The 121896-nt window shown below is 46.5% G+C and overlaps 1 protein-coding gene across 1 annotated transcript; it reads left to right on the top strand.

Moving 5' to 3' along the window:
* Nucleotides 1–1161: 1161 nt before the first annotated feature.
* On the top strand, nt 1162–103643 carry LOC119449056 (uncharacterized). Its single transcript, XM_037712248.2, has 9 exons — nt 1162–1382; nt 16049–16199; nt 38868–39069; nt 65672–65775; nt 71167–71369; nt 86172–86340; nt 86694–86975; nt 101293–101437; nt 103273–103643. Exons 2-9 carry the CDS (start codon nt 16077–16079, stop codon nt 103641–103643), a joined length of 1599 nt encoding a protein of 532 aa, XP_037568176.1. The 5' UTR covers nt 1162–1382; nt 16049–16076.
* Nucleotides 103644–121896: the final 18253 nt, after the last annotated feature.

Raw genomic sequence — 121896 nt, 5'->3', positions numbered from 1 at the left:
ACGAGGAGAATGTTTGATTGGGTTGTTCAGACAACACTGCGGGTCACCGCCCGATGCTTGCCTCGGCGGTTACGTAAATTTGACTTCAGGAGTTTGGAATCAACAGTTTGGAATCATTTACGTTATAGCGCCCACAATATGAATACGCGAAGTTTGGTGAGAGCATACACAGCAGCTAGAATCAGCGATAACATTCGAGTAGGCTTCAATCATGCAGGCGCGTCTTGCGGTGAGCGATAACGTTAAGCTGTTAGCGGGTTAAATGCAGTCCCCGAGAAAAGGATAATTACGTACACGTGCTAATATGCACTTAGCCGTCGAGCACTCGAGCACCATATAGGAGAGTAGAAGTTTAAACTACAACACAAGAAAACATCATTTACGCTGAATTGTCATGGAAGCAGCAGGACTTTCAGACCCTCAAGTGATTCGGCAAGCTCGACATCGGGAGCGAAAACAAATAGAGCACAGCACAGGTAACGCTTAAAAAATTCGCGTTACACACTCCAGTCGTAACCGTCATGTGAGTTTTATGCTTTTAAGCAGACGAGGCGTATTCTTTGCTCCCATCATAAGTGCACGGAATATCCGCTAATTGTAGGCTTATTTGTTTTGTGAGTGCGTTCTATAAAAATATGCTAGTTGTTAGTAATACATCTATCGTTCTCGCTGCGTGTTTCGGCTCGAATGCTTGACTATACGCCGACATTTAGAAATAACCAAAAGCTTGCACGACGCCTTTCAATGGAAAGCTTCCAGTGCTGCGGAAAGTGCGGTGCCTTTGCAGAATGTCATAGACGACGACAATGGCATGATGATAACGAGTATAAAAAATCGCCGAAAAATGATTACGGCAGAATGGCTGACATGTTATTAACTCGAGAATTGAATCTTTCGTGCGAGAGATTTTTCCTGCGGTTTCTGTTTAAAAAACGTGGTGTGTATATCTGCGACAAATGGAAAGAAAATTACAATGAAACAGAGCTTGGTTTCTGGAAGCTGCCATTTTCTGGCAAAGGCGAATACAATAATTCTCTGTTTTGAAGTACTACAAGGTAACAAGAAGAGTCTGGCGCTTTATCTGCCGTTGGGGCGTTATCGGCAGCAGTTGGTGGACCTTTATCAGCAGTTTGTGAACCTTTATCAGTCTCATAGAAGCACTGAGCGGGGTTACGACCCCTTAATCTGTGTTTCTAGTTCTTCGAGCTCTTCAGAAGGCAACAACGACCTACATTCAACCGACCCTTTCCATCCACCACTAGGGCCTGGACCTTTGTGTTTTTCTTCGTCTACCGGCAGACGTGTCCGGCTGTATGCGGCCGTGATCGCAAAGCTCTGTGCAACAGATTGTGCCTGGACAATCTACCGCTTTTCCAACGCAGGTAAGCACTTCGTTGCTTGGAATTCGTAGCGATATATAAATTAATTACTCGGCCATAATTAGACGCAGTAATTATTGCCTAAAGCATGTTCAAATGTAAAGAGCATATTGTGTGACTGAGCGCAGTTGCCGTGGCATGCTTGGTTACCAAGGATGTTTCTTTTTATAACCTCCTTGTCGGTGACGGCTGCGTTGACATGTGTATGTTTAGATGGGTGGCATTGGGAACCATACACATGAGGAGACCAGAATAGCTGTGAAAATGTGCTTCGGGTACAATCCAGCCGACGAACTTCGTTTCTAATGCGTGGGATGCTCAGAATATTTTGTCCATTTTAAAATAAGGTATTCGGAGTGTTAAATTCAAACTGTTGACATTTAATCCAGCGCGATCTCCAAATCACTATAAAATTTGCTCACCTTGAGTGCTCTCAATTGCCTATCATATTGTTTTCCAGTTTGATTTCGCTGAGAAGCTCCAACGTCAAAATCATCCGTCATAGGTATCTTTTACATTATTATCAGTTTTAGTGCACGCGTTGCTGTTCGCACATAGAATAAGAAAATTTGCGATGTTCTTGTACATGTAGCAAGGGTTATTTGACGCTATCTTATTCTCCTCTGTGGAAAGCATTTATTCATTCTAGTTCTATTTTAGTAGTGTAAGTAGCAGCTTGCAGCTTGCAGCAAAACTGTAATTGCGGCTAGGTGTCATAATGATTGCCTGTTTTTACAGTTGAACAAAGTTCATGTAGAGGACGACTGGGGTGGTAAACTCGCCGTCGATATCCAACATAAAACGGGCCAAATGTCACCTCTTCAGTACGAGGTTGTTGGCACTGACTTCACCATCTCTGCTGACGATATCAAAATTCAGACACTGAGCCGCTGGACCGCCAAGAAACACTATATTCCGCTTTCATGCAAGATAGAGCTCAAACGAATACTAAAGAGAAACATTATTTCTTCCGTATAAGTAAATTACTCTTCTATAATATCGAAAACCCAACTCGCACCACGATAAGACGCATCGTAGGTCAGAAAAGCGCAATAACAAACACAGCTGGCAACGCCTCCTTGAAGTTCTTGCAGCAGCTCACTGCAACGTCACGGATTTTGACAGTGTTAATTAACTAGGGCCTAGTTAATGCTTTAGCGGTAAAGATCGACTACATTGTGTTCTAAAGGAGTCAAAGGTAGAACATAGCGAGTTCATGAACTTTTGTTGAGCCAATGCGGCCTCAATACTAAAAAATACTTTGAAATCAGACGTCACATTGACGCACAGGCGTTGGTGATTCCGCGCGAAATTCACAAAATGAAACTTTGACCTACATTTTGTCTGCTAATAATCAACTCATTATTTCAAAATTAATGACAATACAATTTTCAAAGAACGCTTTATCAGTGTAAACGGATTTAGTGTATTCCTTTAGTGTCCCTTTACCAGGCAGTTGGATATGTTAAATAACCAATAGTTGCCAAATAACATACTTCTTTGGCCCCACGAATCCTCAGTGGGACTTGCCGGCTTTTTATATACGGCTCTACATATCTATGCTGTATGTATCCAGAAAGCAGCACTGTTGTCATAAAAAAGTTAAACCTAATCCACGCACTGTGGGAATTAATTTTCTGCGAAAAAGTTTGCTGTTGGCTGGCTATCAAGGGTCGCTTGGGATTACGCAAAGCATGTATGCTTAAAACGAACAGCGATGCATCTGACGCAAACGCACGTGTGACGACAGTGGCAAGAAGAGAGTGACGAAGATCGTGAGTTGGCGATGGCATTAATTCTACTCATGCCGTTCAACGCGAGCTTACGGCAGGCCAGTTGTTGGATTTACAACGGAACTGAAGGAGCGTACACGAGAGAAATATGGATTGTGTCGAAATAAGCAACTACGTGAAATATAATCTTTAGTACCTGTGGAGATATCTTCGGTTCAATCTTAAGAAGACCATATCATTTTTTGGACTACACCGATTAAACGCTAAACCAGTACGGCCTGGGCGATCGAAAAGGTGGTACCGCATAGTACCGTTTCTACAAAGCGTTATCTGCTGCGACGTGTAGCTGATACATCGTATGTGTTTGATTCATGGTCGCACTATGGGTTTCGGGATATTTGTCTTCCTAGTATTTGCCGAGGGTTTTGAGTAGTGCACCTGAAACACTAGTTTGTGCTTTGCCTTCACTTCCTTCCTACCTCGGAATTTCACCCCATCGCAATATCAGAGCCGCAACGAGGCAGCGTATTCTTCTTGAATGCCGCACCACGGAGCAGTGGGAAGGAGTCCTTTGCGAAGGCACCTCTGAGGTCCGCCGGCACTGATCCAATGGGCACGGGCCATAGCCGAAGACGGCATAGGAGTGCCCGACTAGGGGCCGCTTCCCGATTTCCTCTGACCGGTCAATCAAAATGTTTTCGCCATATTTTTGCATTTGGAAACGCATTTGCTCTAGTTCTATCATTCAACGAGCTCAAGCAATCAAATTGTATGGCGTTTATCAAAGCATACTATTTATGCATTTCCCTATCCGAGCTGTCAACTTTTGCACTTTGCCTTCTGGCACACGCTTTAAGGAGTAACCAGGGCCGGTATTTTGTAGCGAGGCCTTTCCGTTAATAATGCCTGTTCGGGCATATCGCGCTTCGTCAGTGGTCGGAGCGACGGTCCGCTCGCGTTTTCAACCGGATCAGCCGGCTATGAGCGGTGGATGGTAAGACTAGAGTAGAATAAGTCATAATGCCTCGCTACAAAATCGCGGCCCAGTACACACCAGAAAAAAAAAACTACAGCTCAGATGCCTACCAAATCGGTACACCTGCAATAATGATAACATAGCAGCGATAAGAAATGCCACATCTTCAAAGCAATTCAGCTAATCATTGCTCGACAGGAAAACAACTACGGAAAGAGATAACATCGCTGACTTTTGTCGACAGTTGGCCGTCAGAGAAGCACCTTGATAGCAACCCAGTGTAGGCGCCAACACCTTCGTAAGAACAGATAACGGCCGAAAGTACATAGTCTTTTGTGAGAAGCAACAACATGCAGTCCGCTGCTACAGCATCCGCGATATTATGGTACGAACACCGTCTTTAGCCAAATAACGGCCGTCATCACTACAGTTTCACACCCGGTTGCATGCACCAGTGTACATGCAATTACATGAAATTAATTTTTACGCTTCACAGACGGCATTTTCTGAACAAAGTACATAAAGTAAGAGAAATCTGCGAATCCCACGCGCTGTAGGATTCAGTTTAAATAAACCTTTCGCTGATGTTTGTGAAGTACGGTGTTCTTGCTTAGCGATCATTTGCAAGTAGGGAACCTCACGACGCAGTTGGACACAATCTCAAAGGGAACCGCCCACTGCTCAACATACACTCGTTGCGCTCAGTTATGCACATATCACGTATTACCAAGAAGGAATGACGAAGACGGAGGCAGCACGATGACATGAAGATTACTGCACCACAATGACATAATGATGACGATGTAATGGCGACGATGGCATGAAGGCAATGACATGACAACGCTAGACTCACTACGATAAATGAAGACACTGGAACTACCACGATGGCATGATGACGACTGCCCGAAGACAATGGCGTGACGATGGAAATTACGGAGATGAAATAAAGACGACGGCATGCTGACAATAAAATGAGAAATCTGACATGATTACAGCCATATGGGAACAATGGTGTTACGAAGCTGGATGACAATGGTACGACGACGGCGGCTCGTTGACGAGATTACTTTCAATGTGACCCACGCATTCGGCTAGAGTCGCCTTGATTCGCGCGGTATCCCGTGTTTGTTTGTATTTATGTGCGGTACCAGCCACTCGTCCATGACTGTAGCCAGGAGCCAGCAAGCATGAGACAGTGGTATGACAGCGATGGAGCGATGACATGACTTATCATGTAAACCACGTATTCTACAAGAGCTTTTCAGCAAAACAGCAGCCAGCAGCAGCAGCAGCGGGAAAGTCGAAGAAATAGGGCAAAAAAGCTTTGCTTTAAAACTGTGATCAAAATAATTTATTGGCCTTTAAGTATGGCTAACCTAGATAGTAAAAGTGAATGATTGTAAGCGCATGATTGTAAGCGCAAGGCCGCCCAGACACCCGGAGTAGACCTCCCCGTCCCATCGCTACCCTCACCCCGGAGCGTTGCACGCGAAGGAAGACGGCGGGCTTTCTTCCCGCTTTCCTCCCTTGCATGCGCGAGATTAAGCCGCGATCGCCGGCTCACCTTCGCGCGCTTTCGCACACACATGCAGCATACGGCATGCTGCGACTATTTTATCGCCCTTGGACTTTATACGGAACCTCACGGCGACGGCGACCCAATGATAAAAATGCGCCTGGAGTGTCCCTATAATTGTTATCGCAATATAGGTCAACATGGAACGCTACAGAAGTTCCTATGCCACATGAAATAGAGCTTACGTATATGGTGGGAACTAAAAATGTTCACCAGCGAGTGATTTCTGAAAATAATGACCCATGTGTCGTAAAACACGGGACATCCTTCAGAATAAAAATAGTGGGTTATCGTTAAGAGCTGAGAAAAGAGGGAAGTTTGAGAGCATTAACAAAGGAAACATGAGATCGTTCGTTTAATGTAAATGTAACAGTAAAACGGAGTTGTCCTTAAAGTTTGTAGGTAGGTGTCCGTGGGAAATTGGCATAAAAACATAAATGCCAAAAAGCAAAACTAGTGGAGACATCCAGTGGTGTCGCCAGAATTTTTTTTTTTGGGGGGGGGGGGAGGATCACATTGCAGCGCGGCCTCCTCCTTACAGAATTGTCCAGGGATCAAATACAGTAATACTAGCTTGATTCCCATTGCCAACGCCAGTGTATATTAGATGCTGCAAACGAATTCTTGAACGCTACGCACTGTCAAGAAAAGTAAAGTGCATATTTTTTATAAATGAATATATTCGTATGTCCCCAAAAATTGTGGGAGAAAAAACTGATCTCAATGCTTCCGTGTTCTTTGTGTATTCAATAAGTAAAAAAAATATCACGCGAACTTAACAACTATATCAGTTCGAAACCAGCAAAGCAGCGGATGCAGCTGATTTGAAAAATGTAAAGGCCATGAAATGAATAAGTTGAGGACAAATATTTCGATGAATCTTTCTCAATGAAAAACCTTGTTTACATTTTTGTACATATGCAAACGCCAGAGAAAACCCTCAAAGACGCTGTCCTTCGTTCCGATTTATTGCGCAGGAGCAGATGTTAACCATCGTATATTGTAATTGCACCGAAATCATAGTCGCAACAGAGAGTACAAATAAACAGCAGGAGTTCTTCAAAATATAGATTAAAAATGCGAAAATGCAATGGAATATACAAATGCGAAGATACAGCTTGGTGGTATTGCGGATGGTACAATTACAGAACAGTCCTTTGAGATTGTCTGCGGTTTTCGAACCGTTGGTGTAACTGTGCTAATACGTGGTTCATGAATGGAATGAACCCAGTTTTACGTAATTATTCCTCAGCATTTTTTGATGCAACGCTCCCACGATTCTGCTGTCGGACACCTGTTCGTAGGCTGGTGATTTCCACATCCGCATGGTGATTCGCAGTTTGTTTTTGCCAGTACCTGTACTTGTGCGAAGATTTTTGAGAATGAAGCAGTCGCATTCTTGCGCTCATTTTTGATCGCCTGCTGTACCACAGTTGTGTCATCAATCTCGGCGCTCATGTCGATGTTCCTGGTCTGCAGGTTCTTTGACAGAGGCAGAGCCATCGCTAACGCATGCTCCGCCACATGCAGGCTCACAAGGAATGGCGGTGACAAAAGTACCAACGCTAGACTATTTGTCTGAACTGGACTTTCGCCACTGCCATTTAATTTATCCCCTCTAGAGCCGCCATCACATGTTCAAACGGATTGACAAATGAAATAACTTCATCATGTTTGTCCACCCAGCGCGTTTCACACAATACCAAAAGTCGCTGCCTTGCGGACTCGGGACACATCAAACTTATCATTTCTCTTAAAACGTGTGAGCGGTTAAGAGGTCTGCGGAAAATGTGCGGTGTTGTCTTCAGCGTTCCAAAACCGCTTCGGATGTCTGTGATGGAGCACTCCGCACAGAGAACTAGATTGAGGCAGTGGCTGTCGCAATCTGTGTATAGTGCGGCTGGATATTTCACGTGAACGGCAGCTTGCACACCATTCGTTTTACCATCCGTCGAGCTGGAAGCATCATAACCTTGGCCACCAATATGATGCATGTTAATTCCAAGGTCTAGCCAAAATCTTATAATGGCGTCGGCGAGGGCCCTGCCACTTTGGTCCTGAATTGGCACAGAATCTAAAAACACTTTTTCGATGTCGTTGGCACCCTTGTTTAGCTACCTTGCACAATGTGTAAGCTGTTCGATTCCAGCAATATCCGTCGCTTCGTCAGCAAGTGCTTCGTCGCTTCGTCAGCAAGCCTGCAGCGTTTACTTTTTCAACTAGGCTTTCTTCGATAATTTCACCACAAATTTCTATAATTTGGTTGCGTACACCTGGGCTTAATACGAGGCATTACTGGGACAACTTTTCAAATGGTTCCTCATATCTGTATCTCCACAATCAGCTCGCATGCGAAGAAGCGCTCTGAAAATAACAGTATTTTCAGCGGGGGCTTTGCTTAAGTCCATAGGACCATTGTCCACATCCGCAGAGTAAAGGCCACGGAGAACCAGACCTTGACGCCCGAAAATAAGATCTGTTTCAAAAATAGGCATTTCATTTATTCTGTTTTCTCTTACTTTACTTTATTTACCTGCCCTGGTCCAGCTGATCGATCACATTAGGCGCGCTTCCTGAAAATGTTTGGAGAAAATTATCAGCTGCCAGCTGACAGTCACGGTGATATCTATTATTTTCGTTTGTGTGAAAGATTTCGAGCGTGTGCTTCCATTTCTGAAACGGCTTGGACACGAGGGCTCCAGTGCGCACATGTTTATAAGAACATGAAACCCATAAAGTTCCGGAATTGAAAATCTAAAGCACAGCTTTGGAAATGTCAGTGCGCCTTTCGCGTCAAAAGTTTATAACTTTATACCCGCAAAGTTTCGGAATTGAAATCCATGCGCTCCGTAGATTCTGCGGCCGCCACGAGATGCCGCGACGCGCCCGCTTGCCATCGAAAAGCCCTTGAAACTTCGTGCTCAGATGGGGCACCTTGCGTTATGTGACTCCAGGTGCATGGGCGTTGCCACAAAATCCAGCCCGAGTTCGCAATGTTCCCGCAGAAATGTCTTTTCAAGCGTGAAAAAGACATTGTAGACGAAATCCAGAATGATTCCCGGTGCCGGTGGTTGGTTTGGTCGTCGGTGCACGACAGCACGAAAAAATTTCGCCCCCCCCCCCCTGGCTACGCTCCTGGAGGCGTCATACAATATTTTGCCGCTTCGATGTTCTAAGAGCCACTTGTACATTAAATTTGAGATTCAAAGAGGCGGACGTTATTACCACGAGAAACCGAAACTTACAGTTACCTAATTAAGAATAATTTACTGATTAACTTCTTAATTATTTAAATTACGGCACATATTGCAATTTAAGGATTTTGACCAGTGGTTATGCCAGACAATACCACTTGAAATGAATGTCCAGGTTGACGCCACTTTCAAGATATGATTTCCAAACCGTGGGACGAAATGCTTGGGCCTATCAGTTATTTTTGTGCTTCGATGCATAAAAGAGTTTTGTCAAGAAAGTAAGTGGAACGACATCGCATTCTTACGGTGAGTTTGATAGCGCTTGTCTCCAAACTAATGTCATTCTGGGAATTCATTCCGAGTGGATACGCCTTGCGAGCACACTGGCTACAATTCATAAATTCTACTATGTGACGTAAATTATAATAATGAAAAATAATTAGTGAGTGTTGTTGATTAGTTGAATATGCGTTTGTATTTATTATGCAAGCAATGTTCGCCTCGCTGAATAACCGAGCTCTTGGACTAGAATTATGTCACCTGCAAACAGCAATTTTTAAAAATTCTTAAAAACTTGAAAATCATCATCCCGTAGGAGTTTGGCAAGGCTTTGTGTCACCAGAGAAAAACTTAGTGTTCCGATTATGATGAAAAACCTCAAACGAAAGGATCATTGATACATTAATAAAAGTGATGTGCACCAAAGCAAAGCTTTACAAAGCAACAAAAAGCCAGCCCTTCAATATAAAACTGTACATGCGATACAAAAGTTATCCACTTCCCTTTCTGCTTAGCTTAGAAAAGCTGAAACCAAATATTATGAACAAATTGTGCTTGATTGTGGCTATGATGCACAAGAAATGAAAAATTCTTAGTTCACTTCTGAACAAAACAAATTGGCGCCGATTAGAAGCAGAAATTACTCACAATGGTCTCACTTATTCGAACCCGCTTGCGATAGTGAGTGCATTAAGCAATTTTTTTCTTATGCTCCCATGGAAGCATAACAGTACATATATGCATTAAGGGGTCTTGTCCAATCCGTTTATTTACTTTCAACCAACCCGGACGAGGTTGTGTCACTAATTATCTATCTATAAATGACTTATGCTGGGCTAGAAGACAATAATCCTGGTCACGAAAAATTAATTTCTAAACCCATATCATTCGCTATTTTAAACATTATTACTGCGATAGGAATTGTATGGACAATCCAAGCGCATTTCTGCCATCGGCGCCGTCGTTGTAGCCTAGAAGTTCCGCGTAATGTCCAACAGCGATAAACTCGTCGCCGTGCGCCGTACGCTGTGTGTGAGAGTGAAAGCGTACGAGGGGAGCCGGCAATCGCAGCTCAATGTATCGAACGCGAGGGAGGAAGGCAGGCCGGAAGCGCGCGGTCGTCTCTTGCGCGCGTGAGGCACGGGGGCGAGGTGACGGAGAGGTCAGAGGGGGGGGGGGGGGGTGCGTTCTGCTCTATCGGCTGCTGCTTACAGCGCGGCCGAGCCGTATCTTAACAGCGATCCGCGATACCGGCGAACTGCGCGCCCGTGCGGTGCTCATCTTCAAAGCTATCTGCAATGGGCACAAAGTGCACGCGCCAAGTGCCGGTAGCTTCGAATGCGCTGTGCTTTGACGTTTAGTTCGCGTTGAAGCGAGACGAGAGACCGCGCGAAGGTCAATTTGCCCGCTGTTACTGGCGCGCTTTCTCACTCCGGCGTTTTCACAGCAAGTTTCCGCGACCATCGAGCGAGATGTTTTAATGTTTACCTGTGTGCGCGTCACACCATGCTTGTCTATTTAGTTAGTAAGCGAATGTTTACAACTTTTACGGCCAATGAAACTACAATCCTTTCTTCGTATAGCTCTCTACTAATGTGCTCTCGCAATCGATGCGAGTTTTCACCTAATGTTCAATAAAGGCCTCGTGAAATTAAACGGAGTAAGATTACTCCAGTTTTAAGAAACGTTATCGTTCATCACTAGGTAACAAAAGCCAATCTGCGTTGTACCATATTTACTAAGAATTTTGACATGCTAACCGGAAAGTGGTTGACAAAATACTAAAGAAACACTTTTATTTCATCGTACCAGTTTAGATTCCGTCCCGGTTACTCAATTGACCTAGTGCTTTCATCCCTTACCGACCAGGTAAGGTAAGCGATAGATGGTGGTCAGTTTGCAGGATCATATTTTTTTTATCTATTTACCTTAAAGTCCCCATGAGGAGATATTACATAAGGGGTGCGTGTACATAAAGGATCATTAAAACATTCAAAATTGCGATAACAGGCATTTAGTCACATTGGCAGAAAAAGATTTTGGGCAGGTGATAGCGACAATATTTTGAGGAAGGCCGTTCCAGCGTTTGGCTGCACTAGGGAAAAAATAAGCAGAAAATTAACAGTTCTTGCACGTGTACGAGAAGTCACCTGCGTGACGAGGTATATATGCGGGTGGGGTGATGTAACGAGCACTATTAAGTGAATAGGAGAAAAGCTTGTGCAATAGACAAAGTGTTGCTATGAGCGAGTGGAGAGATAAAGTTCGCAACTCAGATTCCGCTTTGATGGCGGTGAGACTGACTTCGTGAGAATAATATGATTGAATGAATCTGGCGGCACGTTTTTGTACCGCTTCAAGGTCATCTCCGAGGCATACATGATGCGGGCACCATATTGCTGATGCATACTGTAGTTTCGAACAGATAAGTGATTTATAGGCTAGAAATTTATCATGTTTGCGCGCGTGACCAAGGTGACGTTTCAGAAAACCGAGAACTCTACTTGCCGTTGATATGACGTTTGTAACATGTGCCTGCCATGACAGATGATTGGACATAGTAACGCCTAAGTATTTAAGTGATGTCACTGGTTGTATAGGTTCATTAGCAATTGCGTACGGGAACGCAACGGAGCACTTTTGGCGGGTGATAGCTACCAGTTTACATTTGGTCGGGTTAAGGGTCATTAGCCATCGTTCGCACCATTCCTAGACACGGTTCAGATCATAAGAAGTTTTACTGCTTCGCAATGGTTAGAAACTGATCGGTAAATTACACAATCGTGAGCGAATATTCGGATTTGGCAAGATAAATGTTGAGGCAAGTCGTTAACACATTTTAGATATAGACGAGGGCCGAGAACAGAGCCTTGCGGCTACATCAGATGTTACAGGAACAGGGTCAGAGCTATGGCTACTAACAAGAACGTGTTGGGATCGTTTAAATGACGATTCCTCGATCCAAACCAGAACGTTGTGGTCAACCTTTAACTGGATTAGTTTTAGTAGCAAACGTTGATGGGACAATTTATCAAACGCTTTTGCATAATCTAAAAAATGGCGTCAGTTTGCGTTGGCGTCGAGGTTAACATGCACGTCATGAATAAAAATTGCCAGTTGTTTCTCGCGTGAGAATCCCTTTGAAAGCCATGCTGGGATGGATGAAAAAAAAATGTTATCGAGACGTGCTATGATATGAGAATAAACGACATCCTTAATGATATTGCACGGGACAATTGTTAATCTTATGGGGCGGTAATTTAGTGGGGAACCTTTTTTTTACCTGATCTGGAGACAGGAACAGCCTTCCGTAATTTTCTCGGGTTATCATTTAACAATTTTGACAAATCACACTTCAAAAAATTGTACTTAGCATTGCGCACAGCGATCAGGTAAGCATTCTCGGCAACTTAATACCGCTGCCACGCAGTAAGCGAGCCTCTCAGGCAGCACGAAAAAGGCGCTTTTTTCTGACTTCTAATCTCTTTAGCTTCTTAGTGTACCACGGCTTTTGGTGGTGTTCATGGAAGATAATTTTAGGATTGAATTTGTTGGCCAAGTCCTGCATATTGCATTCGAAATCTCCCAGCTCTCCTGGAGTGGCATGTTGTAATAGTGGGCTTCAAATATTGCAAAAAAAATTTTATCTCGTTGTTAATCGCGTCGTGTAGTTACTTTTTTTCATTGAGAAATATTTTTTTCTGTGCTTTGCTGCATTCACGGTAAAGCGACAACTCCCCGTGGATAACTTTGTGATCACTAATTACTTGAAAGTGCTTGATGGCTGATAAGCTTTCGGGATTCGTAGTTAGTATAAGGGCCAAGATATCAGCACTGTCGCCAGTAACGCGCGTTGGTGACTTTACTTACTAATTGAGTGAGATTGGCATTCAAACTTACTTCTATAAAATCCTTTGCTTGCCGGTGGTTTGTACTGGAGGGGCCTAGTTTCGGCCAGTCGATACAGGGATAATTGAAATCTCCGGATAGTAAGTTATGTGAATTGGGGTGTTCTGTACCGAGATCGCTCAGAATATTGTTAAGTTTGCTTGAAACGTTAGGTAAAGTATGTGGAGCTCTGCAGCCAACACGAAGTAAAAGGGATTGCGGTAATGAGCAAAAAATAAGCCATAAGTTTTCTAGATCGGACACCATATCTATTGGTGAGCATGATAAATCAGGGCCCACAAAAATCAAGACACCTCATCAAGACCTTTTAAAGGCATTCGACAGCATTGGCCGCTAAATTCTTAACGGTAATGTAGATAGAATAGGTATTAAAGGTCCTCATTAAGTTATTACGCAATTACTCACAGGGCAGGTATGAGGTTGTCCGTATTTCCGATGCTTATTCTGAACCCATAGGTGCATGTGCCACAAGAATCCACCTTGGAGCCAATACTGTTTTCAATTTACATTAGCGAACAACCCGGCTGCCTCACATCTTCCAACTGCATTCTGTACGCTGATGACAAAGCAATATATATTTCTGGTAAATCTCTCACAACGTTGCTAATCACGCTCAATTAATATTTTTGTAACCGGTTAAGCTGCGGCAAATGAGTATACTTATCATTGATGGCGGGGAAAATAAATTTCTTTTTTTTTCGCAACAAACATCATCACTGTGCATCCCACTCATTTCCTTTGTTACCATCATATACGAGCAAGTAAATTATGTACATATTTATTATTGAATAGTAAACTGTAACATAAAATTCCAACGCTCTATCACTCATCGGAAGGATTTCTTGCATAATCGAATACTCATTCTCATTAGGGCACAACCACTCTTTTCACGGCGTCTATTTGGCTCACTGTGCTTTGCGTTCATCCATTTGCTCATCAATTACTGAATCACCTTATGGGAGTAACACGCATACTACTCACCTAAAACCGCTACAAACGGTGAAGAATCAGGCACTCACAACTATAACGGCAAGTCCGCATATAGCCATGCTAAGCAATTACTACAAGGGCTTGACATTCCCGGATGTAGCTGCCCTTGTTAAATATAACCTAAGCGTTTTTTTTCAAACTCTTGAACAATCAAATCTGGATGTCGCTACTTCCCAAATGAGTTTTAATTTACACAAGCTCAACAAGGTTCACGCTGGCTAATAACTTAGGTTATCTAAAATCTTAACAAAAGTTCGCATTATTTACGGCATACAGACTGTTAACGTCGCGGCCGTATCGTTGTGGAATAAATTACAATCTGTAATTAAACCCCTAAAACTCCTAGAATAATTCAACAATTCAACAAATGTTTTATTGCGATAGCAATTATATGGACACTCCAAAGCATATTTCTGCCGTCGGCGTCGCCGTCGCCGTCGCCGTTTCCGTTGCCGTGAGGTTCCGTATGACGTCAGTGGAGATGAAATCGTCGCCGCGCGCGGAACGCTGTATGTGCGAGTGAAAGGGCGCGAGGGACGCGTGCTTTCACGGGGAGTGAACGCACGGCGAAGAAAAAACGCGCGTTCTGCGCCGTGCTCCCTTAAGGGCTGCAGAAGTAGGCGTCTCTATCCTCCTTTACAATCACCATATATGTAGAACAAACGCACCTTCTTCCGACGCGCGAAAGGCCGTGGCGGGGAGGGGGGGGGGGAGGCGACGTTTAGCTGCGGCATGAAGTGCCTATTTATATCAGAGGCTCCGGCAACAGTCAACAACGCCGTACACATTTTGTGTGAACGCGGGCAAAACGCCGACGGCGTCGACAACAGTTCTGCGTGTTGCCGGTGCTGCTGAATGTCCAAGGGTATACACCTGATAAAACTACTATCATTACTCCGTATAGCTCTCTACGAATTAGCTATCGCAATTGATGCTTCGCCTTTCAGGTGAAACTGCGACAACTTTTTTTATCTTACGTGATTCATGTGTGTCACAGTATACTGTTCAATTCGTTTTCTTTCATATACTGTCCTAGTGTATTACATTTGTTTGTTTAAATGCTTTTTTTTCTCAATTTGTATACTTGCCTTGACATTACGGTAGCAGTTACCATCTAATAAACTGATGCGTATTCATGTTCTCGTTTTTTTCCGTAGTTACCTCTCATAATATGTATTTCTTTAATTGCATTCGCCCAATTGTCACTGTTGCTATCAATGTAGTTTTGCATGTTTATTAGGTACAGAAGGCCCCAATTCTGAACTAGACACGCGCAGTTCTAATGAGGGCTCTTGAATTAATTCAAAGTAACATTAACGCCCTTCCAGTGTAACAGCAATGAAACACGGTCTGTAATTACCGAACCTATCACTACGCCTTCAGTTCTACCGCCTTTGCTTTTTCACAAAGTCTACCACCATTCGTCAATGCGTATCTAACTTGTCATGCCTTGCTCATCTGAACTTATCGCTCAACTCGGACTGATCATCAGCACAAAGTTAGGTGCACTTTCTGCAACACAAACACTTTTTCTTACTCCTTCATACCACACACATCGAAATATGGGAACCACCAACCCGTCGACATGTCTATTTCTGATCACATTTCTTTTTACGATCTTTATCTACGCACCTTCACTGCGATAACCCAGCGTGATCATTTGATGTATCCCTGCACCCGCCTCCCCTTTTTTTAATACGTTTTCCAATGTCTAGTTCGCTCAATATTTGTTTCGTATTTGATGATTTGCTGCTAGTCTTGTGTAACATACCTTGTTTCTTATTTTATTTTGTTTCACATTCATATGTTATGTAACCCACTGCCCTCCACAATGCCTCAGCGCTTGAGGGTACTTCAAATAAATAAATAAGAAAATATATACATTCAATCTATTCCTTTGGGTCCTTCTTTTGTATATCCTGACCTACAAATATTTTGTAAAATAATAAAATTTATTGATTTCTTATTTGATTCAAAACGTGCGTAGTGACTGGTGACATTTTTTTTATTAGGGTGATCTCAACGTGTATAACTGGAAAGATGAAGGCTCGCATTGAAGATAACGTCATCTACTCGCCCTATCCAAACATCGAAATTCCGGTATGTTCCTTCTACACCCTTGCAAGACAGAGGCTGCTTGTGGATCCCGACAAGATTGCTCTGGTAAGCACGCGCTTTCTTTTATATGAACGCAAAATAAACAACCGGAGCTTTTCCTGCTGTCTATGCCAATTGTACACAGAATATAAAACAGACTAGCGAGTTGGTAAACCATAAGTGCTACAATGTAAATGAGCAGTGAAACCAAGCCGCCCTGCAATGTTCTGCGATGTTGCAGTGTTGATAGTGGATAAGGAAAATTCACCGGACGAGGAAGGAAAAAATTGTTGAGCGCGCGTGTTTTTTGTAAGTTTAGTGTGTTTTCTTATATTTACACCGTTTTTAGTAGTTTGGCGGCACGGTATCCTATTGAGTTTCTGTGTCAGCATGTTACTTAAACCACTCAGCTTACTAAAGGGAAGGCAGTTCAGAAACTCGGCGACGTGTATCACCTTCAAGCCTCACTTTGCATTTTTACACTTTGTATTGTACGACCTAGAACATGTCTGCTGATGAATAAATGTGTGTTTTGGCATCGCTTACAATGAGCTCTTAGATGAGTGGACCCCGTAACGTCTTACCTCATTAAGAAAACTGCTGATATCACTACCCGCCCCCCCCCCCACACAAAAAAGTAATCATAAAAATAAAAAAACGAACTATTATCTATGCCACCGGCTAGTGTGCTGCATGTGATATTACGGCTGCGCCGTGTTTTTATGGCATTATAGAATGCTGCAGCGTGGCTTTTTAGGCTGCAGCAAAGCACATCCCCGATGTCTGCCCACGTAAGCGAACCTTCCTTCGTTCTCGAGAACAATGCATTGAAGCACAACACACGGCATGCACAATGTGCAGGTCTGATTATTCAAGTAGTACAGTACTTTGGCGTCCAAGTGCCACAGCACATACAACCAGAGACGCGCAGAGACAGTGCAAGGTAAATATACCTGGTAGCGAAGCTTCCATAGAAGCCCATACGTTCAAAACATGGTTGCTTACCGGCGGTTCATGGGGCTTAGCGCCATCTGCATGAGGAGGGAACACTTCCGGCGGAAGAAAAAATAATTTTATGTCATATCCGTTAAAAAAATAAGTGACGTCATTTTGTTCTCATAGGCGCGAAATTTGTTTTCGGAGGCCTGACATTAGAGCTGTATATTCAAATGCCCCGCCATTCGACTTCATGGGCGTTCCGAGTTTTGGGCGCGAAAAGCGATGCCGGAAAAGCCGTACGGGTGTCGAAATCGCATCGCTGCACAGAACATACTTTCTTTGGAGGCCGACGAACGCTTTGGGCGTAGAGTGCTCGTCCTTTCGTCGGACGCCAAGCCCGTCGGCCAGCGCTGTTGCACGAAAACAACTAAAGTAAACAAGTATCTGATGGTCGCAACTCGCTACTTTTGACTGCACAGGTTAAGAAGCAATAAAATTACCCGCGTCACCTAATTCAGACAAACGTCGGCATGCAACACAACACAACTTGTGAGGGGGGCGTATTGTAACAGGTGAACTTTACGAGCGCGCCTTTCCACGCACTCCAATAGTTGCATGGCATTGCAAGTGATAGCGGCGTCAACGCCCGCCGCTATCGATGGGCGCTCTCTTGGTGGGCCCTGAAAAAAATGTATTTATTGATAATGATCTAGTAAAATACAGTTGAATCCTTTCTCGCCATGCGTATATAAAATGAATTAGGAATTTTATTTTCGTTGAATCAATCTAACTGCGTCTCGCTTTAATTGAAAAACGCATTTTTTCCCAGTGTTTATTCCCTCCAAACGTAGTCGCGCTTCAATCGCTGCTTCCATAACCACCCTTGTTGGTGTCGGTGACAATTGGTTCTGAACCGCTTTTCGCCCGAAGCTTCGCGACCTATGTGGATCGACCTTGGACAGTGGGCGAGGAATGCTTTTCGTAACTTCTATCTTGATCGTAAGTCAGTAGATGCAGGTACTAGCATTTTATAAGTAAATAGTTGCTATGCGACGCGGCTAACGCATAAAGCGCCTCAAATCGCTGGATTGCCCGACGGACGTTCATGACTGTGCTTCATTTCTTCTTTTTCGGCGCGCGTCGGTTTCCTGTACGCCTCAAAAAAGATTAATGAGGCACACTTACGAAGTTCCCTCTTGCAAGTTTCATCCCTCCTTTTCAGGCATGCATCAACCCGTGGCCTATGCTGTAATGAAGACCAAAAATATATTAGTGGCCGAACGGTTAGAGTATCGGGTGTCTGACCAAGCTGGGTTTGAAACCAACAGTTGGAAATGTAATTTCTATCGAAATATATGATTATATTTTTTGGGCCCATTTCCATGCGAGAGCGCACCGTTATGACGTCATTGGGCGCCTGCGCCGTCCATAAAAATTACGCAGACTATAGTTATCTAAAAACCGCAGGAACAGGCTAAGAAAACTATCTGAAAACCGGCGTCCTTTCTATCCTTGTCCTTTCTGTGCTCTTCCACGTTGTTTTGCTATAACCTAAAGCGTTGTAAATGCTTCGAATATTAGCTCAACCTTAAGGCTCTAGAATACATTTTTCAATGTGTTATTCACTTGACATGGGCCAAAACAAGCTTGCAAAAGAAATGGATATGCGCAAAAACGAAAAACACGGACACAGAAATAGACGGGGACGAGCGCATTTTAGGGACAATGAAGCATTTTAGGGACAATGACCTCCGTCTGCTCCAAGCCGATAAGGAGGGGGGGTTTGTGGTGTTAAATGCTGCTTCTTTTGCTGAGAAGACTAGGAGGGCCATTTCTAAGAATTTCATTCCGGTTAAAAGCAGTGCCGTCCGTGTAAACACAAAGGCAGCTAATTTGTGTCAAAACCTTCAGCTTCTCAAATTGGCCAGGGATATTAGATCTTCTAAGGGCAATTCACTCAGTGTTTTCTTTACGGCAAAAACGCACAAGCCAGAAGTACCATTTCGCACAATCATAAGTGAGAAGGGATCGTGGCAGTACTTGGTCAGCCAATTCTTGCTTAAGAATCTAAATGTACTTTCAGTTAATGATCCCTTCGATATCAAGAGTTACGATGATGTGGTGCGATTTTTGCAGGGGGGAACATTTTTTGATTTCATGTTCTCTGTCGATGTTGATCGATGTTGACGATTTATTCTATTCTTTTCCTCATGGCCATTTATTCGTTGCTGTTCGAGACTGTATTGATGCCAGCGGGGCCATTGCCTTTCAAAATTCTGCTGGCATGTCGGTAGATTATTTTATCAGTTTACTTGAATTTTACCTCCGGTCAACTTTTGTGGCCTTTGAGAATAGTTTTTATTTGCAGCGTCAAGGGATTTGCATTGGGTCTTGTGTGGCACCTGTCTTGTGCAACATTTTTTTAAGCTGACGTGGATCGTTGTTTGTCAAAAATCCTAGAGAAAAGTAACGTTATTAAAGTTTTTAGGTATGTTGACGACTTTTTAATACTTTTAAAGAAACCACCTGTTTTTACCTTAGACAAGTCTGTTGATGCTATTCTTGACTGCCTTTCGGCAGCATGGGAAGGGACTGGCCTTCACACATGAAATCCCTTCTAATGATTCGCTGCAGTTTTTAGATCTACGGCTTCGGTTTTTAAATGATCATGTTTGTTGGTCTTATAATCCCCGAGCAGCAAAAGGCATTATTGCCATATGATTCTGCGCAGTCTAAGCTGGTCAAGCGGGGGATTGTGAAACTTTGTCTGGGTTACGCGCTCAGGAAATCGTGCCCACATGCTATGCAGGATAGTTTTAATGTCCAGGTTCGGCATGTGTTGGATGCCGGTTACCCTTGCACGGTAGTTACGGCAGTTCCAGAGGTTCTTTTGCGAGAGTCGAAAGCAGCCCGCGCTGGTGCAAAAACGGGGCTGCAGTGCTGGAGCCGTCCTGAAGTGTTGCCCTACTTACATCGTACCTCTCATAATTTGAAGAAGGTTGCGAGTAGGCACGCTGTGCCAATTGTTTTTTCAGCCCCGCGTAAGCTCGCTGGGCTCTGCCCGAGGATTTGTGCTGCTAAAGGTGGATACACACGCGAGGGCAAAATCCCGCCTGCTCCGCGGACAAACAGTGACGTCAGCACTTGAATCCGGCGCAGCCGAGTTAGGTCGCATTCGCACAGCCGGACCGCCGTTTGCGGAATCCGCGTGCTTACTCTCGACTCCAACGTTTATTAGCAGCTGCGCGTTTGCATAATCGGCGTGCCCTGTATGCCATAGTGCTATGAATCTCTCAACAAGAACCAAAAGAGTGACGTTTGCATCGTCACTTAGCGTTTTCTTGTGCACCTCACTCATGTTGAAGTCACGCAGGCTGCGCGGTCTGAGTAAATAGAAATGCGCGCGCAACCACGACTCGGCTTTCCCGCTGCCTCACAACAAAATACGCGCGGTCACTGCTGCACAACGAAATCACACGTGGCTCCAAGCCGATAACACGCCATCGTAGCCACGCCAATGCGTCCGAAAGCAGAATCCTGGAGGATGCGGCAAAAAGCACGAGCCGGCCTACGTAAAATGCGCGGTTGGCGTTGTGTACGAAATTCCGCTATCATGTGGAAAGACGTACGTAGGGCAAACTGGGCGGTGCGTCAATGTTCGTGCAAGGGAACATGAGCTGTCGATTAAAAATAATGAGAATGCGCATTTGCCTGCGCACGTCCGGCATTGCATGTGTGTACAAAATTTCCGAGGCATCAAAATTTTGGGCAAAAGCCGTGATACTACTGCCCGTGAACTGTTGGAAGCCTTTCATATTTCGTCAAAAGGAGATGGCTGTATAAGTGACACATCAATTTCTTTAAAAGAAACTGAGATGATGTTCTTGCGCTGCACGTTGTAATCTTTGAAGTGTGTCATGTGATCACCGCTGTTCTACCTACGTCATTCAGAGTATATATTGACAACGCAGCAAAAATAAAGTCAGTTGAATTGCGCTCGTCCCCGTCTATTTCTGTGTCCGTGTTTTTTGTTTTTGCGCATAACCATTTCCTTTGCAAGTATGAACCAACTCGCCCAGCAGAAAGTTTCACTGAGCCAAAACAAGCTCATTTTCAAGTATAGCAATGTCTTTTTTTTCATTGTTTGCAACCAAAAATATCCGCAATACAGAAGTACAAGGATATTATACGAAGAGGTACAGCAAACCAGCCGACCTCCCGCCCGATTTTGTAGCCGTAGCGCCACTTATCTTAATGGCCCCTATGTTACTACATGGCGCGAGCCCTTGTTCTCAAAGATCTATCGAGGATGTTGGGAAGAAGTCCAATGCTGCGCTGCTTTCGCCCTTTTACGGCACCCTAATTCCAGGAGCTGTCACGGGAGCGACCACATCATTAATTTTTATAACTTTTGGTGCCTGTTCTCGCCTCACTAAATGACATTCAGCCCGACAGAAAGCGGGCGCTAGCAAACGGCCGAAGTACCTCTCACTCAGTTTCACCTACCCGCGAGCGCCGGGAGGGAACAGAACTAACCCACGATGGCGGTTCCTGATCATAAGACAACAAATGCGCTCTCGACTCTCCGCATATGGCAGTGGAACTGTCGTTCCTTCAGACCACGGCATGCTACCTTACAAGAATTTGTCAAACAATACCCAGCCGACCTCATAGCACTGACACAAAACGTCTGGCTACAAGGGTACAACACCCACGTACAAACAAAACGCACTGCAATCCACACCAAGCAGAGTCTCACCGTACAGGAATTCGAACCAGTCAACACACCGATCGAACACACCCTAATGGAAGTCATACCGGAGAGGAAATCGCGCAAGAGCCTCTGCGTAGCGAGTGTGTACAGCCCTCCCCAAGACCAGCTTTCAGACTTCAAACACCGTGTCCGAGAAATTAAGACGCGCACCGACGGTCATCACCTCGTTATAGTGGGGGACTTCAACGCCCCACACACGGCCCGAGGATACCAGACCACCACAAAGAATGGAGCTCGAGTACACGACACTGCACAACAGCACAGAGTCACCATGTGGAACAACCCACTCCAAACCGCGAGGATAGGTAATAGTGTCTCCAGAGACACAAATCCAGACCTCACATTCACACTAAACGTGCCCTCAGCAGAATGGAGCCTACTTCCAGAAACCCTGGGCAGCGACCACCACATCCTCCAACTGGCCATGGCCCATACTCGCAAACCCGCCAGGATTCGAATGGCCCGGGTAACGGATTGGAAGTCATTCAGAGATGGGCTAAATGTCGAGACCACCATCGAGAACATAGATGACGGGCTGAAGAAAGTCCTCGACACGGCGGATCGCCACACCAAGAGAGAGAGATTCAACTTTAATTGTGCCAGCAATTCACGAGGGCGGACGCATCCTCCCTCCGCCTAGCAGACGGCAGAGATCCCCTGGGTGAACACAGCTGAATGAAGTCGCGCCAGCTGTCGATACGCTCCGCTTTCACCTCTGGGAAGCCAGAAGAGCTCTCCTCAAGATATGGGAGAGACAGAAGCTAGACAAGAAATTAAAGAACCGAATCGCCCTCATCACCAAGCAAGCGCAGGCATACGCGGAGAAATTAGGAACGCTGAACAAGCACATATTCTGCGACAAACTCCAAGGAACATTGCGAACAAAGACGACGTGCCACCTCCTGCGAGCCCTTCTCGACAATGGCCCTACAAAGACGCAGCAGCGACAACACCTCTGTAGGCTCGTGCACAACCACGCCGGATCAGAAGAGAACCTCCTTCGAGAAATTCAGGGGAAGCTGTGTGGCTACCCACCCGGTAATACGACGGCACAAGGCAAAGCTAGCTTAAGGTGGGAAACCAAACCCCGAACTTGAGCAACCCTTTACGCAGGCTGAACTCTCTGCAGCACCATCGACGCTCACCAGAAACACCAGCCGAGGCAAAAATCATATCATCATCAACCATCTCCGGCACCTTCCACAGCAGGCCACCGCAGCCTTACTCCAGTACTTCAATGTATGTTGGGAGAAAGGAGCGCTACCAGCGGCCTGGAAGCACTCGCGAGATCACCATGATCCCCAAACAAAACAAACACATCAGCATCAAGAACTTACGCCCAATTTTCCTTACCTCGTGCGTAGGGAAACTTTTCGAGCACATCTCTTGCAAAAACCAGTATCCAGTGCCCAGTGCCATGCCTGATTATGGGCCCAGTGTCGCGCGCTGGATGCTGCGACGCTGGCAAGGCGCGGAATACTGGGAGGCGCTGGGCGCGGGGTACTGGTGCGAAATGCAGCTCTAGAGCGACAAATACGTAGTGCCTGGCTACCTTATATATTTTTTCGTATACAAAAAGAAACAGAGAGCGTTTTAATGCAATAAAGAAGAAAAAAAAGTAAAAAATAAAACCTGCAAGGGTTCGAACCTCCGACCCACAGATCCCAATCCCAGCATCTTACCACTACGCCACGCCGATTTATGATTACTGATACATATTTTGCCATGTCAACACGCAGACACAGTTGGAGCTTTGCGCAGACGTCTTGCACAGACATGGTAGATGCGTATCGCCTTCACCTAAAACTTATACCTCTTTTAGAAAAAAAGGTGCTGTCCGTATTGCATAGTATGCCTGGAAGTGCTGCAACACTGATTTGCTTTTGCGATTGGTATATTACTACGACAAAAGCCTTAAATGAATCGCCGACACGGGGTGTTGTACGGGCTGTTACTGCCGATTTTGACAGCCGTTTCTTGTTCTTCGCCTAAAGGTAATGTACCATTTGCATAGCTCGACAATGCTTTTCAATCGACACGTATGTTTAGTCACATATTTCCTTCAGAGAAGCGGTCGGTTAACGCGGATGGCAGCCTTCAGCGACAGCACATATAGGTATGTTTATAACGTGTCATATCAGCGCTCCATAGCTTGTTGTGCTGACACTGTAGGCACGAAAGAATTGTCTGTTTAAAAACACCGATGGGAAAGCTGAACTAGAGAGTGATTTATCCTCGTTGGACTTGTTTATTCCTCATCCCAGACGGGCCGATAGTGTGTAGACGAACTCGGCGGGTACGGTAGGCTTAACCTTCGGTTGAAGTGAACGATCTCAATGTGGGTACCTGGCGAATGCGAAAATGTTTGTATTTGAGCTTCAGAACCCTTTAACTATTATGTTTAGTGCACAAGGGAAAGTGGAACCGCACGAATCGCAGCAGTTTTGTTGTCGGTGGGATAATATCAATCAGCGGCAGGTTTCCTGAGGTCCGTTCGAACGCGTCTGAGCGGCTGCTGGTTTTCGTGTCGACTGTACAACAGGGCTACAACTCGCAGTCATCGATAGCGTACAAACTACTAGAAAACGAGGCGTTATCTGCGTTTGCGTAATTTCGTTCACGAATACAGCTATCCGCACATCAAAAGGAAATGTACAAAGCGAAAGTGATCGCATATGCATGGGCTAGCTCACGCACCTTTATTCCAAGCTGAAACACCGCCGACACGAAACAGACATTTATGATCCCAAATTATAGCGCTATTTAGAACAGGAGTGTTTTTTGGACAGGATATGCTCATAAAATTGTATCAAGCATTTAATATTCAACAGCGCCTACACTCCAGCAGTGCGGCACAAACGAAACGAGCGCAGTCTCCAGTACGAGCCAGCGAACTCCAGCGACAACCAGCGCGTGTACAGCGCACACCAGTGCGCCCCAGCGTCATAACAGTGAAACCAGCGTCTCGCCCAGTGTTACCCAGCTCTTATCTAGCGATCTCACCAGTGTCTTAGTGACTTCCAGTGACTCCCAGCGTGCGCCAGCGTCCCCAGTGCCATCCAGTGTCAAAAAACGCGCTGGTTTCACACTGGAAGGCACTGTAAGTCGCTGGTTTTTGCAATAGGGATGATACACAACCGCCTAACCGCATACCTCGAAGACAACGGATATTTTCCGAACACTATGTTCGGATTCAGGCAGAACCTGTCAACGCAAGACGTTTTCTTTTACTCAAGGAAGACCTCATCGACCACCGGAGCACCCGAAGAAAGTCCACGATCCTAGCCATCGACGTAAAAGGAGCTTTTGACAACGTCAGTCACGAAGCTATCCGCTGCAATCTTGAAGACCTAGGCAGCGGGTCGCGGAAATACCACTATGTCAGGAACTTCCTCATGAACCGCACGGCAACAGTGGGAATAAACTAACTCCGCAGCAACAGCGTCCGACTACCGAACAAAGGCACCCCACAAGGGTCGGTCATATCGCTGTTGCTCTTCAACGTCACCATGATCAAACTACCCAGCCTCCTCTACGCCATACCAGACCTACGACACACTTTTTATGCAGATGATATGACGTTGTGGACCAGGGCCTCGAAGACCGGAACGCAAAAAACACACCTACAGGAAGTAGTAAATACTATCGAGAGCTACTTGCAAAAATGCAGCCTCCGCTGTGCTCCCGAAAAGTCGGAACACCTCGTCCTCGTGTCAAGAACAAGAGGCAGACCACCCAGCTATCATGAACCTGATTCCATCGCTAAAGTGGAAACCCTACTTCTGCTAGGGCTACACATCCACAAAGAGGGGTCCGGGGCAGCCGCCCTCCCGCGATTACAACGAACGATGCCACAGCTCACATATCTCGTCAGGAGAGTAGCAAGCCATAGAGGTGGCCTTAAAGAACAAGACATGCTACGCTTGATGCAAGCACTCCTGACCAGTCTAATAACATACCGCACGGCCTACCTTGCGCTGAGGAATGCAGAGGTAGAAAAACTCAATATTTTAATACGCAAAGCCATCAAAATCGCACTGGGGCTCCCATCCACGGCTTCGACCACGAGACGTCTCAAGATGGGCGTACACAACACCTGGCAAGAACTACCTCAAGCTCACAAAGCCAGCCAATTAAAACTACTGAAGCTCACGCTGACCGGTATATCAGTGCTCCAATGGCTAAGCTACGGGGAAACCTTTATAGCCGCCACGGACCGAAAAGAAAGAATTCGCCCGAACATCCGCGTATCCCCGTGCATAGCACCAATCCCACGCAACATGCACACCACGTACGATAAGGAAAGAACACAAGCCCGAGTGGGTGCCCTACGGCGAAGACACAGGCAAGATCCGGACGCCAGATACACCGACGTAGCCAAATACCCGCAAAGAAAGGCTTACGCCCTTAGCGTAGTAGATTCCCAGGGCAGAGAGCTAGCGTCTGCCACAGTCCGTGCGCAATACCCTGAGGCTGCAGAAGAGGTGGCGATCGCCCTAGCGACTACAACGTGCATGGACGCAGCTGTCGTCTTTTCCGACACTCAAGCAGCTGTCAGAAACTTTGCTAAGGGTCGCGTGTTGACCGAAGCCCTAAAAATGTTGAAGCGCCGAAGCACTCCGATCCCGTACACCTGCGTGACATGGGATCATGGACACGAGGGGCTGGATGGGTACGAAGCGGCACACGCCACGGCCCGCGATCGTGCCTGCCGAGCCAACCCTCCCTACTATCGATGGAGACGCCTGGCCAGCGTCAGCAGGGCCAGAGACCGTACCCATCACCTACGCAGCGATCCTTCAACATCACAGGCTGGAACACAGGGTGTACCCACCACCTCACCCAATATTAAACAAAGAAGAAAGCGCCACACTCACAAGACTGCAAAGCAACACTTACATCCACGGCATACTCATGCATAGAATCTACCCGACACTACAAGGATACCTTTGTCGAATTTGCGGCGCACCAGACACCCTGGCGCACCTGATCCTTGAGTGCCCATGGAACCTAAACGCAGACGCATCACCCTCACAAAAAACTTTAACGCCACAGAAGAAAGCGAAGACCTCATCAAAACGTGGAAGGCCAAGCTCGTCTCCGAGGACCTGGAGCAACAACGACGCTCCGTCGCCAGGGCCAAGGAGGCAGTGAAGGCCAGAGGGTTCCTGGAATGAGAAGACCTCCCACCTAGAGTATCCCACCCGGGATACTGTTTCGAAATTAAACGTTTATTCCTCCTCCTCCTCCTTTTCTCATGTATTTCTTAGAGGACACATTGCGTGTCATAGGTCTGAAGAATAATCACACGGCACATCATCATGATAAAGCGAAAAAATAAAGCATAATACACATGGCTCTGGGGTAGGTAGCTAATTAATTAGTGGGACTCTTCCAAAACCCTCGTAAACATTGTAGCACCTTCACGTCAGCCGTAATGTGATATATCACATTTGTTAATTTAAGATGCTTTATAAAATCCAATTTACAGGACTGCATTATTCGTTTTGGTGTGGAGACACGGATTTGTGAACAGCGTGCTCCTATTCTTTTATCGCATTTTCGCCAATATTTGTAAAAATTTCTGCATCCCAAATCAGGAGTACACTTCTAAATTTAATATTAGAATTTAGATTTTTTAAAGTGCGACAAACCTAGTTTAAATAATTCCGGTGGTCATCTCATATAAGCATCATTATGTTTTACGTGCACTTGAAACCGGGAAAGCGTAGTTAGCTCCGAGCTAAAGCTCCCTGCTAAACTTGCTGACTGCGGCCATTTCAGTATTTGCTTGATTATTTTTTGTTTCACAGTAACAGGTGGCTTTGTGGCTTCCTAGGTATTTTCTCGATTTTAGTGATAAAACTTATGCAGGTATTGGATAGCAACGCTGCAGTCGTTCACACACTGTAAAATCAGGCAGATCACGTGGTTTTTTCTACTACTTCGAGCGTCTTGTTTGTACGAGCGCCTTTGACTCCGCAGTATGGTCCGTGCACGTCTCCATACCCCCACGCTCTCTCTCTCTCTCCATTCCTTCTCTTCCCCTTCGCCCTTTCCCCAGCGAAGGGTAGCCAGCCGGGCTCCTGACTGGTTCCCTGCCTTCCTTATATCCCTCTCTCTCTCGCATAACTGTGTTATGTATACCTACTGCGTATTATTGTTGTTGTGTTCATTCCTTTTTCTTGTACATCACATTTGTAGCATAATAGGTGCTTTATGTATATATATATATATATATATATATATATATATATGCAGGTTAAGCGGGCAGAAAGCGGGTAATAGATAAACAAACTAGAAAAAAATCTAAACGTAACGTAGCATAAGAAGTGACGTCACTTTGTTCTAAAAGGCGAGAAATTCGTTTTCAGAGGCCTTTCAATAGAGCTGTATATTCAAATGCCCCGCCATTCGATTTGATGGGCGTTTCGAGCTTTGAGCGCGGAAAGCGAGGCAGGAAAAGGTCAGCCGTACGGGTGTCGAAATCGCATCCCGGCACAGAACACACTTTCTTTGGAGGCCGACGAACGCTTTGGGCATACATTGCGTAGAGTGCTCGTCCTTTCGTCGGACGCCAAGCCCGTCGCTGAGCGCTGTCGCACGAAAACAACTGCAGTAAATAATTATCTGGCAGTCGCGACTCACGACTTTTGATTGAACAGCTTAAGCAACAATAAAACTACCCACGTCACCACATTCAGACAAACGTTGACAAACAAAACAACGCAACGTGTGTGTGTGTGTGGGGGGGGGGGGGGGGCGTATTGTGACAGGTGAACTTTACGAGCGCGCCTTTCTGCACACTTGAACAGCTGCACTGCATTGCAAGTGATAGCGGCGTTAGCGGCGTCAACGCCCGCCATTATCGATGGGCGCCTAAAAACGGATCAAGTATAATAGAGTTGTCTTTCCTTTTCTCATCATGCGTATGCGTAATGAGACCTAAATTGGAGTACGCCAGTGTAGTTTCGGACCCGTATACTCAAATAAACATTAAGTGTCTTGAAAGAATACAGAGGAAAGCAGTCCGATTTATTTATAACAAATTCTCACGAACTGACTCTCCATCCGATATAATGATAGCCAATGACATTCCCCTTCTTAAAACGCGCCGAAAACAGTTCCGAATCGACTTCCTCTCGCTGCTTCTTAATCACGAACTTGCTATAGATCCATCACCGTATCTATCACCCTTACTAACCAGACTACTAGGCACCATCAGCCCAACTCTTTAACACCTTATTTTGCTAGAACTGACACTTATAAGTATTCCTTTTTTCCACGCACGTTCTTAGATTGGAACGAATTAATCCAGATATCTTAGTATCTCCTACCAAACCGAAGTATCACTGTTGCACCATTTCACATCTGTTATTGTAGCACTATTTTTGCAAAAATATAGGAACAGATTCCGTTGTTGTTTTGCATTCGGTTGTATTATATCTTATTGCACTAATCTTGAAACAGATTCTATTGTTGCTCTTTTGTGTTTTATTATCTATGTTATTGCGTTAATCTTCAAACAGTTTGTATTGTCGCTTTTTGTAATATGACTGTTTTTTTTAAACTACCCACCTGCTTGAACCCAAGGGTCTGCAGTATGTAATAAATAAATAAATATAAAATTGATTAGGAATTTTATATTTGTTGATTCAAACGAACTGTGTCTCGCTTTAATTAAAACAAATTTTTTTCTTTCCCAATGTTTGTTCCCTCCGAACATAGTCGAGCTTCAAACGCTGCTCCCATAACCACCCTTGCTGATGGCGGTGACAATTCGTAGTGAACCGCTTTTCGCCCGAAGTTTGACAACCTATTTGGATCGATCTTGGTGCTCTTTGGAACGCCAGTAGTCCGTGAGTCGTGAGTGGTCCGCGGCAAGAACTAGCAACAGACGCTGAGCCCGCTGCACCGCTGGAAGAAGAAAAGCGGTTGAAGGCGGCGGCACCAGCGGTAGCAATAGACCCCATATGGTAGTCATTTTCTGCTTACATCTACTCTCGATTACGGGAGAGCATGGAATTTTTTTTCTCTCTCTCTGTCGCCTTTTTGCTGAGTAGCGCACTTCCGGCGAGCCGTTGTGTTTGTCTCGTTTCGCGCAGCGGACGATTTTGCGCTCTGCACGAGAACACCTGATTGGCAGCATACGTATGACAGTGCCACAATCACGAGCACCAAGGCAGAGGCGTGAGGATGAAATAGCATGATCACGGCGCTGGAACATGGTAGAAAATAACATAGTTTCGCTCTCTGCGCGCTCGACCGCAGGACGTGGAAACAAGCAGACGAACAGACGAAACAAAATTAAATTGCTCTTGCCACAGTACAAATTAAAATAAAACGCGCAGACATTGGGTCTGTATGTTTAATTGTTGCTCTCAATTTTAATTAGTCGACTGAAGCTTCAGTTTCAACAAATAATTGATGCTTGCTTGAATAATTATCGAAGTTACGTGTCACTGTGAGTGACGTCACAGCACTGCCATGTACGTCCGGCTGGGAGCGCGGCACCCGCGAGGAGAAGGGCAAACTGCGTTTGGTTTGGAATTTAAGCTCTACCCGCGTCGCGTGGGAATGTAATACTTAGCATACACGATCGTTGGCGCCCATTATATGCACTGCGTTTGTCAGCTCAAAATGGCCAGACCTGGTGAGGGGCCCTTTAAGGGGAAGCTTCGACGCCGCCTATGCAAATACATCTAAAACACAGAAATGCTTTTCGGAGAGAACCCCTTTGCCGATTTTAATTACATGTTGTGCATTTGAGAGAAAACGTCAAATTCTCGTGACAGTTTGAAGCGAAATTTTGATTTATGGCCTTGATCATTTTACAAAGATGACCGTAAATTGGTCACCTTCGAAAAATAAGCTTCGTAAACGAAGTTTACGAATCCATAACTCTGCACCAAAAGTAAATATTGCAGTTTTGCAAATGGAATGTGTAATCACATTTAAAGCGGACAAACTTGATATATTAAAATGTACAACATCCGTGAATTTTTTTTCAATGTTTACGAAGGTATTGCAATAGTCCCACTCCCGTATTAGTGTTGTGTTTGAGAGCCACGTACGAAGGGAAGCCAAAATTATCCGCAATGGAGCTATAAATTTTATTGCCATACATATAAGAAACTCCTGTTAACATCATTTGTCCTTGCTTTTCAACGCACTTGGTCCATCGTTGCACAAGCTTCCTGATGCCCTCAGAAAAGAACGTTTTTGGCTGAGCAGCGAGCCACGCATGCACCGTGTCTTTCACTTCTTGGTCCGAGGTGAATCAACGGCTGCTTAATGCCCCTTTGAGTGGGAGAAACAAGTGGTAGTTAGAAGAGGCAAGATCAGGACTATACGGAAGATTATCCATTACTTGAAACTTGAGTTTCCCGAGCGTTTCAGCAGTGTGGGCAGCGTGGGCTAGAGATGGGTCGCTCAGGAGCGAGCCGGATCTTGTGAGCGGCTCTTTTTAAAGAGCGAGTGAGCAGGTCGTTCAGTAAAAATGAGCAGCGGTTCTTTTCGAGAAAGGGAGCCGGTTCTCTCGCGTTCAGAGAGCCGTGCCGATGCGTTCCCTCAGAGCCGGGTCTTCTGCTGGGTGCGACTTCCGCGCCATCTATTAGTGGTACGAGAAAGCCCTTCCTCGCAAGAGTCGACTTCTATTAGTGGTACGAGAAGGCTCACTTAGTGAACCACCGCTCCCTCGCCCTTCAAAAGAGCGGCTCAAAAGATCTGGCTCGCTCCTGAGCGCTCAGGATCCAGCCGCTCTTTTCGCCACGGCTCCCTTGCTCTTCAAAAGATCCGGCTCGCTCATGAGCGCTCAGGAGACGGCCGCTCTTTTCGCCACGGCTCCCTCGCTCTTCAAAAGATCCGGCTCGCTCATGAGCGCTCAGGAGACGGCCACTCTTTTCGCCACGGCTCCCTCGCTCTTCAAAAGACCCGGCTCGCTCCTGAGCGCTCGGGAGAGGGCCGCTCTTTTGAAGACCGAGGGAACCGTGGTTCAGAAGTGAGCGGCGGTTCTTTCGGAGTGAGGAAGCCGGTTCTCTCTCCTTGAATGAGCCGAGCCGAACCGTTCCGTCATAGCTGGGTCTTCTGCTGGGTTTCTATGTTTTTCGATTTCTGACCGACGAATGGTGGCCGGTGTGGGCCGACTCGCGCTACTGGTACTTGCTCGCAGTGTGTGTTGTGTGCAGCAGTCCCCTTGGTTTTTTGTGCGTCTTATGGTGTGGCACCCGATGCCACCGAGGGGAGAAGTAAAGAATTCCTAATTGGAAAAGGATGGTACCGTTCGTTGCCTGCTGCTGTTCGAACGATGTCGCAGGACTTTCACCGATCGCACATCTGTGCTGGTCCAATAACACTTCCAAGATGGTCTTCCGTGTCTTTAAAGGGCCCTAAACCATCTCAGATACTTTTTGAACATTTCAAGTAAACGCGCATCGAGTTTAGAATGGCGTCACGATCAACGATGCCAAACGCTGCAGCGCTATGTGCTGCGGGAGTGCCACACAAAAAAACAAAAACAAAAACAATGCCGTTCTCCTCCCCTCGCCTTTCCGGTATCCCCAGCGCTCGTCACGATGTCAGCAGGGGGAATCTGGTGATGTCAACTGCAGAAACGATGTCCGTTGGTTGAACAAGAACCTACGATTTCCAGTTAGTCTGCTAGCCGGTGCGCGCGCTTTCTGCTCTTCCTCGTCGTGTTGCTGGCTTGTGCGCCCTTGCGAATCGGTAATTACAGCCCGCAACGCAAGCGCCAAATCGCTCGCGTTCCAACAAAGTCGTGCTTAGCGGTCTGATTAGCTGCGCGAACAGAGTGCGACAGTGATGGCCTTTCCAGACGTGCGCGCAACACAGGGTCTATAGCGGTACGCTTCGCATAACACGGGCCGGCACCGCAGCAACAGCGGGTAGCCGAGAAGCGCTGAGTCCACGTTACCGGCACGGTAACTCATCGCACGCCGTTTGCCATTCGCGGGCCGCCGTTCGACAGCGGTTCTTGCTCGCGAACCGCGAGATTTCCTTGCCGTACGTAGACAGGATGAGACCGGGACTCATTCGTGCGGCAGATTCATCGCCGCTGATCGCTCGACGGCGCCGATATCGTCGCTAGCCTTCTCTGGTTCCCGTCAACGCTAAAACGGACGGCGCTTTGAAATGAAATACCGACGCTCACAAGCCGCAATATTTTCTTATCGTTGTTATCGCTCTTCGCAATACTCGTACAAAAAGAAGAAAATACGCTGATATTAGCGGCGCCGTCGGCTGCGATGCGAGCACAGCCGAGCCCGTCGTCTCCCGGCTGCAGCGGATGTTTTCGTTGCCGGTGGCAGAGGCGCGCAGGTTCGCGGTCGTCGATTGGGCCATTGATGGTGCAGCGGGTGGGGCGCCGGCCGAACTGTCGTCTACTTTGAAGTTTGAACGCCTCTCGCGCGGCAGACGTTCTAGGCACTGGCGGACGGTTCGCCATCGCTATATATATGTGCCGCTAGCGTGGACGTGACCGTGAGTGTGCAGTGTTTTGAGAAGCGCGTTGGCGATGACGTATGTCACGTGACCTTTCGAGAAGCACTTGGCGAGGAGGGGAGACCAGCCGATGACGAGAGTTGCGAAGGAAAGAGCGAAACGAGCGAGGGCCGTTTTTCGGTCATCAAACGCGTGTAACTCCGCTATTACGGCACCATCTCGAAAAATTCTCGCGGCTACGTGTTCGTTGTACACTCGTGCACAACTGCAACAGCACAACTAAATTTCGACCTCTGGGTGGTTTAGGGGCCCTTTAACGACAAGAGGTGAACATGCAGTTTACGTCCCGGTCTTCATTTGTGCTAATTAGTGTAGTCAAGAAAATGTCGCCATGACATCCATTTCAGTGCATTTTCTGAGCGTGTATCATTAGAACGTCAATAAAACGAGGCCAATGATCTGTTGTGTTGTAATAGAACTTCATTTCCTTTTTTTGTTGTTTTTTTTGTCCTGGTGTATGATGGCATGATCGCCAGTATCGCGCATGCACTCAAGAGAAAAAAAAAACAAACGAAAGGCACGTGTGGCAGTTTTGTGGATCTTTCGTATGATTTTTGTATTGTACTTCAAGAAATGATTTCTACATTCATTTTGCATGGCGTTACAGCTTACTCATATTATAGTGAACGTACGTATGTGAATAAATGAATAAAGTTGAAACATAATGTACAATCATTTTGTGTTCTTAGTTTGACAAAAGTTGATTTTAAAGTACCACAAAAACGGACAAGCTTCTGTAAAGACAATGAAGTTACATATTTTTTTTTTCTGAAACAAGTACGTCGCATTCTGCCTGTCACAGTATCATAAGCATTTTATCCCCAATATCAGAAAAGAAAGCTTCATTACAACAAACATTCACGCTTTTAATATTGTCACGTAGTGGTGACGGTGAAGTAAACACTCGTAAAACTGTGTATGACGAAACTGATTCTTTATTGGGCGAACCTGTGCCCACAAAAGCAAGCTACACTCAAAGCACAACGATAGCGTCGAACACAGTCGGCGATCGTCGAAAATCTGATCAGTGGCGAAACGCGACGGCTTTTATACCTGAGTCATCGAAGGTTCCCGATTAATCCATAGAGAAAGAAATTCAACAAGAGGGGACACTCGGCAAAAGCTGGCAACAGGAAACACGTCACCATAGGTCACGCTATACTTTTCACACCAAACGTTAGCTGCCGCGAGCATCGAAAAACAAGAAAGTGAACTTAAGTTAACAGGCATTGATTTATTTAATAAATTCTTTGCCGCGAAAACTAAAACGTTTAGCGTATGAGTGAACTTAAGCTTTGTGACTTATTTTCCTTGCCTTACCTAGCCACAGGTCAATGACGCGCCAGATACATGCGTCATCCGCCAGACACTCCCCCGAAGCCAGCGAGGATGGCTGCGCGCGCGTTCGAGCGCTGGCGCGCGGCGACCCGTCTGTCTCCTCCTTTTTTTCTTTTTTAAATGTAACCTGGTTTATTGGGCTCTCGGCGTATTCTTGCGTTCCTTCTGCACTGGGACAAGACACCACTGCACTATTGGACTACGGCAAGGTGAGAAATCTTGTTTCAGTCTACGACGCAATTAGCCTTACGGCATGGGACCGAGAGTTAAGACGCAGTTAGCGAAAAACAGCTCGGCCATCCTGGCGCAGTTAATTTGAGTTAATGAATCGTGCTGAGACATGTTTCCGACGCTTCCTATAGGACTATTGTAACTTATTTCGGTTTTTGAGCCACACTGGCCGCACAGGGCGCCATGTCGCAGTTAGCGAGAACTCAGCCGTGGTGTGTAGTCTAGTGCATCTTGCTAGGAGAAGTTTGTGCCGCTTTCTCTGACGCCAGACATTACTGAAAAGTAATTTCGTTACTTTCTGGGGTACTTTTGAGGCACGCTGGCCGCACAGCGCGCTGTGACGCAGTTAGCGATAAGCAGCTCGGCCGTGGTGATAAAGTTAATTTGGCGTGTAATGAATCTTAGAGGGACAAGTCTGTGACGTTTTTTGTGGCTCCGCAACAACATATACCTTCTTTCGGTACTCACGCCTCATGAAAACGCGATTGGCGATTGCCAAGAGTGATAACATGGGGTGTGCTGCTGGCGCCGGCAGAACGCGCGAACGACGAACATATCAGAAACTTGTAATTCGAAAATTACTTCTTCTAAAGGACTGAAAAAAGGCATTGCACCCACGCATTTGTCTTGAGTGCCTGTTGCGTCCGTCTCTGTGTATGTCGCGTACCGTCGCGTCGCCCGAGGCCAAGTTTTGGAAACGCGAAGTCGCTCGTGTATTTGTGCTGCCAGAGTGCAGGAAATAATGCCCCGGAAATGAGGGAACGCTTGGAAATCAGATGTTTTCATATATGTTTGGGATGAGTCGGGTATTTTCTACGCCATGTATGTAAAAGCGAATTGCTTTTGTTTGCAATGCCGCCCATTCACCGCTTTCGCACGTTTCGCCTCTACACGCAGTATTCCTATGTCTAAATAGCAAAATGACTCATGCTTGTAACATGCTGTTACGTGCTTGCAAATGTAACATGCTTGTAATTTACATTTTTTCAGCTGGTGCCGTCTGGTGGAGCTTCATACAGGAACTACTGCCTTACCTACAGGTCTCACAACGTTGGATGAACGCACAAAAAGCGCGGAACGAGGTTTTATATAGAGCAAAATAAATATTTCCTCATGGCACAAAAGGTCTTGCGTCTACTTTGTGAAATTGCACGTGGCATAGATTCGATGGGACTTTACGAGATCGTTCGCTATCATTTTTACTAAATAATAAACCGATTCTGCACGAAGAGCAAAAAAAAAGGCGGGGGGGGGGGGGCGCAGCCGGCGTGCGTGCTTGCGTTCAAAATACGCGCGCCCAAAACCGAAACCGGAAGTGATGTCAGTGGTTGACACCGACCGCTTGGCACACTGCAGTCAATTCGGCCGCTGGGCCCATGGGAGTGTCCCCTCTTGTTGAATTCCTTTCTCTATGATTAATCCCTGATGCCCACGTGTCTTCCAGAAAGTTCTAGACAATTCGCGTCGGTCGTACAATCCGATAACATAAGCGTCGGTGAAAACAGGCAACGGAAAGAAGCATCGATAACGTTCTAGAAACTTCCGATACAGGCGCGTCCTGAGCCGAGCGATAACGTTTAACATTTGTTAGCCCGTGGAAAGCGGCCACCGGTGAAAGATAAACGTGTATACGTGTCAATATATGTAAAAATATTCTCTAAACATAGCGAAAATACCAATAACAAGGTTATTAAATTGTGCATATATCAGTTTTTTTTCAAAGCCACATAACTATATAATATGCAGTTACACGTTTAAGTGAACCGGTGAGCCGTTCGAACGAACCGGTTCATTTCAAGGAGCTGAGCCGTTCCGAGCCGCTCACAGAAGTGAGCCGTTTTTCCCATCTCTAGTGTGGGCAGCAGTGTGGTCGGGCATTGTCGTGCAACCACACAGCACCTTTCAACAGTAGTTCTCGGTGTTTGCTTCGAATTGCAGCTTTTAGCCGGTTAGTAAGCATCTCAGTATAACGCGCACTGTTTATTGTTGGGCCACTCTCCTGATAATCTTCCAGTACTGGGCCTTGTGCGTTCGAAAAAACAATAAGCATCAGTTATCCTTCGAGTGGTTGGGTTTTGAACTTTTCCTTGCTGCGAGATTGTGGATGTTTCTATTCCATACCCTACGGTTTTCTCTCCGGCTCCTTATGATGGATCCATGTTTCGTCACCAGTGATGATTCTAAGAAGCCGTAACGTTCGTTACCATAGTGATCCAAATGTTTTTGGCAGATTTCCAAGAGCGTTTGTTTAAGCAAGACTGTGCGGTTTCTTTTTTGGTGGGGGGGACACATCTTGCACACACACCCGCCGTGGTGGCTCAGTCAGCTTAGGCCTTGCGCTGCTGAGCACGAGATCGCGGGATCGAATTCCGGCCGCGGCGGCCGCATTTCGATGGAGGAGAAATGCAAAAACGGCCGTGTTCTTGCGTTGTAATACATGTTAAAGAACCCCAGATGGTCAAAATTAACCCGGAGCCCTCCACTGCGGCATGCCTCATAATCAGAACTGGTATTGGCACGTAAAATTCCAGACTGAAGACATCTTGCACAAATGTTATGAAACCCAAGTCTGTCGTGAAAGATTTCGTAGACAGAGCCATGACTAATTTGCAGACGAGGTGCCACGTCATCAGTAGTCACTCGTCTATCTAAGAGAACCATGTCACGTGCACGATCAATGTTGTCATCATTTGTGGTGGTAAATGGTCTTCCGGCTCCTTCCTCATGCGTAGTACTTGTGCGACCAGTATGTAATTTTTCAATCCATTCGTAGACACTCCGTTGCTGCAACACACAGTTACCTTATTGTGCCGAAAGTCTTTGATGAATTGCGCCCCCTGATACATCTTCCGACCACATTAACCAGATCACTGTTTGTTGTCCCTCTTTGGTACATCCTTCTGATGGAGAGGCCATGATCCTCTGCAACAAAAAACAGACAAAAGTAGCAATTAGGATCAAACTTTCATAGCCTGACCACAACAGCATAGCAATAAAATAAACGGGGACAGATTTCGATCATTATGAGCGATATAAGAAGAGTTACGTCACAATTGCGGATAATTTTTGAATTACCCTCGTATATTACGTTTAAGTAGTACACTTTAGATTTACAAGTAGATGCATTCGACAGAATTGCGATATCATTTGTCATTGCTTAGCTACAGAGTTGTAAACTTGATAGCTTGGTTTTCGGAATATTTGGGATTAGTTTTTTTTTTTTTGATAGCCTAAATAAAAACTCCACTTCCGACAGTCACGAAATTTTACTTTTTCAAGCGATGCTTGCATATGCTAGCCTGCGCCGGCGATGTAACGCAAAATTACGGCTCCAGCGGCAGCTCGCCGGCGCTGGAGCGTGAGTCATTAGGCACGGTGCCAGCTACGTAGGCGCGCGCTCACGGCACGTGCGCAGCCACTCAGAGCCGTTTTCCTTCCGCCGGAGAGGGCAAGGGTGTCGCGCGCGCTGTGCCCGCTTCGTTTCCGTTCAGTTCAGTCTCAGAAAACCGATGCGACGGCCCCACATTGTGCGTACCCCCGAACCACAGGCAGCCGTCGCTCAGTGCTCACGGGAGACCGCCGGTGAAATGGCGCGTCGTCGACGGGCCGATCGTATACGATGCGAGCCGCTGAAGCTGCGGCACTCAGCCAACGCCGAGCAGATCACCTGACCTTGCCTTGGTCACGGTGAAGTTACTCACAAGAAATATAACCGTCAAACACAAGGTGCACCCAGGCAAAACTTGGCTTACCCCCATTTTCCGGTATGGGAAGGGCCGACGATTTTTCTTTTAAATGCACCAAACTTCAGATTTGTCGCAGTGGTTGTCGAGAAAAGCGATTTATCTTTCCTTTTGCATTCAGATAGGAGCCCCCGTGTTAAAATTTTCCTCTTAACGCGTCAACCTTCTTTTTTTTGTAAATACTTGCAGGTTAGTGATGGCGTGAGCCTCACACGGGCTCAGGTGTTGGCTGGCATGGAACGCTACGCCGTGGGTTTCCGGCAGCATGGCGTGCTTCCAGGACACCGGGTCTGCATTCACATGGACAACGGAGTGGGAAATCTATTAGCCATGTATGGCTGCGTCCTGGCTGGAGCAACGATTGTGTTAGCCAAGACGTCCCTCACCGAACGTACGTAGGAGAATTATGTGGCATAAATTTCCAGCGTATGGAATTTACTAGGGTCATGCTTTGTACAGTGCTCGCGGATTGAAACGCGACCCTGCGAGTGCGTGGCCGCCGGTACATGCAGCGTCGCCCTTGGCAGCAAGCTGATGCACTGTGGTACACCGCGACGGTGAATGCGTTTTAATGGTAGGCTTACTGTTTCCGGTTGAAAATATGTGGGACTGTAATTCCCCGCAGTACCAGCGGGGCGCTACAAGCCTGGCGCGTTGTGTACCAACGGCAGTCGCTCGGCGGTGCGCGCCGAGCGACTGGTCAGACTGTTGTACAGGCGCGTGGCAAAGATAGAGCACACCACCAGCCTTTGTCATTCTGCGCAAAGCGCCGAGCGACTGCCGTCCGCACATAAGCGCGCCACAGCGCGCCAGGCTTGCAGAGTCCCGCTGGCGCTGCGGGTAACCACAGTTCCACTCATTGCCAACCGGAAGCAGTAGGTCTACGGTCAAAACGCTCTCACCCTCACGTTTTACTACAATGTAACGCCTTGCTTCCACGGGCCCGCTGCGGTGGCTGAGTTAGCTAAGGCGTTGCGCTGCTGAGCGGTCGCGGGATTATATCCGGGCCGTGGCGGCCCAATTTCGATGGAGACGAAATGCAAAAACTCCCGTGTGCTTGCGTTGTAGTGCACGTTAAAGAAACCCAGGTAGTATATATATATATATATATATATATATATATATATATATATAGGTAGGTAGGTAGGTAGGTAGGTAGGTAGGTAGGTAGTAAACTTCATTGAAGTCCTGAAGAAGTCACCCCCCTCCCTCCCGTTTTTATGGAGGGAGAACCGCGGGCCGCTCCCATGACGGGACGGGAAGGCCAAGCCTCACCGCCACATCGTGAGCCTTCTGACTGCCTGGAGTTGATGGAACCAGTCGTGACTCTTAATGACTGAATAAAAGGTGTCTTGCGAGATCCCTTGATGCGTGTGGTGCTGTAAAGAGGGGCACGCCCAGAGCATGTGGTTAAAGTCGCTGTATCCGCCGCAGTCTTGAGACGAAGGGGAGGCCTCCGCGAAGCGACTATAGATCGGAAGGCTGGGATACGAGTGCGTTTGTAATAACCTAAGCGTAACCGATTGAGGCCGTGATAGGTTTCGGTGGGGCAAGGGATTTCCCTGGTGGTGAAAATTAATCCGGAGCCCTTCACTACAGCGTGCCTCATAATCAGAATTGGGTTTGGCACGTAAAAACCCAGAAAGAAGAAGAAGAAGAACGAGCGGCCATGGGCACCGCTGCAACTGCCGGTGGCCAGCGCTGACGTTGGCAAATGCCATTGTATGCTTAAAATCGGATATATTGTCGAAGTTGGAAGCTAACCAAAGATCTGTAGGCCGGTTGGCTTTAGGAGCCCACAGTAAAACGACAAATGAGGCAGTGCAGGGTGACATCGGTTGGGCCTCTTTTGAAGTCTGAGAAGCGCAGAGCAAAATTAGTGTTGAATAAAGGGTGCGGAACATGGATGAAAATAAATGAGTGGCTAAAGTGCAAAACTATCTGTACCTGAAACACGTGGAAACAGAATGGAGGAAGAGGTCAAGAAAGTTGTCCACCAAGAAAAGGATAATTGAAACTGGTAATTGACAACCAGAAGTCATGAGAAGGAAAGTGAGGGAAACAGAGACAGTGAATTGTGTGCAAAGAATGTAAACAAAAATGACCATGGAGATTTACAAGAATGCTAAGAAAGACAATAGAAGGAAAAATCCGTAGCATAACACACAAGGCAGTGCCTTGCTTTTTGAGGCGCGAGCCGATTGCCTAAGGGCAAAAACACACACCGGAGCAAATAGTAGAAACTCGATGAAGCCATGCGCGTCCTGCAGCAAAAACGTGAAGACCACTCAGCACATCGTAATGGAATGCGAAGGGTTTCACCCAGTGAGAACGGTAGGTAACGTACACCTTCCAGAATCGCTTGGATTTAAACTGGACGGAAGCATCAAGCGGTCAGCAGTCGAGATAAGCAAGAGACGTTTGGAGCATTGGCAAAAAATAAGCAGGGAAGGGATTGATACGACCGGATCTGTTACAGTCATAGGTAGCGGTAGAAGAATAAAAAAGAATGTGGTTGCGTGACTTTTTTTCACCGCCCAGTTTCAATGGGGACGTCACTAAATCATCATTATCTTCATCAGCCACGCGCAGCATTCTCGTGTTTCAATCCGTGAGCACTGTACATAAACTGTATTAAAAAAGCGTCGTTGGAGAACATTTTCTGATGAGCGCACCAATAATTATTTTGGGAAATCAACACTGTAGCGAGGAGTATGAAAATCTAATCTCATGTGCCAAATCGGTGATGCGGTCAAAACCGTTAAAAGAATTATCCTACTCTACACTTGGGCGCTTACCTTTCACTTTTTTCCTGCCAGACACATTGCGATACGCTTTCAACAGCAACATATTCGGCTATACACTTCTTGCATGCCCCATCTATTCAAGGGTGCAGTCATCGGAACGCCGTCAATGTGTGCGCCTGTCGGTCTTGCTAAGGAAATTATGCCGGAATCATTGTATTGCTACCAGGATGTGAGGAATGCTGGTAGGCATTTAAACTACAACGAACTTCAGGAGAGAAACGCGTGGAGGGCGAAGTTGTGCTTCCGAAAATAAAAATGTTCAGCCCTTACACGCTGTGGAGATGGTCGACCCGCGAAGCTGAAAACTGGCGGCCTCGGTGGTTATCTCAAGGTTTATCACGCGGGTGTATTAAAGTGTTTGTGAACTGTGTTACACAAGTAAGTATCACTTTACGCGCCCCTTTATGTCGAGCAATGAATACATGGACACGTTTGGCGTTAGCGGCACGGCGGCGGCGGGCGGACTCACCGCGCTGTTCGCGGCGCCGCTCTTCGTGCGCGAGCTGCTCCTTGGGAGAACGCACGACACGTGGCTGCCCCATTAAGATGCCCGAGAGAGAGATAGTGACGCGCGCGCACCGCTCTGAGAGAGGAACGACGTCATCAGCCACGCAGCCAATTGCGCGCCAGACGTTCCCTCTCCCCTTGCTGCCTCACACTTGACGCGTGTGCACTCCCCGCAGGCAGCGCGACGTCACACCCACGCTGCGAAAGAGCAAGTTGTTCCCTTTTTTCTTTATCCTTCACACCTGGCTCGTGTGCACTCCAGGCCGGTGCTGCTAGAGTGTGTGTACGTCAGCAACAGGTGTTACACCAAGGGGAAAGACCCAGACATCTCTTGCTCCTAACTCCTCCCCAACTCGGTTTTTTAACTGCGAAACTGTTTAAGCCTGCCGTAATTTGTGGTTCGCATCAAAAACCTATCATCATCAGCAATGAAGAAAGAAATAAAACGAATTAAAATTTCTAGCCGCGGCGGGATTCGAACCTGCGTTCCGAAGGGGAGCGTAGAAACCACTAGGCTATACAGCCACTTTTTTTTTTGAACATGGTATTTATTACAATGAATGAAATGTTGTATTTACAGGAACTATTTACAATAATATGAGCACTAGGTGGACATAACTAATCAAACGTCAACGAGCAGTCTATATGAAGATAACGTCACACACGCTTGCGGAACATGCATTTATGCGAACCATATGATCGCGTTCGAGCGTAGTCGTATTCGTCCACAGCTGGCGCCTTCCCACGCGCTCATGCCAATGCTCTCCAAGATGAAGAAGTTTTGCGCGCTATGCTCGGAGAGAGAGATCAAGAAAATGAGAGAGAGAGAGAGAGGCAATTTCACGGAGCGGGTACGCTGGAACGCGTTGTCGGCTTTGCTACGGGGTGGAACGCGGTGTCAGTGTTGCAACACGCAGTGACGGCCGTAATTCAGAGAGAGCGAGAGACACGAATTCACGGAGCGGGTCTGCTGGAACGCGTTTTCGGCATTTCGGCCAGCTTCGCGGTGTCTTGAAATTTGCGCGGCCTAATGCAAGCTTTCGCCTTTTTTTCGCGCATACACTCTGGTTCCTGCGGAGGACCCTCTTGGGCACGAATGAACGTTTCGCCTAGGCATATACAGCTTCGCTGTAATAAGCAAGCCAGCAGTGTAGCTCAGGTAGAGTGTACTAGAATACGGTCCAGTGGGACGAGCGGCTGGGGCGGCGCATGCTTTACAGTGAGGCGCCCGACGTGGAAAAATACTGTGGCGGCGCTGCGATCGAACTAGATTGGGCCGCATCAAGGTTGCGCCGTTGGAAACTGCTGGCGATACAGCTCGGCAGGGTCATTCGTACTACTTCGCGCGCTGGTATTTGCTTTGATATCGCTCAACTGGTGTTCATAATTGCATATGACATATATTTATGCCTTAATAATAAATTAATTTCTTTCTCTCTTTTTTATTTTATTTTTTAATGCCACTCGGTAATTGCGCGTGCATTGCGGCCGCAGTGTCGGCTTTTATTCTAATATGTTATTGTACAGTTCCCTTTGGCGAACAAATATTTTTCGCGTTCTTCAAGGAGCATGTATCTCTCGTGCGTGTTGTTGCGCATATAGTTTTCCATCAGTAGGTCTTGCGAAAAGCACACGAAGAAACATATGTAACCTTCTTGCTTGCCGCTTTAAACAAGTAAAGCACATCTGCCCCATCCGGCGCCTGTACTCAGATTTACGGGAAGCATTGTTATAGATAAAAAAGGGTAAACTGCAGCGCTACATCCCATTCAGTTTCCGCCTTCCTCGCGTAAGAGTATGCGGAGTAATTGGTACGGGGTCATTTATTGCAGTTGGACCGCGATCGAGTGCCGAAAATGGTTTTAGTTAGTCATTCTATATGCTAATATTTGGCCGTAAGCCGTACGTGGAATTTTTTTCCAGCCGATACTTCAAAAAAGAAAAAAAAAAGAAGAGAAAGAAAGCCTGCGCGGTAGCCTAATTAGTGGCTATATAGTGAATACACGTTGCGCTGCTAAACTGGAGCTGGCGGGTTCAATCCAGGTCGCGGAATTCGATGGGAACGAAATGGAAAAAGACTCGCGCACTACTATTTAGATGCACTAAAGACCCAGGTGGTGAAAACTAGACCGGGTGCCTTATAATGATATCGTAGTTTTGCCACGTAAAACCAAAGAATTTGTTTAAATTAAAAAAAAACGAGAGAGAGAGAAAGTAGGTGGCTGCGTTCTTCGGCTTTTTTCTAGGGGTAAAATAAATCATCCTCCAGTCTGATTTCCGAGAAAAACATGTTACGTGCTTATCCTATATTTCATATAACATATATAAATGTAATGCCGTTCCCAAATGTATGACCGCTCAACTCAGCAGCTTGTACATTATAAACGGCTGCTTTCCATTATTCCGTGGACTATCATAAAGATCATTATGAAACAACTAAAGGAACGGCATGCCTCACATACACGTAGAGATGTGCAAATCTGTTGCGTTCGTTGAAGAAGATAAGTGTGGTACCACAGGGGGCATTCAGTTTTAATGGGTTGCAAACATGATGAGACTGTCAAAAAAAAGTTTTCCTTCTCTGAATCAAGCTAGCGGATTTACAGGCTGCCCCAAAACGGGGCGTTTTTCCCTGCTATGATGGTGTTTTTGCTGAAGATGTTTTTGCCTGCTATGAATATTATTTCTGAGAATGAGAGTTTTATGTGCAGTATTCCCTAATAAGTGTGTTACTGCAAACACGTGCGCTTATTCCGGTCGGGAGTTTTCGCTTTTTAAATTCGTGCATTTAAACTATTTGTTATGTTTCCCTTACATAAATATCGTGAACATATACGTCTATGTACCCTTTGATTTAATTATCTGGAAATACATTGGTCATTCTTCGCGCCACGCAGTTAATAAACCTAGCTTATTTCATTCTAATGCAGTTTTCTTCAATGATTGTCCCTGATCAACATCCACCAACAAGAAGCGTACGTAAAATCACACGATATCAGTAATAAAATTTTCTTACGCAGCTTCATGTTGCAGAGATACCAGTTACTTTTAGAAGACAGTGGTGAAAACAGCAGTTCACCTGGCTAACACTACATTTGGTACCGGCCGTCAAGAGTCATGGACGCACCAAAACAACTAAACATTTAAAAATGCACTGCACAGACGTTCTGCGAGAAAAACAGGGCGTCCGCCAGCGTCCGCGTAGCGAACACGCGCTTGCTAGCAGACGACGCGCTTGACAATGACAGCAAAATTGAAGACGTCGCGTTGTACAATCCATGCCTCAAATATATATGTTTGGCAAAATAGTGTAAACATAAATTTGCAGTTGAAATAAAGCACTATTTTAAGAGCTACTATGCGCAATCGGCCTCGGCGCCCGCAGCGAAAGTACGTTGAATATGCCGCGGAGCGCGTCTCCGCCCCAATCCAGTTCGCTCGCAGCGCCCTCGCACAATTTTTCCACACGCGCCGCCTCAGCGGGAGAGCGCCGTTCGGCCCACTGGACCATTGTCTAGTACACTCTAGCTCAGGTAGTGGATGCATAGTCAGTGATCTCGCGTATCGAACCATGCCTTTCACCAGCTATTCAACTAGCGCTCCTTTTCAAGGATTCCATTTTGATTGTTTTATAGAAATTAAAGCCTGATGAATAATTAAGATAACTTCCGATGGAAACAGGGCGACACTTGACTTCAGCCAACCAAGAGAACAGGCTGGCTTCAGGAAGGGATATTCTACGATGGATTATATCCATGTCATCAATCAGGTAGTAGAGGAATCTGCGGAGTACAATCAACCTCTCTATATGGCTTTCATAGATTATGAAAAAGCATTTGTTTCAGTAGAAATACCTGCAGTCATAGAGGCATTGCGTAATCAATGAGTGCAGGCGGCATACGTGAATATCTTGGCAAATATCTACAAAGATTGCACAGCAACAATGGTTCTCCACAAGAAAAGTAGAAAGTTACCTATCAAGAGAGGGATCAGGCAAGGAGACACAATCTATCCAATGTTATTCACTGCATGCTTAGAAGAAGTATTCAAGCTCTTAGACTGGGAAGGCTTAGGAGGGAAGATCAACGGCGAATATCTCGGCAACCTTTGGTTTGCACGACATTGTCCTATTCAGCAACAACGGGGACGAATTACAGCAAATGATTCAGGACCTTAACGGAGAAAGTGTATGAGTGGGGTGAAAGATGAATATGCACAAGACAAAGATAATGTTAAATAGCCTGGCAAGGGAACAAGAATACAGGATCGCCAGGCAGCCTCTAGAATCTGTAAAGGAGTACGATTACCTAGGCCAATTACTCACAGGGGTCCCTAATCATGACAAAGAAATTTACAGAATAAAAAGGGATTAGAATGCATACGGCAGGCATCGCCCAATTCTGAGTGGGAGCTCACCATTGTCGTTGAAAAGAAAAACGCACAATCATTGCATTTTACTGGTGCTAACATATGGGACAGAAATTTGGAGGTTAACAAAGAATCTCGAGAACAAGTTAAGGACTGCACAAAGATTAATGAAACGAAAAATGTTAGGCCTAACGTTAAGAGACAGGAAGAGAGTGGTGTGGATCAGAAAACAAACGGGGATAGCCGATATTGTAGTACACCATAAGCGGCAGAAATGGAGCTGGGCAGGACACGTAATGCGTAGGATGGATAACCGGTGGACCATTAGAGTTGCAGAACGGATATGAAGAGAAGGGAAGCACAGTCGAGGATGGCAGAAAACTAGGTGGGGTGATGAAGTTAGGAAATTTGCTGGCGCAAGTTGGAAGTAGCTAGCGCAAGACAGGGGTAATTGGAGACCACAGGGAGAGGCCTTCGTCCTGCAGTGGACTTAATATATTGGCTGATGATAATAATGATGATGATGAATATAATTTGTTCTTGGCTAGTAGTTGGTCAACGAAAACATCAGTTTGGTTGTCGTCAGCTGGGATATGGCACATTGCTGTCTTTACAAAAGAGCTGTGCAAAGATGCATTCTTAGGGGTCGACGCTGTTACGAATCCAGAAGGTTTTTACATTTTATCCAAAAAATGCAGTATAAGCCACAGCTAAGAAAACCCTTACCCGAAACCATGTGTTATTTGGCAGGTGAAACACTCACGTACGTACTTTTCTGTCCTTTTTCCGCGGACCGCATATCATCCGCTAACAACTTTAAGGTCATCGCACAGCGCCTGACGGGCCTGCATGATTTGGAACTTACTCCAATGATACCGTCGATTGTAGATGCTGTTTACGTTCTCACCGAACCTTATGTAATCAGATTGTGTGTGCGACGAGAATGCGTTGAACGTTTTGGAAGGCCCCTTACAAAAATGTTGGAATTCCATCGGTTTTCCATTGACATTTTGTGCCACGAACAAAAAATAATGTGTATTTTTTATTGGCATTTCATTGTAGTTTGTTGAGCAGTCATGGAAAAGTGGCCACCGTGAATCCATTGGAAATCCGTTGTAGTATTATTGTGTTGTTTTTCCATTGGGTTGTTATTGTATATTCATTGGATTCAGACTGAGATGAATTTCTATTGTATTTTCATTGTACTGGGATATATCCCACTAAGGTTTCAAGTAGCAAGATTTGGCTCACTGAGGCTGAATAATAACTGCAGCCAACAGGAAAACAAAAAAGGCACATAAAAAGGCATTTTGTACATAGTGATTTTATTTCCCTTGCGAGGTGAGAGAACAGGCTGTCTTTTATATAAGAAACACCTGCGCCTGGAAGCTTCGTGCTGGTATATCCTGAAAAACAAAATATGTTTTCAGTAACATAACCAACATATACCGTCATCAAATCACATTAGCAGTGAGAGATTATGCTTATTTAAGCCACAAAAGTAAGCAATTGTATTAGTACTTGGAGCTTTTGTGGTTTAATGCAGGTGAAATAGTTCTTTCTAAGGTATAAGAAAAGTATAACGAGCCATGGTAAATGTGGGAAGAGTGATGTCTCTGCTGCGACACAGGATCGTCAATGAAGTTCTATGCAGTGAACTATGAAATAAGTGAACTTCTATGCAGATTAAACTAGCTTGATGTTCTTATCATCCACAAGAAGGGACCTATCATATTTTCTTGTTCTTGCCTAAATGCTTGTCACAAATTACATATGGTCATTATGCCAACACAAGGCTTGCAAAGGATATTTGACAATATTACCTCTGTTTGCAATTCACTACTTCCTGTATAGCGCTTTTTATGACTAAGTGAAAGACCTCAAATTTTCTAAGGTCCATGCAGCCTGCTGAACTAAGTGAACTTCATGCATAATGTGCCTGTCAAACAAATATGAAGAGGATCTTCATCTTCGTATGGCTGCTATGGTCCTGCTAATTGTGAGGCTAGCATTTAACATGAGTCGAGTGCATGACACTTTGTGATAACAATAAGCTATATGTGCGAACTGAGTGAAGCCGAGAATCTTCTATTAAAAAAGATTTGCAGGTCAAAAAAGAGCAACAAAAAAGGTAGCGTGTCACAAACAGCTAACAATGTTTCGAAATGTGCCATCATAATCATCTAGAGCACATATACACCTAGGACTGTGTGCGTCCTAGCTGGTGGGTTATGATGAATTCATCTCAATCGATCATTTCTTTTATCTCTACTTTAACGCCCTCTGGTTTCTACAAGATGTGTATTCGTGCCCTTGGCCTTCATTTCATGCTTCTTGGCTTAATCAAAAATATCTGGATACAACTGAGATTCTAGTTCTTTTCTTATTGCTCTTTATTTTGCAATATCCAAACCATATATCTTCGTTCTCGTTTAACTAGGCCCAACACAGAAAACACTTGCATACACACATAAATTGTCTTCCAGGTTTGTCACCCCTACTTGGATGAAACAACACTAGAAGCCCTACATGTTCTCTTTCTATTACAAGAAAGCTACACCTCCTTGTCTTCTTTTAGTCCTCTTTTTTGAACACTTACACTTCCCTCACCTTACTCTATGCACAGTCTGCATCATTCTCATCTTCCCCAATGAAGTGGGGGAGCAGAAATCAGGTGCTGGCATGACTTAAGACAATTCCCTTGCCAAAATGTTAATCCTAGCGATATTTTTGTTCAACCATTATTGATCTCTTCAAGCTTTCTTCTTTTGGAAGTTCTGTTTTGTTTAAATTTCTACAAACATTTTGTGCTATTAACCGCTTTACAAGATTAGCATTCTTAAAATTTATGTATAATGTTGTGGCAACGTTTCAAGGCTCTCACCAACAACATTGTCATGCTGCTCTCGCCATCTTCTTCCAACTTCTCCTTTCGGGGCCTGGGATGCCTCGTGAAGCTGTTGCACTTGCGTGGCACACATGCTGCATAGATAGTTCTCAATTAAAAAGTTACCATAGCTATTTTTTCTAGTAGCAAAAGGAACATAGAAATCAGCAATATCAGCGCATTGTAACTTTTTTAAGATGCCCCAGTATTCAATATTCTTTATAAAAGCTGGCACGGACTGAAGGATAACAGGAACAACATTGTTGCAGTGTTTTTTTTTTCTTGTCCGAAATCATGCAGTTCCGTACATAATGCTGCTTGAGGGCCGCAACACCTACACACCCATAAGTATTATGGAGCACGTGCACAGGAGCTTTTTACGAGGAAGGGCATGTTCAACTGCGGCTTGTTGTCTTACCACTGTTTATTCTGTGTGTAAGTGTATTCACAAATGCAGGTAACAGTCAAACATTCTTTTTACATTCACACAAACCATTAACCAGTTGGTATAAGAAGATTTTCTGCTGCTGATGTGTCATGCAAGTTTGCACCAGCAACTGCGATACCCTTTTCTCCAGATGCTGTGGATGCCACTATTTAAAGAATTGTATAAACGCAGTATTGTGCAAGCTACACAACGAAATGCCCTCAAAGATAAAAGATGTATATAAGCACTTGATGCTTATTTAAGTAAGTGTTTGTTGGTACCAGCTACTGTGTTAGCACTGTTTTTATGTGACTGAATGAATCAGTTGAACATTTTTATTGTTCACGGCATATGTTTTAGATATAGTGGAATACCAAGAACCAATTTCTTTTGCCAACAGTTTTTCGCAGAACATTTAAAGAACTTCAAAAGAAACGTCTGATAATATGACATCGTCTGAAGGCACTTTTCTGCGCCGAGTACATAAAAGTAGCAATTCTTGTCAGTGCTCCGGCTTGCACATTTTCTCTCTCTGTCTCTCTGGCTTGCATACTCTCGCAGATCTTATTTTCCTTTTTTTTGCGCGAAGGAATATACTTATAGTAACACCTGATCAGCGTGTTTTTTCTATCATACGCCACGAGTAAAATCTTGGTTTTCGAAATTATTAACAGAACAAAAATAATTTCGTAGAAATAGTTTTGCGACATGAAAAAGCTATCCAGGGATGGGAGGGAAACTGGTGGCGTCGATCCCATGCGGTGTGAGCATTTATTTTCTTTTGTAGCGTTAGCTACACTGGCATAGCCAAGCCCGTTTCGCGCGGCACATCTAGAGCCGTGCTGCGCATGCGCAAGGATCAGTGATGTCACACGGCTTGCGCACCGGAGCAGCAGCCCGGCGGATCAGTGGTGCCGCTCGGGCGCGTTCTCTACGGCGGCGCCCGTGTCTCCCGCTCAAAGGAGACGACAAGCAGACGACACGGCGTTCGCTTAGCGCGCACGCCGTAACGTTGTATTTTGTAGCGTTAGCTACACTGGCCTAGCCAAGCCCGTTTCGCGCGGCACATCAAGAGCCGTGCTGCGCATGCGCAAGGATCAGTGATGTCACACGGCTTGCGCACCGGTGCCACCGGAGCCGGCACCTCTCGCGCACTCCGCCGCCGCCGCGCGCGACTCACCGCCGCCGGTCTGCGCATTCCAGAGGAGTGACGTCGAAGCCGTGGTAGACGCACTGGCGCCGGCGTGCGCTCGCTGTGCAGTCGCCGTCTGACACTGCGCTGGAGCCGCTGCGCTTCTGACTGGCGTTTGCCAGTGTGGTATAGCCATGGAGAAGGAGAGCGCAAATGCTGCTCAACAGCGCAGAAGAACGGAGAAGCTTGACTCATCGGATCCCGAAGTAGTTGCCTGGCAATTAGCGGTTGAGCGTAGGAGGAATGAACAGAAGAAGGCTATATACATGTGCCACATAATACGTATACCGCGTGTGTGTCATTGGAGCAGCAGTAAGCATGACAATCAAGCTAATCCTTGACAATGTAGACAACCAGGAAAGCTAAGAATAATCAGCTGAACCTTTGCTAACGCTACGTATATCCTGGCATAGGCTCCGTACAGTGAACAGAGGGCGCTACGGCAAAACGCCGTGCAGCGCCAATGGTGGTAGGAATGTGAAACACTGAGACGGCTGCTCCGAGCCCCGCGGCAGCAACTGAACGTGTTTCAACGCGCGCGTGACGTTCAAAATATCGCGTGTGTTGTTTTGCGGCTTTAAGCCGATAAGCTGTATTGAAAATTACTTTCGTGCGCCTATACTCGACAAAGGAGACAAGCTGTATGTGGCGGGCCACGTTTACGACGTGAAGGAGACCGACGGCGTCGACTTGAGGGCGCCATCGGAAGGCGCCGTCGGTCACTCTCAGCAAGGGAAACAAGTGTACGACGTTTCCTTGCAGGTAGGGAGAACATGCATGCATTTTTATATCAGCAAGTGGTTTTGACACATAAGCGGAAGCGCACACGCTACCACAACTTATTGGAGGAAAATCTGCGGTGCAAGTTAAACCAAGACGAAGAACACACAAACAGGACGGGAGCTTGTGGTGCATTGCAACTAGCTCAAACCAACATTATGCTGCCGCGATGTTTTTTGAATGAGAACAGTCCCAAATCGACATTCGGTGATTACACGTCGTTTTTGCTACGTTGCCAGGTATTCCGGTGCGTGGTCACAGAAATATCCAACTGCAACTCTGCTATTTACAGTATTTCGTTCATTTCGTGGCCGACGTACGCAGAAACGCATTTTTGCAACTCTATAAATGAAGCGTTTCTTGGTGTTGATTTTTCCTTTATTGCGTACTCCGCCGTTCACGAAGTGTTTGGAGCAGGTTCTGCTCGTCTGCGTCGACATCCACGGCAAGCCGTCGTTCTGGCTGAAGAAAACAAGAGGAGTATGGTTGCGAATATTAGGCAGGTCATACTGACGACACAGTGCCCTATGCATGAGGCCGCAAGCAAGAGCGCACATGCAGTAACCGAATGACTTCTTCACGAGACGGTAAACGAGGCAAACACGCCACAAAGCGCTGACGAGAGCAAGCAGTCTCATGGCGGGTGCCACTTGGTGAGGGCATTTGAAGTTTAGATGTTACACGCACAACCACTACCCCCAAAATCAAGGCAAACCGAGTTTACTTACTTCGCTGAAAGTATCACAGAAAAACGCAATTTAACTACTAATTACCGGACTACACGTATGCAAGCAAATCAACAAAGGTTCGCATGCAGCCTACAAGAGCATTTGAGGCACAAATTCGCGCGTAAAATCTCGCGCTACCCAAGCTTGCTGAGCAAAACGTGCTCCATACACTTACAACCGCGCTAAGCACACAAATACAGTTGCAGAACCTCAAGCAGCTAGACCTGGCTGGACCTTAAAGGATATATTTACATTGACACTAGGAAAACGCTGTTTTCACAATTACTTTTCGAACAGCAACAACACCATCTTTTCCGTCGTTCTTGCTCCCACGGACGGCCTGGAAATCGGTACAATGTCACGCCAGGCTGTCCTTCGTGGCTGTGATAGCCGAGCTAAGCCACTGCAACTTTTTTTTACAATACGGTAGCATTCCATTCGCGAACGATCAAACTGGCTGTCTTTTAGACATGACACGATATCGTTCACATTTCTGTACGATTATTTTATAACGATACAACAAAAAGACGGACAGCGAGTTGGATGTTTATATAAACGGCTGCGGCGTGGGCCCCGCTGCAATAGTACCACTTAAAACAGGGTCAAGCATTATGTTCATCAATCACATTCTGGGATTTTATGAGCCAAAACCCTTATATCATTATAAGGCACACCGCAGTGTGTGGCTCTGGATTAAATTTAACCACCTGGGAATCTTTAAAGAGCATCTCACGAGCGTTTCTGCATTTCGCCCAGTCGAAATCCGGCTGCCGCGGCCGGAGCTAAACCCGCGACCTTGCAGCGCAACGTCATAGCCACTATAAGCTACCGCAACGGGTAGCGACGAGCATGAGAACACATAAACAAGCGCCCCTGTTTAAGTGTGTTGTTGCAGTTCAGTATTTAAGTGGCCTGATTCCGACAAACTTGCTTGAACTGCAGTACAGATAAGTTGGCCTGGCTGCTAAATGCTCAGCTTAAATGGACGACATGCCCACACCTAGGCGCTCCATCGGCGGAAGGCGAATGCAACACGCCACACACACACCGGACCGGCCCCGCACAAAATTATTTGACACTGGCGCCGTGCACCAGGCCGAGAACATACATTCAGCTGGGAAATTGGTTATACACACAACACGAGACAAGTGCTTACCGGAGTCAAAGTATCGTTGGGTCAGTCGGCGCTCCTTTCTTCATGCCAGCGTCCACGAAGGCGAATCGGTAGCAAACCTCCGCGTCAGCCAATGCACGGACGGGATATAGATACAGCCCGCTTTTCGTCTTGTACGCTCTTGACGAAATGTTCCTTATCGCGCAGCAGCAGATGACAACACACGCCTACGTGCTTAGAGCTCACGACACACACATGGCGCACACCCAGACAAAGAAAAAATGGCGACAAAAACAAACGCGAAAGGCGCAAGAAAATAAAGAAAATGATATATCAATGTTGCTTATTAACTTTTTTAGATTTCGCTAGGTTTGGTAAAAAACATCGCACACAATTTTTTTCGAAAAACTTGAGTATTTTTTTCAATGTTGTGATCTATACACAGATTGTAATACAATAAAATACATCCTTGTGCAAATGACTATTGGCTGCGTTAAAACAATGCTATAGGGTTGAGGACAACACTTAGGCACAGCCTTTAAGATCAGCTCAGCGCAATAGATCTCCAAGGCGACACTTCGATCAAGTTGGTCACAAAGCAACCGGTCGCAAATGATCGCGAATCACCACTGTTCTGGCTCATGCGCTAAGTGCTTGATTTGATGAGCGAGCGATTATGCTGGAGCCTTCCAAGAGTCATGTACAGATAGCCAACGCGTTTGACCCGCAGGTGAGCTTTTGACCATCGTCCACTGTGCTGGCTGCTTTAGTTGTGCTTGAACGTTACTTGCTTTTCTGTGCACACGTTAGCCCTATAATGCACACTCGCAGTTGTGCTAATGTTTATTTCCCCGTTCTTACAACGTTAGAGTATGCTCAAATAGAGCCATTATGGGAGGTCCGGTGCCGTGACGAGTCGGCAGTCTTTACAGCGCCGCTCTTACGGCCAAACTGCACCTACGTGTGCCGGCGCGCGAAAGCTCGCACTTAGGCACCTTGCGTTTGCCGCGCCGCGCGAGTAATGGCGGTTTGAACCTACAAGACGCGCGCATGCGTGCGCCCACTTGGCTCACATTTGCGCCTTGGTAGACATCGTTTCGTCCGGTACCTCGTGCCAAACATACTCAAGCCAGGACAATGCATTAGCAATCATCCTGTTGCTATGCGGACGCGTCTTTTTAGGCCTACGGGCGCCGGAATCGCAGAAGGATCTCAGACATTGGACGAGCTATGCGCTCATAACTAACGTTTCAGGTGAGTTTAGAGAAAGTTAAAGCTCATTTCAATAGTTACTGGCCATCAAACTGAGTGAGAACGTAGCCATCACGAACGAGAATTCACGCTGAAGCGGGAGCTATAAGTAGCGCCGTGTTGGACAACGCTATTTCTTAGCCTGCGTAAACATTCGATATCTGTGCTCGAGCCCCACTGCGGCCTGTACGATCTGTCCCACACCATCTGCACATGGGTGAAGTACCTGGGCGCGAGATTTCGCGCGCCGGAACGCGTACGTGTAGTTTGGCCTTTAGGCGCCCGTTCCTGCGCTGATCGCTGGCGTGCCTCGGCGTCGTATACCTCGCAACCGAGCGAATGAGCACAGCGAAAGATGAAAGCCAACGCGGAGCGAGGCCGGCGATGAAAGAAGAAAGCATAAGGCGGAAAGCGGAGGAGGAGCGGAGGTGACACGGCCTGTCCATGCGCTGAGCTGCCGGCGGCCACGGCATCCGGCGCCGCGTGGGCGAACTGATCCGCGCTTGCGGGTGTGGCGTGAGGTGGGGAGGGCTACGCTCGTCCGCGACGTCCGCTGCTGAGGTCAGTCCGCGGTACCAGCGTGTGTGAGGGGGATCCCTTCTCCTGCAAGGGACGAATGACGACAGGCTACGAGTAGTACTCGACGTGACGCCCCCTTTGGTGCTGTTGCCGCCGACACTGGGGGCACCATTTCCCCGCGACGAAGGGCCGCTCTCGTCGCTGGTGGAACGAAAGCGTGTGAAGAAAAGCGTAGCGCCTCGCAAGGCGGGCTGTGCGGCGACGATAGCTGCGATATCGATGCTTAAAGTCAGGGTGGGGGGGGGGGGGGGGGTGCAGGGTTGTTTTTCAAGGAGGCGCTCAGCCCCCCCTCGGCAGGTCAACTGTAGCACTGCGGTACCTAGTCGACGAACGCTGGCGGTGATTTTATAACCAGTAGTGCCTTGTGCTGGGCAATTCTAACTGAAATTTTACGGTTGAGGTTTTAATAACGGCTAATTGGTTGATGCGGCATGAGCAAAAACAGGAAAGCAGGTATTGTCGTACTGCTGCATGCATTTCCCCGAGGCACTGCATCTGATCGTCAACACCCTTGTTCAACTAAGATCCATGGCACATCATACTGTGTCATGGGCCACCTGAGCGTGAAGCTACCTGCCCGTGAATCAGTGAAGGTTGACCATGGTTTCTTTAGGTTACAATTTACTAGTTAATTTTAATTTCTTTAGTTGTGCATTTCAGTGCTGTGTTATATCAAAGATGCATTCATTTTGTGTACTTTTGTAGGTACGTAGGTGTAAAACCCGAAAAATACAGGATGGATGGATGGATGGATGGATCGAAAAAACTTTATTCAGGTTCTATACATGGTGTTGCCACCTGCCTGGCTAGTCCCATGTTGGGACCGGGAGGTCAAGCCTCCTATCCCTGTCACGGGCGTACTGGAAAGCCACGACTTGGGGGACATGATCGTGGGATTTATTCATTCCTGGAAACCGATCCCGGGAAAAGCCAGGGCCCAGCGACCCACACTCTTAGAGCATATGTTCAAGTGTGCATATCTCCTTTTTGCATGCTTTTCATATAATATTCGTGTCTTCAATGTGCACGTCTTCATTTGTGCAGGTGAATAATATGACTCTGTCTGTAATTGCGTAAGTGTAACTGCTTGTACTCTATGTAGTCTAACGTGAAAGGGTGGAAACTCTCCCCTTCCTATGTAGTAATGTTTTGTAATTTCATTGTGTGTCATGAGTGTATCACTCTGTAGGTCCTCCAATCCAGCAGAATCAAAGCCATATGTAAAAGCGGCCAGGTCTGTAAGTTTGCGGGCGAGGCTGTTTGCCGATACATTTGTGTTGACGGGAAGGTCATCAAGTGAACCAAGGTTCGCCGGGAACCAATGAATGTAATGTGCATCGGTTCTTTGTGTTGCTTTAATTATCACCGCAGCCTGTGGGGCAATGTTTCCCCTGCTGAAAGCTCTGATAGCCGTTTTTGAGTCACTGTATATTTCTGTGTATCTATCATCTGTTAGTGCCAATGCAATGGCAACTTGTTCAGCGACTTCAGGTTTACTAGTGTAAACCGTGGCGCAGTTGGTGCATTTGCAATGATGATTTACTACTGCCACCGCAAACTTAGCTCAATCCTTGTAGGCAGCCGAATGAACAAAGCAGGCTCCTCTGCCCCATTTATCCATTTTCTTGAGTAACGCCCTGGCTCGTGCACCCTCCTGGTCATGTTATGCGTTGGGTGCATAATCCTGGGGAGCGATGCGACAATTCCGTTGTCTGCGAAGTCTTGATGAAATTTTGTGTACTTCTCTTCATCCGTATTGGGGTTGATCAGGATCTTGTCTAAGATTGATCTTCCCGTGCGGTTTGTAGATAGTCTCGCTATTTGTGATCTTTCTTGAGCCTCCTCGATCTCCATGGTCGTGTTTTGTACTCTTAACTTGAGCAATTTTCAGTGCTGGTTCGAATTGGGCGCCCCAATGCACTTTTAACAACCTTCTTGATCGCCCTATCAAGCTTCTTTAGTTTAACTTGCGTCCAGTTGTACATGGTAGCGGCATATGATATATGACAGAGTACGAAATAGTTGATTAACCTGATGAGGTTATCTTCTTTCATGTCCTTGTATCTTCCTGCCATGCGTCTGATCATCCTATAGGCGTTCTTCGTTTTAAGGGAGATTTTCATGAGCTCCGTATGGTTTCCACCGTTAGCATCAATGAACAAGCCTAGTACCCTGATCACTCTGGCTCTGGATATATTGACACCATTTTGTGTAAATAGGTGTATATCGATTTCCGACAGAAGTTTCCAGCCGTTAGGCCTGCCCTTTTTTCACATATATAAACTAACAGTTCCGATTTATGTGGGGAGCACCTGAGTCCACTGGGTCTTAGGTATTCTTCCACCATCCGGATCGCTTCAGTCAGCGCGCCCTGTATGTGTCCATCACTGCCAACAGCACACCATATAGTGAGGTAATCAGCAGAGGACGGGCGGGATCACCGAACCTTGGGGTGTTCCCCGACCTCCGAGCTGAACCACTTCCGAGTTGGTGTCTCGGACCTTTACCCTTGCTGTGCGTGCTTATAGAAATGATTTGACGTAGTTATACATCATCAACCCAAGTCCAATGTCTTCCATTGTTTTGAGGATGTACTCATGCTTAATGTTGTCGAACGCCTTTTCCAAGTCTAATCCGAGTATGGCCTTAGTATCTCTAGAATATGCGTCGAGTATGTGGTGTTTGATTTGTTTCATTGCATCCTGCGCGAATAGTGCAGACCTAAAACCCAGCATGTTGTGAGTGTATATGTTATTGTCCTCTAAGTGGTCCTTTCACCTATTCAGTATTGCGTGTTCAGCGACCATTCCCACGCATGATGTAAGTGAGATTGGCCGTAAGGTCCCCAAGATGGGGGGTTTACCCGGTTTCGGTGTTAGTATAACCTGTGAGGTTTTCCATTCTTCTGGACTTCGCCTGAGCTCCATGCTTCATTGATGAAGTGTGTTAGTGATTCAATGGACGGCTCGTCGAGATTGCTGAGTGATCTGTTCGTTACTTCATCCGGACCAGGGGCTGACTTTCGATTTCGTTCACTCAACACCCTTCGGAGGTCAGATTTGGTGAAGGGTTTGTCAAGTTCAGGCTGAAGAGCTTCCCTGTATTCTGATGGAAATGGTTGGCCTTGCTCATCTCTAACTGGTAGGTATTGGTCAATTAGTTACTTGGTGACTGTTTCGACGGTGTGCTCCTTAAGGGCTATGTGTATGGCTCGGACAAGGCTGTGTCTCTGGTTGGCTTTAGTGCCCTCTCCATCCAGCTGATGCTTGAGGAGTTCCCACGTCTTTCCATTCCTTATTTGCCCATCTATAGACTCAAAAAACTCATCCCACGGTTGCTTGCAGAAGGTGTTAGAGTGTTGTTCAATTTGTTTGTTAAATTCTGCGATTCTTTTTCTCAGCCTTCAATTGAGCCTTTGGTTCCGCCACCTTTGGTTATGGCTTCCTTGGTCCCTCATTAGTGTGAAAGTTTTGAGTCCATTGCCTCCACATTAGTGTCTGTAGCAGTCCTTTTGAACGCTGTTTTGATGTCCCTTCTGATGCCCTCACACCAGTCTCTGAGGTTGAGTTTGGTGATTTATTTTCCGCTTTGTGTTCTTGACTTACGAATAGGTTCCAATCTACAACCGCGAATTCTCTAGTTCTGGCTTTCTCAACGCCTAGTTTGACTTCTATTACGTAATGATGGCTGCCTAAATTCATGTATGTGTTAGTCCATGAAACATTCTCTGTGTTCTTAATGAATGTAAGGTTAGGTGTTGTGTCTCTGCAGACACAATTTCCGACCTTTGTAGGGTTGTGTCTTATCCGTGATTCAGACTAAGTCTAGCTCATCTGCGTGGTTACATAGATTCCTGCCCCTGGCATTGGTCCTAGCGTACCCCATAGCTTGTGGGCTGCATTGAAGTCCCTTAAACGCCGCCCGTGACAATATAATCAGAGGTCTAATTCCAGCTATATTAGTAGCCTTTCCGAATATTCTCTTGAATTGGTGTTTCTGGTGCTTCGGATTGCTGTAGATGTTCAGCACGAATAAGCTATTGTTCCTTTGATTTTTGTGTGAAGCTGGTACGACAACTTCTACCATTAGGTACTCTAGATTTTTCTCCTTGATGTATAAATCATGTGGGATGTGTGTAAGCTGTTTATGTACAAGCCTATATAGGCCCCTACCGTACGTTTGACACTCTATGATCCGGTAACCAGTGAGTGTAACATATCCGTAGCTTGTCTCCTGAAGTGCGATAATATCCGGTTTAGACTGAATTAAACTAAGGCATTTCTGTAGGACAGTACGTTTGTTGTGCGCTACCGCCATTCAACTGCCATATCCGAAATTCCCTCTAAGTGTGAGCCATATTCCATATTCATCATCCCCGCTTTGTGAGTTAGTGTAGCTCTGAGGAATGATGACCCGCACTGTTCTCTTACGTCCATTGACATAGTCATCATTTCCATGGTATTGATTCTTTCACCAAAATCCTTTAGCCCCTTCTTAGAGTCATTCAGTGCCGTCTGTAATTGGCCTAGAGAAGAAGACCGAAAGCGGATGCGTTTCACGTCGGCTCCGTAAACTTCGAATGATTGCCGGCGGTTTTTGGACTGGCACGACGAAATTCACATCTCAGGAGAAGCAGCAAGATCCAAGAATCACCTGGGCACCTAATTAACCAGGTTGGCTATTTCCACCAATCATTTCGAACAGTTTGCCACGCCGACTGGGAAGCCCGAGCCTAGCGATAGCATCCCCGTCGAGCATATCCTATGTGCGGGTATAACACACGATAACAGTGATGCAGCCTCAAACAGCGACAGCATCCGCGCGCGCTGGGAGTCTGCGTTGCTCAGCTCGGACCTGCAGCACCAACTCTGGGCCGTCCAGCGAGCCAAGGAAGCCGCCAAGGGGCAACAACCCTTAGCCGAATCCTAGGCGGGGTCTAGGCCCACCCCACCAAATCGCAGGGTACTCAATAAAGTGATTTGAATGAATGAATGAATGAATGTCATTGCCCCACATTCATTGTCATTTGTGAGACACAGTTCATGAGCATCTTCACGTTGTCAGCGAAAGACGCCAGCGCTTCTTTTACTTCCTCTGTGTTTGAGTGTTTTTGAGCTTGCTTTCAACAGCCGCACGCTTGGTTGACATGGGGCCCTGAACAGCAGGGGCGGGGACAGGGACTTCTTTTTGTGTGTTTGTACTATCTGTTTTCTCCTTGTTTAGCCTCGCTTAAGAGGGTAAACAAGCAGAAAATTGCCGTTAGGTCACTAAATATGTTATGTTGCAGCCCCTTCATTTCTGCGTTCTCTCTCATAAGTGCTTCTGTTTCACGATCCCTACTTTGCTCTGGGGGCGGGTCACAAAGCATGGCACTTACCGGACCGGTTCGCGCGTCGTCAGCCCAGGCAAGCCTGGTTTTATTGGTTCCGTTGTTGGGCGGCGTCTTGTTCATTATTGCCGGTCCCTGGACTTTGTAGACCCACGTGGAGCCGTTGCTTCCTTCTCCGGGTTTCGATGTGGCCGGTTGGCGCTGATTTCTTGATACGGATCGCGACCTTGATGTGGATGTGGATCTGGGTCGGGATCTAGACACGCTTCTACCCCTGGAGCGTGAGTGATTTCGGGACCTGACGTGGGACCTTGATTTTGGCTGCGCGTCGTTCTTGTCCTCTGTTATCGGTGGCTGTGATTTTGGCTCGCATGTGCTCAGGTGGAGCGGGCTGTTGTCTTGCTCCTTGTTGACATCGGTTGCTATTGCTCTCTTTCTTCTGACCACGTATAGAGTAGTATAGTGCTGTTGACGCATTTTGTCCCCCGTTGGGTGTGGATCACCGCACAGTTCACACGTGGGTTGGCACTTATGCTCCTCAGTCGGATGAAGTGCACCGCAGCCTCTGCAGATTGTTTCTTCTGGAGAGGGGCACACGTCAGCTCTGTGACCGAGCCGACAGCAAGCGTAGCATACGTCCACTCGCTTCTTGTATAGTGAACATCTTACAAGCACCGGACCGTATCTGACGAAATTCGGGACCTTGTGACCATCAAAGGTGATGATCACCGTACCGGTATTCTTGGTTCCTTTAGCGGCGAGCGTCAAAGGGTTTCTTGGATTGGCTATGTTCTTCTCCAGCTCCGCCGGACCATCTGCTACGTCAGTGCTTCTTATCACTCCCTTGCACGTATTGCTATGGTGCCGCCTCGTATGCATTGATCTTGAAGCTGCATTCGTCCGGGTTAATTGATCTTACTCTTACATATTTTTCGCATTCTCTCATTCCGGCGTACTCGACACCAATATTTTTTGGTTGATGTTCGGGCATATGATGTCTGACGCAATCTGTTCCGACCTCAGACCAACTGCTTCAATGATGACTTTACCTATCTTGGTGGAGCCAATGTTGCTAATATTGAGTCCGCGGCGTCGTCGGAGTGTGATTTTGAAGTGATCTTGGGGCATGTATGGCATGCGGGCGGCCTTCGCTATCCTATTTTTGAGGCTACTGCCGTTCTCGAATGTTCTAGGTAACGTAGCCATGTGAAAGATAGCTCCAGCTGAATGCTCGCCAACGCCAGATCTGGTCAAAATTCACTTAGAAACTGCTGCCTGCCATCCGTACTCTTTGATGTACTCGTCTGGAAGTATGACATCCCCTTCCATCATGACTTGCATGTCTCCCTCGCCTCCTGTTGCCACACTCAAGCGCCGCCGGCCCGCCTCTACGTTAGGCCTAGCTCGGCGGTGGTGGCGTTGGCTCGAAAAAGTATCTTATAATGGCGAAAAGTCCACCCACCGTAGAAAACCTGGTGTCACCGTGATCCTCTCGATGTTGTCCGTCGATTGATGTAATCTGATCAAGGGTACACACTGATCAATTGGTCAAAACCGATGTTGACAGCGGGAGCCGATCTTTCTCCATCAGGGTGTTAATTTTAAGTTTTACGAAATTTTTATAAATCGCCTGTGGCAGGTAGCATACTTCACAACATTGAGCTGGGTTATTCGATGAGGATGGCATTAATAGCATTAGAAATCGAAACACATATCCACGTAATTGCCAAAAAATCACTAATTACCTTTTTAGTTAATCTCTTTACGAGAAATATTGCAATTCACAAAATGTTGCCGCTGAGCTTGTCAGGCGTATCCACTTGGAATGAATTTTCAAGTTGCGTGCGTAACTGTTCGTCTGCGTAGTCCACAGAACACACAGGGAGACGTGTTTGCTTGAGGCGTTGTTGTGCGTCATTGATCGTAACTTCTGAGAGGGTTGAGCATTATAATTGCCTCACACGGCACATCACATCGTGACAGTAGTGTTAAACTTTAATTGAATTATGGGGCTGTACGTAATTAAAATATTTCTAATAATTGTACGAATAGATTGTATACATACATTCGCGGTATGCACCACGTTTCGCTGTGTAGTGAAGACGCTCCTGTTCCTCGCGACGCTTTTGTCAGGCCTGGGTGTCCTCGACGCTGAGTGCACGCTTTAGAGCCATTTTGCTGGGGCGTCTTTGCGTGCTCTTTCTGCATACGTGGCCGTCACACTGAGACGCCAGCTCCAAGCGCTCTCTTAAGGCTATAGACGATCGTAATGCTTACACCATCACAGCCCAGCACATGCATTTTTGTCACACAGGAACGCACGCACAGCACGTGCCATACGCAAAAACAGTGTGAAAAGCCACCGCCGCGGCGCCGCCGGGATGAATGGAAGGATAGATGCTAGACGTGTGCCCTTTGGAATGGGGTGGTGGGTTGCGCCATCAAGCTCGGTGTTATATTGTGAAATGTCCAACCTGTCATAACAAAAAAAGAGGAGGACTTTTAATAACCAAACTTTCTGAGCCCCCATTGGGAACTTTGTTTTTAGATGCCAGAGCATCTTATGCTCAGGGCAGTGTCCGTTCTGCGGCGTCCGCACCCATACTGCGCATGCGCAACTCTCTCTCATTCTCCTCTCATACGCAGGTGTGCGCTCTTCTCCTTCCCTCTCCCCCTCTCCGCCACAGGTGCGGCGCAGCAAATCATTGCATATAACTCTCTCTCTCTCACTCTCTCTCTAAGGGTTCGCCGGTAGGCGGCGCAAGTGTCGCGGCGCACTATAAAGCGCACGTTCGCTGTGCTCCCGTCACTCTCTCTCTGTGCAACGATGTGCGAAACGCCATGAACAGCGTCAACTTCGGCGCTAGTTGCAGCGGCAGCGCCACCGCCGCGGAGCAGAGGAAGGCTCGGGAAGCCGAATGTAAACGTCAGCGTCGGCAAGCAGGACCCCGAACTTAGGGCCAGGGAAGCCGAACGTCAACGTCGGCAGGAAACTTCTACGGAAGCAACACGGGCTCGGCACGCCGAAGTGGAACGTGAGCGTTATCAAGCCAACCCCGAACTCCGGGCTCGCAAAGTCGAAGCGCAACGGCAGCCTCGAGCGGCAGCTCCCAATCCCGAAGCGACGAGGCAACGCGAGTCTGCGGCCAGAGCAGCAACACGTTCGAGGCCATCACAACGCCCGGGCTTCGACGGTGCTGACGCGCGGTTCAAGCGCGACTTCCTCGATCGGAGCTTCGGCCACAGCTGCAACGTGTGCGACCGGCTTTGGTTCGACAACAACCTTTTCGATGCATTTCTCCAGATCACAAGCAACCCACCACCATCAGGGGAACGTGGATAGACCTCGTCTTCGCAAATTTCAAACTCGACCCTCTGCAGCAAGACCCATTGACGCTACACTTCACCGGCCACAAAGCCATCGTCTTCAAGATACCGCGCGCACAGACGCTAGGAATCACGTACGATCTCTAAATAAAGACGCAACAACCCCGTACAAGCGTCTCCTCTCTTCTCAATACATTCTCTCACTCTAACTTTCATTGGGTTGTGTTGTCAAGTGAAACGAAAAGGAAACTCGATTCGCACCCCCCGAGATGCTTTCGCATCTTACCATGGTTGCCCGTAGGGTGAGATGATGTGATTTTGTACGTTGGTTGCCGTTCCCCTACTTCCACTAATATTTCAATCGCCTCTGACTAATGTGTATTGTGGACATGTTTACTTTCCACCTGCTATCGCTGAACCTAAGGGCTTTAGCAGGTTAGAGATGCCTAAATGGACCGCTGGGCGGATATCTTCACGTTCTAATAGCACATGCTCCATCGATTCCCTAGCTTTACCGCAGCAAGCACATGCTTCTTCTTTATTGTACTTCGCTTTAGAAGTTCGCGTTCTAAGGCATCCTGGTCTTGCTTCAAAAAGTAAAGAGCTTCTCTTGGAGTTATCGTAGGTTGTTTCTTTCGTATTCTCATTTTTCCTCTTGAGTAGTTACTCATGGAATGTTTATTTTACATTGTCGCCACTCATGAGATTATCTCAGTCTCTCCAGGATGTGCGGAGGTGACCATCTGGTGGTGTTGCAAGAAACCCAGCGGCACGCGCGGGAAGACCATCGCAGCAGCGCACAGAATTTCGGGAGAAGAGGCAAAGAAAAACTCGTTGCTCGAATGACCCACTGAGCGAAATGCAGCTCCACTAACGTGAAACCTGGGAAGATGCGAAGCATCCAGTGATGAGCGCTAATGGGCTCATACTGCCTTAAGCAATGGTTCATAACCCCGTAAACACGCCTCCCCATTACGACGACAGAAGAGAGGCTACGCTGGAATGATAAGCGCCAACGCAGCCAGCTGTGGAAGACGACGACGAACGCCGGAGCAGTGGCATGAGCCCATGCCGAGCGCGAGCACGAACCGCTTGCTTCAACGCAGCCAGCTGTGGAAGACGACGACAACGAACGCGGGAGCAGTGGCACGAGGGCGTGCCGAGCGCGAGCACCAGCCGCTTGCTTACCTACGACTACGACGACTAGGACGACGACGATTACGACAGGAGACGCCGACAGCCCGGGCGCATAAGGTGCTTCGCACCTAAAAGCTTCGCTTTAAAAGAGTCAAATAAACGTCCGCTTTAAAATGACCTACCATTTTCTACGACATAACTGATTCGTCTGGTTGGTTGTTGCTGCGCAATATCTGATGGTGACTCGCCAGATACCTACTTGTGCTCGTATATGTGTGCAAATGTTTAACAATGAACGCCCTTAGACCTATGATGTTCTATTTATCGCTTCGGCCTCGGCAATTTGGCTGTGGTTGTCGATAGTTTAGCGGTGCAAAACTAAGAGACAACAAACATTTATTCGTTTGTCTTATGCCCCTATAATAACGCAGCCGCCGCCCACGGCACTCGTACCCGCGTCCTATGTATCCGCTGAACAATGCGCTACCAAAAGCACTTCTAGTGGGCGCGCGGTCACGCACAACTGAAGATGACCTTGGTGGCGTGGCGTATTTTTGCAGGAGAACTCCGCTACCAAGCAGGAGACGGCGATTGCACACATATCATCACTGATGAACAGTATACAGAGAAGGTCAAGGCAGCAGTTGCAAATATGAATATGAAAGTGAGTATTCACGTCTTGACACTTTTGCTCCCGTGCTTACTTTTTGAAGAAATGCATAAATGCCTCTGGCCGGTCGAACTAAATGAAACCGCCAGGTTACTCTTCAATTTCACAGCATAAGGTTTCCGGGCAATTTTAGCGCTTTAGCCTCGTGCAATATAAAAGTACTACACGAAGCTGCCTATTAGTTTCTCATTCACGTCTAGAAAATAGTTTTATTGCGATAGCAATTATATGGACACTCAAAAGCAGATTTCTGCCGTCGGCGTCGCCGTGAGGTTCCGTATGACGTCAATGGAGATGAAATCGTCGCCGCGCGCCGGACGCTGTATGTGCAAGTGAAAGGGCGCGAGGGACGCGCGCTTTCAAGGGGAGTGAACGCACGGCGAAGAACAAACGCGCGTTCTGCGCTGTGCTCCCTTGAGGGCTGCAGAAGTAGGCGTCTCTTTCCTCCTCTACAATCACCATATATGTAGAGCAAACGTGCCTTCTTCCGACGCGCGAAAGGCCGTGGGGGAGGGGGGGACGGGGAGGGAAGGGAGGCGACGTTTAGCTGAGGCACCAAGTGCCTATTTATATCAGAGGCTCCGGCAACAGTCACCAACGCCGCACGCATTTTGAGCGAACGCGGGCAAAACGCCGACGGCGTCGACAACAGTTCTGCGTGTTGCCGGTGCTGCTGCATGTCCAAGTTTATGCAGCTGATAAAGCTAATATCATTACTCCGTATAGCTCTCTTCAAATTTGCTATCGCAATTGATGCTTCGCCTTTCAGGTGAAACTGCGACAACTTTTTTAGCAGGACAGCATCATAACTTTTCTAAAACAATTCGCATATATAGTTAAAAACTCGTATTAAATGTCAGCATAAATTTAGCGGTGAATGCGAATTGCAGTTGTTGACTTGTACAGTCACAAGCAAGTCCGGAGACTGATAATGCCGATAATTTAGCCTTCTTTCTCGCAAAATAGGCATGCAGGCGGAAATGGCGTACTAACGCATGCCCGCACGTGTTCAGGTAATGTAACGCATGAGAAAATTACACTTTTCACAACTGTGCTACAATAAATTTAAATTTGGAATGGCGGGGTTTCTCGAAGCTTCCTATCGACTTAGGACGTGCAAGTTTATGTGGCACCACAACTAAATATCTGACTCCATCGCGTGCATCTATATTCTCTCTTGCAACCCATTACCTAACCCGGATAGGCAATCATTCACCTCCACCTCAATGAAAAGCATGTAGATAAATCTGTTCAAGGAGAAAGTGGCATACGGTGGCATGATTTCCCCGAAAGCAAATCCTGCAGCATCTGGTGAAAGCGCATTGCTGTTCTGGTTCCTTTGCTGTGGTTTTCTAAAGGCGCCGGAAGTTACGTTCCTCTACGCTTGCTGGTCATATTCATTTCTGCACGTGTTAGTGTTCTTTGGCGCCATTTTTCAGCCGTGTGTAGGAGCATTCTTCTCTACTCACGCCGGGCCTCAAGGGCTTATTGGCTGATGTGCTAAAGGCATAGGCTTCGTGCGTGCGCGTAAGAAAAAGCTCCACGTCGAAGTATTAATTATAGAGAATGTAGGTATGTGGCCGTTAATGTAGCCCTGAAGCTCTAGAAGGGTTATTTCTCTTTTCGATATCTAAGGGCGCTATGCGTCTCCCTGGTAATGGTAGTGTATTTATTATACAACCTATTGAATTGATCTGTGTCGGTGAGGGTTTTTACCTGTGCAACCTGAGGCACTTCACGAGCAATAATGGTGACATTGCGAATAGCGCGATCTGTTTGTTATTGCTTAAACGACAAATGATACTGTGACAGAGATTACAAAAATCAAGAACTTTCAGGAGCTTCTAGAACATCATTGATGTTCCTTGAAAACGCGTCTTCATGGCGTGATACTTTCACCTCTCCTGTGGATTATTTACAATTATTAGGCTCTTTCATCTTCCTATATTAGGAAGTCGTGAGTGCAGGCGAAACGTTTGTGGAGCGGCACATCGGTTTGTAGTGTATTTTTTTCATTTCATTTCATTTATTTAGCTTAAAGACCCCACGAGGGCGTATTACATAAGGAGTGGGTGTACATAAATAAGCAATAAAACACTCAAAAATGCGATAACAGGTACTCAGTCACTTTGGCAGAAAAAGATGATTGAGAAGTGATAGTGACGATATTGTGAGGAAGGCCGTTCCAGTCTTTGGCTGCACGAGGAAAGAGAGAGAGAGAGAGAAATACGTTTATTCAGTCATAAAAAAATAGAAAATTGTACATGTATGAAAAGGCAACCCCAGTGGTCTTTCCGGTGAGGTGCCTAGATTAAGTTAATGGTTTCGCTTCTTATAAGGTAGGTGAGCAAGCTGTCATATATAGCTTTGCGGTGTTGAGGGGTCCCTCTAGGAAGGATCCAGTCATTGAGAGTGGCGACTGAGCTCTGCAGCCCAGCAAGGCAGATTCTTCGCAGTGATGACAGGCCAGGACATGTCCATAGCAAGTGGTGTGCTGTGGCTGGCGCACCCGTGGTGCAAGTTCCGCAGGTGGGGTCAAGCGACTTGTCAATGTATTGGGCTGTGAACGCAGGCGTGACTGCCGTGCCGGTGCGTAGACGGCGGAGTGCCACGCGTTCCCGGCGTGGAAGCCCAGGAGGGAGGGGGTCATGGCCTTCGGGCAGAAGCGCTTGTAGAGCAAGCTTTCTATGCTGTCGGAGCTGCAGGTGAGCATCGACAGCGTCGACATCTTCTGCCGATCGAGCTGTGACGGAAACGGGGCAAGGAGAATAGGGGGTGGGTAAATATGCTCCCCGCATACGAGGAAAGAAAGATGCTAAAAATTGACAGTTCTCACACGTGTACGAGAAACTTGCAGTTGGTGACCAGTGCGACGAGATATATATGCGGGTGGGGTGATGTAAGGAGCACTATTAAGTGAAGAATAGAAAAACTTGTGGAATAGACAAAGTGTTGCTACGCGTCGGCGGAGATTCACAACTCAGATTCCATTTTGAGGGCGGTAACACTGACTTCGTGAGAATAAGATGAGTGAATGAATCTGGCGGCACGATATTGTACTGCTTAAAGGTCATCTGCGAGGCATACTTGATGCGGGGACCATATGGATGACGCAAACTCTACTTTCGAACGGATAAGTTCTTTATAGGCCAGTAATTTAACGTGTTTGGGCGCGTGACGAAGATGACGTTTCAGAAAACCGAGAACTCTATTTGCCGATGATATGGTTGTATAGGTTCTTTAGCAATTGCGTACGGGAATGTAACGGGACACTTTTGGTGGGTGATGGAAAGCAGTTTACATTTGGTCGGGTTAAGGGTGATTAGCCAGCGGTCGACCATTCCAGGACATGGTCTAGATCATGCTGAAGTTTTTCGGCGTCGCAGTGGTTAGAAACTGATCGGTTATTACGAAATCGTCTGCGAACATTCGGATTTGGCAAGATAAATGTTGAGGCAAGTCGTTGATATATATTAGAGATAAGAGAGGGCCGAGAACAGTACACCGGATGTTACAGGAACAGGGTCAGAAGTATGGTTATTAATAAGAACGGATTGAGATCGGTTAAGTAAGAACTCCTCGATCCAAACCAAAACTTTGCGGTCCATGTTTAACAGTGTTAGTTTTAATAGGAATCGTTGATGGGACACTTTAGCAAACGCTTTAGCGCAATCTAAGAAAATGGCGTCAGTTTGCATGTTGGCGTCGAGGTTGACACGCAAGTCATGAATGAAAATGGCCAGTTGTGTCTTGCATGAGAATCACTTTCGAAAACCATGCTGGGATGGATGAAAAAAAAATTATTTTTATCGAGCAGTGCCATGATATGGGAACGAATGACATGCTCAATGATGTTGCACGGGACACTTGCTAATGTTATGGGGCGGTACTTTAGTGGGGAATCTTTTTTACCAGATTTTGATGGGAGAGTGGCTGCTTTATTACTTTGCTGTGGCATCTTGAGCCTTAGTAAGTGGTACATGTTATGGTCTGGCTGACGAACACAAATCTATAGCTTTTTTGGTATCTTCCAGCTATGTATATTTCTATTTTTGCAGAGGTTATGTTCTTATTCTAAAACTTAGATAACACGGCGTAATTTTTGTGCCGGTGCGTAGTCTGAGGCGTGAAAGTTTTGCGATTAGTTTCGCAGACTCATGCAGCACGATGTTGAAAAGTGCAGAAGATGTGAGCCCTTGCGACCATCCAGCTCTGATTTACAAACGAAGTCAACTAGTGTTGCCATGCGGTTTTGTTGGTAGGTGATCTTGGAATGCAGACAACGAGCATAGTAGGCACATGAACATATATTCATAGCGCCGTGTCTATGTGTTCATCTGCGTCCCAGTGTCCTCGTCGGTATGCGCTAAACAAGTCTACCAATCTGAGTTAGGGTTCTAGGGATTGAAGTTTGTCTATTTGTATTACGGTGTGTTTTTGAGGTTGTGCTGAACGGAGCAGGTTGGCGCATGTTGAATAGAATCGAAGAGCGTTGGAGACGGGATATATAATGTCGACGACAGGCACAGCGCTGACATGGTTATCATCAGCGCTGTACCTATCGTCCACACTATAAGCACCGTGTTTTGAGCTCCTCTATTTGTTTGACCGGCACGCTCAGCATTTAGGAATCAGTGTATGTGCCTCAACGAGTGACAGCCGGCGTGTGTATATGCACAGATAGGAAGTATTACTACGTGTGAGATATTATACAAGGATTTTTGAAGCCGCTGAGTGAAGCATACTGCGTAGGTATGTGATGTCTAAGGATCATGTGAGCAGGCCAAAGCACACATATGTTTGCTGGGTGCCACTCGATCTAGTCTTGCAAGGAGCATCTTCTCAGTAGTTTTCTGATAGCACGTTCTAAAAAAATTGAATAAAAATTACCTTTTGGGTTTTTGGTTATCCTGACTTACGTATGAAATGACGATGGCACATTTGGTTGTTTAAGCTACGTGCTCTATTGAGATGGTCTCGCTTATGTTCTCTATGGTAATTTGTTGACATTCTATGAGATCACTTTTCATCTAGGCGTATGTGGTAACTTCGCGATCTGCCACTGTGCTATGAAGGAATTTATTTTTGTGCGCATTATTCTGATATCTGCTGGTGCCCACGCTTTGTAACTCTCTGGTAATAGGCACAACGATTCAGCATGTAGCGCGTCTTTCATCGGGGGATGACCTATTCGCCTATGAGTTATTCTATCTTGGTTACCTAGCATTCCACAAGCCTTCTTTCATACGTCATCCCATATGTGTGCTGTAAAGGTAGCGCCAAGAATATATCGGTGGCGTTAAATCATCTCCTGCAATTGTCGGTCATGTTTGATTTTATCTTATGTGGGATATAGCTCAACGCTCGACTTCTCTCCGCTTGCAGGCCCTCTTCTGCATGGGACGTGTGTCCGGCTTCGTGTCGGCGTCCCAGTTTTCGCAGCTGGACGAGAAACAGTTCCGCGAGTGCCCCATTGCCGACCCTCGGAGCACTGTGCTTGTTGTGTGCTACACGTCGGGAACCACGGGGATGCCGAAGGCCGCGGAAATTACGCACTACAACTACGTCGCCTGCTTCTACACGACGAGGTAAGACACGTAGCCATATTCACAGGTGACCAATTAATAAAATGGAGAAGTCCGCAGCTACTAAACAAGACGACAGCGGCTCCATTCTTTAACGCCAGCACAAAATAGGATAAGAAAGAAAAGTGCAAAAGCACAGCTCAGTGCATTGCAAGACACCATGGGGTTTTACTGGCCAAATCCACCATCTCATTATGAGGCCCGCCGTAGTGGGGGGCTCCAGAATAATTTGGACCACCTGGGGTGCTTTGACTTTCACAAAAAATTTAAGTAGACGGGTGTATTCTGCATTTCGCCCCTATCGAACTGCGGCCTTCGTGGCGGGGATTTCATCCCGCGACCTCGTTCTAAGCAGCCCAACACCATAATCACTAAACACCCACGCGGGTTCAGTGCATTGCAGAGACGTGCATCAAAACCACCGACCCAACCACTTTCGAGCAAGAGCTGTGATGATAGAAGTATTTATATTCAGCAAGCACTTGTGCTCTTCAATACAATTTATTTCGGACCTTCCGTCACGTCGAATGGACCTACTGAGCTTTCGCTCAATTGGTCCACTCGGCGAATAAACAATTAATACCAGAAAAAAAAAACAATAAATAAGAATTTCCGTTACAAAATAAAGCTCCAGGATGCCAATGGTGTAATCAGGATGCTAACCAGCTATATAGCGTTTCTTTCGATGGGCAACTAAGTTAAGAGCGGTGTTCTGAAACGTAAACAACCCACCCGGCCAATGAACTGCGGGTGAGTTCACATGAAGGCTGTTCTCACGAAAATTGAGAAAAAAAGACATACGCTATACTGTGAACCACAACATTAGTCATCACTGACATTATTGAGTGTATGATCTTGAATCGTTGCTGTATTAAATATTGTGAGACGACGCCCGGGATGAAGGCAGAGCTCTTCTATTGTCACACAGCGCGAGACAGCCCACGAACACCAACCCGACAAAATGATGATGATTATGAGGATGGGTATATACACATGAAGACGATGACGAACTGTACAGTTAGCGCTCACACTAACTTCCCCCCTCACGAAAGCGGCCGGCAAGGCAGCGAGTCAGAAACGGTCGGAACGCCGAAGATACGGCTTCAGGCGAGAGATGTGAACAATTTCAGTGCTGCGGCAGATGTTCGTTTAAGCACGGTATATGGGCCGCGATACCTGTGAAGAAATTTTTCATAGAGCCCTGGCACTCGAACAGGTGTCCACAGGAGCACTTCGTCGCCTGGGCGGAACGAAATGACACGACGGGTCGCATCACAACGGACTTTCCTCTTGTCCTGAATGGTCGCGGTGTGGGCGCGCGCAATATCGCGGCAGTGGGCGACGCACGCGGCGAACTCCTCTGGTAGAGATGTGGATGGAACAGAAGGCGTAGAGAAAAAGCTGGTGTCCATAACAAAAGACGGTGCACGGCCGTACACGAGGAAAAATGGGCTGTAGTTTGTTGTGCGTTGAACGGCAGTATTATATGCAAACGTGACGAAAGGAAGTATAGTGTCCCAGTTTGTGTGGTCGGGTTTCACATACATGGAGATCATGTCGGACAGAGTTCGATGGAAACGCTCGGTAAGACCGTTGGTCTGGGGATGGTATGCAGAGGTGGACTTATGAATGGTGTTTGAGGCTTGCAGGACTTCAGCAAGAACATGAGAAAGAAATGTCTTGCCACGGTCACTTAGAAGAACACGAGGCGCACCGTGGCGCAAGATAATGGCTTGCAGAACAAACTCGGCGACCTCAGAGGCCGCACCAGAAGGAAGAGCTGCCGTCTCAGCGTAGCGAGTGAGATGGTCCAAGGCGGTGACAATCCAGCGGTCACCCGCGGGTGTAAGCGGAAGGGGTCCGTATAAGTCGATGCCCACGAATTCAAAGGGAACGGACGGGCACGGCAATGGTTGTAAAGGGCCGGCGGGAAGAGAGGTCGAACGTTTTCGATGTTGGCATGACGCACACGAACTGATGTACTTGGCAACACTAGTAACAGGCCAGGCCAGAAACAGCGAGTCTTAATGCGGTCGTAGGTTTTATGAAATCCTAAGTGGCCAGCCGTTGCGTCGTCGTGAAAAGCTTGTAAAATTTGCAGTCGAAGTGAGCGAGGGACGACTGGGACCCATCGGAGACCGGTAGGGTGGTAAACTTGTCGCAATAATGAGCCATTATGAAGTTTAAACCGTGCCAGTTGTCGTCTTAAGCGGCTGTTGGGAGGACGGGATAAGCCAGTGAGCCGGTCGATAATTGTGCGGCAGTACGTATCTGCCCGTTGCAGGGAGGCGAGGTCTTCTGAGGACAGAATGTCGACCGAGGTCACGAACCGTACCGGGGCCATGGTTGTGGTCGGTTGGCTGGGCGGTGCCGAACGGAGGGAAGGTGAGACAGGGGCATGTGGCGACAGCAGGCACCGAGACAAAGCGTCAGCATCGTTATGTTGCCTGCCAGACCTGTATGTGACAGTGTAGTCGTACTCCTGCAAACGCAGAACCCAACGGCCGAGGCGTCCGGACAAATTCTTCAGGGAGGACAACCAACACAGAGCATGGTGGTTAGTCACAATTGTGAATTGGCGGCCATATAAATAGGGGCGAAACTTTTGTATGGACCATACGATGGCGAGGCATTCTTGTTCGGTGATAGTATAGTTTCGCTCAGCAGGAGAAGGAGTACGACTCGCGTAGGCCACGACTTGCTCGTCAGACGCGTGGTTCCGCTGCAGCAGGACGGCGCCTATTCCATGCCCACTTGCGTCAGTGTGGAGGATAGTAGAGGCTGTGGGATCAAAGTGACGAAGCACTGGTCCTGATGTGAGGCATCGCTTGAGGGTCTGAAAGGCGGCTTCACATTCATCCGTACAGGTAAAGGGTATGGTCGTGGTCAGGAGTTTATGAAGAGGAGCTGCGATAGTCGCGAAGCCACGGACAAAGCGGCGGAAGTACGACGCTAATCCGAGAAAGCTGCGAAGGTCTTTAGGTGTGGTTGGTGTTCGGAAATGCTGTACAGCAGCGACCTTGTCGGGATCTGGCTCAATGCCGTGCTTGCTGACCACGTGACCTAATACTTTGATACTGCGGCTCGCAAATCGACACTTCTTAGTATTGAGCTGGAGACCGGCATGGGCTAGACACGTGAGAACATCGTCTAAACGTTCTAGGTGCTGGGAGAAGCTGGACGAAAAGATGACAATGTCGTCCAGGTAACATAGGCAGGCTTTCCATTTGAGGCCGCGTAGTACGGTGTCGATAATTCGTTCAAATGTGGCTGGCGCATTGCACAGACCAAAAGGCATTACGTTAAATTCGAAAAGGCCATCAGGTGTTGCAAACGCCGTCTTCTCTTTGTCGGGTTCATGCATCGGGATCTCCCAATATCCAGAACGCAAGTCAAGGCTCGAAAAGTATTCGGCACCTTGTAAGGTATCCAAAGCATCGTCAATACGGGGCATGGGATATACGTCCTTATGGGTAATGTTGTTTAGTGCTCTACAATCAACGCAAAAGTGTACCGAACCGTCCTTTTTTTAACTAGGACAACAGGAGACGACCAAGGGCTTGCTGAAGGCCTTATAACGCTCCGTGCGAGCATGTCGTTGACTTGGTCTTCTATAACTTTCCGTTTAGCAGACGAGACACGGCAACGGCGGCGACGAATGACGCGGGATCCGTCGGTTTCGATGTGATGAGCGGCCACGGTTGTTTTACCCAAGCCATCCGAACACACGTCAAGGCAAGGTTGGTGTTTCCTTAAGATGGTCAGCAAGGCATCAGTCTGAGTTGGGCTCAGATCTGAACTCACAGTGGCCCGGAGAGCACTGGGTGAACCGTCCGTGGGCGTACACTCGGCGAAGGAGGAAACAGGCGAAGCAGTGACGACACATAGTGGGGCTGCGTCGATGAGCATGGCAACAGTGGACCCTTCCGGCAGCAGAAGTGGCTCTGACGTCGTGTTGTAGGCGGTCAGACTGGCGCAGCCGCGTGAGAAACGCACTAGACAAGAAGCGATGGCGATTCCCCGAAAAATGCAGCGCTGAGAAGGGGAAACCACTGCGTCGCCATCGATATTTTCGCTAGATCTAATGGTGAGAATGCGGGCTTGGCCGGGTGGAAGAACAAAATCTGCCGCTGTGACAAGGTGGGGCGGCGAGGAATCGACAGCGTCACAGAGCTCGGTGTCCGTAATATTTATAAGTGGTTGTCCGCACGAAATGACAGTAGATGCAGCTGACAAGAAATCCCAGCCTAAGATTATCGGATGAGCGCACGACGGAAGCACAATAAACTGAATATGATGGCGAATTCCGTCGCTGAGGACACGAGCAGTACACTATCCGGTAGGGTAAATCGGACTGTCATTGGCGCCACGTAAGACCGGACCAACATACGGAGTTTGCACTTTTCGCAGACGGAAGCATAGTGCGCGATGAATAACAGAAATTGCGGCACCAGTGTCAATAAGAGCATCGACAGAAACACCTTCCACACGAACAGCGAGTAAATTAGTCGGGCGAGCAGGAGGAATTGGGACAGTTCGCAAACAAGCAGTTTCTCCAAAAACTGCAGCGTCTAGTTTTCCGGATGGTTGTCGAAAGAAGTGGAGGCAGGACGCAGGGGCGATGAAGTACGGCGGAACGGAGACGGGGAACGACGACGGGGTGAGAGAGAAGACCGGGACATGTTTTGGGACCACGGAGGTGAGGGCGAGCGACGTGACGAGGATATATAGGGTCCTGGAACGTAGGCATCCGATCTGGGCACATAGTCTCTCTCATAGGCGGAATAGTCACGTCGTTCATCATGCTGGCGCCGGCGGCAGAAACTAGAGATGTGACCACGTATGCCACAGTAGAAACATACTGGGCGGGAAGGACGCCTTGTAGAGTCGTATGGTTGCACGGGGGCCTTCGCTGCCATCGAGGCCAGGTGGTCGCAGACAACGGTCGCAGGTGCAGATGGAAGTGGGACCGCAGGCCGCGAAGCAATCTTGGCGTAAGAAGGTGCACAAACAGGCGCAGGGGGCCGGGCATGTGTGACAGTTGGCATGGATGCCAGTTCTTTGATGATCTCACGCAAATTGGGAGGAGGAGCGCGCAGAGACGCAATGGCGGTGTTGGCTGGACGGACTTCATGGCCGTGAAGCTCCTCTCGGACAATGATGCGGATGAGTGCTCGCAACTCATCGTTGTCGGTAAGTATAGCGTCGCAGGAGGCGCGTGGAAGACGAAAGGCGCAGATCGTGGCAAGGCGTTGGCATGTCGTGACGATATCAGTAACTGAAGTGGGGCTCTGGACTACAAGAGCGTTAAAGTCAATGGAGTTGATGCCCTTCGGGATATGGCGGATACGTTCCCCTTCGGGCATGTCACTCTGAGCGCGACGGCAGAGAGCCAGAACGTCTTCAATGTAAGACGTATAGGATTCGTCGGCTCCCTGGATGCGGGTAGCGAGCTTCTGTTTCGCTACTTCGGAGCACTGTCATGTACAAAAGACTTATGTGCGCGTGTCTGGTGCGGCGGACGATCCGTGACCGTCAAAGAAGAAAAAGAATGGCGGGATTCGGCGCGTGCTCGCCTGACACGGCACCTCGGCCAACAGCGAATCACGAAGACACACGATTGCTGGAAGAGGGAGCAGAAGAAGAAGAGAAGGAAGGCAACGTTCGAAAAGAAGGCCGGTGTGCGGAGTGGTCGAGGCAAGGTTGTCGGGCTCTGGGTCCGAACCTCAAGACCTCAAGAGCACCCGTCGGAGAAGTGAGGCTGTCTGACTGTGGGTCCGAGTCTCAAAGACTTCAGGAGGGCCGGGCGGAGAAGCGAAGCTGTCGGGCTGCGGGCCCGAGTTTCATAACTTCAGCGACGATCCGGCCTCTGTTCTACCTCCAGCCTTTGGTGTCCGTGGGTCCTGCAGTGACATGGTGCTGAAGGCAAGCCCTACCTACTTTCCTCCTGTGACTTCTTGGCCGAGCTGCGGACGATCGTCAAGACGCAAGTAGTGTCTCATCGTCTTATACTCACGCGACCGACGCACTACATCTGACGCCGTCACAACGCCGCCCCGTACAGCGCTGCACCGACGCTACCAAGTAATTGTGACCGGTCACGAACTTTAATTACTGTTATATATATAATTATTTATTGTGAGAGAACATTTAAAAGTGCATGAACTTTTATATTAATCTTAGTACCTTGGTTAGTTAGTTTGTGTGTGACAGTTTGTGTTAATTATATGTTCATGTCTTGTTAACAATCGGCTTCGTTGTTTCTTTTCCCCACTGCGAATTAGTCTCAGTGGTGGCCACAATAATTCGAACCGTGCAAGTACAAATACATTCCCGGGTAAACAACCCTTCGTTGACCTAGGAAGATCAAATCATCACAAATTGGCGTCCGCGCGACAGGACGAAGCCGGTTGTTCACAGTTGCTTTAGCGACAAGTGAATATGAGTTTGGCAGAATTTATTACGTTGGGTGAGCGCTTGGGGCTGCAGGGCGCGGAGCTGAGAAATTGGGCGGACGAGCAACTCACCAAAGCTCGGGAGGAAGATGCGAAGGCGCGTGAGGAACGGGCAGCGGAAAGAGAGGCGACCAAACAGCGCCTTGAGCTAGAAGAAAAGAATTTGCAGTTGCGTCTGAGGCTCGCTGAGGTGGGAGAAAGCAGTGGGAGTGGGAATGGTGCAAGTCACACGAACCAAGCAGAAGTCTTGGCCCCCATCAATCCACATAATCTGATCCCCATGTTCAATGATTCTCGAGATGACCTCGACGCATATTTAAAGCGCTTTGAACATGTAGCCACGGGACAGGGCTGGCCAAAAGAAAAGTGGGCCACCGCTCTCAGCTTGTGCCTCGGTGGGGAAGCACTGAAAGTGTTTGGTCGTTTATCGCCCGAAGACTCCCTAGATTATAACAAAGCAAAACTAGCATTGTTAAAACGATTTCGTTTTACTGCTGAAGGTTATCGAGAGAGATTTCGGAAAAGTAAACCGCAGGATGGAGAAACCGGCAAGCAGTATGCTACTCGGCTGTTCAGCTATTTCGACCGTTGGGTGGAGATGGCAAACCAAGGGAAGACGTTCAATGCGGTTCGAGACTTAATCGTCGCAGAACAATTCTTAAGCAACTGCCATAGTCGTTTGGCGCTTTTTCTTCGTGAGAGAAACTGCAAGACCGTGGATGAGGCCTCGGAAGCGGCTGATCACTATTTGGAGGCACAGAGGCAGCATAATTTGCTGGTGTTCAAGGAGAGGCTAGAACAAAATCCTGGCAAAGAAACGAATGAGAAACCAGGTGTGAAGTCTCAAGTCCGTTGCTTCATATGTGATAAGATAGGACACAAGACATCAGATTGCCGTGTGAAGACAAAACAGCCATATTGTGAATATTGCCGCAGATATGGACACGATGTGCAATCATGCAGACGAAATGAACCAGGTGCCAAAGGCTCATCAGCATGCTGCATACTACCTCCCGACCAGCAAAAAGATGCACGGGAATGCTTTGAACGTAGCACCAAGCAGCAAGATGAGACATTTTCTAATGCTTTGGGAGTCTGCTCTAGCAAGTCTTTTGACATGCCGGTGTTGAAAGGAGAGCTTTTTGGACAGACCGTTTGGGTTCTGCGAGACACAGGAAGCAATAGTATAGTCGTACGACGAGATCTTGTACCGGACGCAGCAATGATAGGCACTGAGTCTATCATACTACTGGCTGATGGTAGCTCTACTAACGTTCCGGAAGCGGAAGTCAACATTTCATCACCGTACTTCTCCGGTGTTACGGTCGCAAAGTGCATGGAGAGACCATTGTATGATGTGATCATTGGTAACGTTCCTGGAGCACGCCAACCCACGGAGCCAGATCCCAATTGGAAAGCATCCTCGTTTACTTCTGTAGCAAGTAAATCACGCAAGATGAGCACTACGAAAGAAGACAGTGGTTCTCTGCAGGTTATAGTGGGTGCCAAGATCTCGAAACCATGTTCCCCGGTGGGCGTTAGAGATTTACAATTGTCAAGAGAAATGTTTCGGACAAAGCAGCAGGAAGACACAACACTTCAAGTTTGTAGAAGCAAAATCGGGAAAAATATTCCGGGAAAAGGTACAACCGCCCATTCGTTCTACCTGGATGAAGGTGTGTTGTACAGATGCTATCAAATATGCCCAGGAAAAATAATCGATCAAGCAGTGGTACCGAAATGCCTACGCCTCGAAGTCCTTAATATGGCACATGACAACTCCTTGTCTGGGCATCAAGGCATACGGAAAACCACGGAACGGGTCCTTGGATCATTTTATTGGCCCGGCGTCCAAGAGGACGTTAAAAGATTTGTGAGATCGTGCGATGTATGTCAAAGAACCTTCCCAAAAGGTAGAGTGGGCAAGGCTCCACTGGGACGAATGCCGCTTATAGATACCCCATTCGAACGGGTAGCGGTAGATATCATCGGTCCCTTGACTCCAACATCGAGTAAGGGCAAGCGATATATACTCACTCTTGTGGACTTTGCAACTCGCTTCCCGGACGCCATCCCTTTACCTTCTATTGACTCAGCAACTGTAGTCGAAGGGTTGGTTGAGATGTTCTCAAGGATCGGTTTCCCACACGAGATCCTTTGTGACCAGGCATCTTGTTTTACATCAGAGTTGATGAAAGAAATCAATGATTTACTCGCCATCAAGCATCTCAGTTCAACGCCTTATCATCCAATGTGTAATGGAATGGTGGAGCGCTTCAACGGAACCCTTAAGATGATGCTGCGGAAACTATGCCAAGAAAAACCAAAAGCCTGGGATCGATATCTTGCTCCTCTTCTTTTTGCGTACCGTGAGGTGCCACAAACCAGCCTCGGTTTTTCGCCATTTGAATTGATATACGGACGACAAGTACGAGGACCCTTGGCCATACTCAAGGATCTCTGGACAAGAGACAGGCTCAAGGAAGATGTTAAGACGACATATGCATATGTCTTCGACCTCAGAAACCGACTAGAAGAGACTTTGAAGTTAGCTCACCAGAACTTGTGCAAAGCTCAGAAGACTCAAAAGGGGTACTACGACCGAAACAGTTGTCGCCGACAGCTGAAGATAGGAGATCATGCACTCGTACTCCTCCCAACCAGTGATAACAAACTCATGATGCAATGGAAGGGACCATTTGTAGTCACTGGAAAGAAAAACAACTTTGACTACTGGTTGGACGTAGGCCATACCACTAAATTATTCCACATCAACATGCTGAAGCGGTATGAAGAGCGCCAACCACTAGCTAGGTTCCAAACTTCCTCGTTTATAGTGATTGACGAACCAGAAAATGAAGCCCCTTACCACGCTTTAAAGCTGAAGCAGGTGGGGGTATCAAAGGCATTCCTCAGAAAAGGTTGGAGCTGATTATTTAAGTAGGTCAGGATCAGCTATTGAATCTTGCACTTTGGGAGTTCATGCTTCTGTATGTTTTCTTGTTTCTTTTATTGTTCTTTGTTGTTGAAGTCTGCATGTCGCTCAATCAGTTAAGTACATGTACTGTATGAAGTCTCACGAGTCCACGCGCATCGCCGCAGTTTTTTTTTTATTACTTCTGCTTCCTCATATAAAAAAAAAACTTTTCGAAAAGGGGGACTTTTTGTCATGTACAAAAGACTTATGTGCGCGTGTCTGGTGCGGCGGACGATCCGTGACCGTCAAAGAAGAAAAAGAATGGCGGGATTCGGCGCGTGCTCGCCTGACACGGCACCTCGGCCAACAGCGAATCACGAAGACACACGATTGCTGGAAGAGGGAGCAGCAGAAGAAGAGAAGGAAGGCAACGTTCGAAAAGAAGGCCGGTGTGCGGAGTGGTCGAGGCAAGGTTGTCGGGCTCTGGGTCCGAACCTCAAGACCTCAAGAGCACCCGTCGGAGAAGTGAGGCTGTCTGACTGTGGGTCCGAGTCTCAAAGACTTCAGGAGGGCCGGGCGGAGAAGCGAAGCTGTCGGGCTGCGGGCCCGAGTTTCATAACTTCAGCGACGATCCGGCCTCTGTTCTACCTCCAGCCTTTGGTGTCCGTGGGTCCTGCAGTGACATGGTGCTGAAGGCAAGCCCTACCTACTTTCCTCCTGTGACTTCTTGGCCGAGCTGCGGACGATCGTCAAGACGCAAGTAGTGTCTCATCGTCTTATACTCACGCGACCGACGCACTACATCTGACGCCGTCACAACGCCGCCCCGTACAGCGCTGCACCGACGCTACCAAGTAATTGTGACCGGTCACGAACTTTAATTACTGTTATATATATAATTATTTATTGTGAGAGAACATTTAAAAGTGCATGAACTTTTATATTAATCTTAGTACCTTGGTTAGTTAGTTTGTGTGTGACAGTTTGTGTTAATTATATGTTCATGTCTTGTTAACAATCGGCTTCGTTGTTTCTTTTCCCCACTGCGAATTAGTCTCAGTGGTGGCCACAATAATTCGAACCGTGCAAGTACAAATACATTCCCGGGTAAACAACCCTTCGTTGACCTAGGAAGATCAAATCATCACAAGCACGCAGAAGATGTGCCAAATATCTGTCACAGCTGCGCAGTAAATGCTGGCCAATCAGGGAAGTCGCGCTCATGGTTGAAAAACCAAGTTTGGGCGACCTGACCCAGGTAGAAGGCAACATAGCGGAGCTTGTGTGACTCGTCCCAATGGTTGCAAGCGCTCACCCTGTCGTACTGGTCAAGCCCGTCTTCCACGTCTTCGCCGCGAAGGCCAGAAAAAACCTGAGGGTTGCGTTGCGGTGCGGTGACGGACCAAATAGGCCCAGCTGGCGGAGCAGAGGTGGTAGCAGCAGTGGATGCGGTGGTTTGTGCCATGACGTGTTTGCGAGCACAACCGTCGACCAGAGCGGAGCTCCAGGGGTGACCGGTAGAGCAAGAGGACGGGGATAACAACGCACGCTCCACCACTTGTGAGACGACGCCCGGGAAGAAGGCAGAGCTCTTCTATTGTCACACAGCGCGAGACAGCCCACGAACACCAACCCGACAAAATGATGATGATTATGAGGAGGGGTATATACACATGAAGACGATGACGAACTGTACAGTTAGCGCTCACAATATGTTTATTTGTTAATATGAAATCACCGTCATTCTCAACTCAGTATGCGCCGTAATAACTACGACAGTTGAAAGAGCATAGTCGTCCGCAATCGCTTACTATTCACATATCGACCAAATTTAGTTGGATAGCTCAATTCCAACGGCGTTTCTCAGCGCCTGAATCTACTGTAAGAGCGATCGCAAGTGGCTACTTTCGACATAAATTTAAAGTATATGGCCACAGCTACATAGCTTGATGAAAGACGACTCATCCGCACCTGTGCGCCATACTTTTCTTCAGGTGCAGAGGTATTTTCAGAATTTCACTAATGTACGTATACAAATATGTACAGCAAATTCTGGAACTACAACAATTTTAGGCATCATTACAACAATCCGGTTTATGCTAACTGCTTGAGAATAATACTCCTGAATGTGTTCACATTGTATAAACTATACTGATTCTTGAAGATCGTTTAAATGCACATCTGAAGGTTGCAAGCTGTGTATACTCGCCAGGCATATGGGACAGATGTTTCAATTTAAGCATAGTGAATATCAAGTTATTTGGTGCTGTCTTCGGGGTATTCATCAGTTAATTTTGTGCCAACATTGCAGGCTGATCCGAGCTTTTTGTAGTCAATACAATAAAATAACTTCGTTTTATTTACCAATTCTTCAAATCGCTGGAGTATACTTATGGATAAAATTTTCAACTGTCTAAATCTTATCTCTTTGTGCTCCACTTTTGTGGCAAAAACATAGGTCCACCGGATTAATATCGCCTGTTTGCACGTCAGGAAAACATTCCGTTTTTGTCACTGCCGCATTTTTGAGGAAGGCGATGTGCCACTCCCACCTTCTTTACGGCCCTGAATTCTCTCCTTTAGGCGGAAATTTTTTTACATGACATATTTAGTGTGAAAAAGCTCTTAGAACCATGATGGAAAAAGAAAAAAAATTAATTTTAAAATTTTTAGTGAAGTTACGGATATGGTGTCAAATGACGCCACCAGGGCTCACGGGTTGTGAATCAACACATGATGTATTTTTTGAAAAACGTACAGCTATTTTATATTTTATATTGCAGGGGCCAAAAAGTTGGATTTTGTTGCAGTTCACGCACAGTTCTTGATATCGTTGTTGTTGTTCTTGACCTGAGTTGTGGTGGGGCATACCCAAAGTGGGGGATTGGCCATTAATCGGGTCGGTATATTCGGTGTATAAAAACAAGGGAATTAACTATCACTGGAGCTTAGAAAGTGAGATAGATTTTGTGAAAAGAAAAAAGGAAAGAAAAGTAACTAATAATAAGCAAAAAAAATTCATTATTGAATAAAAGAAAACTATGTTAGGGAGGGTGACAATCAGTCTAGCATGGTAATCGATTAAATTCAATCAGATAATTTTGTAGTTCCAAGCAAGCATTTCTTTGTCTGAACCCAATAATAGAGGCTCCAAAAGCGGATCACAGGCTCCGATAAATATAGGCCAATATTCCAAATTGGGATTTTCAGTATTGTTGATGAATAACGATGATGATGTTGTTTCAGTGTCATTGATGAATAATATAGATTCAACTGAATGTCCTGTTCAATTTTCTCACGTTTTCAGCTAAATAACAGTTCCGAACGAGTAAATATGCCGAAAAACAACAAAGATACCAACACTGCGTCTAGAAAACGCTTCGGGAAACACATTAAAGAAAACAAATTGACTACTCCCAATCTCAATTTCACTACCTGGCGGTGTCAAATTCGCACACAGCAAAATGAGCTATATTATATAATTCGCAAAAATAACTTTATTCATATTTTTGTTCTTGAGCTGCTATTCAAAATATTTTATTGTACAATAAAATTATGAAGGCAGATGAGGGCCCAAGTTGTTTGGCGTTGACGACGTCCCTAAAGTGAAACGAAGAGTGTTGCTGCTACTATTGATTTTCTGAGTTCGATTTTTGCGCAGCACAATTGTCTTGCTGCATTCGACCTAAAAAAATCTGGCAATTGCCCCAGGACTATGCTGGCTTCACGTTGAAAGCTAGAATTTTTCTATTTATATTATTTCACGAATTGTGCGGGACATTTTTTGCAATGACATCAATTGACACCACCAGGGCCGAAAGGGCGGCACCTACTGAGGAATCCAAGGAACCCAGTGGCGCGCGTCTTGCACAGTGATTGTTTACCTACTCGTTTAGAGAAGGCAGCACCCACGGTAATGAGAACCAGGTGAGGTTCGCAAGTAAAAGCTTCGTTAAAAAAATATAGGTGGCACCGCTCTAGCCGAAGCTGCTCGTGGTCATCGAATTCTTTGTGTTCATGTTTGCCGGCGCGTGCCGCACTAGGCGTGTTTAAAATAAACTATAATGAGGGTCCACAGAACACGTCACAGGCGCGAACGAACAAACACGTCAGAGCCCAGGCTTAGTCTAGAACAGTCTCTAGCTCGGGCCTCTCGGGTTGCGTTGGCGACACGGCTTCATACCATGCCTCTGCTTCGATGAGGGTGCATCTTCTCCAATAAATATTTCTCCCTGTCTGGAGATGTAGCCACGCGGGCTGTTTAAGGTGTTCTCAGGACAAGTGGTTCGTAGTAGGGCTTGAAACAATCAATGTGGACCGTTTCACGGCCTCGGCAACGAAGGTGAACAGAAGGGGTGAGAAGTTAGCTGTCATATTTGACCGAAGAAGGTTCCTTCAGAACCCGCACCGGCCATGGTTTTTCGAAACAAGAGACCTTGCGTGCCTCACTGCAGCTGCTACAGAAAAAAATTCTGCTTAGCCGAGTAAACTAATAATTTACCTTACTCAATTTCTACTCAGCTACGCTCAGTCGCAGTTACACCCCAAAATTCTGCGTAGCCGAGCTCTCTCGAACTTACGCACACCAATATTCTCCTCAACCGAATTCACTGAATCCCCTTTGTGATACAACAAAATTTTACTCAGCCGAGCTCAGTTGTACCTAAACTCACCAAAATATCGCTCAGTGAGGGTCACTAGGACTCATCACGGGTCCGTCGGAGGCTGCATGAGTCCGAGTGAGTCGCGAATGAGTACGTTTCCTGACGGATCGTAATTAGGCGCCAGATTCTATCAACTAGGAGCTATTTCTAAGGCGTGCTCTAGTCAGTGTGTGAAATATCATGGAAGTCTCTATAACTTATCACTTGACGTAAGCTGTAAAGCTGTTATTAACATAGGACTTCAACAAGGTTTCTTGGCTGGAGAACAAGCAATGGCGCAAATTGGTGTCATGCTCTGCAGAACAGTAAAAAAAAAAAAAACTAGCGTAGCTTGCACTGGATCGTGGCGCAATGCTAAAGATACAGCGGAGCTGATGGGCACCTAGCTAGTTCTCGCTTTTGTACTACCAAGTCATCCCGAGCATTTTCCGGAATTTATTTATTATTGATCAATTATCGATTAGCTATTGATTGGCTATCGATGACTCACTAAGCTTAAGTAGTCCCAACTATGCTTAGCTAGACATAGCCAGGCTCAGCATTCGATAGTTCAGAGGGGTCCAAGCACCATTGCGCTTGCACCCTTTCTGCACTACCGCCAGGATCGCCCCACATTTTTTTTTGGACAACTAACGGAATAACGGCCGACTTAAACAGCAGATCACCTGTGATCTTTCATAAACAACACAGTGGTAGGTAGAGACATCTTAGACGCTCATTTTGACGATCACAGTAATGAGTGCAACACTCAGTGCCGATTTTTATGCAGGTTACACGTGCCATGGGGGGAAGGCGACATCTTTTTTGGCTCACTGCCAATCATGCACCAGTCCGGTATGGTGTTTCCTATGATAGCTGTGCTGGATGGTAGTTGTTGCGCTCTTGTGTCAGCGAAGCTTACTCCTACGGAAATCCTGGACACTGTGGATAAGTACAAGGTACCCAATTTTATGTAGTGCTGATCTAGTGAACCTGTTTGGTCATGTTACACTACGCTTTTTAATTTAGTAAGTGAATGCTTGCTGCAATTTATACAGTCAATAAAATTGCAAACATAATTGTGGAATTGTCTACCACATTGCTGTGGCTATCAATGCTTCGCATTTCCTGCAAAAGTGCCTCTTTTTCTCTATTCCGTGGCGAGTCATCGTATTGTTTAAGCTGACTTAGAATACTGCGCTTCTCGAAAACAGATTCAGCCACGTAATATGTTAAGAAAGCGATGCCAGCCTCAAGAACACTGACATTTTTGCACGCCCCCCTTCCTCCGAATTATTTGGTCTCTGTGCAGTCGACGGCTGCAATGTTCGCCCCATCTCTGCTCCAAGCTATCGTGCGTCAGATGCAGCGCACTGGAAGGAGGATGCCCAGCATGCGATCAATCGTCGTGGGCGGCAGTGTCCTCTCGGCTTCCACAGCCGACGCCACGCGTGAATCATTCAGTGGTCTCAAGCTCCTGCTCAACATGTACGGAATGACGGAATCGTGCGGCCTTGTCGCAGGTCAACCGAAGACGTCTAGTGGTCAAAGCAATGCTGATGTAGGCGTTCCTGCAACCGGTGTTCGGATAAAGGTACGCTACTCTGGAAACTCATGGGGAAAAAAGCAACAATCAAAATCTTTTTTAGTACTGCTTAGTACTTTGGAGTCTATACAGGGTAGCAGCTAGCGTTAGGCATATTGTTAAAAAGGAAAGGGTCAACACATTGGTTCTCCTTGGCCCTGCCGCAGCGTAGGAGCCACGCGTCTATCTTCAGCGACTCTCTTCAGCTAGGACCCCTAACTGCTGCTTGACGTAGATTTGGGGAAGATTTGCCTCCTGTATAGTTCGGCGCGTTGAACGTGGCCAGAAGGAGTGAAGTAATCAGCTGTTACCGCAGCGCATGCACCCTTGTGCACGGCGAGTGAGCACTTTTTCCTTTAGCGATGGAGAAAACTGAGCACGCTCTCTTGGTCTCTTCAGTACATCCAAGCTGCAGACTCGTATGCTGCCCACCATTCAAGCTAACGCACGCTACACTCTGGTCTAGCCACTTCAGCGTGAGATAGGACATGTTGTATCCCTGCCCCACCACGCCAAAGCGCGGCGAGAGACTCTGTCGATCTCGGGCAATCCACATCACCTGGTGGAGGGCATGGCGACTAAGGAAAATGGCGCTTAGAGGCGTCACGTCACAGGGCGACAGCAACACAGAAGCCCACATCACCACGCAGCAGCATCAGCAGCAGCAGCATCGAATCGTGCCACTTGTCACGATGATGATGATGATGATTTATTGGCATCCCCTTTGAAACGGGGTGGCGACAAATAGTCACCTAACCTGCTTGATTTAATCAGGTATACTACACATGTTCTTTATCTCGCATTTTTGTATACCTTTTTCAAAAATTTAGCTTGTACCGCTGCCTATGATTTTAAGAGATCAGGTCGTATCCATCTTTTCCCTGCTTTTTTTCCACCAGTACTCTAATCGTCTCTTGCTGATCTCTACGGCTGATCTGTTTATGTTTCCTTCCACTTTAAACCCAAGCGCTTCTGGGAGTTGCACGTTACCTACGGTTCTCGCTGGGTGGATCCCGTCGCATTCCATTAGGATGTGCTGAGTGGTCTCTGGATCTTTACTGCAGCATACACATGTCTCATCTAGTTCCGAATATTTGTTCCGATATGTTTTCGTCCTTAGGCAACCGGCTCGAGCCTCAAATAGCAAGGCACTGCCCTTTGTGTTATCGTACAGATTTTCCCTTCTAATTTCTTTCTTCTCATTCTTGTAAATCTCCATTGTCCTTTTCGTTTCCATTCTTTGCATCCAATTCACGGTCTCTATTTCTCTCACTTTCTTTCTGATGACCCCTGGTTGTCTATTTACAGTTTCGATTATCCTGTACTTGGTTGCCAACTTCCTTGACCTCTTCCTCCATTCTGTGTCCACGCTTTTCATGTAGAGATACTTGTGCACTTTAGCCGCCCATTTATTTTCATCCATGTTCCTGAGCCTTTCTTCAAAACTAATTTTGCTTTGTGCTTCTCTGACTTCAAAAGAGGCCCAACCCATGTCTCCATGCACTGCCTCATTTGTCGTATTACCGTGTGCTCCCAAAGCCAACCGGCCTACTGATCTTTGGTTAACTTCTAAACCCGCCAATATATCCGATTTTAAGCATATAATGGCATTTGCGAATGTTAGCGCTGGCACCATTACTCCTTTCCAGATTCCACGCACCACCTCATACTTATTGTGGCCCCACAGTGCTCTGTGCTTCATTAATGCTGCATTCCGCTTCCCCTTTATTTTCAGATTATCTTGGTGGTTGCTTTAGTAATTCTTTCCTTCGTTTATGTGTACGCCGAGGTACTTATATTGCTTCACTATGGGTATTACTTGCTGTTGAATTGACACCACGAAGTTACTCGTGTGTTCATTAAAGATCATAATCCCTGATTTCTCTGTGCTAAACTTAAGGCCTAGATTTGTCGCTGCGTTCCCACAGATATTCGCAAGTATCTGTAAATCTTTTTTATTGTCCGCTAGTAGCACAATGTCGTCTGCGTACATCAATCCAGGGACCTTCTGTTGCACCATTTGTCCATTACGCATGTAGGATAAATCAAAGCCTAATTCGCTGTTTTCCAGTCGTCTTTCTATGCCCTTGACGTAAAGCGTGAACAACAATGGTGACAGAGGGCATCCTTGCTTCAATCCTTGGTGAATTCCCACCATTTCATTTCCTTTTCGGCCTTCCCATGCCACTTGTACTTGGTTGTCTCGATATATCTCACGCGATTTGACATGCGCGCCGCGTAGCGTCGATACGTGCAAACTTTGCATTGGATTTGCGTTGTATTCTACCAGGTGTCCGGACATGTAGCAGTTGCATGTTGAATGTAGCTGGACCTGGGGCGGAATCTTATAACGGTTCCGAATGCGAACCGGTTCGCTTCGCCGCTTACGTCACTATAGTCGGGTACAACTTTAGAAGGCAGCGGCATTTGCCCCTCAAAGGCGGATGCAAACGAGCCTCCACCAGTAGGCACGCATTTCAGGTGACGTCTAGGGAGCCTACATGCAAGCGCTGTTTGCATGTAGGCTCCCTAGTGATCTCATGAGCCGACAGCCGGTAACCCCGCTGACGGAGAACATACCTAACATGGCCGCCCGGGCTTCGAACTGGGCCGAGTGGCGTCACCTGTGTGCGTCTCCCATCGTCAGTGTGAATTCAAATTGTTTGTGGTGGTCTGTGATGCCGCAAATATTATTGCGAGCTTACGATGCACAATGTGTGCCGCGTGCGTTTGTTCTGAGCCATGAACCGGCGAAGATTGCAGCGAACATCGGTGACGCTGCGCTGCGCTTTGTCTGGAAAGAGGATCCGGCGGCGACACACCGCTGCCAACAAACATCGTGCGTGTTTGTTCCATGGTGTTTTGTTTTGCTCCTAAGTTACGACGAGGAGAGTTCGCCAAAGTGTGGTACTGTGGTCGGCGGGTGTGTTTGTGTACTGTACCCCTGCGTTACTGAGGTATTCTGAGTGATGGACCAAAACCATTATCAGGATAAATAAGAAAAGCGTGCGCGGATGAAACCAACCTTCGAGTTTCTCAACAGAAAAGATTTGCGAAAGCAACCTCCAACGCAAGCATTCGTTGCTGCCAGCTCATCGCGCAAACGATCGGTCGTTGGCAGCGGTGTGATAAGATAGCCGAGCGTCTAGCAGCGTCGTTCGAGCGTTGTGTAGCACCGTCGATTGATTGCTTTCCACCAATGCTTTAACAATAAGCGACTAACACGTGCTGCTTGAGTGAATGTCATTGGATTATTAACGGTCAGGCGTTTGGGAGCAGTGTTTGTTTCCTTAATGTCAGCCTCAGTAATAATATAAAATTATGACTGATACACTAGTGCCCTTTCAAGGGAGCTTGGCATGATTTCGCGTCACTGCGTGGCTTAGAACTCTTCGTTCACTGCACGCGCCAGCTGCAGAAAGCCTGCTGTGATACAATCGCGCATAAGTTGTGCTGCCAGCGCTCGACTTGCTTTCCCACAGCATAATTTTGCGCTGCTTTTGGATTCTCGTGATATGTTGCTACTAAATAATTCCTATGACAGCGAAGGCAACAGAGCCAATATGTACATAAAAAAAGTACGACAAAGTAGGCACAGCTGCTTGTGAACTGACTCCAAATACCTCTACGCGCGTCTGCGCTAAATGTGTGTGCGTGTTTTCTGGAGTGTTTGTGTATATTTTGTTATTTTCCCATTTTTGTATTTTAGATCTTAGTTGTCGCGCTCGCGTTTGTGTGCAGGTGTGTGAATATGTGAGTGCTTCCGTGCTTTATGTGTTTATTCCTATTTCTGTCCTTTTATTTTTGCGTTTCTTCTTGTAAGAATGCTGCAGCCACGTCTTTCTTTACAATTTCATTAACTCGTCTCATTCAAAGCACCAAGTCCTGTGAATAGCAGGGCTGGCCTCTTCAATGTCATTAAAGCCTTTCTCTCTCGTCTACCTTGCCTCCTCAGTCTGCCATCTTGCTGTGTTTTCTCCTACTATTCTAACCTTCCTTCGTGTTCTGTTGCCGCAACGTGATTAACCAACTTGCACTACAAAAAGTTCTATCAGCTGTGACAAGAGAAACATTGACAGATACAAAATGTTAAAAGCATCACGTGGCTTGCACAGTATCTTCTTCTCTTACCCCTGTTAATGTGTTTATGCATCGGTGCATACGACAGCTAGGCAGAAGTGCACATAAATGGGTGCCGTATTGTGAAACAGCACCTGGTTATGTTGATGTATTTAGTCCTAATTTATGTGGTTGCATTCACTCTTAATAAACATATGGTTTCGCTGCCCATCACATGTGGTGGTACACATATATAACATCGTGCAGTGGGGTATCATTTCCTGTGTTGACGCTTTCATCATTACAAACGCACTTTTCTATTGAATGGAATCCCGCAAAGTAGTGCTCTGAGAGCTTTTGCAGCTTTCACTACTTATTACTTCACCAATATCACTGTCTGAATCTGGACGTCACGTTGCCTACGGCTTGCAATGAACAAAGTGCCTCGCTAAAACACGTTCAACATTGCTGAGCATTTCTTCGGTACGAAAATATGACAAGAAATGTTAGGAAAGTTATTCACATTAATAATTGTGCTTATTCGCGTTACTTGCCCGAGTCGGATAAAAAATTAAAAATTGTCTATGACAAGACTGTCTCACTAAGCTAATGATGTTTTATATTTGTTCTCTTATTCGCATTACTTGTCTTGCCAGATAGCCAAAATAAACAATGCAACCACATGAATGTGCTTTCGCGTGCAAGCTGCTAACAGTGGCTGTCAATTTTGTGTTGACTACTGCTATTTCACCAGCACTGGCTATGACGTGACTGTGATTTCCAGTGCAGACTGCTAACGGAGCCATCAAGCGTGCTCTGACTACTGGTATTCCATTATTGGGCACGTCAAACCCGACGGTCGCGGCCTGAATGAGTATTTTGGGCCTCACTAAGCTAATGGTGTTTTATATTTGTTCTCCTATTCGCGTTACTTGTCTGAGTTAGATAACCAAACGAAGCAATGTAACCACATGAATGTGCTTTGGCGAGCAAGCTAGCTGCTAACAGTGGCTGTCAATTTCATGTTGACTTCTGCTATTTCACCAACATTGGCTATGTCATGACTGCGATTTTCACTGCAGACTGCTAACAAAGCCCTAAAGCGTGCCTTGACTACTGCTATTTCACCATGGGGCCCGTCAACCTCGATGGTTGCATCTCGAATGAGGATTTTGAGCCCGGCAACAATAATCAGCGTTAAGAATTGTGTTTAGATTCAGATATGCCAGCATTTGGCGTGTTTTCATGCCAATTCTTAAATCGAGCACGATGTGTGCAGGGCGTTGCTTATCAGAATTGATCTTCCATTATAAGGAATACGCCATAAATGGAACTGCTTATTTATTTGAGAGGTCACGGAATGGATGGTTGGCTGTTGCGAACACACCGGCAAAACTTTGGTAGCCCTAATAAGGGCTGTTCTTTCGTTAATAAGAAGCCGTTACGCTTCGTCGAGTGGCTCTATGTTAAACAGCTCGCAGTTGGAGTCGCTTTCTTCAGTGTCATCTTCACCCAGTAGGATGATGATGGGTTGAATGTGCTCCCTCCCAGACGTGTCAAGTCTGAACTTTGCCTCGAAGTCCATCACGTGCTGAATGTTGTTCCTGCAGTCTTCCGCCGTTACGTGCTTGATTTTCTCCCTCAAGATGGCGTCGACCATAGACAGCTTGAAGTCCTTGACCTTGGCCCACACAAGCTCGCAGTGGTACCGCGGGAGCCTGAGTACAATGCAACCGGCCCTTATAGCTGCGTTGTCGACAATGTAGCTCAGAAAGCGTGACATTACAGATGCCACCAGCACAAGCAGCTGCTTCTTTATCATCCTTTCACCGTAGGTGATGTTCTTGCTTGTGAACCACTCCTGTATGTTTTCCTTCTTCCAGGTCGTCGTCGGCAGTTTCTCTTCTCGCCGGCTATGCTAATGTGCATTGTCTATAACAATGACGCTACCAGCTGGAAACATCTGCAGAACGTCATTGAACCAGCCCTCGAAGCGATTGCCGTCAATTTGCTCGTGGTAGTCGCCTGTCTTTTGTCCTCGGAATAGATCCAAGCAGCCGTCGGCGAAGCCATCCTCGCTGCCGATGTGCGTCACGATCAGGTGCTGACCTTTCCCAGAAGGTTGTTTTAGACCCCTCCACAGGCCATTTGCTCGAGCGAACAGGCGTCCCTGCTTTTGCACCGCGGTGTCTGTCCACACGATCGACCGAGTGTGTCCCGCCGTCAGCCATGTCTCGTCCAGGTAGAAGATCTTTCGGCCTTCCGCCCGGTAGCGCTCCACGTCACGGAGGTAGCGATTCCGCTAATCGGCGATGTCATCCCGGTCGATAAGCAGCGAGTTGTGGCTTCTCTTTTCGTGCTTGAAGCCGATCTCGGCAAGCAGGCGACGCACAGTACACCGCCTTAGTGATGGGAGTTCCATACGCTCCGAGAACTCCGTACTTATCCTCTCGACCGTCGGTATCTCGTTGCGGCGAAAGAAATCGTGCACACATTACCTCAGCGCGCACAACGTGAAGCTGTCAAACTTCGCGCTGCGTCTTCTCTTCACCGCATTCCGTGGGCGCTTTCGCGAGGGCGTCGTCGTCAGTTTGCCACCCGAAAAAATGCGAAGCTTTAACTTCCTCCCTTACCCTGAACACAGTACTTTCGCTGACACCGAGCATGTCGGCGACAAACTTGCTCGTGTCCTCCACGCGGCGTTCAGGCTGCCTGTTAGGCCAAAACGTGTAACAGTGGAAGATCAGTTGCGTGAATGCGTCCTGGATGTTCAGGATGTGGCAAAGAGCGGCCACATCCTGTATGTGGCCGCTCTTTTCCTTGCCGAGGCTCTTTGGTGGTGTGGTCATCGAGGCGACACAAGGCTTGTTCGGCAACAAAGGATCGCGTCCTGATGTCCCCTCGCCGGGCTCCATGGCGGAAAACTGGCAGGGAATGCCATGCGCGCACGTGCGCAAACTCACGAGATTGCAGGTTCGCAACCGCAAAAAATAATAATTAAAAAATAAGCTTGTGAAAACACACAAAAAGTATATATGAATATTATGCTATTAAACCAGCGACTGCTTTATAATTACACGACCGGTGCCGTCGATCTTGCTCCGTAGCAGACGACGCACAGCGTTGTAGAAGGCATGCAGTTATTTTTCTCTCGCGATCTGCCATGTACTGTTGCCCATTTCCATCATGATAGTTTTACCAAACAACTCATCAAGATACACAAATCTTATTTATACCGAGAAATACGCGTTTTAGAAGCAGTCACAATTTTTTGAGTGGGACTATTTCTTTCGTCGCGGAGGCAATCGGCTGCTGCACTTCGGTCATCTGGGCGGGGCCTCTCCTGACTTCCAGAGTTTTACCCGACTATAAATAGACCACTCCCAAGCTGGAGGTGGAAGACGGGAAAAACACGACCAATAAACTAGAGGGTGCCGCCTCTGCAGTGTACGTCATCATATGACGAGTTAATCGAAGAATTGCGGAACGTTTCTTCTTGCTCAATAAATATGAACTATTATTTAAATATTGCCCAGAAAGTTTTCAAGTATCGCCGCGTGTTGACATATTCCTTTATTGTACATTAAGCAACATAATATTACCATTTGTTTAACTGATCGTCGCCAGGTGGTTATCCATGCGTTAAATATTGTAACCACTCGAATCAAAGGGAATAGCCACATCACCATCAGCTGTGCGGAAATATTGAAAGTTGGTCCTTCGTTCTAAGATGTCGTCGCACAGCCATCGAACGGTTCTCGTTGACAGATGATAATCATGCCGAAACTCCTCATCCGTCAGCTCTGAAAACGCGTCTAGCACCTCCAGTCGTTGACGGGTCCGGGAGAGTAACCCAAGGCAAAGAATGAGGGGCACCGCCATGTTTTCATGTGTATCCAGTCATACCTTAGAGATAATCAACGCGCGCGCGCGCGTCACCGCCCGCAAGTCTCCGAGGCGGCACGGCCCGCTTGGGCGGCCAAGGTCTCAAGCAAACATCCAAGCCACAGAAACGGAACCCAAAGCAGACTACCTCTTCGCCGGTTCTACTCGTGGCTGACAACGGGTTCGCTTTGAAGATGATTGACAGATGCGTGACGTGTTCAAAATGTCCGGTACCGCCTCGCTATCTAGGACGGCCGCTGACACAACCTCAATTCTGACCAATCACGTGAGGGCTTGCGAACCGGTTCGCTTTCGGAACCGTTATAAGATTCCGCCCCTGGTTTACTCAAGCCGGTTAGGTGACCATTTGTCACCTGACCATATCAAAGGGGATGCCAATTAATCATCATCTTTATCAAGAGCATGGTATCGTGCAACGGGTCAAGGAATGTGACATGTGCGCCGCGTAGCCTCGATATCTGTGTTTACTCTTCCGTAGACTTTGTGGCACCTCCTCGCAAGGTACAAACCTCGGCCGAAGAAGCGAATCGTAGAACTGCACCCGGCTACAACCAGGCAATGTCGGGTTCAGCAGACAGGTGTGCAGAGAGTAGCACAAGCTGTAGCTCGCCGTTGACGGTGGGCGGACAGCTCAGGTCGCTCTCGTGAAAACGATGCTAAAAGACATCGCCGTGAAGAACCTATAGTCTGTGCTGCCGAAAATGGAGCTCCTATGGAGCCCCTCCTCCATATTACGCTGTGACTGTGCTGGGTGTGCCGCGCAGGCCCGTGGCTTTTTACCCATCTTGATGATTATTTAAAATGGGTCTTGAGAAGAATCGGATGGAATACCTTTAATTTCAGGATTTGCTTTCCTGGGATATTACTCAGCCTGAAATACTGTTACGGATGTTGAACGGATTTATTTACAATAAGAGGGGTGGAGAAGACATGGGACGGTCCGAAACAGCCGATCCACAATAAACCTCGCGCCGCTTCTTATTTTCCATGTATTCTCTTCAGGTGCGGCTTTACAATATTCTACTTGCATGGTCTTTTACCTTTCGTTCAATATGGGAGCACAGTGGTTTTAACTGAGCGTTTGACATTTTCAGAGCTTTGTTCTCATTCTTCATGTCCTCGTAGTCATTGTTAGCAGTAGCTAAAACTGTTTTGATGGCTCTCAGTTCTTTGAGAAAGTCTCGCTCTATGACTTCCTTGAATTTCCTGAACTCCGTCCTAAGTTCACGGTTTAGGTTGTCAAAAAGTCCGAAATCCTAAAATCAGACTGCTAGACAGCCAGCAAGAACAAAGAAGGCGAAAATTGCAGCAACGCCATCCGAGGCAGTCGTAAAAAATAACTAAAACAAAACGAGGTACGATGAAACGTTCTCTAACCCGCATGAACGATGCGCAGTGTTTGTGAGCACGCTCGAAGTTCTGAGGCCACCGCTGCTGCCAAGTGAACGTGCGGATTGTATCAGACTGATTGCACATGTGCGTCAGTGTCTCGGCAGCCAGTGACGTTTATTATCAGCGGCATGCTTTTATACAGTTGTGGGATGTACAGCGTTGCCAGCTTGCTACACGTTACACGCTCTTTCTTTTGAAAGACAAAACATTGTTATTGACAAATTAACAAATAATGAAACATTTAACAAGTCAACTGGTTTGGCGAAATTGTTCATCGTAGTTCAGTCGGCAGGGTGGTCGTCTCTTCCTCCTCGACCTGCGCACCACGGGGCTGGGGCTAGTAGAGGTGGTGGCTGGTAGAGGCGGTAGGCTAGTAGAGGCAGCCTCCTCATCTGGAAACTGTGGCTGCTCCTGTAGAGTTGCTGGCGTCGCTTCCTCCTGTGCTGTGCCGTTCGATTCGGGAGGCGAGCCCCCAGCAAATACATTTCTTTCCGATGACGTGCCCACAAATGTTTCACTGCTTTCCGATGGCGTTGCACTGCTTCGTGAAGGTGAACCCTCAGACGTTGCACTGTTTTCCGATGGCGAACCCACCGGGCACGTGTTCTGCTCGTTGAAAGGTTCCGCTGTTCGCCTAAGGTCTCGACGGTTTCTTCGAAGCAATCTTCCCTCTTCCGTGAGAACCAAGTACGAGCGCGGAAACACTAGTTTAAGCAACTTGGCTTTGACGCGCCAACTTCTATTGACCATTACTCGAACAGTATCACCCTTTTCAAGTGGTGGCAGCAGCTGGCCTCTTTGCATGTTCTGCTTATGTTTGGCGGGCTGCGACTCGGGACTGAGTCGAAATTCAGGGAGTGGTGTACGAAGGTTTCGGTGCATCAACAGCTCTGCTGGTGACCTGCCGTCTTCAAGCGGTGAGGTTCTGTAGTTTAATAGTCCCAGCCAGAGGTCGATCGCCGATCCTGCTTTCTTTAGCAATCTTTTGATGATCTGGACTCCTTTCTCAGCAAGGCCATTTGATCTAGGAAAGTGGGGGCTCGAAATAACATGTTCAAAGTCAAACATCCGTGAAAAATCTTTGAACTCTTTCGCAGTGAACTGCGGTCCTCCATCCGTACAGAGCTGTTTGGGTATGCCGTATCGAGCAAAAATGCAGGATAGCTTGCTAACTACTGCTCTTGCAGTCGTTTCTTGAAGTTCCTCGAAGTCCGGAAAATTTGAGTACGAATCATATACAGCAATATAATGTCTTCCGGCATATTCAAACAAGTCTGCTCCTACTCGGTCCCATGGATTATCCGGCGTATCCCGTAGAAGAAATGGTTCGTCGGCTTGTCTGTAAGCATGCACTTGACAGGAAGGGCACCGCTCAATCAAAGCAGTTATATCGTCATTCATTCGAGGCCAGTACATGAGCTGTCGCGCTCGTGCTTTGCACTTTCCAATTCCCAAGTGACCACGGTGCAGGCGCTGCAACATTTCCTTACGCATTGAAGTGGGAATGACAACTTTTGTTCCTTTAAGCAGTATGCCCCTGACAACAGATAGCTCGTTTGCGCATCTTTTAAGCTCACCGTCGATGGGCTGAGACGCTTCTAGCCTTCTTATCACCATCTGTAGTTCACGGTCTGTTGCGGTGGCATCAGTTAATTCTGCCATAGTCTTCGGACTTACGAGATCAGACAAAGTGCTTGTAGCATGAATTTCAACGTCTTCGGTAAATTCTTCAGGCGAATATTGCCCCTGAATGCGAGAAAGCATGTCTGCTATTATCAACTTCTTCTCGGATACGTGCTGCAATTGATAGTCGTACTTTAACATGCGCAAGAAAAGCCATTGCAGTCTTGGCGGTATCTCACCGAGCCCTTTTTTTAGAAATTGCTATCAAGGGACTGTGACCGGTTTCGATGATTATCTGTCTGCACACAACGAATTCGCTGAACTTTTCGCAACCAAACACAATACTCAGGGCCTCCTTCTCTATCTGCGCGTACCTGCGCTCCGTGTCTGTTAACATTTTGGACGCATAGCCTACCGGACGCCATTCATCGCCGTGTCTTTGAAAAAGGGCAGCTCCTATGGCGAAGGCCGATGCATCGGCGGATAGCTTTGTAGGTAGTGAAGCATCATATATTGCAAGGACAGGGGCTTGCGTAAGCATTTCGCGCAAAGTTGACCATTCTCTGTCGTGTGCTGCTGTCCATTCGAAGATGGCATCTTCTCGCAGCAAGGCACGAAGTGCGTTGGTTCGCTTGGCCAGGTATGGCAGGTACTTGGAAAAATAGTTCACAGCACCCAAGAGTCTCTGCAGGTCTTTTTTGTTTGACGGCGTCGGGCACTTCGCTATGCATTTCACTAGGTTATCGTTTGGTTCAATTCTAGCAACGCTGATTTTGTCACCCATGAAGTCGATCTGTGACGTTGCAAACATGCACTTATCCTGGTTAAGCGTTAACCAGCCGCGCGAGCAGCATTCAAAGTGTTATACAGCCTTTTGTTATGCTCTTCCAACGTCGCTCCCCAGATAATGATATCATCCACGTAAACACGTACGCCAGGCAAGCTGTCGAATATTTCTGTCATCGTCCTCTGAAAGACTTCCGGAGCCGAAACTACCCCAAATGGTAGCCGTTGAAACCGGTAACGCCCGAAAGGGCTACTGAACGTGCAGATTCTCGAAGTTTCTGCGTCTAGCGGGATTTGATAAAAGCCGCTGTTTGCATCCAGTTTGCTGAAATACTTCGCGCCCGCAAGCTCGCTCTCAATCTCTTCCCTGCGTGGCAGTTGGAAATGCTCCCTCTTTATCGCTTCATTCAAGTTTCTGGGATCCATGCAAATGCGCAACTTTCCGTTCTTTTTGCGGACGACTACCAGTGGGCTCACCCAGTCAGATGGTTCTCGAGCTTTCGTGATGATGTCAGCTGCTTCCAAGCGGTCCAGTTCTTCCTTGAGCTGGGGCCGCAGTGCGAGGGGAACACGCCTTGCCGGTTCTGCTTTGACTTATCGATGCTGCTGCTGCCAGCCGCGAAAATTTCGAGCACGTCGAAATCACTATCACTGTCCTGCGTTACGTCGCTTTGCTGTGCTACGTTGTCTACCCTTGGCGGTTTCATTCTGCAACACACAGCGAAATGGTTTGGCTTGTTGCATTTGGCACACGTTTTACCAAAAGCTGGGCATTGTCTAACCTTGTGCACTTTGTCGCAAAAGCTGCATCTGCTTTTTCCTTGGTATCTGTCCCGGTGTTTGTCCTTGACGTTCTTTACTGCAGCAACACTCTTTTCCTCGCCCCATATTCTACTACGTGCAAGTGCAACTTCCTCTGCTTTTGTTCCCTCTACGGCTGCCTCAAGGGCTAAGTCTTTCTTGGCTAACAGCTTTTCTCGCAGGTTTTTGCTTGCAGTTCCGAAAACTATCTGGTCCCGCAACATTGAGTCTTGTAGTGTGCCAAAATTGCAGCTCCTAACCTTCAACCATAGGTCCCTGTAGAATTGCTCGAATGGCTCGCCATCCGCTTGCACTCTGCTGCGAAACACGTACCTCTCATACGTCTCGTTGCTTTGCGGCAGGCAGTAGGCTTCGAAAGCTTCCACCAGCTTGTCGTAGTCGACTTTGTCCTGTTCGCTGATGTTCAAGGTGTTGAATACATCGATGGCCTCCTGCCCGGCGAGATGAAGAAAAATAGCTGCTTTCTGCGCCTTGCTGCGTGGCTTCTGCGGTTCCTGTGGCTCGGTGGCGGAAAAGTAAAGCTGTATGCGCTGCTTGAACTTCAGCCAGTTGTCGGGAACATTGTCGCCCAGTCGCAGTCGCTCCGGTGGGGGAAGCTCTGTCATGGCTCTCGTAGTGGGCGTCGACGCGGGCCGGCCACTTCTGACACCATGTATCAGACTGATTGCACACGTGCGTCAGTGTCTCGGCAGCCAGTGACGTTTATTATCAGGGGCATGCTTTTATACAGTTGTGGGATGTACAGCGTTGCCAGCTTGCTACACGTTACACGGATGGTGCGCTCGATGCTTTTGGAGTCTTCTTGGAGTCAAATCGCCGTTGCACGTTAAAGAGACCTAGGTGATCATAATTATTCTGTAGTGGCAAACTATGCCGTGCCTTATAATCATATCGTAGCTTTGGCACCTAAACCACCAGAAATATTATTTTTACTCCACCATCGGTAATCTGCCGCAACCAGAAATGTTTAGTTAATACCTTGATAATGCAAAAGTAGTATTTTTTTAAAATAAAAGCATCACCTCTGGTAGAAAGGAAATTGCGACGTCCTGAAGCTTGCCATTTAGTTCTTTTCGGAACGCTATGGCCTGCGTAACTATTATTTCGTGCGTTACTCGTCGCGCGCGATATACAAAAAATGCCGTGAAATTATGAGCCTGTGAGCCTCAACAGCAGCCGTTTCTAAACCAATTTGAAGGAACTAACTCGCCTCATTCAGTGCATGGTGCCCCCAAAACCTTTCGTGCGTGTGTGTGTGTGTGTGCGTGCCTGCCTGCGTGCGTGCGTGCGCGCGTGCGCCTTTTCCTTTCGCGCAGATTCTTTGCTGCTCAAAATTGCTTTTGTGTAACCTCTGTAGTGGACCCCTACCGTTATTCATGATCTCAACGTTGCTTCTTCGCTCCAACGGTCACAGTGGCTGCCAAAAACTGTCAAGCCCAGGCTCTCTTCAATCATTTCCCTCTTCAATATCTATCTTAGCGCACCGTACGATGTAATCCTTTTTATTCTATGAGGTATCGTGCGATTGTCCGATTTCTGCTTACGTTGTTACATTGCACTTTCACTGAATTTGCTGAAACAGGTTTACTCTCCGACGTCTTATTTTTCACAATATTTGAAAAGAATACTGCTGCTTCCTCGTGGCACCAAGGCGAGGTTAGAAGACCGCATAAAGACAGAGTATTATAATAAATACTTTCAGATACTCCAAGCAATGAAATGGGCTTTTTATTCACAGATTGTTGACGTATACACGCGTCGTAAACTTGGTCCCTACAAGACCGGAGAGATCTGCTACCAATCATTGTCTATGGTGAGGGGCTATTACAAGCGACCGAAGGAAAGCGCCGAGCTTTTCGACGACGAAGGCTGGTGTAGGTCAGGTAGGTACTGTTTCAGCTCGGCACTTATGATGGCACCGCAATTTTATGTGCATATAAGCATTCATTCGAAAGCGTGATTGCTCATGTGTGCAGCTTTCTGGGTTTTCGCATAAATATAAATAAACAAAAAATGTGGCAACGTTTCAAACATTTGAAATACGTCATAATTTTTGGTATGCTAGAAACGTCGAGCTTTTACCCTACTCACTTGTCTGTCATGTGCTTTCGCTTCATGAGCAACTTGCACAAAATGAACAGGCAACAAATCCAACGCAGTTAATCAACTGCAACAATACGGCACCAGTTTTGATGCAAGTACGTGTAATAAAACTTTACTAAAAAAGAGCTAATGTGAGACTTCGGTCAAGCAATTTGATAATCTTGTGGACCTCGGTCTTGCGACTCATGGCGGCTGTAGCTTCAGTTGCACAAACACCATGGGACGTTGCTGTTGGCCGCTGACCTGCGGCTCCGGCTCAATATAGTGCATAAGCGGAAGGTTGCCGATAGAGGGCACCAGGTTTCTCATAATGTGTGCAAATATTCTTGCAGCATATCGAGTAAAACAAGTTCTTTCCACATTCAATTGTGCAATAAGGTTGCGAAGCGGTATTAAACTTTGTCAGAAATAGTAGGAAGAAAGTGTAGAACAGATAAACTTTACTGTTATCACGAAATTAAAAAAAAAACACAAAGGCATTCAAAGCCCGATGAATATGAAGGCAGAAATTTCATTACAATTCTAATACATATGATATGGGCAACTTTACAGCGAAGCTGTTGAGGGCTCAGTCTTCGTTGGTTGCGTCCTGATGTAGAAAAAAAAACGGTCATTGGCCGTATGCTGTATGTGCGAGTGAAAGCGCGTGAGGGACGCGCGCTTTCGCGAGAAGCGAACGCACGGCGGAGAGCAAACGCGACTTCCTCCGTCGCGCGAAACGTCGTGGGGGGACGGGAGGGAGCGAGGGGAGGCGACGCTTAGCTAGGGCACCAAATGCGTATCTTGCGACCGGGCGCAAGGGGAACTGGCGACTCAATCTCCCACGTGAAAGGAGGACAGCGAGAAGGCAGCGTGGGAGGGAGAGGTTGGAGCTTCTGCTCGGCGAGCAACTTGTACTTTGCGCGGCGCCGGGCGGTCGCCCGCACCCTATCTTCAAAGCGATCTGCAACCTGTGTATGCGCTGTGCTTTCGCCGCTCAGTTTCCGTTGAAGCGATAGACCGCATTAACCTTCGCTCGATCGCTGCTGTGGCCGCGCTTGCTCACGCCAGCGTTTTGACAGCGGTTTTGTGCGGTCACACAAAGAACGCGGAGAACTGTTGTCGACGGTGGCGGTGTTTTGCCCGCGTTCGCACCGAACGTGCGCTGTGGTGGTGACGTGTTTAAGAAGAACCTAGCAACCTTTGCCGTACACCCTATGGCGGCGTACCATAGCGACCATAAGGCCATGGTATCTGTGATCACTAAATAAATGAAAACCACCGGATCATATATATTTCTCATTCTTTAATAGTTCAAATAACCAATTACACCACCACATATTATAGTGATAATTGGAAATGCATAATTACCACCGCAGTACAGCTTCGCTGGTCTTGCATCTCCACCCCAGTGGAAGGGCTGACAGCTTTTTTTATTTTAAGGTGGGTTTATTGAGGCATAGAAAATTAAAAGCTTATTTAGTTGAGTGCAACTTCTCATCATACAGAAAGCGCAGTAAGGCCATGTAATGAAATTCCTGTTCAATGTAGAGTTGAAGTAAGCACGCTGGTGGCTGTGGAGTGCAGATCATCTGAGCAAGGCCTCCCAGAGAATATGAATATGATATTTGCGCAGGTGACGCAGGCTACTATGATGAAGATGGCCGGCTGTACATCGTCGAGCGACTGAAACAGATGATCAAGTGCATGGATAATCAGGTCGTCCCCGCAGAGCTGGAAGAACTGCTACTCCGCGAGCACGCACTCGAGATCGCTGAGGTTTCCGTGGTGGGCCTTCCGCACTCGGACTACGGCGAGGCGCCGGCGGCCGCAGTCGTCCTTACGGAAGAAGCCAGTAGGCATGACCTGCCAACACTCGCCGAGAGAATAAAGGCCACAGTTGCCAGTGAGTTGTGTGTGCAGAAACAGGATGCTTGCGTTATAAAGGCTAAATATTCAATGCTGCCCCCACTGTTTGTTCAACCCGCGATCTTTGGTGTTGGTTAAGACAAGGTTAATTAAGGCACTCGAACCCACGGTCTTTCGTGGGAGTTGGACCCTTCGGTGTTAATGAGGCGAAATTTATTAAGGTAGAGGTATTTAAGATATAGTTCATTAAGGCACTCGAACGCACGACCCTAGGTGGAATTTGAACGCTCGATCATTGCTGTTAACAAGAGCGAAGTTAATTAAGGTACAGTAATTAAAGTTGTATTTAATGAAAGCAGTCGAACACAAGACCTTTGGTTGGAGGCAACAAGTAATAGTAAGTAACGCATTCGAATGAACATGTGAAGTAGTGTATTGAACATGTCGTGAACGCGCTGGCTTTCGCCCTCGTCATCTTTAGCGTATACAAAAGTTACTCACAACTTTTTTTCTGCACGTCACTGTGAGACATAAGGCAATGCTTTATATGAATCATTCAAATGTTAGTAGTCTGACAATCAGGAAGGACGGTGAAGAATCATGATAGACGTCACAGCAAGACGACTGAATAACATTCACACTCTTCGATCTATTTCTTCTATATCCGTTTCGATATGGCGCTGTAAACACATGCTCGTTCAAAGCGAAATACCTACTTTCAAGCCTCGGATCGCGCATTTTAATTTGCGTCCTTATGCATGCACTTCAGTTGTCAGAATGAATATTGCCACTGTACGCAGAAAACTGTTCGAAAGGCCTAAGTAACCTCCGTAGTCCATTCGTTCCTTCATTAACAGTAGCGCACCCACTGTTCCGCACTCATGGACACCACATGAGAGTCTGGCTTTCTGCCTCTTTATAGGCTTGCGAATGGCTTTCAAGTGCTCCTAGTAGCAGGTTCTAGATTGTCTTCAGACCCTTCGCGCTACAAGGTAGTTGTTTCCGGCGCAGCAGACGTTCAATAACGAGTACATTCGCGAGATCCTTGAAGATCCGTCGAGAGGAGTTGCTCTTTTTCTAATACATTGCTCACTGCTTTACGGCTTTCTTCTTCTTCTCTGTTCCCACAATTGCGAGAATAATGTATATATCAGAATTGCTGCCAGTTGCGCCAGAAAAATTAGGCTGGTGCTTTATCTCCACTAAAGTTCATAGAATATTTCGTAGGTGCAGCACTCACACTTACTCTTGACCGGGTGTTAAGTGTTAAAGCTCGTACGCAACGGCTTTTTTGTCCTCTTGCCAGTTGTCACTTCTTTGTTTCCTCCTTTCGCGTGGGAGATTGAGTGACGAGTTCCCCTTGCACCCGGTTGCAAGATACGTATTTAGTGCCGCTGCACAGCGTCGCCCGTCTCCCTCCCTCTCATACCCCGCGGCCTTTCGCGCGACGAAATTCGCGTTTGCTTTCCGCGGTGCGTTCGCTCTCCGCGCTTTCACTTGCGCAAACGGCGAGCGTCGACAATTTTATCGCCCTTGGACTTTATACGTAACCTCACGGCAACGCCGACGGCAGAAATAAGCTTGAAGTGTCGATATAATAGCTATCGCAAAAAGAAATAAAATGAAGCGTACTGACATAGCATTCTTGCTCTCATTGTAGTTAGCATTAACTAAGTGTCTGAACCTCGAAGCTCTATAAAATACTTATGTCTTATAGCGCCTTCAATTATTTACTGTGATAGCATTCAGTCTAACTACAGTTTCTGTTTTGTTTCCCAAAGAGGAGGTACATAGTGCCGTGCCAGAATACAGAAAGTTCTCACGTGGTATGCCTAACTTGCAACCGTGTCCAAGAGATATTTATCTATAAGAAACTAAGTGACCATATCAACACAATCAATCAATCTGCCTTCTATTTAAGTCATGGTCAATGATGTATCAGTTAAGATTATGAGAAATACATCTAAATGTGTATTAAGAAAAATAAATTACAATCATTTGCATGATACTATCAATACTCCTCACTCTTCTGAGCATATCATTCTGCGTGGGTATATTTAATTACCAGCCAAAAAAGTACAGTGCCACTGGGTAGCCTTGTTTATGAATTATTATAGAGATGATTTGGGCCAATTAAGTACATTATTGTATCATATGGACTTGCCATAAAAGGTAACAAAGTGATGTCGCCAGCAGCAATTTAACAGTTTCATTGTTCATCATATCGTAGAGTGAACATTTTGTAATGGTGTGATTTGTATTGACAAGTAGCCATTAGTCATAGTTAAACCCATCAAGGATTGGCTTAAGTGGTTTGAGCTTATATATTAAGCTGCTTAATGAACGTACAAAGAATACACATTTGTTATTTTTTGCCTGACATTGATGCATCTACTTATGAATACGCCTGCAGCACCTTCGGAACGACTGACACGAAGGTCTAGGCCAGCCTGGCATCCATGCTTGCCAAGGGGAAGTAGCTGTAAATATGTAAAGAGTCTTTTTTGATGATAGCATAAGACATCCACTTTAATAAATAAATGTATTATATCGTTCAATAAAAACAGTTAATCAATATCAGTGCACTTGTTTTCTTTTTCGCACTGCATGATTCAGCACTATAGTATAATTGCTTGTAATATTTGTTTCTGCAACATATGAGAGTGCAGCTGGTTCAGGAGCATTATTATTCTATTAACATAAATGCAGATGGGAAGCGAATGGTGCACATGCATAACATACCTGGAAATTTTTGTTGTCGCCATATATAAAGAAAATTTTAACTAACTTGTAGATAGTAAATTTCCTTCATGCAGACGCATTGCATGTGACTGTAGTATTTCTTAAATGCGCATGTACACATACGCTCATGCAGCCTTACATAAAATTCACGGCTCCTTGCATTTTAGATTTTAGACTGCTTCCATCGGCACGCATGCTTTTCTAGTACAGTTTCCTATGTATGTTCCCATATGCATACTGGATGCAATACATTTTTATAGACATCTCCAATAGTCTGCTTATTAAAACCCCAGCATGACTGTTTATATTTAAGCCGAATAACATTGTCTGCCGTAACATAGTTGGCGAAATGTAGTCTATTGGCTAGTATATAGGGCGTCCCAGCTGAAAATTTTAGCCAAGCTGGTCAATGAAAATAAAAGGTTAAAAAACACGGTGCACGGTAAACTACCATAAAAAGACCCACAAATCAGATCTCTGAAAGGCCGACTTCACGCCATATGTATTAAAACGGGATCTTATTGCGCCATCTTTTTTTAATATTTCGTTGAATAGCTTCACTAAATTTAAGTTACCTGGAACACTCTGTATCGACAATAGCCGACAAAAATTGTAAGGCTGAAGTGTATTAGATTAGCTATAGAGAGATCTACTGGAACTCTGTATAGATAGTCTGCAGACCACAATCTACAAATCGTGTAAGGCCATAAGTTCATAGACAGACTATAGACTGGTCAATAGGAATAGTCGATAGATAGTTATTAGAGATTGCATAGACTTATTGTACAAATTATAACTATAAAAGCCTATAGCCATTCTGCAGACATTAGTCAACAAAGTGAATTTTCATTAATCTATAGCCCGTCTATAATCAATCTGTTGACTCAGACATTTTGAAGACTAGCCTACAAAGGGTATGGTCATTAGTCCATAGACTGTCTATAGACTAGACTTAAAAATGTCTATAGAAAGTCTGTTGACTTCATAGACAAATGTCTGTAGACTTTAAATACTTTCTACAAAAATTTTTGTTAAGGTGGGACGCTTATTGCGTGGTTAACGTTCGCACCATGCGCATTTTATCATATTTTGAACACCGATATTCTACCATATTTTACTCCCCTAATATTTTAAGCAGTATACTTGTTTTGCGTAACGCTAGACTCGACGTAGCGACTATGCACCCTGCGGCGGCTGTGGTTCTGTCCGCAACTAATTAATCGTCGTTTCGGCTGCTTTAACACAAGTTCATGAACAATGTTTCGCGTTCTGAGAGTCGCATTTAAACATAAGCTTCAGGATGATGAGGAGTTCCCACAGTCGTTATAGGCTATTGTCAGCACCGAGAAACAATCCTTGACTCGAAAAGGTTATTGTCTTATTGGCTTTATTTCTTCGCCCAACGGTCACCAAGAAACCCCGACTGGCGAAATGATTAGAGAGACCTAGTCAGTGTGCTTGTTTCGTTCAAACGTGGTGCTGAACGAGTGTAAACATTTGAATGTTATCAAGAACCATGACGGAAAATTTGAAATATTGGGAGCTAGCAGAAAGCTTGACCAATTTCATCAAAGGAAAGCACATGTACCACAGTGGACGTGTTCAAGCACACCATTTTTACAAGTGCGTTTTAAGAAGACAGGAGAACGAAAATTGCTACCTTAGTTTGTGTTTAGTACCACTGAAAGTTGACCAAGTTGGCAGACATATTACGCAAAGGCAAACACAGAGAAAAGTGCAAACAGAAGGGTCACACAAACGCCAACTATCGACTGAAAGGACGAGGCCGCACAGTGACGGAACAGACGGGAGACGCAGAACCTAGTATGTGCGCATGCCCGAAGGAAAGCAACCCAACCCACGAATTATGCACAGGTGCGGGCCCGGATTAGAGCTGCCTGCCCTTGAAAATGCGCAGATAAGTATTGTGTCTTCCTCTATCATAACTGTGAGACATTTGACTTGATATTGGGCATTTGTATTGTCGTGGTTCTACTGGGGCCTCTGCTAACCACCACTGCCATTCCATATCAATAGTTTACGTGTGTCACTACTTAGTAGTGGACACTAGACAAAGCAGCTAGCAAAAGTTAGTTCTGTGACAGGAGTGCATCGGGTTTTTGCTGTGATCTTAAGAATTTCACATATAACAGCATCGTGAAGTGTGCGCCAAATGCAACGGCGTCTAACATTGCATTCCAACAGCATCGAACGTACACAGTCAAATACCGCCAAAATCACGCACACTAGAACCATCAACAGAAGCATAATCACATGTTAAAGGGTGCTATATACACGGCGATCAAAGTTAAGTCGATGGGGGGTTTTTAGAAGTAGGCGCTTAGATGTACGTGAAGACCACCTCTACAGTAAGTTTATGCGCCCAGGTGGCCACAGAAAGGTAGTATTATTGATTTTGGTGGCTTAATTAACTAAATTGAATACTAAATTTTTAGTGGCTGCACTAAGCAGGCATGTTTCTATTGAAAGTTAATGCAGTCGTGTTTCTACAAAGTACCACTTAGAGTAATTCTTCTAGCGTGTCTGTGGTCGCAGAAAACCTATTCCAAATTTTAATTGTCCTTCACATGATTACGCTTGCAAGAGAGTTAGGATCGGCGCAAAGCTCCTCCCTGGTGTAACGCGGCTGTTGCTGTGGCGTTTAGTCTGACAACGGGGCGGAGGCATTGGCCAATATGATACCTGTCCCCCTTTGATGCGAAATCAAGATGTGACAGCGCGGACACCGCCGCAGCAACAGCGTCACAAAAGAGTGGGCTTTGCGCCGGTCCTCACTGTCTTGGATGCGTATCTTGCGAAAGGCAATTAAACTTCGCAGTTAGATATCTCGGAGTACGGATGCGCTAGAAGAATTCTGCCAATGAACTGTGTAGAAACACGCTCGCGTCTAACTTTTCAATACAAACAGCCTGCTTACTGCAGCCACTAAAAGTTAATTATTCAATTTGAGTTAATTAATCCACCGACATCAATATTACCACCTCATTCTGTGTCCCCCAAGGCGCATAAGCTTACTGTAGATGTAGTCTTCACGTTTGAACACCCGTAGGGAAATACATTGATATACATTTCATTATACCGCAGAATCACAAAATTGATATAAAGATATACCGTATATATAAATTATTACATCCCATTTCACATGTACAACTACAATATATTTAAACAGAACTAATTTCAAAGGAAGATGATTATTAAAATGGCAGACTACAACAGACCATCTCATACATATTTCTTACAGACTCCTAGCATTCCTAACAAAGCGTTGTTTTAGGCATTCAAGCACCAATGTAATTGGAACGCCATGCATTTCTCCGCAAAGTTCTGGAAATAATAGGGAAACTGGTGTCATCCTGAGAATGCGTTCCAAGTGGATCCACCTTGCGAACGCCGCGACTAGAATTTGTAAATTGCAATATGGGCCAAAAGGCAAATAGTTAAGAACTTAATTAGTCAATTTTTAAGTAGTTGATTATGTGTTTCAACTTTTTGTGCAGTAATGTCCATCTTCGAGTTGACCAGCCCATGAACTAGAATTGTGTGCTATCTGCAACAGGCACCTCTAAAAATTTGTGAAAGTGTTCGCTGAAACAATTCAATATATTGCAATGATTCATGGGGTATGCTATGAACAAAAATATAAGAGGGATGTTTAATGAAACGTGACAGTTCCAGTAGCACAAGTGCCTTACCAGGGACATATAACGCAAGTGCCTGGGAATACTCTACAAAAGGCTAATATCGCAGCCGCAAGCTGTAGATGGAGAATGTCTTACGAATCTCGTGATCTTGTGTCTGTCACTAAGAACATTACCGGATGAATGGGATATTCTGTCGTTAAGCTACAGCAAAGTCTCCTTTTCCGTTCTGTTACTGTTTCCCGCCAAACCAGCAAGACGTGGAACGCGGTAAGCGTCTCACCACATTTATTGCAGATAGGGGGTTCGCCTGCGCTCAGCAAGAGTGTGCCATACTGAAGTCGGCACAAAATTACGTCAGTTTCGGGACTTTAGGTTTGGGTGCACAATTTCCCAACTTCGGCTTTATTAAGTGGAGCTTTTAGAGTTTCGGCGTCCCACGAGCGTTGCCATAGTCCTCAAACTATTCGTTGGAACGGTTTCAGGTTTATGGCAGGGTCAGCTATGAGAGTGATAGTCGTCATCCCTATGGACGTAGCAATGTTGTCGGCAAGCCTACTACGTTAATGCCCCTATGCTGCGGAACCCAGCATATTGTTTTTGAGATGCACAAGTATTGCATAAAACGAAGAAAAGCTTGTGAATTGCAGGATTTTTTTGTTTACGCAACGATATTAGAGCTATACCAACGCTTACAGGGCAAGCATAAATAACTTTCTGTAGCCTTATATGGAGAAAGACGACGGATTCTGAAACCTAGGAGCATAGAATCCACGGATTCTAGGAATGAAAGTGCATAGGCCTAAGCCTTGAAATACCTGTTTCCTGGTGCAGCACCCGTATTCGGAGAATGATGGGCCTACCGCAGCATAGGATACGTCGTCATGCTACTTTAATGCGTCAGTATAAAATTATGGATAGATTAAATTTGGCTAAAACTCTAGGAAGTGCATTTGGATGTTTGTGTGGGGCAGGCTTTGTAACTTTTACAAAAGACATGTTACAATCCACGAGGTGCCCCTGAAACGGTGGTAGTGGCTTCACAGGATATTAGATGATGCCTAAGAAGTAGGACACGCCTTTCCTCGCTGAGGCTCCTCACGCACAAAGAAAGCACCCCGCGGCAGGTAGATTAAGCAACACGATAGCTCTTAGTGATGTCATTAAGGGTTGTATGACAGGATCTTTATTGTTTACATATAGTTTAAGAAAACACGTGAAACTAACAAGGCCTCTGCAATAGAAGGACCACTATTATTGTGTGTATACTTTCAGCAGGACTTGCCCTGAAACCACCATGCTGCAGTCGCTAGGCGGATACCTAGATAGTGAATATCGTCCAATCCTCACGGTGCTTGTTGTAGCAGACTGATATACTATGGCCGCGTAGTCCAAGCGTGTACGTATAGGCGTTTGTAGTTTCGTAAGGCAATTCCTGTCAATAACAGGTGTTCTGTATGACAAAAGCCTTCTAATATTAAGTCTTTTGAGGCATTTGTGTTGAAGGTCCATTAAGCGTCGAATAAAGGTTGGTTTCTTCTCCTGAATCATGGTTAAAAATTGTGTTCTATGTTCAAATCCAAGTGTTCCTGCAGCTCAGTATGAGGTTCTGGGACCAGGCCTCCATTTCTTGATAACAACGCAGCAGCTTTTATAGGATTTCGCTTAGCTACATTCTCCCAGCCACATTTTGATAATTTGTTGGGCCAAGTTGAACCAGTCACTCGCAGACAATGAGGTTACAAGGTTTGAATCGTATGTGCACTTCAGCGACATAAGTGGAATAAAACATACTTCGTGGAATGGATGAACGTAAGGGATTAATTTTCATAATGAAAAGGGGACATCTATGTACCCCACCCTGTGATACCACAGTTTACTTGGGTACCATTTGCAGTGAACGAAGGAAAACACGTGAAGTGCCGAAAGATAGCGCGCAGATACGCGGAGTAAAGAGAACGACGACAATGAAGCGTCTATGCATACCATGGCAAATCGGCCACGTGTGGGCGTATGTGGCCCAATGAGGAACTCGAAGACAGCGAACTACGTCAGCAGGTACCAACTTGATTGGGCCACGTGTGCGCGTGAATGGAATGCCCACTGAAGGATGGCGTCGTGGTACTTCGATAGGGCGCTGTGCTACCACTGGGCCACGTATGCTGAACATGTGTCAAAGAAGAGGTGGTGGTAAGAGAAGCGGCAAGGGAATAAGTAAGCTGCAGAAGGATACAGGCAGCCATTAGTCAAGGACATCGAAAGCGGCGGACATCCATGGAGAACCAACGGACTGGAGCTAGTGACCAAGGCGGCCAGCCCGCACCGCTGGGCACCAGCGGGGTCCGAGGCCGCCTGGCGTTCCGCTACTACCAGGGACCCGCTGCCGAGATCGAGGGCGGCTGCGCGAGCGACGATCACTGTGCGCCAACCCCGCTCGCGCGCAGGTGGTACAACCGCTAGGTAGCCCTTATCCGCGGCCCCCGTAAACCATTTATAGCATACCTGATTAAATCAAGCAGGCTAGGTGACTATTTGTCACCGCCCCGTCTTAAACGGGATGCCATTAAACCATCATCATCGTACATGATATCGGCCCCCGTCTCCGCAGCACGCTATCACACTACTTCCAGCCATTTGAACAACCACCACCAGGTCCAGCTCCAGAACACCGGCCAAGCCGCACCTACCCGCCGAGTCAACGCGACGGACTTACCCAGCGAGCGTCGAGCTTTCTGTTGACTTGCAGGTCGCGAAAAATTCAGTACAGGTTAACGATTCACGCAGGAACGCGTCGAGCTCTTTAGCGTCGTAGGGACCGCGCTACGACTTTCCTCGTAGCCGCGAGCTCTGTTTGCGTCTAGTATCTTGTAGCTGCATATTTGACCTCCTTTCTCTGTGCTATTTTTGTTAATATAGTTAGTTTATTGGGCACTTTACGATGTTTGTCTGACTGCCTCCTGTGTCCGTCCCTCGACACAAGGCACGCCGGCAAGCGTGACGATCTTCCGCTGAATTTACATCTCTTTACAGCAATTATGACTTCAATTGTCTGGTTCAATAAATAACTTTCTATGACGTTACGCATGTTGCCACGCATACCCATTTCTGAGAGGCCTCGGAAACTACGTAGCGCCAGGATGTCATTAGACATGTTCCATATCAAGAAAAGCGGACAGAATGCACTTTCTCAACAAAGCTTCGCAAATATATGCTTCAACCAACACGAATGGAGAATTACGGTTCTTCTCTAAATGCATATTGATACTGGTCAAACAATTTGTTTCGTTCAAGCAAATGTAATACCCACAGATTGATCATCTTTTGAAATAGCGGGTAGAGACAAGTTTTAGAGCTATGGACCGATACTTGCCGCAGGGAATGGATCCCTACCCTGTTTCAAGATGAGGACTACAGTACCTCCTTTCCTGCCAACAGATTGTATCCTGGTACCAACGTAGTGTTGAAAAGGGACGATAGGGTCATTTGCGTTTCACGGTGCAGACGCTTCATCATTACGTTTATAATTGTACCAGCTCCTGGAGTAGGCTTTTCGCAGGTATTCAAGGAAGCTCTGAGCTCGGCTACAATAAAGGGAAAGCTATATGATTCATTTCTGCTAAATTTACGAGTAGAGAACTTCCTTTCTGTTATAATTTGTGCTTTAGGAATATGTCCGTGTAATCGACTTGGTGTTCAAGGCTTCTGCCTTGATCAACAACCAACGGTGAATTGTATGACAGCCGTCCAAATTTGCTACCCTGTTCGGACAGACATTTCTGATTCAGTTGTGCGGTTTGCGGCAGACTGTGGTTCGAGAACGATTTGATGGTGATTGGTAATGGTCGATATGTCGCGAAGCGTGAACGTGATGCGGTTTTGAAAGTTACCCCAGCTCCTGACTTAGCCTGCTGCTCGGTTTGGCTGCGCCGAGGAAGCGCTTATGGCCGTAGCGCGCGTCGATGATTTTGTGTGACAGGTGGCTGCTAACAAACCACCTGCCGCATTTCCGCGCCTGCGCAAAGAACCGAATAGGCGGTTAGTATGTTGCGTGCGCTAGTATGCGGAGGCCGCGTGTGGTGCGTAGTGCTGAAGAACAGCTCCGGTGGTAGGCCACATTTACACAGCGGAATTTCAGCGAACTTCCGAAAATAATTTAATATCTTGGCTCCAATTAGAACCACATAAATTTGACGTTGTAAGAGAAACACTATATATACGCAGGGTGTCCCAACTATCATGCACCAAGACTTAAAAATATGCAAATGCCACACAGCTGGACAGAACCAAGCTAATGTTGTTTGCCGTCGCTTGGAGATACTCAGATTATTTTTTTTTGCATTCCGCCTATTTACATCATTAGTCTTTATTATTTATTCACCTTCTCCAATGTTATGATTAGATTAAAAGTGTAAATAAGAATATTGCAGAGCAACATGAAAAACTGATACAGCTTTTTGTTGCTCAATACGTGCTACATAAACGTTTGTTCCCAGCGTGAAAGAAGCCCGCGAATACACGCGAAATTGCCGCCAGACTGGCCGCTCGAGGAACTTCGCGTTTATTCGCGGGCTTCTTTCACGCTCAGAAAAACACCTTTAAGTAGCACATATTGAGCAAGAGAAAGCTGTATCGGTAGTTTTTCATGTTGTTCTAGGTTTTTTTTTCATTGACACATTTAATCTTTAAAAATATGTTTGAGCAGTTGATCAAATGTTTGATCGGATAATTAAGACTAATTGTGTAATTACACGGAACGCATAAATAATCTGAGTATCTCCAAGCGACGGCGAACAACATTATCTTGGTTCAATTCAGTTGCGTGCTATTTACATATTCTTTAATCTTGGTGCATGATAGTTGGGACACCCTGTATAAAGGAAATGTCCTTAGCCTAGAAGTTGGCCTTCATGCGCTTTTTGTTTTGATTCCTGCTTGGCGACTAATGAGAGGGGGGAAAAGTGTGGCGATGGCACCTGCGCACGTGGCCTGCGCTTTTGTGGTTATAACGTCACGCGCGTCGGAGGTGGCGGCGCGACTGCAGCAGCGGTTGCGGCAGACGCATGGGAGATGCAGTGACCACGACGGCGCTTATGCCGGCTAGTGTGGTGCTGTATGGCAAAAGTGTATGATTTCACAATGTATGCAGCCCAGGTATGCAGCCGAAAGAGCTTCGCTAGTAATACGTTTCCATATGAATGTTTCGGCTCCACAATTTTTTTGCCTATATGAATGATTGCTTAAGATCTACTTTTGCCAACTCTCGCTTCTAGCATTACGTCGTGTTGGCCTACCTTGTGATCTTTATATGTTGTACATTTATTCAGTTCTCTGCCGTTTAAGAGTCAACAATGAGACACCACGCCTTGTTCTGCCACCTTCGTGCTTTTTTACAGTCCCGATTCCATCAGCGAATGCGTCTTTTAGAACTAGAACGTCTAGTATGTGGCATACTACTTATGCGGCATCATTTATAAAGGCTGTTACGTATGCCACTGCATCATCAATACTAAGTGCAGGTACGTGGTCAATTGCGCAAGTTCGAGAAACCACCTCCAGTCGGTTGAATTGACTGTCCATCTGCGAACCGGCGGAGAACACTGCTCTGGTTTTGTTAGGCTTAAAACAATCGGAAAGTGATCATTCCGTAAGGGTTCCACTCTATAGAGGCCTCCCGCATCACAAAGAAAGTCTACCCACAGGGTGCTATGTGCATTTACGTCTCAACTCCTATCTATAGTTCGGGAAATTTATCGATTAGCCTCTTAGTTTTGTGACCTTGATAACTGGAAGTGATATAGATGTAACTAATTGTGACTAGCTTATCGAACAGCAGTGCCAAGGCGGCAACTGCCTCAAGGCGCGTTCGGAGTTTAATTGCTGACAGGCAACACCTTTATCTACTATTGGCCACACACCGCCCGACGAGAGGAAACATGGTTGCTCTGTATTCGAAAACTGGCATATTTTCCAAGAAAGTGTGTGTATAGCTGTTTCGTGCGTTTCCTGAAGAAACGGTACCTTTGGGCTATGTTTAAAAGAGGTTTGATAAGCATCATTCAGATTACGGAGTTCTGTAACGTTTCGCTGCAATAATTACGTGTCAATATTGCAGAAGTTCCCACTGTCTGTCTAGTATAAGGCTTACTGAACTCACATAGCCCTTTCTCGGCCCTGTGATGCCGCCTCCCCCCCCCCCCCCCTTTTTTTTTGTAGCGTCGAGAGACGCACGCCCCTCCTTAGGCGTTGACTGTGCCGTCTGGTTGGTTGTTGAGTCAGTAGCTCTTTTGAGGCGATGGACACATGCTCTTTCGAGCGCTGTGTTTGCCGAGAAGCCAAGACTCGAAAGACGAGACCTTGGAACCACCAGTCTACAGTTGATGACTATTATGGCCACACCGCCCGACGAGACGAGAACATCGTTGCTCTGTATTCGAAAACTGGCATATTTTCTAAGAAAGTGTGTGTATAGCTGTTTCGGCGTTTCCTGAACAAACGGTACCTTGGGCTAAGTTTAAAAGAGGTTTCATGAGCATCATTCAGATTACGGAGTTCTTTAACGCTTCACTGCAATAATTATGTATCATATTGCAGAAGTTTCCACTGTCTGTCTAGTATAGGCTTACTTAGCTCACATAGCCCTTTCTCGGGCCCTGTGAGGCCGAATTCCCCCCCCCCCCCTTTTTTTTGTAGCGGTCGAGAGATGCACGCCCCTCCTTAGGCGCTGACTGTGCCGTCTGGTTGGGTGTGCGTCTATAGCCTCTTTTGAGGTGGACATGCTCTTTCGAGCGCTGTGTTGCCGAGAAGCCTAGACTCGAAAGACGAGACCTTGGAGCCCACCAGCCTACAGTTGCTGAACGCTTGGATGGCGGAGCAGGGCTGGCTGCAGCCGCCGCAGGGCAAATGGCGTTGCCGCTGGCCCGCTTCGTTTGGGCTGGACAGCGGCTGAAACCGTTTAGCGCTGCTAGACATTGTGGCGCTGTGCCGTTTAGCGTTCTGGACATGCCCCCTGACGCGCCACTTTGCAACGCTTGTCTTCGGCAGCTATGTTACCAGCCTCCGTGATTACTTGAGTGATATGTTCTCTTACCTTAATTGTTACAATTTCTTCTTTTTTCTAGGAGGGGCACGACCACGAGTATGCGGCGTGGATTTCATTACAGTTCCCACACTAGAGAGGTTTCGCAAGCTTCAGCCGGATGCTCAAGAGGATGCTCAAGCATTAGCACCAATCCATCGGCCACAGCCGTTCTGGGAACTGTGATCGAATTGTTTACATCTAAAGCATCGGAGTGGAGTTGAGGATGTAGAGCCTAACCCGAATCTTTACCGTGCCTCGATTGTCTCGAGCAGCGCAGTAGAGCGAAACGCAATTACGCGCTCAGTTTCAATTTCTTTCTTTCCAGTACCGCCTCATTAGATTCGTTTTACAATAATCACGTTCTCAACGCTCCAGCCCCCTAATAATCCAGTATAAATTAGCTTCATCAATTCATCATCTATAATAACATCGCAGCTGGTGTTGATGGTGCTGTGCGGACTCACTGTAACAGGAAAGTCTCCAATTGACACAAACTTCTGCAGATTTCATGTTGTATCCCATCGCGGGCTTCGAAAGAAGATCACCGCTATCCACTTTGTAGCTGTATAACCTGGTCGATTATCTGTATCTAGCGCTTTGTAACGAGGAAGGGTGACGCAGGCTGTCATTACATTATCAGGTTTTACAGCATGAATAACGCGATAACAGCGATAGCTGTATTTGTGGTGTCCAAAAAATTGAAAAAAACTTCATAGTCGCACCCTCCGGAAAAGGCGGGAAAGAAACAAGCCATGAAAGTATTCGTATTGCAATAACCATGCCACCCTCCACCATTTAGCCCAACAAGGGAACGCTGCAGCACCTGCAACAGCCATCTTTAAATTCCAACGGTAACCCAATATCATATCACCAATATCATAACACAAGGTTAACTCTTGCTGTCTGGAAAAAAATAAGTAAGAGGAAGAGATAACACAAAAGTTTGAAAGTAAGACCTATAGACTAAGATTGGAGAGCAGCCAGTGAACATAGATCTAGCAGTAGCGAAAAGAACTTGCTTGTCACAAGGCAGGGCTGTATCAAAGGTGCACGTATCTCTGACACTACCTGCGGATATTTTTTCTGTATCTTATATGTATCGTGATAAATTCGGCCACAGATATATCAGTATTGTATAAAGCGAACTGTCGCGTATCATATTTACAAGATACACCTATGGCAATATCTACAAAAACACCCAGTCACTAACCGCAGTTATTGTTTAAAGACACTTTATGCTGTCATTTTTCTAATTAGTAAACACGATTCACAAAAGCGAATACTGTGTTGCACTAGCATTACCTATCAATAAAATTTTACTCTATCATCCCAATTAGAGCCACTTGGTGAAATCTTGCAACTGCACGATGAAGTCGAGCCAGTTCTCATAGCATACAATTTTGCAAGAAACATTGTGCTTAGAATCATTTTGGAGAAATACGTTGTGAACACGTATCGTGGAATGCGTTGTTCTTCCTGCTAAATGTTCTGCAAACATTTCGCACAGTGTTTAGCTTTGTTTTGCAAGATTCCTCTACATTGTTATTACAAAACACCAACTATCCGGCAACATGTCCTTCGGCAGTCTATCCCTCCCGCCCTGTTTTATTTTTTCAAATGCAGGTTCATTTTCATTTCTCTAACTCTAAAACTTACTGCTGCTGACTACATAAACTAACTCTAAAGCTTACTGCTGCTGACTAGATAAATATCTTCCTACTTTCCTTATATGAAGATTTTGTCATAACAAAGCATGCTCAATCGTTTCTGTTCTGTTTGCAGACGTTAAGACCACTATCCATAGGCAATATTCTTCCTTTAAAACACCGCGTTGATAGAGTCAGATATCCATATACGGTGGAACAGTAGTGGTCAGCGCTTGGAAGTACCATGACTTATCTCTTCTTTCTTTTATTCCTGGCTTTTAATTATTGTCCCGCAGCTGGTTCACGCTCCATCGCGCCTACCGTTAAGTTGTTTGCCAACCTCGATTTAAAACCATCTCATCTACCGCAGTACACAGGTCCGTGAAATTTTTATTTACTTACTAGTTATCACAATTTTGCACTTTTTCTTCACTCTGAATGAACGTTTTTCAAAGATGCCTACATTTTTTTTTCAGAATATTGTAGCACCCTCTCATCTGAATCTGATGGACGAGTTTGTCGTAAAATACGCGCAACCTCCGCGATCTCCCTCACTGTTTGCTAGTATATCTTCTAGAAGGGCTGAGCGCGACTAATGATAGTCGGCGTGCTGTTTGAGTTGTTACACACGTGCTGTTACATTTTATACCGTTTGCTCGTCTAACGGGCACAGAGTCAAATCAAGCTGCGGGAGTGGCAGTACCATCGGCAGCTTGTACTGCTACACTTTAATCGCTAAGAATCGCTTAAAATTGCACGCATTTCAACCTTGGGGCCAACCTATTATGCCGTTGTCATGATGATAACTTGATATGAGCATGCCACTGGGAACAGGGTGGTGGTACGTGCGAAAACCTTCACTGTTTCAACTTCTGGAGCTTTTAAGTCTCGATGTACTTTGATACCTTACGCCGAATTTCCGGTCTTTTACTAACACATAGAACCAAACACTATACCGCGCGATGCATTATTGCTGTATCATTGTTAGGGTTAGACAAGCGCAACCTAAAGAGTGCGTGATATGCAGATTGTACACTGAAACTTGGTGTTGGAAAATTAGTAATATGTACAAACAAACACGTGGAAAAAAGATGGTGAGTTCAATTTTCCCTCAGATTTCTCTGCGTCTGGCAATCACATGCGCTTCGGCCTCTCATAGCATAAGAGGTGAAACGTTACTCCATTACAGGGAATTTGTGAGGAGTAATAGTTGGCCCTACGAATGCACTGTTGTGCGTGGAGAGCATCATCATCATCATCATCAGCCTATTTTATGTCCACAGCAGGACGAATGCCTCTCCCTGCGATCTCCAATTACCCCTGTCTTGCGCCAGCGTAATCCAACTTGCGCCTGCACATTTCCTAACTTCATCCACCCATCTGGTTTTCTGCCGACCTCGACTGCGCTTCCCTTCTCTTGGTATCTATTCAGTAACCCTAATGGTCCACCGGTTATCCATCCTACGCATTACATGGCCTGCCCAGCTCCATTTCTTCCGCTTAATGTCAACTAGAATGTCGGCTATCCCTGTTTGTTCTTTGATCCACATCGCTCTCTTCCTGTCTCTTAAAGTTAGTCTTAAGATTTTCCGCTCCATCACTCTTTGTGCCGTCCGTAACTTGTTCACGAGCTTCTTTGTTAACCTCCAAGTTTCTGCCCCATACGTTAGCACCGGTAGAATGTAATGATTGTACAATTTTCTTTTCAACGACAGTGGTAAGCTCCCAGTCCGGATTTGGCAATGCCTGCCGCATGCACTCCAACGCAAATTTCTTCTGTAAATTTCTTTCTCGTGATCAGGGTCCCCTGTGAGTAATTGACCTAGATAAACGTGCTCCTTTACAGACTCTAGAGGCTGAATGGCGATCCTGAATTCTTGTTCCCTTTCCAGGCTATTGAACATTATCTTTGTCTTCTGCATATTAACCTTCAACCGCATTCTTACACTTTCTTGGTTAAAGTCCTCAAATTTGTTGTAAATCGTCTATATTCTTGCTGAATAGGACAATGTCGTTTGCAAATAGGAGGTTGCTGAGATATTCGCCATTGATCCTCACTCCTATGCTTTCCCAGTCTAAAGGCTTGAATACTTCTTCTAGGCATGCAGTGAATAGCATTGGAGAGATTATCTCCTTGCCTGACCCCTTTCTTGATAGGTAACTTTCTACTTTTCTTGTGGAGAACCAAGGTAGCTGTCGAATCCTTGTAGATGTTTGCTAAGTTATTTACGTATGCCTCCTGTACCCCTTAATTACGCAATGCCTCTATGACTGCTGGTATCTCTACTGAATCAATGCCTTTTCATAATCTACGAAAGCCATAGAGAGGTTGATTGTACTCCGCAGATTTCTCAATTACGTGATTGATGACATGGATATGATCCATCGTACAATATCCCTTCCTGAAGCCAGCCACTTCTCTGGTTGGCTGAAGTCAAGTGTTGCCCTGATTCTATTCGAAATTATCTTGGTGAATTTTTAACAATACTGAAAGCAAGCTAATGGGTCTTTAATTCTTCAATTCTTTAACGTCTCCCTTCTTATGAATTAGTATAATGTTGGCGTTCTTCCAGCTCTCTGGTACACTTGAAGTTGTGAGGCATTGCGTATAAAGTAAAGGGCCGCAAGCTTTTCAAGCATGATAACTCCTCCATCTTTGATTAAATCTACTGTTATTCCATCTTCTCCAGCAGCTTTTCCCCTGGTCATGTCTTTCAAGGCCCTTCTAACTTTCGCTAGTTATAGGAGGAGCCTCTGTATCCGTTCATCACTATTTGAATGAAAGTAGCTTGGCTGTTTTGGACACTGTACAGGTCAGTATAGAATTCTTCCGCTGCTTTTACTGTGTCATCGAAATTGCTGATTATATTACCATGCTTATTTTCAGTGCATACACTTGCCTTGTCCTATGCGAAGCTTTCTTCTCACTGATTTAATGCTGCGTCCATATTTTACGGCTTCCTCAATCTTCCATATGAATGCATATGAAGCATATGAATAATAAACATCGAGTGTCTGTAGGAGCATGTGCGAGGAGCAACCGTTGGTATCGGGACTAACTGCTAGAGTACAAACATCTCATCCTACGACAGGATGAAATGTTTGTACTTAGCTCTTAAGCCAAAAATATTTTGATCCCCTAGGTACTAATGATTGTGACAACGCAATCGCTCCATAAAGGAGTAACCCTCCTAATCGTTTTAGTGCTCTTTGATTTAAGCGCAAACGAAACATGGCTCGTGAAACAGGTTTTATTTACAGTCTTT

This window comes from Dermacentor silvarum, chromosome 4 (genome assembly GCF_013339745.2).
Source record: "Dermacentor silvarum isolate Dsil-2018 chromosome 4, BIME_Dsil_1.4, whole genome shotgun sequence".
Taxonomy (NCBI): Eukaryota; Metazoa; Arthropoda; class Arachnida; order Ixodida; family Ixodidae; genus Dermacentor; species Dermacentor silvarum.
This window is presented reverse-complemented; position numbering and strand designations above follow the sequence as displayed.

Coding starts and splice junctions, on each gene's coding strand:
- LOC119449056 (XM_037712248.2), top strand. CDS start 16,077: ATGAAGGCTCGCATTGAAGATAACGTCATCTACTCGCCCTATCCAAAC. Junction 86,976..101,292: donor CAACCGGTGTTCGGATAAAG/GTACGCTACTCT, acceptor TTTTATTCACAG/ATTGTTGACGTATACACGCG. Junction 101,438..103,272: donor CGAAGGCTGGTGTAGGTCAG/GTAGGTACTGTT, acceptor ATATTTGCGCAG/GTGACGCAGGCTACTATGAT.